At 42.1% G+C, this 138,367-nt stretch overlaps 4 protein-coding genes across 15 annotated transcripts in view; 1 reads left to right on the forward strand and 3 right to left on the reverse strand.

The window, feature by feature from the left end:
- Positions 1-3,943: 3,943 nt before the first annotated feature.
- On the reverse strand, positions 3,944-34,391 carry LOC128688662 (tRNA N(3)-methylcytidine methyltransferase METTL6). 3 transcript variants are annotated; one of them, XM_070084494.1, is made up of 16 exons: positions 34,242-34,391; positions 25,875-26,076; positions 25,662-25,743; positions 24,353-24,514; positions 24,020-24,252; positions 21,001-21,164; positions 20,575-20,607; positions 19,438-19,537; positions 19,045-19,112; positions 18,197-18,324; positions 17,065-17,167; positions 16,715-16,793; positions 16,220-16,353; positions 11,366-11,405; positions 4,201-4,238; positions 3,944-4,023 (listed from the first exon to the last, which is right to left on the reverse strand). In XM_070084494.1, exons 2-6 carry the CDS (start codon positions 26,069-26,071, stop codon positions 21,002-21,004), a joined length of 837 nt encoding a protein of 278 aa, XP_069940595.1. In that variant the 5' UTR covers positions 26,072-26,076; positions 34,242-34,391; the 3' UTR covers positions 3,944-4,023; positions 4,201-4,238; positions 11,366-11,405; positions 16,220-16,353; positions 16,715-16,793; positions 17,065-17,167; positions 18,197-18,324; positions 19,045-19,112; positions 19,438-19,537; positions 20,575-20,607; position 21,001. The 3 variants fall into 3 exon arrangements, with proteins under 3 accessions (XP_069940595.1, XP_069940594.1, XP_069940596.1); XM_070084493.1 differs by having other exon boundaries at positions 3,944-4,238; XM_070084495.1 differs by lacking the exon at positions 17,065-17,167 and having other exon boundaries at positions 3,944-4,238.
- Positions 34,392-34,648: 257 nt separating this feature from the next.
- Hsc70-3 (heat shock protein 70 cognate 3) lies at positions 34,649-39,191 on the forward strand. The gene is made up of 3 exons (XM_070084492.1): positions 34,649-34,807; positions 35,736-35,852; positions 37,140-39,191. Exons 2-3 carry the CDS (start codon positions 35,740-35,742, stop codon positions 38,980-38,982), a joined length of 1,956 nt encoding a protein of 651 aa, XP_069940593.1. The 5' UTR covers positions 34,649-34,807; positions 35,736-35,739; the 3' UTR covers positions 38,983-39,191.
- A 2,366-nt stretch (positions 39,192-41,557) lies between these two features.
- Positions 41,558-93,523, reverse strand: Atg7 (Autophagy-related 7). 9 transcript variants are annotated; one of them, XM_070084491.1, is made up of 17 exons: positions 92,439-92,722; positions 88,701-88,803; positions 84,498-84,549; positions 84,015-84,127; positions 83,006-83,201; positions 82,626-82,742; positions 77,150-77,287; positions 73,797-73,897; positions 71,652-71,873; positions 69,399-69,543; positions 63,313-63,471; positions 59,272-59,460; positions 58,337-58,531; positions 54,217-54,332; positions 52,824-52,977; positions 49,335-49,454; positions 41,558-41,790 (listed from the first exon to the last, which is right to left on the reverse strand). In XM_070084491.1, the coding sequence occupies exons 3-17, from the start codon at positions 84,498-84,500 to the stop codon at positions 41,752-41,754; spliced, it is 2,007 nt and encodes a 668-aa protein (XP_069940592.1). In that variant the 5' UTR covers positions 84,501-84,549; positions 88,701-88,803; positions 92,439-92,722; the 3' UTR covers positions 41,558-41,751. The 9 variants fall into 9 exon arrangements, with proteins under 9 accessions (XP_069940592.1, XP_069940589.1, XP_069940590.1 ...); XM_070084488.1 differs by lacking the exon at positions 84,498-84,549 and adding an exon at positions 92,124-92,211; XM_070084489.1 differs by lacking the exons at positions 84,498-84,549; positions 92,439-92,722 and adding an exon at positions 93,504-93,523.
- Positions 93,524-106,985: 13,462 nt separating this feature from the next.
- Positions 106,986-138,367, reverse strand: part of LOC138852634 (mucin-22-like) — a 141,265-nt gene continuing 109,883 nt past the window's right edge. Inside the window, exons 2-4 of one of the 2 annotated variants that reach the window (XM_070084499.1) lie at positions 122,487-126,349; positions 109,510-109,526; positions 109,238-109,375 (exon numbers count right to left, since the gene is read on the reverse strand). In XM_070084499.1, coding sequence (XP_069940600.1) covers positions 109,510-109,526; positions 122,487-126,349 — 3,880 coding nt within the window. In that variant the 3' untranslated portion in view covers positions 109,238-109,375. Of the gene's footprint in view, positions 109,376-109,509; positions 109,527-122,486; positions 126,350-138,367 lie in introns of both variants that reach the window. The other variant, XM_070084498.1, reaches the window with a different exon arrangement.

Below are 138,367 nucleotides of genomic sequence, written 5' to 3' on the forward strand. Positions count from 1 at the left end.
TCGAACTTGTAACCGATGTCCTGCTATATAAACGGAGGATGGGAGTTCTCGGCTGTCAAAAGTTAAACGAGCCACATTGCTAGGGTATCGTCTCCGCCCACGGGCAGGAAGAACGTAAGTGTCTACCTTGAGGATTGGGAGATCTTGGAGTTCCAGCTGTTCTAGAATGTCGGTGCCACATGTCTGGAAATTTTGTTGAACTATGGTATGGGGCAGAATAACGGTACCACTACAAGAATTGAGGGAATGATGTTTTTCAAGGGTGACAGGAACAGTATCTATATGGGTAAGACGAGAGAGCTCACGAGCCTGGGTAGCATTCTGTACGGTAATGATGCGCGTACCGCTCTTAAGAGCATGAAAAGAAATATCTTTACCAACATGGCGTAGGAGTGCCTTGCCAATACTATGGTCAGAAAGATAGGCAGTAGAGGAAGTTGGTCGTAAAGTGAAGAATTTAGTCCACTGTTCAGTCTGAAACTGAGCGTGGAAAGGTAGTGAAGGACGTGTCGATCGTTTCTGAGAAGAACGAGAAGGTGAAGGTGGAGAAGTATCATCAGCAGGTAATTGTCGTTGACGTTTAGGCGTGGGACCAGAGTTGGTCCGACGTGGAACGGGTCGGCGATTTGAAAATTGCCGCACCGTAGAGGGAGAGGCCGGAAGCATAGTCAGAGGAGAGCGAAGGTCTGATAAATCGAAGGAGTCAGTCGAGGCCTCAGTACCTGAAGCGGGTGAGGAAACAGCACCGGCAATAGGTACAGAGGCATGAGGAATGTCTGAAGAGTGGTCCAAAGACGAGGCGGGGTCAGAACGGGGTGCGGTATCAAGAAGGGGCCCGGGGGTACCAGGTTCATGGACTAGGGCTGCCATGGTTAGGTTACTTCTTTCTTTTTGTTTTTAAGAAAAAAAAAGAAAGAAGAAAAGAAAATAAAAATAAAAAAAGAAAAAAAAAGGGGGGACCGGGGAGGGATAGTTCCTAGGAGGGATGAAAGGGCCAGAAATCTCCCTCCGCGCCCAAGAGGACTCGACACCGCTAGTAGCGCAGATGCAGCATGGAACCCGTGCCATACCCTACCCTTCATGCCAGTAAACCAGCAATCTGGGATAGCAACCTCACATCTGCCGAGCTACCTCGGTGGACAAAAGAGAGGGCGGCCGGATATCCGCCACAAAGCATACCTCCTTCAGCCACCACCCCCGGAATCCGAAAGGTGGCTTCCAGAGCTACACCCGTCGCCCAAAAGACACCCAAAGCTACTCCGGGATACCGGAGAGGGATCGGGACATCCCTAGGCAATCCAGATTCCACGGCAAACTACGCCACCGCCAAGAAACCTCAACGGAATGGGATGGACCCCGGTGTCCTTTCTCCTACCTAGGAACTAGCGCGCCTGTGGGAGAAATCCCAAAGGACAAAAAGAGGAAGGGCAAAAGGGAGGAGTGGGGAGGAGGAGGAGGAAAGGAAAAAGGGGAGGATGGGGAGGATGGGATAGGGGAGGGGAGATTGGGGGGTAATTAGGTTCGGTCTGAGGAAGAAGACCGATAGGTCTAATTCCTCAGACCAAGAGCCTCTTCACCACGCCAAGGAGCCCCCCTTGAAGAGGCTAAACCCGTAGGATTACACAGCGCCTGTGGCGAGAGGGGGATGGAAGGTATTTAGGCTTAATTCGGGGAACTGGAGCACATTCAATTCCCTAGATCAAGAGCCTCTTACCAACGTCAACGAACCTATGAGGGGTCCTGTTCAGAAGTAGTGTTTATATATGTAGAATGTATGTACTCTTAGGTGTATAACATAATCCAACTTTTCCGTTTTTTCTTACATGTAATTTTTGTAGCCCTGCTGTGTGATGATGAGGATATCTTTGAAAGATTCAGTTCTGCTGAAAAAAAATAATGAAGTTAACTGTGGCAGATAAATGCAATTACCACAGGTGAGGCTATCAATTTTACCTGTTCCTCATGCAAGATCTGTCGGGGGAGGAAGACTCACTCGACCTTTATCGTAACATCGTAGTGTGTTCAGGTGTCCGTGACTTCATGCTTGGGATAAATGGGGAAACTTCGAACTGTGTAAATACTATATCTACTCCAGCTTAAAATTTGTCAGCGTTGGTTTAGCCCAGCGGCACTCAAGCTATATGTAAATGTATAATGTACAAATTATACGTAAATATTTAGGATCACATCAAGCGCTAAACCCATAAGGGTCATGCAGCTCTGTGGGAAGGGATGTGTGAAAGTAGAAATGTGCAAAAGTTTAGTGAGCAAGAGGTAGGGGGTGTATGGTTACCGGTTAGTTGGTGGGGGGGGGGGAGGAGGATTAAAATAAAAGTGAAGGCAAAGTTGGTGTAATAGGTTAGTCAACTAGGTCAATAAGAGTGTATTAGGGTAGTTCAGACGTGGGTAGTAGATCCTGCGTGCACTCACAGGAACATTCAGTATTATCACGGGGAGCACTAAACCCGTAGGATTATACAGCATGTGGGGGGATGGAAGGTATTCAGGCTCAATCCAGGAATTATTATTATGATCAAAAAGAAGCGCTAAGCCACAAGTCAATCCAGGAAACCAGAGCACAGATCCAACTCCCTAGATCAAGAGCCCCTCACCAGCATTAAGTAAACTTCCTTGAAGGTGCCATAGGCAAGACAGTATTAAGGTATGTCGTACAATGAGACTTCACGATGGTGCTGGTCGTTTCTAGTGTGGTATCCGAGATTGAGTCACACACATGTCCAATACGGGAGCGAGTAATCTCCCAAACAATTTGCTGTCGTCCAATGAAGACCAACGTTGTTGCCAGCGGTTGTGGTGATGGTGAGAGACCACTGATATACTGAAAAATAGCTAGAGTAAGGAATACACTTAAGGGAAATCTGGAGGTCTTGAATAGCTGACACCCTCAGAAACCAAAAACAGAACATATGAAGATAATGAAAAATTACACCAAATTAATGGGAGAGCACTAACCCATGGGGGTCATAGTCCCTCAGGGAATGGAAGGCATTTGATTCAAGGAATTGGAGCATTGGTCCAATATCATAGATCAAGAGACCCTAGCCAATTAATTCAAGGAACCTTTGAGGGGGGGAGGGATACATTATAATAAAAAAAGAACCGCTAAGCCACGAGGGCTATACAGCGCTGCAGGGTAGGAAGCGAGGCAGGTGGCAGAAGGGAGATGGAAGAGTAATAGGTTACGGAGAACAGCGGGGCAGTGGATGGTGAAAGGGTAGAGGACAGCAAGAGATTGATTCAGAGTTTGTGGAGTAAATTGTCAAGAAGTCAATGAGTCAGGATTAAAGGAGGGTCCATCAGCAAGAAGGGAAGGTAAAGAGAGTATTAGAGCGGAGACGACGTTGGTTGGAGGTCAATTCTGTGTGCTCGTTGATAGAGGGCAGTCTAACAGAATGTGGCTAATCGATACTGGAACTTAGACACTGCTCAGAGGAACAGGGTGCTTCTCCATGAGATACCCATGAGTAAGAAGAGTGTGGCCAATGCGAAGCCTGGAGAGAGTAGTCTCATAAGGGACCCAACAAAAAACCATACATGTATCTTTATGCTTGGTAGAGATATGGCGTAGCCAAAGTTGGATACAGAGAACTAGGGGGTGACCTACCTTCGCACTTCTGAGAAGGAATTCACAATGGGTATAATTTTATTGCAGCGCTGTATGGCCCTGGTGGCTTAGTGTAGTTTGCTTAAAATGAAGTGCTAAATAGGCTGAGAAAGCCAAGGGAGCAAATGGATTTGTCAATTTAAAATTCTGGCATGAAAGTGCGCTTTAAAATGTCAAAAAATTAACCTGTATGCTACTACTATTGATAATAAGGCCTTGGCCATTCAACACAAACATAAGGGGGCAAAATGCAATATGTATTTTGCACTTTCATTAGGTCATGTACATACAGGATAAAGGATTCAAGAAAATACATAATCTAATACTTATGTTTATTCACAAAAATTCCAAACAGCATACAAAAGCACAGGCTCAGCAGTGGTAGCAGATTCACACACCTATTTTCAAAAGCAAGATTAATACAAATACTAGCAAAACACTTTCTTTTCTTTTTATTATCAATCAGTTTAACCAATTCATCAAAAATTCAGGAGAACGAAAGTATTCACTATCATCACTTAACAACACAATATTTACACATTACTTAACATGCTTTTAGGACAACAGAGGCTTACCCTATTGTGAATCTTCTCTTGCCACAAAGCAGCACTGCCTATTAGAGCGTGGGGAAAATTTGTAAATTAATGTTTCCAATAGAACAAATTTCCTATCAGTCCACATGACTACTAACAAATTACAATATATGCATCCAATGACTCACGAAATCGTAATGACAAGATTGCAAACAAACCATACCACGGGCGGGATTTGAACACACTGTCAGAGTCTCAAAACTCCAGACCGCCAAGTTAGCTACTGGTCCAGTGGCTAATGGGACGGTCTGGAGTTTTGAGACTCTCTGACCGCGGGTTCAAGTCCCACCCGTGGTATGGTTCATATGCATGCAATGACCACTTGTAGGTATACCCTTCTAGTACTGGGTAGCCCCCCCCCTTGCCCTCCAGAACCTGAATTCTGCATGGCATGGATTTAATCCAAGGTGTTGGTCCGTGTTGATATGATAGCACCATGCAGTTGTTTCAGATTTGTTGGCTGTGCAAGGATTATTATTATAATCAAAAAGAACCACTAAGCCACAAGGGCTATACAGCCCTGCAGGGCAGGAAGGAAGCGAGGGCATCAGGTGGCAAAAGGGAGGTGGATGAGTAATAGGTTACGGATAACAGCGGAGCAGTGGATGGTGAAAGGGTAAAGGGCAGCAAGAGACTGAGCTAGAAAGGGCTGAGGGGAGTGCATAAGCTATCATCAAAGTTTGTGGAGTAAATCAGTCGTTGTCAAGAAGTCAATGAGAGAGTCAGGGTTAAAGGAGGGTCCATCAGCAAGAAGGGAAGGTAAAGAGAGAGTAGTAGAACAAAGACAGCGTTGGAGGTAAATTCTGCGTGCTCGTTGATAGAAAGGGCAGTAACAGAATGTGGCTAATTGATACAGGAACTTGACACTGCTCACAGAGAGGTACAGGGTGCCTCTCCATGAGATACCCGTGAGTAAGACGAGTGTGGTCAATGCGAAGACGGGAGAGAGTGGTCTCCCAACCACGGCACTGATGACAAGAAGACAGCCAGTAACCTATGCTCGGTTTAATAGAATGAAGTTTGTTACCAAGCAGAGTTGACCAACGTTGGTGCCAAGGGGCGTGAAGGTGGGTAGTTATTGCAGCAAAATAGTCCAGAAATGGAACACCTCGATAGAAAATTGGTAGGTCATGTACTGCTGACCGCACAGTATCTGCCTGTTCATTGCCCTGTACACCGACATGACCAGGGACCCAACAAAAAATAATATCTTTATGCTTAGTAGAGATACGGCGCAGCCAAAGTTGGATACGGAGAACTAGGGGGAGAGATGTATCAAATTTTCGTATAGCCTGTAGAGCACTAAGGGAGTCTGAGACTCCCACAAATGATGACACAGGCATAGATGCGATACGAAAAAGTGCTGCAAGAATGGCATACAATTCAGTAGTAAAAATGCTAGCCGAAGATAGTAAATGCCCCCGCGCGACGCTGTCCGGAAACACTGCTGCGAATCCGACGCCGTCTGAAGACTTAGAGCCATCTGTGTACACAGCGATGGCATGAGAATGGGAGTGGAAGTGATCAAGAAAAAGAGCAGGAAGCCACCATAGGCAGTTGAGCTTTCGAGCACGGGAGTGAGAAAGAACAGACCCGAACAGCTGGAACTTCCCAGGGGGGTAGGGAAAAAGTGAGATGCTACATGAACATATAAAGATGGTAACTGAAGGGAAGACAAGAGTGAATGTGGGCGAAGAGAAAAGGGACGGAGCAAACAGGGGCGGCGGACGAATAAAAAATGTCTACTAATATTGGTGACCATTCTGTAAATGGAAGGATTGTGGAGATTGTGAGAGCGTACATAGTAGCAAAGGCAATGGGCATCACGGCGATCAGACAAGGATGGAACATTCGCTTCTGTATAGACTCTAGAGGCTCTCAACAGGGGAAGTGCGAAAAGCACCAAGGCACAAATGTAATCCTTGGTGATGGATAGGGTTAAGGCTAGAGAGAGTAGCAGGAGAGGCTGCTGAATAAATCTGGTCACCATAATCGAGTTTTGATAAAACGAGGGCTGAATGTAGGCGAAGCAGAGTTCGACGATCAGCCCCCCAGGAAAGATGAGCAAGGGTTTTAAGAAGGTTTAGCCGGCTGTGACAAGTTGCCTTCAGAGAGGTAATGCGAGGTTTCCAGGATAACCTACAGTCAAAGAGAAGGCCTAGAAACCTGACTATCACGTTCGGGGATACGGGAGCCATAGAGATACAAAGGATGATCGGAGATGACAGAGCGTCTAGTGAAAGTAATTTGGCGAGTTTTGGTACTTGAAAATTTAAACCCATGCGTGGTGGCCCAAGTGGAAACACGGTCGACCGCATGCTGGAGAGAAACTGCAATGAGATGACAGTCAGCGCCTGCACAAGCAATAGCGAAGTCATCAACATAAGAGTGATGACCAAATATTGGGTGGAAGAACAGAGGCCAAATCATTTATAGCAAGGAGAAAAAGTGTTGTGCTCAGAACACATCCCTGAGGGACACCTTCAGCTTGGACGAAGTCCGGGGAAAGAACATTATTGACTCGAACACGGAAATGCCTGTCAGTTAAAAAGTTCTTAAGGAAGGATGGTAGATTGCCTCGGAGGCCTAAGGAGTGGGCCTGGGCCAAAATATTATACCTCCAAGTTGTGTCATATGCCTTCTCAAGGTCAAAAAATATGGCAATAACCGAGTGATTATTCGCAAAGGCATTACGAACATACGTATCCAAGCGTAGTAAGGGGTCTATGGTAGAACAGCCCTTATGAAAGCCATATTGACTAGCGGAGAGACTGTTGGAGAGACTGTTGCGTGTCTCTAAATACCACATTAAACGTCGATTTACGAGACATTCCATCACTTTGCAAATTGCACTAGTAAGAGCGATGGGGCGATAGTGGGAGGCATCATGTCCTGTAGTACCCGGTTTGCGGAAAGGGTGAACAATGGCAGATTTCCACAGCTGGGGAAGAACTCCTTGTGCCCAAATAAGATTGAAGAGGTGTAAGAGGACTACAAGGGCTGACCGATGTAAATGTTGTAACATACGAATATGAATGTCGTCAGGCCCAGCTGCCGATGATCAGCAAGCTGAGAGCGTTGCCTCCAGTTCTTGAAGTGTAAAAGGCACATTATACTGTTCTTCTCTGAGAGAAGAAAAGTCCAAGGGTACTAACTCTCTGGCAGACTTTGAGGAAAGAAATGAGGGGCATAGATGGAGCCCTCGGGAAATACGGACCAGATGTGTGCCAAGTTCAATGGCAACGTCAAGAGGGTTTGCTACATCAACACCAGCGACCCGTAGAACAGGAGCCGGGTCAGGAGAGTATTTACCACTCAATTTCCTCACTTTTTTCCAGACTGCACTTATAGAAGAAGCAGAGGTGATGGTGGAAACAGTCTCGCCAACAAGTGCGTTTAGCTTCACGGATGACACGGCGAGCGATCGCACGCTTCTGTTTAAAATCAAGAAGTCTCTCAGCGGTTCTATTGTACCGGTACCTGCCCCATGCAGCGCGTTTCAAACGTACTGCACGAGCACAAGCAGGAGACCACCAAGGCACGCACTTCTGAGAATGCCTGCCTGAGGTTTGGGGTATAGAATGAGAAGCTGCGGTAGAAGTTGACAGTACGGAATATCATTGCGTAGAAGAAGGGCACTTTCATTAAAGGTCCCATCTAAGAAAGGATCCGAGGAATACAATAAATTATAGCCCGAGATAGGTTGGAAAACAGCCTAGTGTAATTTTGGTTCTTGTAAGCAAGCACCAACAGGGGAAAACCTGGAAAGCAACATCTGAAGCTCACCCCGATCACCCCTGAGGCCGCGGATATTCCACTGTAAATAGGCCATGACTGGCGATGAAGAAAATACCAGGAATCCATAGGGAAAGGCACCTACGGACTAGAGGGGTTAGAAAAGTCAACGTGTGGTGGCATTGGAAGACGTTCAAGCAGCGAAGGAACGGAGCGTTGCGAAGATGGAGGAGAGGGAAGAGAAGGAACAGGAAGTGAATCAGTGTCCATTGAAGGTTTAGTCTCTGCAATATATTCTGAAATGGCTTCAAGTGTTTCTGAATTCAAAGATGTATGGGAGACCATATTGGAGATAGAAGTGGGAGGGTGAGTAAAGATTGGGACAGTAATAGACTGTACCAAAGTAGAGGGGGAGGAAAGAGTGTAAGGGACTGGAGATGAAAGTGTGTGTGGGGGGGGGGGGGGCAGAAGAGGCAGAAACCTGGGAGGGAACGGGGGTGGAAGGCATAGTACGAGGAGGAGGAGGGTGAATCTCCACACTTGTAATAGAGCCAGAGAGAGGGGAAGAACTAGGCACTGAGACTGGAAAGGTAAAGTGTGGAGGTGGAAGAAGGGAAGGAAGGGGCAAAGAAGATTTGAGCAATGTGGATTTTTTGGACTTCTGAGAAGTAGAGGGGCGATTGGTATTAGGTGTCGTACGAGGTCTTGTCGATACTGGGGCTTGTGAGGAAGGACGCGAAGATGTGAGAACAGACTTGAGTTGTAGTCGGGACGTCAGAGCCAAGGACAGCAAAAGGATTAGATGCCGGAGTGGCTATGGGAGGGGTAACAACAGAGGAGGCTGCAGAAGATGGGACCCCAGAAGCGGGGGGGGGGGGGGGGGGATGTTTTGAAACACGAGAATAAGAAACACAGGGTAGTCTCCCTTGGAGGCGGAGATAGAGTAACTGCCATAGCATAAGGGAGACCTTCTGCCTCTTGGAGGCAACGGATTTCATGTTCATTTAAGTAGACCTGGCAACGGCGGGAGTACGAAGGGTGAGCTTCATTACAATTAAGGCAAGATGGAGGTTGACTGCAAGATGTATACCCCTCAAGGAAGGTTCCTTGAGGTGAGGGGCTCTTGATTTAGGGAATTGGATCTGTGCTCCAGTTCCCTGAATTAAGCCTGAATGCCTTCCACACCCCCCCCAGGCGCTGTATAATCCTCTGGGTTTAGCGCTTCCCCTTGATTATAATAATAATAATAATGCAAGATGTATTAGAATGGTCGTCGGCACCACAGACTGGGCATTCGGCCATAGCTCTGCAATATTTCGCTGGGTGACCAAAAGGCTAGCAATTTCTACACTGTTGCGGTGTAGGTATCACCTTTCGAACTTGTAACCGATGTCCCGCGACATATAGAGGACGGGAGTTCTTGGCTGTCAAAGTTAAACGAGCTACATTGCAAGGGTAACGTCTCCGCCCACGGGCAGGAAGGACATAAGTGTCTACTTTGAGGATTGGGAGATACTGGAGTTCCAGCTGTTCAAGAATGTCATTGCCATATGACTGGAAATTCTGTTGGACTATGGTATGGGGCAGAATGACAGTACCACTACAAGAATTGAGAGAAAGATGTTTTTCAATAGTGATAGTAGTATCTATATGCGAAAGGAGAGAAAGATCATGAGCTTGGGTAGCATTCTGGACAGTGACGATGCACGTATCGCTCTTGAGAGCATGAAATGAAATATCTCTACCAACATGACGCAGGAACGCTTTGCCAATACTATGGTCAGAAAGGTAGGCAAAAGAAGAAGTCTGTCTTAAAGTAAAGAATTTAGTCCATTGTGTGGTCCGAAACTGAGCGTGGAGAGGGAGTGCACGACGTGTCGGTCTTTTCCGAGTAGAATGGGAAGGTAACGAAGGAGCATCATCAGGAGGACGTTGGCGTTTAGGAGTAGGACCGGAGCTGGTCCGGCGTGAAATGGGTGGGCGATTCAAAAATTGCCGTACCCGAGAGGGAGAAGCCGGAAGCATAGGCAAAGGAGAGCGGAGTTCAGACAAATCGAGTCAGTCGAAGCCCCGGTACCTGAAGCGGGTGAGGAAACAGCACCAGCAAGAGGTACAGGGGCATCAGAAGTGTCCAAAAACAAGGCAGGGTCAGAATGGGGTGTGGTATCAAGAAGGGGCCCAGGGGTAGTGGGTTCATGGATTGGGTTCTCCATGGTTAGGTTACTCCTTTGCTTTTTGTTTTTAAGAAAAAAAAATAAAAAAATAAAAAAAGGGGGGAGCGGGGAGGAATAGTTCCCAGGAGGAATGAAAGGGCCGGAAATCTCCCTCCACGCCCAAGAGGACCACAGCACCGCTAGTAGCGCAGATGCAGCATGGAACCCGTGCTATACCCTACCCTTCATGCCAGTAAACCAGCAATCCGGGATAGCAACCTCACATCTGCCGAGCTACCTCGGTGGACAAAAGAGAGGGTGGCCGGATATCCGCCACAAAGCATACCTCCTTCAGCCACCACCCCCGGAATCCGAAAGGTGGCCTCCAGAGATACACCCGTCGCCCGAAAGACACCCAAAGCTACTCCGGGGTACCGGAGAGGGATCGGGACATCCCCAGGTGATCTAGATTCCACGGCAAACTACGCCACCGCCAAGAACCTCAACGGAATGGGATGGACCCCGGTATCCTTTCCCCTACCTAGGAACTAGCGCGCCTGTGGGAGAAATCCCAAAGGCCAAAAAGAGGAAGGGCAAAAGGGAGAGGTGGGGAGGAGGAGGAGGAAAGGAAAAAGGGGAGGGGAGATTGGGGGATAATTAGGTTCGGTCTGAGAAAGAAGACCGACAGGTCTAATTCCTCAGACCAAGAGCCTCTTCACCATGCCAAGGAGCCCCCCTTGAAGAGGGGCTGTGCAAGGAGAGGTCCATGTTTACAGTAAATTGTAACCCTATCATGCATCACAGATCCTCAGCAAGAGGCAGGTCAGTCTCACTGCTTCCTCTATTTACTAAACGGAGGAACCCTACTAGCAAGAAACACTGACCTGTCTTCATATGCCTGGACCTTTCAACAAAGCATAAGACTGATCAAAATGGTGGCTTCAATGAAACTCCAGAAATTACAAGATTATGAAGATACCAGATATCAATTATAGGCTGAGGACAGACTGCAAACCTCACTTAAGACTCAAACAACCTTTGCAGTCAACTGCACATAACTGCTACTTATCAGCAGCAGTGGTATGAACCAGATTGCTACAAAGGAGGGAAAGGCAAGGTTGACTAGGATGGCTGAAATTTCCCTTAGTGTTGCCAGTTACTATTAGGCTATTTTAAAAATGTGAAAAATGCAAATGTCAAAATGAAGTGAACAGTTTAGTTTTAATAAACCTTTTATGTACACCTTACTAATAACTTACCATTCAAACTTCGGAAACCATACCAGAAATAGACCGAGACCTGAAATAAAAATTCTATTATTAATAATGTCAAATGAATCTTACTTAAAAAAGGTACAACTAAAAAATATCAGAAGTAGCTAGTAGAGATCAAATATCTATCACAAACAAGTATATCATCATATCCAATAACAATGAAGCATAAATCTAAGTATGTATTATATGTGTTAACTTTATACCAACCTTCACTTCTAGTATAAAGCACCTATTTTATCACTGAAATAGTCAAATACCAGAATTAAACAAGAACTTGATATATAGCATGCATCCTAAGAAGTCTCGACTAGAAACCATTCCAGATATAATGGAGTACAGTGGGGCCCTGCTTTACGGCGTTTCGCCTTACGGTGTTCCATTAATATGGCAATTTCAAATTATGACCAAAATTTGCTATACGGCAAGCAGTCTTTCAAATACGGCACGCCCCACCCAGTTTGTTTACATTCTCCATGAGCACATCTATTATGTATGGAATTTTCCAAAATTTCAAGTTATTCTGCATTTTATTTTTTTTTTTTCAACAAGTCGGCTGTCTCCCACTGAGGCAGGGTGACCCAAAAAAAAAGAAAGAAAATCCCCAAAAAGAAAATACTTTCATCATCATTCAACACTTTCACCACACTCGCACATTATCACTGTTTTTGCAGAGGTGCTCAGAATACAACAGTTTAGAAGCACACACAAAGATACACAACATATCCCTCCAAACTGCAAATATCCCAAACCCCTCCTTTAAAGTGCAGGCATTGTACTTCCCATTTCCAGGACTCAAGTCCGACTATATGAAAATAACCGGTTTCCCTGAATCCCTTCACTAAATATTACCCTGCTCACACTCCAACAGATCGTCAGGTCCCAATTACCATTCGTCTCCATTCACTCCTATCTAACACGCTCATGCACGCTTGCTGGAAGTCCAAGCCCCTTGCCCACAAAACCTCCTTTACCCCCTCTCCAACCCCTTTTGAGGATGACCCCTACCCCTCCTTCCTTACCCTATAGATTTATATGCTTTCCATGTCATTCTACTTTGATCCATTCTCTCTGATAATTATGCTTATGTATACCTGTACCTAAATATACTTACACAATGTGCTGGCATGCAGGTACACATTAAAATCACTCTACTCACGACACCAAAGAAATACACAAATAACCCGCACATAAAAGAGAAGCTTACGACGACGTTTCGGTCCGACTTGGACCATTGACGAAGTCACACTGACTTTGTCAATGGTCCAAGTCGGACCGAAACGTCGCCGTAGGCTTCTCTCTTATGTGCGGGTTATTTGTGTATCGTTCCAGTCACGGTATTGTGCCTTTTTTGTTACCAAAGAAATACTACGTAATAATAATCTCTCTTGGGCACATTAAATGTCTTATTTTACGTTAATGTAAACAATTTTCATTAATCCATTTATGATGTTTTCTTCAAAATTATACAAGAAACACATTACATATCATATAAAGATTATGCATACACCCAGAATAAAAATTTGACGAACACGAGATTTGTTTACGGAAGAATTACATTTTCTCTAGTCAAACACTGAGGGATAACTGTAGATAATATTCCTTTCTTATGCCTTCACTCTATATAGCAATTCATGACCCTTGTGGGTTTAGAGTTTCTTTTTTATTATGATAATAATAATTTGTAATAATTTGTCAGCATCATTCCTTCTAAAAATTACATGAGAATGGAAGTGTTGGTCTTTATTTATTCTACTGTACCACTGTGGAGACAACTTGTACACAAAGTAAGATCTTTGTATGAATGTTTATGAACCATAACCATATGCATCGTCTGTTTGTTTACATAGTGGGTGGGGTGGCCAGGCTGGCTTCCCTATAGTACACTACCTACCACACCACTATCTACAAATAAATACTTTTCACCCTACATTAAGACTACAAATATTTTAAGTTAAGTAATATGTGTACTGTATATGCATGTTATCACTGGAGCTTTAAGCATCATCGTAGTATATGTGTGGGTGGGGGTGGCCAGGAGGGCTACCACACCTAACTACTTACAGTAAATACTACTCACCTTTTGCCCTACATTAAGACTGAATATTTTGGGGTAAATAATGAGTGTACTGTGTGTGTATTTTACTTTTTAATGCCTAGTTCTATTGCTTACTTAATACAGTAGGGCCCCACTTATACGGCGGGTTAGGTTCCAGGCTACCGCCGTAAAGCGGAAATCGCCGTAAAGTGGAACACCCTTTTTTTCCACTTATAAATGCATACAAACACTAGATAACAAGTTTACACTAACATATATTAAGTTAGCAATAGAACCAGGCATCAAAAAACAATAAAAAGGTACAATACACACATAGTGCACTCATTACTTACCTTAAAATATTTATAGTCTTAATCTAGGGTGAGACAAGTAGTATTTATTGTAAGAAATCAAGTGTGGTATGTATTGTAATAGCCTCACCAGGCCACCCCACCCACACATACTATTCTATGATATTTAAGCATCCCAGAGCGATAAAATGTATATACAGTTCACTCATTACTTACCTTAAAATATTTGTAGTCTTAATGTAGGGTCAGGAGTAAGTAAATGAGATAAAACGAATAAATGAGAGAGAGAAAGAATGAATACATGAGAGGGGGCAGGCGCAGTTATGTAAACAAACCAGGGGAAGGTAAGTTTTGTAAACAAACGAAATGTACACGTCTGGTTTGTGTACAAGTTACATTGTGTACAGGTTGTCTCTACATTGATACGGTAGAATTAATAAAGAAGAACACTCCCATTCTCATGTAACATCATTTTGAGAAGAAATGAAGCTCTGAGTGAAGGCAATGGAAATAAGTCACACTGACTTTTTTGGGTTATCCTAGGTTCTCTACACGTATGTTGTTATGTATGATAATCTATGTAACTGTATTTGTGTATACCTGAATAAACTTACTTACATACATACGAAAGGAATAATTTTCTACAGTTACCCCCAGTAACACATTTACTCTTATGTTAGATTAGAGAAAATGTTATTCTTGGCGTCACTTGTACAAGTTATGTGGCTCCCACATCTTATATTTATGTTTATTTATTCTATTGTGGGGTGTATTTATCATCTTTTTATGTTATGTATCGTGTTTATTATATAATTTTGAAAAAAATATCATGGATGGATTAATGAAAATGTGTATATTACCGTAATATACGACATTTAATGAGACTCGGTATTGTTATTATCACCACTTGTGCAAGTCGTCTGCTACGACATCTCACATTTGTTTATTTATTCTACTGTGGGGTGTATTTATCTTATTTATATGTTATGCATCGTGTTTATTATATGATTTTGAAAAAAATATCATGGATGGATTAATGAAAATGTGTATATTACCGTAATATACGACATTTAATGAGACTCAGTATTGTTATTATCACCACTTGTGCAAGTCGTCTGCTACGACATCTCACATTTGTTTATTTATTCTACTGTGGGGTGTATTTATCTTATTTATATGTTATGCATCGTGTTTATTATATAATTTTGAAAAAAAATATCATGGATGGATTAATGAAAATGTGTATATTACCGTAATATACGACATTTAATGAGACTCAGTATTGTTATTATCACCACTTGTGCAAGTCGTCTGCTCACATCTCACATTTGTTTATTTATTCTACTGTGGGGTGTATTTATCTTATTTATATGTTATGCATCGTGTTTATTATATAATTTTGAAAAAAATATCATGGATGGATTAATGAAAATGTGTATATTACCGTAATATACGACATTTAATGAGACTCAGTATTGTTATTATCACCACTTGTGCAAGTCGTCTGCTCACATCTCACATTTGTTTATTTATTCTACTGTGGGGTGTATTTATCTTATTTATATGTTATGCATCGTGTTTATTATATAATTTTGAAAAAAATATCATGGATGGATTAATGAAAATGTGTATATTAACGTAATATACGACATTTAAATGACTCGATGTATGTAAGTTTATTTAGGTACAGGTATACATAAGTATAATTATCAGAGTATATATAAAATATGAAATAACTTTTAAAAACATTTGAAATTTTGGAGTTTCCAGACAAAATGGAGAGACTTAGTGCTTACTGAGCTCATGGAGAATGTAAACAAACAGGGTGGGGCACGGTGACCGTATTAGAAAGTCAGGTGGGGGGAGCCGTATAGTGAGTTTTGGTCATAATTTGAAATGTCCGTATTAGCGGAACGCCGTAAAGCGGAACGCCGTAAAGCGGGGCCCTCCTGTATATGTTAGTGTAAACTTGTTATTTGGCATTTACATGCATTTATAAGGGAAAAAAATAGTTTTCTGCTTTCCGGCAGTAGCCTGGAACCTAACCTACTGTACAAGTGGGGCCCCTACTGTATTATTTAACAACCGAGAAGATAATCAGAGACTCCATTCAAAGCTCAAACCAGAGCGGACTGGCATATCACACTGAAATTTGATATGGCAACTGAATCTAATGCAAAAACAAATTAACTAAAAAAATCAGTAGTAGCTGGTTAAGATCAAATATGTATCAAACTATTTTGTCATTTTTTATTTATTTTTTTTTTATTATCACACTGGCCGATTCCCACCAAGGCAGGGTGGCCCGAAAAAGAAAAACTTTCACCATCATACACTCCATCACTGTCTTGCCAGAAGGGTGCTTTACACTACAGTTTTTAAACTGCAAAATTAACACCCCTCCTTCAGAGTGCCATATAAAAATGAAACATGGCAATGAAATTATTAATTAAAATCAATGCATATCCTAAAGGAAATATTATTAACACAAACCTTTGCTTCAACGAGATTAGATTCAGAGGCATGTTGCAAGTCATAGCATCCGGCAAATTGGATGCTGAAGAAAATGCAGCACCATTTCTATGGTCAAATCTTCTCTTCAAAGGACATCGATGGAACAGGTGAACCTGGAAAGTATTTTTTTTTATTAGAGAGAGAATGAAGAGTAACAAATATAGGAACCAAAACAATATCAGAGATCTTGGTGTAACTGTAATCATTCCAGTCATTAGTAGCAAATAATCATCATATAAATGAGCAAGAAAACTACTTGCTTCCACTCACTCCTAGTGTGCACACACACCATCCCACTGAATGTCCATGTCACTAACAATCAAAACTTCTCTTAACCATTACCCTTCCTTCCCTCTACTTCAACCTCCTAGTCAGACATACCTACTCATTCAGTCTGTGGAAGAGTAGGAGGCAGAATTAAAGTTACAAAGATGTAAGAGTACCACTGAGCAAACATTAAGGAGCATATCTTACCGATTCCTGGCGTGGATATGGAACAGGCAGGCAGTCAGCCCAGTGTGTAAACATCCATCAGTCCATAATGCCTCACTTTCTGAAAGAGTATGGCATAACCTTAATAACATTCAGCACTTTCCTCAATTACTCAAACAAAAGATGGAGAGATTTCAGAATATTGGGACATATCAGCAAAAATACTTCAGGCGAAAGATGGAATAAATCATCATTTATCAATCAAATGCTGACTATAACCAGCAATTTTTGTTATCCTAACTAAAGCAACAACTTATGAAAATCGCACAATCCAAACTATGGAGCATACAATTGATCACATTTAGAAAAATGTAGCCAGCACAAAGTCTAACCTTGGTTCCCAGACACCCAATTTAACTTTTTTTTTAATTTAGTGATGAGGTCCTCATCCATCGAAGATATTCCTTACAATTATTGCCAGTGTACAACTTTATCCTGAAATAAAAGTAATTAAAAAAAAAAACTTTTAAACATTATCCATTTCTTTCAGTACTGTTTATATTAACTACCACTTGAAGGCATACAATTTCCACCTCCCTTCTGACAGTCACATTACAACAGCTAACCCAAAGCAAAGCCCTCTTCATTAATTTAAACCTGCTAAATGTCCAACCCAATACTACTTGCTCAAGTTTAACTCAAATTTTACACCACATGTAGAGCTGACTGTACAAAGGCACGGAATTAGTAAAGGCAGTTTAAAAAAAACATTCTAAAGATTTATCATAACCAAGATGGTTATCACAAGTTGCAATTGACCAAATTCTCAACTATTTCACTAGTATGCTCTCCATTCTACAGAGTGAGCACAAGAAACCACCCATTCAACTATCCAATACAGTGCACAGAAGTTGTTACTTTTGCCAATTTTACACAATTCCAAAAAGTGTATAATAAACAATGTAGACATTTAAACATTTCCTCTTTTCATTAGTCATCCCCAGGCCTCTCCTATATTACACTTGTCTATCATTTTAATTCTTAATCATACAACAAAATATAAACAGGAAAGACTGGTCATGGTTTACAGTATCCCAATCACTAATAATTGAATCAGACCTTTTAAAAACCCACAAAGCAAACCAGGTTGCAAGGAAGATCATCCATCTTCTGGAACATTTGCAAAAATTTTATATTTCTGTTACTTTGAGCTAAATTTGAAGCTACTTATTCCTTAAACCAGTCAGTATCATATCTATTACAGTAATGTTTCTCATTCTATCAAATACTATCAAGAACAGCCAACATAACCATAAATCCACCTAAGAAAACACCATAAAGTTGCTACTTAAAACCACATGTTCGGTTTTGTTTTCCCATCATTCACTACGTGGGGCAGGATTTTCTTTATACTGTGCACTCACTACACACCCATTTTCTCAAAATTTATGACTCCCAGCTTTGCCTGTGGAATCGTTCAAAATTAAAATCAATGCATATCCTAAAGAAAATATCAACACAAACCTTAGCTTCATTGTAGATCATATTCAGGGGCAAGTCATAATGTTTGGAGAACTGGAGGCTGAAGAGAAGGTAGAAGCATTTCTAGGATCATCTTTTCCCTTTAAGATGTCAGAGGAAAGCAGTAGAGCCTGAAATATTTTTTTATATAGAGGTACCAAAAAAGGACTATATAAACTTAGAAGTTAAAATAAAAAAATCAGAGATCTTGGTGTAACTGTAATCATTAAAATCATAAGTAGCTGGTAATCATGTTAAAGAGTATTAAGACACTACAGTGATAAGTTTATAATGAAAAATTCAGCGTGAAGAAAAAATTAATATCACTTGAGCAGTTTCAGAATTATACTAGTAATGTTCATGCAACACGAACTGTAATGAATTTGAAAGTGTGAAGGCATACTTCAATTACCAGTTTTATTTTTTTTAAAGATTCATAACTCCCACCAGGGCTGGGACAAAATACAAGAACTTTCACCATCATTCATTCAGTCTTGCAAGAGTATCTAACATAACAGTTATGATAACCTTCAGAACTGAAATGCCTCCACTCCCCCTTCAGCATGCTGGTCCTGTACTAACAAGCTTCACTAAATCCCTTGGATATTACCTTGATGACATACCTCCAACCACTAACATGCACAAGCCCTTTTGGATGCCCAAGTCACCAGCACTCAAACCCACTTTATCCCTACCCCTTCTTCCCATTACTCCAGATTTAAATGACCTATTCAAACTTTTACGTACTCAAATTCTGTCAGTGTGTGGAAGAATAGGAGAGAATGATATTTACAAAGGTGTAAGAGTACCACTGAGCAAATATTAAGTAGCATATCTTATCAATTCCTGACCTGGGTGTGAAACAGGCAGGCAGCCAGCCCAGTGTGTAAACATCCATCAGTCCATAGTGCATCACTTTCTGAAAGAGTATGGCATAACCTTAAACGTTCAGCAGTTTCCTCAACAAAGCAAAGAAAAAAATGAGATTTCAGAATGTTGGGATGTGTCAGCAAAAATATTTCTGGCGAAAGATGGAATAAATCATCATTTATCAATCAAATGTCAGACTATGACAAGTAATTTTTATTATACTAAAACAACAACTCTTGTCACATTTAGGAAACTGACTGACATGAAGCATAATTAAAATTTAACTTTCAGAAGCCAAGAGAAATTAATTGGCAAGTCTAGCATTATACTAAATATTCTATGAAAATTAAAACACAATGCAATGACAAACTAACCTTAGTTACCAGACACCCAACTGAGTCTTAATTTAGTGTTACATGGTCCTCATCTATTGAAGATTATTCCTTACAATTAGTGCCATTGTACAACTGAATCCTGAAATAAAAGTAAAGTAACCATTTTAAATACCCATTTCTAATGTGTAACCCCTTCTATATAAAACACTGAATTTAAAGGGAAAACTTTGTTTTGCTCGTTAGGTCCTCCTGATTTTTGTGGGATATGACCAGTTCATTGAAAAAAAAATTATCTTATGTACTGTACATATTCATTACCACCAACCCTTTCTAGAACAGTACAGTGGAACCTGGGTACCCAAACTTAATTCTCTGATCCGTTCAAGTATAGAACAAATTCTTCCCAACCAGTTTTCTTTTTGGTTGGCTGTTATCACTAATCTTTGTTGGTCCCATGGCGACTTCAAGGACCAAAATTAATATTACTGTCCTCGTATAAAAAACGTCCAATAGAAAACCTGCAATGAGTCTCTAGCCAATGCCATTGCTCCATTCACCAAATTATTAGCCACTTACTCTATCAACTGAGCACAACTGCCTACACAACTATCATATCCCCAGATCATCTAAAATACACTTTCCTTCCATTTTAGTTAATCACAAAAAAAATGAAAGATTTACTTCACTTCTCAGATAATAAAATTAACCAGGAATAATCAGTCATGATTTACAGCATCCCAATTGAATCAGATTTATTAAATAATTAAAAAGCCATAAAAAAGAGCAGGGGACCCTGGCATCAATAACTACTCAAAGGACTGTTACACTACATAGATGCACAGGGGACTACAAAAGCAGGTTAAAAAATACTTTATAGGCTTAATATACTCAAAATGGTTATTACAAATACATGGAAACAAACACATATGCAGTTTAATGTGAACCTTTATTGACAATGTTTTGCCCACACAGTGGGCTTTTTCAAGTCATAAACAGATCTGTTTGTGACTTGAAAAAGCCCACTGTGTGGGCAAAACGTTGTCAATAAAGGATCACATTAAACTGCATGTGTGTTTATGTTTCCATTGTGTCGGTATTTTATACCATTTATTTTCATTACAAATACATGTTTTTTTCTGCCTGCCAAAGTCAGCATATAAAAGAGCAGCAACATACCAGTGATCTGGTAGCCCATGACGACGAGTCTATCTGCAAGACAAAATTACAACTTAAGTTCCTAAACTTACTTTAAAATAAAAGCTTTCAAAAAATATACAAAAATCAGAAAAAAATTAGAGATTTAAGATAATCACATAGAATCATATTCAGTTTCACATCACATTAAATCCTGAATCAGAGGAACAATTTGCTTGAAAAACAAATATCAGAGTGCAAAAGTAGTAGCATACCATTTTTAACCAATAATTTGTGGTCTTGCTCCATGTCCATATCACCAGCACATTTTAATTTGCAATATCACAAAGTGATGTCTATAGTCTTGGCACAAAAAGCACTTAGCAGCACTATCTACCAATCTTACAATTTTGTTTCAAATATATAAAGCATGATTTTGAATGCAATATCTACAATAAAAATACTTACTTCACTTGAGTGGTTTTATCAACTTTGCCTGAACAAAAATTCTCTGCACATTTATTCCTTCTTTTTTATTGATAGTTTGGCGAGATACATAACCAATGCTGGACACTGCAAAACCAGCTTCTTCAAATAGAACACGCATCTCTTTTTCCATAAAATAGTAGGCCCTGAAATACAAAACCTTTTTAATAAACATTACATGGAAAAAATAAGCAAAAAATATTACCAATGATTCATTTACATTGCAATGGTTCTCCAATTAATATCCTGGATGCAAAACAGTGAGGCATAGGCTGTACTCTTGCCAAAATATGTAATGGTTATTATCAAAGAAAAAGCCTAGTTGTGAAAACAAAATTAATTAAAATTAATGTCAGAAAATCTATTTATGACTTGTTCAGGAATAACACAAATATACCATACACTTGGACTTATTTTGTTCGTGGTCACAGAAAGAAGGAACACTGCAACAGGCCTACTGGCACATGCGAGGGAGGTCCAAGTCTCCTACCAGCTTAAGCCAATGCCCCAACCTAGTTGGGTCAGGTCACATTCACTTAAGGAACATGGCAACTGACCTAATAGCACAAGCTAATCATTTGTAACTCTCACCCACTCATGTATTTATCTAACCTAATTTTGAAACTACACAACATTTTAGCCTCTACAACTGTACTCGGGAGTTTGTTCCACTCATCCACAACTATTTACCAAACCAGTGCTTTCCTATATCCAGCCTGAATCTGAATTTTTCCAATTTAAAACCATTGCTGCAAGTCCTGTCAAGGCTAGATATTTTCAGCACACTATTTACATCCTCTTTATTCCTGTCTTCCATTTATACACCTCAATCATATCCTCCCTAATTCTATGCCTTTCTAGAGAGTACAGATTCAGGGCCCTTAGTCTATCCTCATAGGGAAGGTTTCTGATACATGGGATCAACTTTGTCATCCTCCTTTGTACTTTTTACAGAGCATTTATATCCATCATGTAATACAGTGACCAAAACTGTGCAGCATAATCTAAATGAGACCTAACCAAGGATATATAGAGTTGAAGAACAACCCGAGGACTCCTATTATTTATGCTTCTTGATATGAAGCCAAGGATTCTATTAGCTTCATTGCGAACACTTATGCACTGTTGTCTTGGTTTCAGATTACTGCTAATCAGAACTCCCAAATCCTTTTTGCAATCAGTAATATTAAGATCTACATTATTTACTTCTATGTGGCATTGTTATTTTCCTGTCCAACATTTAGAACTTTGCATTTGTCTATATTAAACTGCATCTGCCACTTCTCCGACCACTACATCAGTCTATTCAAATCTTCCTGGAGTGCTCCAATTTCCTCGTCAGAATGAATTCGATAGCCTATTTTGGTAACATCGGCAAACTTGCTTATGTCACTCTTTATGCCTTCATCAATGTCGTTTATGTAGATTGTGAACAGGGGGCCCAACACTGACCCCTTTGTCAACCATGCCTCCACCCAGGAAAAAATTTCTCCTCCTATTCTATGTACTTTAATTTTCCTCAAGTCTCTGATGAGGGGACCCTGTCAAAATCCTTATTGAAGTACATACACCTGGACTGAGTTCCGGGGGTCAACGCCTCCGCGGCCCATTCTGTGACCAGGCCTCCTGGTGGATCAGAGCCTGATCAACCAGGCTGTTACTGCTGGCTGCACGCAATCCAACGTACGAGCCACAGCCCGGCTGATCAGGTACCGACTTCAGGTGCTTGTCCAGTGCCTGCTTGAAGACAGCCAAGGGTCTATTGGTAATCCCCCTTATGTATGCTGGGAGGCAGTTGAACAGTCTCGGGCCCCTGACACTTATTGTATTGTCTCTTAATGTGCTAGTGACACCCCTGCTTTTCATTGGGGGGATGTTGCATCATCTGCCCAGTCTTCTGCTTTAGTTGCGAGTGATTTTCCAGGTGTATTTAATCATGCATCTCTCCCGCCATGGAGTACAGGTTCAGGAACTTCAAGCGTTCCCAGTAATTGAGATGTTTTATCTCCGTTATGCGTGCCGTGAAGGTTCTCTGTACATTTTCTAGGTCAGCAATTTCACCTGCCTTGAAAGGGGCTGTTAGTGTGCAGCACCTTTCAAGGCAGGTGAAATTGCTGACCTAGAGAATGTACAGAGAAACTTCACAGCGTGTGTAACGGAGATAAAACACCTCAATTACCGGGAGCACTTGAAGTTCCTGAACCTGTACTCCCTGGAACGCAGGCAGGAGAGATACACAATTATACACACCTAGAAAATCCTAGAGGGACTAGTACTGAACTTGCACACGAAAATCATTCGCAACGAAAGCAAAAGACTCGGCAGACGATGCAACATCCCCCCAATGAAAAGCAGGGGTGTCACTAGCACGTTAAGAGACAATACAGTAAGCGTCAGGGGCCTGAGACTATCCAACTGCCTCCACATAATATCATATTCATTACCATGATCTACCTCCTCAAATACCTTAGTGAAAAAAAGTTAATAAATTCGTAAGGCAGGAACTCCCCTTTTTAAAACTATGCTGAGATTTGTTGACCTAATCTATGTAACAATAACTATAGACATAATACAACTAAATATTTAAAGACCAGTAATGTGCAGTTGGTGAAAAGCTCAGAAGGGGTGGTTACAACCCATTGCATTTTAACAGGGCCAAGAAAAAATTGCGAGCAATATAAATTCGGGCAACCTTCTGATGAAACCCCCTTTAGGGATGCCTATTTTGAACATACCAGAAGTTAAGGCCAAAACAACTCACTACATGAAGAATAAATGTTAGGCAAGGGGTCAAGTTTTACTAAAGATAAAAAAAAAAAAAAAGAGCAATCCTTTCAGTACAAAATGTTTTGATATTGAAACTTCTACCTACAAAAATTTCAGAGCATTTACATAATTATCTGGAAATAAATAGAATAAGGGTTGCAGCATAGTACACTTATGCAGGAATTCTCCTGCGACATCACTTTCCACACACCCCTTTACCCTCAAAAGAACTTACCTTGTGCCATCCTGACGAACATAAAAACGTTCGCCTAATTTACTTCCAGGGCCAAACCTAAACATGGCCATATCGTATAATCCATAATCCCGAACCAACACCATTCCTCCTGGTCGCAAGCAATGATACAAATTGCACACAACATCCTTCAACTTTTCTGGATGTATTGCAGAAAGAACAAATATTGCACTTATTATGTCCACTTCACTGCTTAATTTACTGCTCAAGTCTTCCTGCAAAGAAAGGCTTTTCACATATCATACAAGATAGATTATATATATATAAAAATCATAGATCAAAAAATTTACAAGTTATGCAAGGGGTAAAAATTACCTTTGTTATATCACACTGAAAGACTTCAATCTTTGACTTGTCATAGTGACGGTGACTTTTGACGAACTGAACAGCACGGGGTGAAAAGTCACAAGCATAGATGAAGAGGTTCAAGCCTTCTTCTAGTAGTGGATACAAGAAATTTCCTACACCACAGCCAACCTGAGAAAAGCAAGACTTCATAATACAGCATGTTGGAAACATTGTCCTCATTATCTATTTCCACAGGAATTTGTAAATAGATAGTGCACTTGCCAAGCTACTTTCTAGAAGCCTTTGTGCCAATATCTTCGGATGAAAAAATATATATCCAGGCAGGTGTTTCAGGGTCTATCTAAAAGCTTGGGTATGAAGTTGCCATGGTCACAGACTGGGCCACAGGGGCACTGATCCCCAGAATGCCCTCCAGGTAGACCCAATGTGACTTGTTCAAGTTAGTCACAATATACCTAAAAATAGTGGTAGAATCTATGAGGACTTGTGGAAACTAGCTAGCCCGACTTTCAGAGATGTAAATTAGAAGGTAAATTGATTAACACAGCATAATCTGGACACGAGAAAAATACTTAGAATGCCACTATTGAGGCAAAGAAAATCCCCCCACCCACCTACTCTAACCACAAGTAATAACTACACCCATTAAAAAGAGACATGTCAGGTCATTCTGAGGTTTATTTTTTCCTTCAAAATATTAAGATAAAGAACTATAACAAAGCACACAAGGAAAGTAAAGGTGTGTGCATACTGAAGGAAAGTACACCTAACATTCGACTTACGACCGTGTTTTTTATGCAAAATTTCTGGGAAATAAACAACTGTTGTACACAGTGTTTATCCTAAACCTTACGGTATAAAATACAGTACTAACAGCATAAAAAGTAAAGTAAAAAAGGAAATGTCAAAATAAAACAATAAAATAAAATCATTACAAAAGTGTAACGTTGATATTCAGTAGTAAGGTTCGACTTACGTCCATTTCGACTCATGACCGGATGGTCGGAACTAAACTTGGTTGTAAGTCGGATGGTACCTGTACTGCAATAGTGTGCCAGATTTACCCAACATTTTAAGCAATCCTGTCAGTGCAAAAACAATTAAGGGTTGCTTGTCCAAGACAGGACAGCAATACCAAAGTTAATATTTACCTACCTACTACCTGTACTCCAAATAGGTTTGAAAAAAGGAAGGGATGGCTAGCTCCAAGTCTTTGCATCACGAGATCATCAGTATCAAAGCATCCACTCTACAAATGGGCATCTTTACAGACAACAATCATACAAGATGAATTTACTCTTTCAATGATACTTACTTCTAATAAGGTTCTTGTGGTTTCCCCATCCCCAATTAGTTCTTTAAACTCTTTAGTGGTCCAATGACGATCCTTGAAGAACCTATAAAATTAATGCCGGTTATGGCACAGTTCAAAAGCAAATATAAAAAATTACATATTTTAATTATCTAATATCTTTCAGCTAGGGAAAACCCTTAAATCAAAGGGAATGGAAAACAAAATAGAACACACCTAGTTTCATTGCGTTTGTAAAATTTATCCCAATTCTTAGCAGCCTCTTTCTCTAGTTTTTCACGTTGAAATTCTCCAATTAGGCCACGTGAATCTTGGCGAAGCAAACACTCAACCTCGGAATCATCCAAGGTACGCAAATAATGGCCAACTGCACAACTTTTCTGATCTTTTGAATTTCTGCCAAGCTCAGACATTTCACCTGTATTATATATGAAAGAATTAAGACAAATCAAAAGATAAAAATGAAATAAATTTAAACAGGGTGTATATATACAGTTGATAATGATGTTTATTTCTAGAATGTATGGTTTACAGGTCTTTCAGAAAAGCTAAGTATGTAGACATGCTTTACTGAAAGCCCCTGGATGTGCAGAACATTTTCAGGCAACCTTAAAATAATCTTATAACCACTACTGTACTTTCTGCAAGCAATTTGATACAAGTTTTAGTAAAAAATTTGCTGTTGGCTAAATGTAACTACTCAACTAAAATTTCAAGACATATAATAAACACATAATTGCAATCTTTAGGCAGGGCAAGTGATACTAGTTACTTGAATTAATACAAAATTGTATATGAATATCAAGTAGTGTATGGAAATTTATGGATAGCTGAAACATGGAAAAGAGACAGAATTAAGTGAAGTGGCAGATGCAGTTTAATTTAATAGACAAATGCAGTTCTAAACATTGGACAAGAAAATAACCATGCCACATATAAACTAAATGTAGATCTTAATATTACTGATTGCGAAAAGGATTTGGGAGTTCTGGTTAGCAGTAATCTAAAACCCAGACAACTATCCATAAGTGTTCACACAATAAAGCTAACAGAATCGTTGGCTTCATATCAAGAAGCATATCCTTGGTAGGGCCTCATCTAGATTGTGCTGCACAGTTTTGGTCACCATATTACAGAATGGATATAAATGCTCTGGAAAACGACGTACAAAGGAGGATGACAAAGTTGATCCCGTGTATCAGAAATCTTCCCTATGAGGGTAGACTGAGGGCCCTAACTCTGCACTCTCTAGAAAGGCGTAGAATTAGGGAGGATATGATTGAGGTGTATAAATGGAAGACAAAAATAAATTGGATGTAAATAGCTTGCTAAAAATATCTAGCCTGGACAGGACTTCAAGCAACGGCTTTAAGCTGGAAAAATTCAGATTCAGGAAGGTTATAGGAATGCACTGGTTTGGTAACAGTTGTGGATGAGTGAAACAAACTTCCCTGTACAATTATAAAGGTTAAAACATTGTGTAGTTTTAAAAAACATGCTAGATAAATGGTATAAACCTTGGTGGAATGATGTAAAGAGAGTAGAAGGGAGAAAAGGTTAGCATATGAGAAATTTTTACAAAGTAGAAGTGATGCAAGGAGGAAAGAGTATATGGAGAAAAAGAGAGGTTAAGAGAGTGGTGAAGCAATGTAAAAAGAGAGCAAATGAGAGAGTGGGTGAGATGTTATCAACAAATTTTGTTGAAAATAAGAAAGATTTGGAGTGAGATTAACAAGTTAAGGAAGCCTAGAGAACAAATGGATTTGTCAGTTAAAAATAGGAGAGGAGAGTTATTAAATGGAGAGTTAGAAGTATTGGGAAGATGGAGGGAATATTGAGGAATTGTTGAATGATGAAGAAAGGGAAGCTGTGATTTCGTGTATAGGGCACGGAGGAATAACATCTTGTAGGAGTGAGGAAGAGCCAGTTGAGAGTAGGGGGGGGAGTTCGTGAGGCAGTAGGTAAAATGTAAAGGGGTAAGGCAGCCGGGATTGATGGGATAAAGATAGAAACGTTAAAAGCAGGTGGGGATATAGTTTTGGAGTGGTTGGTGCTATTATTTAATAAATGTATGGAAGAGGGTAAGGTACCTAGGGATTGGCAGAGAGCATGCACAGTTCCTTTGTATAAAGGCAAAGGGGACAAAAGAGAGTGCAAAAATTATAGGGGGATAAGTCTGTTGAGTATACCTGGTAAAGTGTATGGTAGAGTTATTATTAAAAGAATTAAGAGTAAGACGGAGAATAGGATAGCAGATGAACAAGGAGGCTTTAGGAAAGGTAGGGGGTGTGTGGACCAGGTGTTTACAGTGAAACATATAAGTGGACAGTATTTAGATAAGGCTAAAGAGGTTTTTGTGGCATTTATGGATTTGAAAAAGGCTTATGACAAGGTGGATAGGGGGCAATGTGGCAGATGTATGGTGTAGGAGGTAGGTTACTGAAAGCAGTGAAGAGTTTTTACAAGGATAGTGAGGCTCAAGTTAGAGTATGTAGGAAAGAGGGAGATTATTTCCCAGTAAAAGTAGGCCTTAGACAAGGATGTGTGATGTAACCGTGGTTGTTTAATATATTTATAGATGGGGTTGTAAGAGAAGCAAATGCGAGGGTCTTGGCAAGAGGTGTGGAGTGAAAAGATAAAGAATCACACAAAGTGGGAGTTGTCACAGTTGCTCTTTGCTGATGACAATGCTCTTGGGTGATTCTGAAGAGAAGTTGTAGAGGTTGGTGGATGAATTTGGTAGGGTATGTAAAAGAAGAAAATTGAAAGTGAATACAGGAAAGAGTAAGGCTATGAGGATAACAAAAAAATTAGGTGATGAAAGATTGGATATCAGATTGGAGAGATAGTATGGAGGAGGTGAATGTATTCAGATATTTGAGAGTGGACGTGTCAGCGGATGGGTCCATGAAAGATGAGGTGAATCACAGAATTGATAAGGGGAAAAGGGTGAGCGGTGCACTTAGGAGTCTGTGGAGACAAAACTTTGTCCTTGGAAGCAAAGAGGGGATTGTATGAGAGTATAGTTTTACCAACGCTCCTGTATGGGTGTGAAGCATGGGCGTTGAATGTTGCAGCGAGAAGGCTGGAGGCAGTGGAGGTGTCATGTCTCAGGGCAATGTGTGGTGTGAATATAATGCAGAGAATGCGTAGTCTGGAAGTTAGGAGGAGGTGCGGGATTGCCAAAATTGTTGTCCAGAGGGCTGAGGAAGGGTTGTTGAGGTGGTTCGGACATGTAGAGAGAATGGGGCGAAACAGAATGACTTCAAGAGTGTATCGGTCTGTAGTGGAAGGAAGGCGGGATAGGGGTCAGCCTAGGAAAGGTTAGAGGGAGGGGGTAAAGGTGGTTTTGTGTGCGAGGGGCTTGGATTTCCAGCGGGCATGCGTGAGCATGTTTGATAGCAGTGAATGGAGACGAATGGTTTTTTAATACTTGACGTGCTGTTGGAGTGTGAGCAAAGTAACATTTATGAAGGGATTCAGGGAAACCGGCAGGCCAGACTTGAGTCCTGGAGATAGGAAGTACAGTGCCTGCACTCTGAAGGAGAGGTGTTAATGTTGCAGTTTAAAAACTGTAGTGTAAAGCACCCTTCTGGCAAGACAGTGATGGAGTTAATGATGGCAAAAGTTTTTTTTTTTTGTGCCACCCTGCCTTGGTATGAATCGGCCAGTGTTAATAAAAAAAAAAAACCTTGGTAATTAACCCTTTGAGGGGTTTCGTCGTACTAGTACGTCTTACGCGTAGGGGTTTTTGACGTACTAGTACTCATAAATTCTAGCGACCTCAAATCTAGTGGAAGAAAGCTGGTAGGCCTTCATATGAAAGAATGGGTCTATGTGGTCAGTGTGCACAGTCTAAAAAAAATCCTGCAGCACACGGTGCATAATGAGAAAAAAAAAACTTTTTCCATTTTTTTTTAATAAATCAGCGACTTTGCAGTGTATTTTCGTATAGTATTTATTGTTGTATTCTAGTTTCCTTGGTCTCATTTTATAGAATGGAAGACATATTACTGAAATTGAGATGATTTTGACTGGTTTTACAATGAAAGGTGCCTTGAAATTGAGCTCAAAGTAGCAGAAATGTTCGATTTTTACCAAACTTCAAAAGTAAACAAATCGTGCCAAGCGTGCAATACACGTCAACTGGTGAGTCTAATATTCTTTCACAAGTGCACCAATAATATTTATACCATTTTTTACACTAATGCAGTAGTCTGCATAACAGTAAATCTTATATTTTTTGTGAGAATAAAAATTCAAAGTGGAAAGCAAAAGAATATAAGAGGGGCCTTGAGACGTGACTAATGACTAGAGGAAATGTCAATTTTAGTGCCAGGAATGTCTTTCTTGTTTATTCTGGACCCTATTCCGAAATTGGCATCTTTTGAAATTTGTGTGAAATTGGCAAAATTGCTAAATTCTGACCACTGTACTGGATAGTTGAATTTATAAATGGGTGGTTTCTTGCACCCATTCGATAGAAAAAATGGAGTTCTAGCGAAATATTCATGTTTTTTGTCGACTAGTACAGTGAAATTGGCCGAAAATGGGGCTCAAAGTGGGCAAAATCGCCGATCCGTAAACATCGCCGAGACCGCTAACTTTGCGAGAGCATAATTCCGTAAGTTTTCTATCAAATTTCAAACTTTTGGTGTCATTATGATCGGGAAAAGATTCTCTATCTTTTCATAAGAGAAAATAATTTTTTTTTTTTTTAAAATTTGGCCGACCCTGAGAACGAGTTTCGGAGAGGGCCTGTCGACCCTCAAAGGGTTAATACCGACAAGTTGGTTTAGAAAGACACGTAAGCAAACTCTTGACATATTTATTAGAAAAAGTTTCGGTCCTGGGACCTTGATCACTTCTAACATAGAGGTTGAAAGACATTATATATTAGGGTCACAAGTGACATGGTCCTTAGGCAAATAGATAAATTAAAACCTAACAAATCCCCAGGCCCTGATGAACTGTATGCAAGGGTTCTAAAGGAATGTAAAGAGGAGCTTAGCAAACCTTTGGCTAATCTTTTCAACATATCACTACAAACTGGCATGGTGCCAGATAAGTGGAAAATGGCAAATGTGATACCTATTTTCAGAGCAGGTGACAGGTCCTTAGCTTCAAACTATAGACCAATAAGCCTAACCTCCACATTGGGAAAATTTATGGAATCAATTGCCGAGGCAGTTCGTAGCCACCTTGAAAAGCATAAATTAATCAACGAATCTCAGCATGGTTTTACAAAGGGGTGTTCCTGCCTTACAAATTTATTAACTTTTTTCACTAAGGTATTTGAGGAGGTAGATCAATTCAATTCAAATTTATTCTCTATAAGGATTACAATGCTGAGTTTACAGAATTTGGTTATTGTGTGGTTTACATGTAGTTATATAATGATTACAGAGTGTACCACTAGAACACCAGCATGGCTAGGCATTTCGGGCAGACTTAGTTTAATTCTTAATTTTAATTATTATTATTATAATCAAAAAGAAGCGCTAAGCCACAAGGACTATACAGTCTTAATTTTAAAATATTACAAATTATGAGGCAAGTTGGTATTATGGCTAAGTGACTAAATACTAGTTTGTGAGTTTAGCAATGTGAATGCTTTTGTTTTGGCACAGTACATAGTTTCAGTATTGGAGCATCACAGGATTCATTATTTATTACCATTATCATGGTAATGAATATGATATTGTGTATATGGACTTCAGTAAGGCTCTTGACAGGGTCCCACATCAGAGACTATTGAGGAAAATTAAGGCACATGGAATAGGAGAAATTTTTTCCTGGATAGAGGCATGGTTGACAAATAGGCAGCAGAGAGTTTGCATAAATGGGGAGAAATCAGAGTGGGGAAGCGTCATGAGCGGTGTTCCACAGGGGTCAGTGTTGGCCCCCCCTGCTGTTCACAACCTACATAAACGACACAGATGAGGGCATAACGAGTGACATAAGCAAGTTTGCCGATGACACCAAAATAGGCCGTCGAATTCATTCTGACAAGAACATTAGAGCACTCCAGGAAGATTTGAATAGACTGATGTAGTGGTCGGAGAAGTGGCAGATGCAGTTTAATATAGACAAATGCAAAGTTCTAAATGTTGGACAGGAAAATAACCATGCCACATATAAACTAAATAATGTAGATCTTAATATTACGGATTGCGAAAAAGATTTAAGAGTTCTGGTTAGCAGTAATCTGAAACCAAGACAACAGTGCATAAGTGTTCGCAATAAAGCTAACAGAATCCTTGGCTTCATATCAAGAAGCATAAATAATAGGAGTCCTCAGGTTGTTCTTCAACTCTATACATCCTTGGTTAGGCCTAATCTAGATTATTCTGCACAGTTTTGGTCACCGTATTACAGAATGGATCTAAATGCTCTGGAAAATGTACAAAGGAGGATGACAAAGTTGATCCCATGTATCAGAAACCTTCCCTATGGGGATAGACTAAAGGCCCTGAATCTGCACTCTCTAGAAAGACGTAGAATTAGGGGGGATATGATTGAGGTGTATAAATGGAAGACAGGAATAAATAAAGGGGATGTAAATAGTGTGCTGAAAATATCTAGCCTAGACAGGACTTGCAGCAATGGTTTTAAGTTGGAAAAATTCAGATTCAGGAAGGATACAGGAAAGTACTGGTTTGGTAATAGAGTTGTGGATGAGTGGAACAAACTCCCAAGTACAGTTATAGAGGCCAGAAAGTTGTGTAGCTTTAAAAATAGGTTGGATAAATACACGAGTGGATGTGGGTGGGTGCGAGTTAGACCTGATAGCTTGTGCTACCAGGTCGGTTGCCGTGTTCCTCCCTTAAGTCAAGGTGACCTGACCTGACTAAGTTGGGTGCATTGGCTTAAGCCGGTAGGAGACTTGGACCTGCCTCTCATGGGCCAGTAGGCCTGCTGCAGTGTTCCTTCGTTCTTATGTTCTAATGAATTTGACCTGACCTGAATAGGTTGGGGCATGGACTTGGACTTGCCTCGCATGGGCCAGTAGGCTTGCTGCAGTGTTCCTTCTTTATGTTCTTAAGTTAAAACAGCTAAGTAACAACTGTGTCAAAATCAGTTACAATAAAAGGAGATACAATAAGAATAAAGTAAATTTAGTTATTTACATGTTAATTAATCGCATTATTTGCACGTGTCCTTTCACACTGTCGTGATTTTACCGTTCATATCAGAGGCAGTGAGCCTGTAGGAGGCATGTCTGGTGTTGAGAGGCAGTCAGGTTCAATCCAAGGGAAAGTAGCCTTAATTCCTTGAATTAAGAGCCCAGCATGAAGGAAACTGCCTTTAGGGTGAATCAAGGAAGGTTCCTTGACCTTGAATCAAGAGCCCAGGATGAAGGAAACTGCCTTTAGGGTGAATCAAGGAAGGTTCCTTGACCTTGAATCAAGAGCCAAGCATGAAGGAAACTACCTTTAGGGTGAATCAAGGAAGGTTCCTTGACATTGAATCAAGAGCCCAGGATGAAGGAAACTGCCTTTAGGGTGAATCAAGGAAGGTTCCTTGACCTTGAATCAAGAGCCCAACATGAAGCAAACTGCCTTTAGGGTGAATCAAGGAAGGTTCCTTGACCTTGAATCAAGAGCCCAGGATGAAGGAAACTGCCTTTAGGGTGAATCAAGGAAGGTTCCTTGACCTTGAATCAAGAGCCCAACATGAAGCAAACTACCTTTAGGGTGAATCAAGGAAGGTTCCTTGACCTTGAATCAAGAGCCAAGCATGAAGGAAACTACCTTTAGGGTGAATCAAGGAAGGTTCCTTGACCTTGAATCAAGAGCCCAGGATGAAGGAAACTGCCTTTAGGATGAATCAAGGAAGGTTCCTTGACCTTGAATCAAGAGCCCAGGATGAAGGAAACTGCCTTTAGGGTGAATCAAGGAAGGTTCCTTGACCTTGAATCAAGAGCCCAGGATGAAGGAAACTGCCTTTAGGGTGAATCAAGGAAGGTTCCTTGACCTTGAATCAAGAGCCCAGCATGAAGCAAACTGCCTTTAGGGTGAATCAAGGAAGGTTCCTTGACCTTGAATCAAGAGCCCAGCATGAAGGAAACTGCCTTAGGGTGAATCAAGGAAGGTTCATTGACCTTGAGTCAAGAGCCCAGCGTCAAGGAATATTCCTTGAGGGTGAATAGCTCTTAAATGCCTTGAATCAAGAGACAGCATCAAGAAACCTGTCCTATTTTAATTAAAATTCACGAATCGAGAAAATGTTAAAATATAATACCTTTACACAGACCACGTGGAAACTTGTATTTAAAAAAAAAAAGTGAAAGGTGCAACGTATAAGCAGTAATTTTTCAATTTAATAAAATAAATACTCGGGATTTTATTTTATTTTTTAATTTAAGGAGACTGGGAGAAAATTGTAGTAGGCCGCGTGGTCACCAGGTGGCCGCCCGCGTGTGTAACACTGACTCCTACCCAACACATCGCTTGGGAAATTATCATCGCGATTTATCAGAGTCCATCGACCTCTGAATAGAGTTCAATGGTACTCAGTATGTGCCACGTACTACTGATAATTAGTATCGAGTGAAACAATCAACAATGATGCTGTACTTACAACGATGTTGCTAAGTGTAGAGGAGATGTAGAAGTGAACGTCCGATGGTTTGATCTGGTGGCTTCTCGAGGGTGGTAGTGACGTCACTACCTCCCTACATCATAGTACTTCCAGAAAAACTTTAAACTTATTTATAACATAATATTTTGCTGTAATTCCTTACTCTAATAACCCGTGTTTACAACTACTTTATTGAGAATTTCATTATAATACAGTTGTGATTTTTTTTGGTAAATAACAGTGATGTATAATCCTTAATAAAAAGACAAAAATATACTCTATGGTTAAAATTGGCTTTCTCCCAGATAGAGGACGTGTACCAATAGGAATCGAGCTAGTATGATGACGCTGACTAATCAGAGAGCGAGAAGTTGTACCACGTGGTTTAAGCTGACCAATGAGAGAGGTCCACGAGACTTAGCAGACGATATTTCTACTGCCTCTCCGGCAGGTTGAGGCAGAACACCAAAGTGTCACTCACCCACAGTTACACTACGGTTCTCACTGTGAATATTACTTTAGTGTCATAATTCTACGTTATATACAGTGTTGTGGTGTTATACAAAGTAAGTTGCAGCTTGTGGCTTTTCTTAATATATTAGTTACATGTCTAGTTTGTGTCGTTTCGATTTAATTTGCTGTTTCTGAGAGGTGGGTGGGGGCGGCGGCGACATTCCATAATCTTCCATATTTAAATAGTGTTATTTCATCTAGCGGGGTATCCTATTTCTTGCGTTTCTCAGGACAATGAAGTTTGTGTATATACTTTCGCTTTATTATAAAATTGGGTCTTTCTAAGACCTTCCCACCCCTCGAGGAAGGTTCCTTGATGCTAGTGAAGGGCTCTTGATCCAGAGAATTAAACCTGACTCTTCCATTCCCTCCCCCCATACAGGCACTATAATCCTACGAGTTTAGCTCTTCCTCATGATTATATGACCCTCCCTCTCCCTATGCTAGGTACTTCCTATTTTTAGACCTTTCTTTCCCTAATGTTATAAATGGTTTAAATGACTGGTAACCTAACCATTTACCCACAATGGCTTATTAAAACATCTTCTTGGAGATCAAGAAGAGGGAGTTGCCTTGTTTCCGGTAAATCTTACCCCAAAGCTGGAATTTAGAATCCTTTTCCTTGAATCAAACCTAAATCCTGTTCCCATGGTGCTGTATGCACTCTCCCATGATTTAAGGTTTTAACCCCATAAGCTTTTATAATTAAATAAAAATCCTCAATAGCAGTTAAAATCCTTACCTAAATCTAGAATACTTCCTAGATTGTTCTAGAGGAGGTGTACTTGTTTTACTTTAGGTAGTAATGGAAAGCTAGGAATTAGATCTTTCATGTCCTGCTTAATTACTTTAGCTCCTGTATGCCCCAAATAGAAATGTCGCTGTAAAGATTTTAAGTCGTGGGTTTTTGTAATTGTACCTCCAGTAACTTTTTCGTTATTAAACCTAATAAGTTTTACTAACTACTATTTTTATTTCCAGAACAATGAAGTGTTGGACGCTTCTAGTCCTCTTAGCTGCTCTTGCTACAGCGAAGGAGAGCAAGAAGGAAGATGTAGGGACCGTCATTGGCATAGATCTAGGAACAACCTATTCTTGGTAAGTTCTTAATTCCAATTTCTAAAGACTTTGACTCTTCTAAAGCCAAAAAAGTTTCCTTGCACATCAACTTTTAACCTGATGTAGGTACTGATCCTGCAGTGGGTTGCATCCTGGGGAATTAAGATTAAATGGTATAATTTTTTTTTTATATGAAAGTACTGGAATAAATCTAACTCTCGTCCCTACCTAGGGTATAATTTTTTCCCTAGAATCCATTCTAGCTGTTCCCTTACAGCTCTCAAAGGTGCCTTAATGATAGTGAGAGGGAAATAGAGGGAAGGGGTGTTTTTTGATGCCGAAACTTCCATCTGTTCTCCTTTGGAACTCTTTGAAAGTTTCTATAAGCTTGACTAACTGAAGTTGTTGAAAGTAATTTATGGTAATTTTATTTGTTCGTGTACCTAAATCAACAAAGGTTGATTAAGTATAGAATTGCTGTTGTATTTGCCTAGCATGGGCCCATAGGCCTTCTAAAATACTTATTCATTGGTCCCTGGGTTTAACCTGTACCCATGATCACTGCAGTTATGTAAACAAAAGTCATTGTACTTCAAAAAGGCTCTCCAAATTTAACTAATTTGCTAGTATATACTAATTAACTGCAAGGAACTTATCAGGACTACCCTATGAAGTGCCCACAAATCCATAATTTCATTAGTCACTTGTCAATAAAATAACATTGAAAGGGCAACTTTAGTAGTCCAGCTACTAAAGCAAAATTCTTGGTTCATTAATCGCCTACATAATATGCACTCCAATTTTAATCCATATTTTGCACAAAGGTTCCTTAGTTCTGTTAATTGCAAGAAATGATTGCCTAAGTATATACTTAATCTAGTATAAACCGTACCCTTTATTGGGGGGGGGGGTTAGTTCTGTCGGGTCATTCAGGCTATTTCTATTCTAAATTAAGTTCCTATTATACATTGTAAGACTTATATACTACACCCACTGCAAACCCTTTTGTGTCTAGCCCAAAATTTGCTTTAAGCATATTTAACCGTTAAACTGTCCAAACGTAGAGCTGTTTTTTTTTTTTTTAACATTTGAAAGTATGTATAAAAAAAAAAAAAAAAAAAAAAATGGAGCATTATGCATGTGAACATCGATCTGTTTGGACAGTTTCAGGGGTAAGGGTACCACTGACACCACTGACACCAGTCACATCTGATGGTGGGAAGGTTAGAAATGTTGCTTATGCATTGTAAATCATGGGTTCTGAATCCATGCTTCCTTTAATCACTGAAGTCTTTGATTGCCATGTATTTTTTTTTTTTATTGCAGTGTTGGTGTCTTCAAGAATGGCAGAGTAGAAATAATTGCAAATGACCAGGGCAACAGAATCACACCCTCTTATGTTGCTTTCACTGCTGATGGTGAAAGGCTTATAGGAGACTCTGCCAAGAATCAGCTTACTACAAATCCTGAAAATACTATATTTGATGCAAAGCGTCTAATTGGCCGTGAATGGTCAGATAAATCTGTTCAACATGATATCCAGTTCTTCCCTTTCAAGGTGATAAAGAAAAATGACAAACCACACATTCAGGTATCTACATCACAAGGTGATAAAATATTTGCAGCTGAAGAGATTTCTGCCATGGTGCTGGGTAAGATGAAAGAAGTTGCAGAGGCTTACCTTGGTAAAACTGTAACTCATGCTGTAGTTACAGTACCTGCTTATTTCAATGATGCTCAGCGCCAAGCTACTAAGGATGCAGGTATCATAGCTGGTATGACAGTTATGAGAATAATTAATGAACCTACTGCAGCTGCCATTGCCTATGGTATTGACAAAAAGGATGGAGAGAAGAACATTCTGGTATTTGACCTTGGTGGTGGTACTTTTGATGTATCACTTCTCACTATTGATTCTGGTGTGTTTGAGGTAGTAGCTACAAATGGAGACACTCATCTTGGTGGAGAAGACTTTGATCAGCGTGTCATGGAGCACTTCATAAAGCTTTACAAGAAAAAGAAGGGCAAAGATATCAGGAAAGACAATCGTGCTGTCCAAAAGCTGCGTCGTGAAGTTGAGAAAGCAAAGAGGTCTCTATCTGCTAGTCACCAAGTTAGAATTGAGATTGAATCCTTCTTTGAAGGAGAAGACTTTTCAGAAACACTCACTCGTGCTAAGTTTGAGGAACTTAACATGGATCTCTTCAGATCAACAATGAAACCAGTTCAAAAGGTGTTGGAAGATTCTGACCTTCAGAAGAAAGAAATTGATGAAATAGTATTGGTTGGTGGCTCTACCCGTATCCCAAAGATTCAACAGTTGGTGAAAGAATTCTTCAATGGCAAAGAGCCATCCCGAGGCATAAACCCTGATGAGGCTGTAGCTTATGGTGCAGCTGTACAAGCTGGCGTGTTGTCAGGTGAAGATGATACTAATGACCTGGTATTGTTGGATGTCAATCCACTGACATTGGGTATTGAAACCGTAGGTGGTGTAATGACAAAGTTGATTTCTCGCAACACTGTGATTCCCACAAAGAAGTCTCAGATTTTCTCTACAGCCTCAGATAACCAGCACACTGTCACCATTCAGGTCTTCGAAGGTGAGCGACCTATGACTAAAGACAACCACATACTTGGAAAGTTTGATCTGACTGGTATTCCCCCTGCTCCTCGTGGTGTACCCCAAATTGAAGTAACCTTCGAAATTGATGCTAATGGTATTCTTCAGGTGTCTGCTGAAGACAAAGGTACAGGTAACAAAGAAAAGATTGTAATTACTAATGACCAGAATCGCCTTACTCCAGAAGACATTGAAAGAATGATAAAGGATGCAGAGGTCTTTGCTGATGAAGACAAAAAGCTGAAAGAAAAGGTAGAATCGAGGAATGAACTAGAATCTTACGCTTACAGTCTGAAGAACCAAGTAAATGACAAAGAAAAACTTGGTGCAAAGTTGTCTGATGAAGATAAGGAAAAGATTGAAGAAGTTATTGATGAAAAAATAAAATGGCTGGAAGATAATCCCGATGCAGATGCTGAAGAATATAAAGCTCAGAAAAAGGAGCTGGAAGATGTTGTTCAACCAATTGTTGCCAAACTGTACCAAGGTACTGGTGGAACACCACCTACAGACAGTGATGACGATTTTGACAAAGATGAATTGTAAATAGCTTTAAGGAATTATAGTAACTTATTTGTCATTTTGTTCATTGAAAATATTCAGTACATAATTCATCTTCATTTATCACAGGTATTGGGTTAGATATTCATCATCATGTTTGAGTGGGGGTACCACAATACCAGGGACAAAGAGTCCATTCCAGTATGTGTGAGATTGTAAAAGGAAGAATGGTTTATAATAAACAATAAAATTGCTTTTTTTTTTTTTTCTTCAGTCCACTGTTAGTAGCTAAAGGGTTGTTGGATGCAATTCTACATGCATGGATTTTGTACTATTCTGCATACTAGCTTAATGATTTGCAGGATTAGGTGGAAGAATGGGAAGGGTACTTGCTTTCTATAGGTACTTCACCCCTCAAACTTTTAATTCCAGGTGAGGTTACTTTGTTAATATCAAACTTTAGGACCTAGGGGGACATTACATCTAAGAAATTCTTAATGATTTAACACTTCAAATGGCAGTGCCTTTATAATGAAGTGATAGTGATGGGAAGAAATGATTCTGCTTAAACTTGAATCTGCCTCATTCCACAGGTGCTGTATTACCCATGTGGGTTCTTCAAAATAAGTAAATTTATGGATTAGAAGGAAATGTAGGATGATTTGATGGAGGGAGAATACTAGATAGTGGCACCTTTATCAGGGCCTGTTTGCCCTGTTGGATGGCAATGAAAGTTGCTTATAAAATTTTAATTTACTAAACTTTTTAGTTGCCTAGGGAGGTGCTTTTGTTGATAGGACAGAAGCTGTATAATCCTAAGGTTAGTGGCTTCCACCTTGATTTCATTGAAAAAGGTGCATTTTAATGTTCTGGGTAATTACCAATTTTGGGCAATTATACCAAGTAATTACAGAATGAAATGCAAAGAGCATATTACACTATGCAAATTGGAAGTGAGGTTGAGCTTGTGAAACAAGAATAGCACTGCAAAAGCTTGTCTTCATTGTAACTAGAATAAAAGGAATACTGTTTAATGTGCTAAACCTGTAGGGAGTTACTCCCTGGATTAAGTGACTCGGTGTTCAGGAACCACCAGCTGATGGAAGATGCAGGATGTAGTAACAATCTATGGTTTACTAAGCTATTACTTAGTTGAACTGCACTAACCCTTTACCTTTATGCTTGCAGTACCTAGATTATCAAAACTTAAGTGCTAAACCCACAAGGGCTTTAAGTTGGAGTACCTGGAGACCTATGACTAGCTTTATCCTGATAGTACCCATGGGTATCTTGTGGAATAAATGTCCTATTTCTGAGGTTTTCTGTCCCCATTTTGGTTCTTCACCTGTAGATTGTCCGGTTTACCAGCAAGCTTGCAGGATTTACCTCCAACACTGCTGCCCTACCACTCTTGCCTTGTCTTTACTTAGACTGCCCTGCCTTTTGACTTATCACTTGACTGTCAGCAACTGCTTTACTACAAACTTTGATGTATAGCCCCTACTGTCCCTTCCAACCCCTTTCCCTAATCTGATCACCTCTCCACCTAGTTTATAGCCCAGGCAGTATTTTCTGCCCCACAGTGCTGTATGACCCTTGTTGGTTTAGCACTTTGATTATCATTTATCCTGATAGTCTTCCTATAGCTGTAGCCCTTTCATAACTTAGTAAACATGGTAAGAAGTTTGTCCTGGATAACGGCTAAACCTTTCTGCTGGCCATTCTGTATTGCCCATGCAGATTTAGTGCTAGTTTAATCTTCAGGGTCAGGCAGTTTTTCATAAATTTAAATTTCTGTGCTTTAGTAATGTCTTAAAAGAAAAAACATTAAAGTTAATAACTGGCTTCCAATTTGCAAGCTGAATTTACCTCTAACAGGAACAGAAGGCATGGAAGCTATTGTAAAGCAGCTAAACTAAATGCTTATTGTACTGTGTACAACTGCTCTTAAGTCAAAGGTTTTTCTTTACCTTTTATATATAATTGACAATCCTTGACCATCTTCTAAAGAAAACATCCCCTGGAGAGGGGCTCTTGATCTAGGGAATTGGATCTGTTTTCCAGTTCCCTGAATTGAACTTGAATACCTTCCACATCAGATGCTGTATAATCCTACAGGTTTGGTGCTTTCCCATTGATTATAATATATAATCTTGATCTAAGGAACTGGAACTGTGCTCCCCTTCCTTTGAATCGGAATACTTCCCATTCCCCAAAGCACTGTACGAGCCTTATGGCTTTAGTTCTCCCCCACGAATAAAAGTATATAATAAATAAAACTTGACAATTTCCTTCAACCTGGTACATGAACACCAATAAACTCATTCATCAACCAGTAGACTTGTTCCAAGATCAGGTCACTGAGGTAATGTTCTCAGGTAATCATCACCCACTTGAAACTCAATCTGTGAGAACCTGATGTATCAACCTGTAACATGCCTTTCTTATAGGGTCTTAGATTTTTTTCTTTTTCAACCTTTTTTTTAATTTTCTATTACTAAATCCTTAGTAATGTACTACATATACAGCTTATTGTACCCAGGTTCTCTCATTTCTGAATTCATTCTGGTTACATCAGCCATTTCTCACCAAGGTAGGATGATTCAAAGAAACACATTCAGCAAATCTGTCTGTTGTTCATGGAAGTATAGTAACAATGATAATTTTTGAGTTTATTATAAAATACATAAATAATGTTTAACATAACCTTTTTCACTTCAACTGGCTAAATATTTGGATAACTGAACATGTGTTCAACTTTCCCTCTACAGAAATAACCTAGAGAGGATAAAAATGTCTTTGGTGGTTCATTTCTCACTCCATCTCCTCTTCACTGTCACTCAGTTCCCAGATCTGAAATGGAGGAATATAATGTTAGTGTGAATGATAAATACTTACCATTTTTACATACTACTACACAAAGTTGTTCTACAAATTTGTTTCAATGACCACAAAAACCTCGAGTATAATTATGGCAGATTCTAAAATAAAAGTGCACATTATTATTATTATAATCAAAAAGAAGCGCTAAGCCACAAGGGCTATACAGCGCTGCAGGGTAGGGAAGGAAGCAAGGGAATTGGATGGCAGAAGGGAGGGGGGATGATCAGCAGGTTACAGAAAACAGCGGGGCAGGGGATAGTACGGGGGTAGAGGGTAGCAAGAGATACAAGTAGAAAGGGCTGAAAGTATCAGAATTTGTGAAGTAAGTCAGTCGTTGTCAAAAAGTCAATGAGAGAGTCCGGATGAAAGGTGGGTCCATCAGCGAGAAGGGAAGGTAAAGAGAGAGCAGCGGGTCGAAGACGACGACAGAGGTAAATTCTGCGTGCTCGTTGATAAAGTGGGCAGTCCAACAGAATGTGGCTGACTGATAATGGAGCTTGGCAATTCTCACAGAGAGGAGCAAGACGCCTCTCCATGAGATATCCATGAGTAAGACGAGTATGGCCAATGCGAAGACGGGAGAGAGTAGTCTCCCAACCTCGACACTGGTGATAAGAAGACGGCCAGTAACCTATACTCGGTTTAATGGACTGAAGTTTGTTGCCGAGCATAGTAGACCAACGTTGTTGCCAACGGGTGTGAAGGTGGGAAGATATTACAGCAAAATAGTCCGTACATGGAATACCTCTATAAGAAACTGGTAGGTCATGTACTGCTGACCGCGCAGCAGTGTCTGCCTGTTCATTGCCCTGTACGTCAACATGACCAGGGACCCAACAAAAAACAATATCTTTATGCTTAGTAAAGATGCGGCGTAGCCAAAGTTGGATACGGAGGACTAAGGGGTGAGGTGTATCAAATTTTTGTATAGCCTGTAAAGCACTAAGGGAGTCTGAGACAACCACAAATGATGACACAGGCATAGATGCAATACGGATAAGTGCTGTAAGGATGGCATATAATTCAGCAGTAAAAATACTAGCTGAAGATAGTAAATGCCCTTGTACGACGCTGTCCGGAAACACTGCTGCGAATCCTACGCCGTCAGAAGACTTAGAGCCATCTGTGTACACAGCAATGGCATGAGAATGAGAGTGAAAGTGGTCAAGAAAAAGAGAGCGGGAAGCGACCGTAGACAGTTGGGCTTTCGAGCAAGGGAGGGAGAAAGAACAGACTCGAACAGCTGGAACTTCCCAGGGGGGTAGGGAAAAGTGAGATGCTACATGTACATAGAAAGGTGGTAGTTGAAGAGAAGACAAGAGCGAATGAAGGCGAAGAGAGAAGGGACGGAGTAAGCAGGGGCGGCGAACAAATAAAGAATGTCTACTAATATCAGTGACCATTCTATAAATGGAAGGATTGCGGAGATCATGAGAGCGTACATAGTATCGCAGGCAATGGGCATCACGGCGATCGGATAAGGATGGAACGTTCGCTTCTGCATAGAGGCTTTCGACAGGGGAAGAGCGAAAAGCACCAAGGCATAAACGTAATCCTTGGTGATGAATGGGGTTAAGGCTAGAGAGAGTAGCAGGAGATGCCGCTGAATAGATCTGGTCACCATAATCAAGTTTCGATAAAATAAGGGTGGAATGTAGGTGAAGGAGGGTTCGACGATCAGCTCCCCACGAAAGATGAGCAAGGGTTTTAAGAAGGTTCAGCCGGCTGTGACAAGTTGCCTTCAGAGAGGTAATGTGAGGTTTCCAGGATAACCTACGATCAAAGAGGAGGCCCAGAAACTTGACTGTATCACGTTCAGGGATACGTGAGCCATAGAGGTACAAAGGATGATCAGAGATGACAGAGCGTCTAGTGAAAGTGATTTGGTGGGTTTTAGTGCTGGAAAATTTAAACCCACGTGTGGTGGCCCAATTGGAAACACGGTCGACTGCATGCTGGAGAGAAACTGTAAGGAGGTGACAGTCAGCGCCTGCACAGGCAATAGCGAAGTCATCAACATAGAGTGATGACCAAATATTTGATGGAAGACTAGAGGCCAAATCATTAATAGCAAGGAGAAAAAGTGTTGTGCTCAGAACACATCCCTGGGGGACACCTTCAGCTTGGACAAAGTCCGGGGAGAGCACATTATTAACCCGAACACGGAAATGCCTGTCAGTTAAAAAGTTCTTAAGGAAGGATGGTAGATTGCCTCGAAGGCCTAAGGAGTGGGCTTGGGCTAAAATATTATACCTCCAAGTTGTGTCATATGCCTTCTCAAGGTCAAAAAATATGGCAATAACTGAGTGGTTATTCGCAAAGGCATTACGAACATACGTATCCAAGCGCAGTAAGGGGTCTATGGTAGAACGTCCCTTACGAAAGCCATATTGACGAGTGGAGAGACTGTTGTGTGTCTCTAAATACCACACTAAACGTCTATTTACTAGACGTTCCATTACTTTGCAAACTGCACTGGTAAGAGCAATGGGACGATAGTGGGAGGTTTCATGTCCCGTAGTGCCTGGTTTGCGGAAAGGGAGAACAATGGCGGATTTCCACAGCTGTGGAAGAACTCCTTGTGACCAAATAAGATTGTAAAGGCGTAATAGGACTGCAAGGGCTGACTGATGTAAATGTTGTAGCATACGAATATGAATGTCGTCGGGCCCAGCTGCCGATGATCGACAAGCTGAGAGTGTTGCCTCCAGTTCTTGAAGTGTAAAAGGCACATTATACTGTTCTTCTCTGAGAGAAGAAAAGTCCAAGGGTGCTAACTCTCTGGCAGACTTTGAGGAAAGAAATGAGGGGCATAGATGGAGTCCCTGAGAAATACGGACCAGATGATTGCCAATTTCATTGGCAACATCTAGTGGGTTTGCTATATCAACACCGGCAACCCGCAGAACAGGAGCCGGGTCAGGAGAATATTTACCACTCAGTTTTCGTACTTTTTTCCAGACTGCACTCATAGAGGAAGCAGAGGTGATGGTGGAGACATAATCTCGCCAGCAAGTGCGTTTAGCGTCACGGATGACACGGCGAGCGATCGCACGCTTCTGTTTAAAATCAAGGAGTCGCTCTGTGGTTCTATTGTACCGGTACCTGCCCCATGCAGCGCGTTTCAAACGTACTGCACGAGCACAAGCAGGAGACCACCAAGGCACGCATTTCTGAGAATGCCTGCCCGAAGTTTGGGGTATAGAATGAGAAGCTGCGGTGAAAACGGAGGACGAGAAGAGGTGTAAAAGCTCATCGATGGAGGACGAAGAAGGAACCTCTTTAAAAACAGTCAGGTGTGAGTAAAGGTTCCAATTTGCCCGATTAAATTGCCAGCGTGGGGTGCGAAGAGGTGGCGAATATGAAGGGGAAGTAAGAATGATTGGGAAATGATCACTGTCATGCAAGTCCGGGAGAACAGACCAAGTAAAGTCTAATGCGGCGGAGGAAGAGCAAACTGAGAGATCGATGCAAGAGAGAGTATGAGTCCGAGGATCAAAATGGGTGTGAGTACCTGTATTTAAAACATGGAGGGGGTGGGTGGCAAGAAAAGCCTCTAACTGAATTCCACGGGAATCACAGTGAGACCCTCCCCAGAGGAAATGGTGGGCATTAAAATCACCAAGTAACAGAATCGGTGGCGGTAATGACGAAACAAGGAAGGCAAAATCCGGAATAGATAATGCCCGAGAAGGAGAGAGATATAAAGAACAGAGCGTATACCACCTATGTAAGTGGATACGGGCTGCTGTGTAATGCAGCGAAGTATGAATAAATAGCTGATGGTACGGAATATCAGTGCGGAGAAGAAGGGCACTTTCATTAAAAGTCCCATCAGGAAAAGGATCTGAAGAATACAATAAATTATAGCCTGAGATGTGAGAAATAACAGCAGAGTGTAATTTTGGTTCCTGTAAGCAAACACCAACAGGGGCAAACTGGGAGAGTAACATCTGAAGCTCACCCCGATTACCCCTGAGGCCGCGTATATTCCACTGTAAAAAGGCCATGATTGGCAATGATAAAGATACTTGAAATCCGCAGGTAAGGGTTCCTACGGACTAGAAGGGTTAGAAAAGTCCACATGCGGAGGCAGTGGAAAATGTTCAAGCAGCGAAGGAACGGTGCGCTGTGAAGAAAGGAGTTGCGCAGATGGAGCAGAGGAGAGAGAAAGAGCGGAAGGTGGATCAGTGTCCATTGATGGTTTGGTCTCTGCAATATATTCAGAGATTGCTTCAAGTGTTTCGGAATTCAGAGATGTCGTATGGGAGACAATATTGGGAATGGTAGGGGGAGGATGAGTAAAGATTGGAACTGTATTGGACTGTACCAAGGTAGGGGGGGGCGAAAGGGTGGAGGGAACTGGAGAAGCGTGGCAGGGGACAGAAGAGACAGGAACCTGGGAGGTGGCAGAAGAGGAAGAAACTTGGGAGGGAACAGGGGAGGAAGGTACATTACGAGGAGGAGGGTGAACCTCTGCACTTGTAACTGAGCCAGTGAGAGGGGAAGAACTAGGGACAGAGACAGGGAGGGTAAAATGAGGAGGTGGAAGATGGGTAGGAGGTGTTACCGGACCTTTTTTTGACTTTTGAGAAGTAGAGGGACGATTGGGAAGAGGTGTCGTACGAGGTCTCGTCGATACTGAGGCTTGTAAGAGAGAACTCGAAGAAGCGAGATTAGACTGAGGCGTTGAAGTAGGGACGTCTGAGCCGAGGACAGCAAAAGGATTAGATACAGGAGTGAGTATGGGAGAGGTAACCACAGAGGTGGGTGTAGAAGATGGGATACCAGAAGTGGGGGGACGTTTTGAAACACGGGAATAAGAAACACGTGGGAGTCTCCCTTGGAGGCGGAGATGAGAAACTGCCATGGCATAAGGGAGACCTTCTGTCTCTTTGAGGTAACGGATTTCCCGCTCGTTTAAATAGACCTGACAACGGCGAGAGTACGAAGGGTGAGCCTCATGACAGTTAAGGCAAGAGGGAGATCGATTGCAAGACGTATTAGAATGGTCATCGGCACCACAGACTGGGCATTCGGCGATAGATCTGCAATATTTCGCTGGATGGCCAAAACGCCAGCAATTTCTACACTGTTGTGGTGTAGGGATCACCTTTCGAACTTGTAACCGATGTCCTGCTATATAAACGGAGGATGGGAGTTCTCGGCTGTCAAAAGTTAAACGAGCCACATTGCTAGGGTATCGTCTCCGCCCACGGGCAGGAAGAACGTAAGTGTCTACCTTGAGGATTGGGAGATCTTGGAGTTCCAGCTGTTCTAGAATGTCGGTGCCACATGTCTGGAAATTTTGTTGAACTATGGTATGGGGCAGAATAACGGTACCACTACAAGAATTGAGGGAATGATGTTTTTCAAGGGTGACAGGAACAGTATCTATATGGGAAAGACGAGAGAGCTCACGAGCCTGGGTAGCATTCTGTACGGTAATGATGCGCGTACCGCTCTTAAGAGCATGAAAAGAAATATCTTTACCAACATGGCGTAGGAGTGCCTTGCCAATACTATGGTCAGAAAGATAGGCAGTAGAGGAAGTTGGTCGTAAAGTGAAGAATTTAGTCCACTGTTCAGTCTGAAACTGAGCGTGGAAAGGTAGTGAAGGACGTGTCGATCGTTTCTGAGAAGAACGAGAAGGTGAAGGTGGAGAAGTATCATCAGCAGGTAATTGTCGTTGACGTTTAGGCGTGGGACCAGAGTTGGTCCGACGTGGAACGGGTCGGCGATTTGAAAATTGCCGCACCGTAGAGGGAGAGGCCGGAAGCATAGTCAGAGGAGAGCGAAGGTCTGATAAATCGAAGGAGTCAGTCGAGGCCTCAGTACCTGAAGCGGGTGAGGAAACAGCACCGGCAATAGGTACAGAGGCATGAGGAATGTCTGAAGAGTGGTCCAAAGACGAGGCGGGGTCAGAACGGGGTGCGGTATCAAGAAGGGGCCCGGGGGTACTAGGTTCATGGACTAGGGCTGCCATGGTTAGGTTACTTCTTTCTTTTTGTTTTTAAGAAAAAAAAAGAAAGAAGAAAAGAAAATAAAAATAAAAAAAAGAAAAAAAAAGGGGAGACCGGGGAGGGATAGTTCCTAGGAGGAATGAAAGGGCCAGAAATCTCCCTCCGCGCCCAAGAGGACTCGACACCGCTAGTAGCGCAGATGCAGCATGGAACCCGTGCCATACCCTACCCTTCATGCCAGTAAACCAGCAATCTGGGATAGCAACCTCACATCTGCCGAGCTACCTCGGTGGACAAAAGAGAGGGCGGCCGGATATCCGCCACAAAGCATACCTCCTTCAGCCACCACCCCCGGAATCCGAAAGGTGGCTTCCAGAGATACACCCGTCGCCCAAAAGACACCCAAAGCTACTCCGGGATACCGGAGAGGGATCGGGACATCCCTAGGCAATCCAGATTCCACGGCAAACTACGCCACCGCCAAGAAACCTCAACGGAATGGGATGGACCCCGGTGTCCTTTCCCCTACCTAGGAACTAGCGCGCCTGTGGGAGAAATCACGAAGGCTAAAAAGAGGAAGGGCAAAAGGGAGGGGTGAGGAGGAGGAGGAGGAATGGAAAAAGGGGAGGATGGGGAGGATGGGATAGGGGAGGGGAGAATGGGGGGTAATTAGGTTCGGTCTGAGGAAGAAGACCGACAGGGCATAAAAGTGCACAGTTTTGAACAGACTGTCATTAACATGCTTTGATTACCAAGTTGACCTAATTTTTGCTTTCCAGGAGTTTACATATTCTAATACAAAAGTAAAAATAGTCATTCCTGCCTTATTATCAGGCACTTCATAACTCTTACAAGTTTAGTGCTTCTCCAAGAATATACAGTACTATTATTATTCCTACCTTGAATGTTTTATTTCCCAATTTCCTTTGGGAGACATTTATAATCAGATGATTGGGAGCTGACATGTCAGCACAACACCAAACTCAATTTTTAGTTATGGCAAACTGCTACAGATTTATCATTTCTTAAATCACTTTTAAGTATGTTGATAGTATCAAATCTCTCACTGATGTTTAAATATTTACATATTTTACACATATCAAATGTGTATGATATTAAACATAGGCAAACATATAATGACTACAGTACTGTGGTCTTTAGTACTGTACACCCCGTACTACCTAAACATCATAATTTCCCATTACAACTTTTTCTAGATGTTTAATGGCTGCTTTTATCTTCTTCAATTTTCCTTTTAATTAGATTACAAAAATTTAAACAAAAAGATTAATCCTTCCTGTTACTTGGTTCATTTTCATGTACACTGATTACCTGAAGCTTTGACTGAAAAGCTAAATGCATGTTGAACATTACACAGTATAACATATTCAAAGCAATGTTATTTATAAAATAGAATTAGCATTTATGTTTAACATATAAAAAAAAATACCTGAACTCAATCCTAATATTTTTGTTACAGTTCTTGTCTATCAGAGCATAATAAACCTATATCCATGATACTTTGGCTACTGCTATTTAGAGACTAATTACCTGAGAATCATCAACACAATGGTGCAGTTCACTGAGACCTGACACTTCTTCTAGATATATTGAAGAGTTGAAAACCTTTAGTAGAAATTCAAAACCTTTTTCCCTGTATGCTGATATTACCTGAGGAAAGGATGAAGAAATATTAATTTAATCCTTCAAATATGTAACAAAAATAATAAAAGAGAAGATACTCATACAAGAAAGAGATCTGACAATGTGGCATGGCAGAAATTTTAACAGAGAATGTTGTGCTAGAATTACAGGAATTACAAAATAATTACTTCCGCTTTAGCTGCTACCATAACCTTAAAGATCAAGATTCATTTAATTTGTTTTCTTGGCCCACAATTTAACAGCTCTGTGGTGAAGTAATGAGAATAATCTCCATACCTGTACAAATTTAGCTCAACTTCTTTGTGTATTCTCTTAAGGGAATTTAAAAGGTAGTGTATGTAACAGTGTACATGCCTAGATACCCTTTGCCAAATATCAGTTGTCAGAGGTAATGAGAGTAACGTGTATGGGTCATGGTGTGCTGTCCCAAAAGCAGTGGCTGCTCAGTTAACAGTCATGGATGGTGCAGCATGTGTTTGGATTATTAATGATGTGGTTAAGTGTATCCTTATTTTATTTTTTAGATACAGCACTTCAACATAGCACATCATTATGAGTACTGTAATTTTATGTTATACCCTAAAAATTATAAAAAAAACTACAGTATATGAAAAGATTAAGACACTTATGCAATACATGTATATGGAAATCTTTATTGAGGAAACGTTTCGCCACACAGTGGCTTCATCAGTCCAGTACAAATCAGAAGGGTGTAAGGAGAGGAGGAGTTTGAGGTAATCAGTCCCTCAGCCTGGAGTCGATGTGTTCAGTCCATCAATCTTTTAGAAAGTGCAGCATAGGTCCGTAGACGTGGCTTATATACTGTGGTCAGGTGAGGCGAAGCAGGAGGAGGTGGGGCCATAGTGGTACCATCCACTAGTTGAAGTAGGTCTTCGTCCAAAGGTTGGACAAGGTTGAAGAATTCTTTGTATCAAGATCCCAAGATGTTGCCGACCTACTTCGACTAGTAGATGGTACCACTATGACCCCACCTCCTCCTGCTTCGCCTCACCTGACTACAGTATATAAGCCATGTCTACAGCCCTATGCTGCACTTTCAACAAAATTGATGGACTGAACACATCGACTCCAGGCTGAGGGACTGATTACCTCAAACTCCTCCTCTCCTTACACCCTTCTGATTTGAACTGGACTGATGAAGCCACTGTGTGGCGAAATGTTTCCTCAATAAAGATTCCCATATGTTGCATGAGTGTCTCAATCTTCAATCACATCTGTCAGACACTACAACATCATGGGATCTTGATACAAAGAATTCTTCAACCTTGTCCAACCTTTGGACGAAGACCTACTTCGAATAGTGGATGGTACCACTATGACCCCACCTCCTCCTGCTTTGCCTCACCTGACTACAGTATATAAGCCACGTCTACAGCCCAATGCTGCACTTTCTACAAGATTGATGGACTGAACACATCGACTCCAGGCTGAGGGACTGATTACCTCAAACTCCTCTCCTTACACCCTTCTGATTTGTATTTAACTGATGAAGCCACTGTGTGGCGAAACGTTTCCTCAATAAAGATTCCCATATGTTGCATAAGTGCCTCAATCTTCAACTTATCATTTTTTTAAACCAATTATCACACAGTATATGAAAAGCCTTTAATACCAATTCCAAAAGCTTTCTACATTTTTTGACCGACTTGCACTAAAAAAAATGAACCAATCACATGCACCAAATAACTGCATAAAAAAATTAATGCACTTGATCAACAGACCAAAATCACATTAATAACAACACATGTAAAGATAACAGGCATCTTAATTTACTTCTCATGAATATTAATGAACATGAATAAAGAGATCCACTTCGAGGACAGCACGAAACAAGCTTTTATGCCACAAGACGGGCAGAAAGCAGCAACTTCACTCTGGCTGTACCCTTCTCCAGAACATCACTCCATCTGAGATCCTATATACCCAGCATGACTCGAGTATGGAACACATTCGTACAGCATAATGATGTCAACGAGATAAAGTCAATTGATCAAATGAAAATGCTGGCCCACAGATGGCTCCAACTTCATCCTGTTCCCTACTTGTATGTCTCATCATAATAAAAATGCTTTCAAATGAGCTGATGTAGGTAACAGCTCTTAGCTTGCCAATAAAGTTAGGAATCCTTAACCTGTAAATAGCTTGTCAATAAAGCTAGGGATCCTTAACCTAACCTTGTCAAACCCTGTGTAAAAAAAGAAAAATGCAGGAATTCTCCTCTTATGGACTGGGTTCACAATGTTTCAATAATTACAGTAATTTCCTGTAGAATGAACAGGATGCATTCTCTTAGAAATTAGTCTTTAAATTTTTTTTATATTAGCCGAACTCCATTTTCGATTAACATTTATGTTATAATAGGTGAAGCATTACTAGACAATAATATTTTGAATACCTTACTCACACTCCAACAAAACTTGATGTGCTGTTGGAATGTGAGCAAGGTAACATTTATGAAGGGATTCAGGGAAACTGGCAAGCCGGACTTGAGTCCTGGAGATGGGAAGTGCAGTGCCTGTACTCTGAAGGAGGGGTGTTAATGTTGCAGTTTTATAACTATAGTGTAAACATGCCTCTGGCAAGACAGTGATGGAGTGAATGACGATGGGAGTTTTTCTTTTTCGGGCCACCCTGCCTTGGTAGGAAACAGCCAATGTGTTAATAAAATAAATAAATTAATAATAATATTTAAATTTCTTTTCTTTTAACAATGAAATTAAAAACAATGTACCCACATGAGATAAGCCCTTTCTTAAAAAAGAAAAAAAAAAAAGACTGGTAAAACCTACAGAGGGCAGTGTATGTTTTATCCTTCGACATGAATTACAAGTGCCTAAAGTCCACAGAAGAGTAAGGACTGCAGTGCAGCACCTGAGATGCTGATTTCTCTTAGCTGAGTGCACAGAGCTTAAAGAAAATGGTGGACTAGTCTAAAATTTTCAAATTCACATGTGGGAGAAATGAAATTTGCAAGGTTGCAAATGGTTACTGAGTGATGGTGATCCTTCTACAAGCCCTGTATATTGTCTAGAATATTTTGGGATCTAACTCTGTGTTAACTGTTCAATTGCATACAGGAGGGCCCCATTAATACTCTTGATACTTGGATGCTCAAGACCCTAGAACTCAAAACCTCTTTTACCTTCCTCTTTTCAACCCCTTCCTTGGATGATTCCTACTTTCCCTCCCTTCTTTCTTTCCATCTTATAAGCTAATACTCATGAAAACACTTTTGGATTTTAATTTAATGATCTATTATCTATTATGTGTGAATGATCGTGAAAGTGTTTCTTTCTTTTTTGGGACACCCTGCCTCGGTGGGAGATGGGCGATGTGTTAAAAAAAATCTATTACCTTATCACAGCAACCAGAACACTGCTGAAATGCTGTGGAAGCAGGAGTTAAAAGCTGATGTCGTCCAAGAAATCCTCGTATGGAGTGAGGAACTGGACCTAATACCCCTTCTTTTACATCAGCCTTATCATTCAAACGTGCTTCAGCAAGTCCTCTGAAAATAATATAGTATACTGTATGACATTCTTGCTACATTTGCTGGAAGCAATCATTTTTTATAACAGGTGATTATTGTATCAGTTTAATTGTTAATTATTTCTGCCCTCATGAAAAACTGGAGGGATGAAGTGGATGTATTTAGGTACAGTATTTGGAAGTGATTAAGTCTTTAGATTTATATATAAGGAAAAAAGGTACATTAGATGGAATTTTTTTTTTTATGTTAATGCCCAGGGTTTATTACCTGGACCTCAGCAATGAGAGTTGCTACTCTCACCGCTGGGCAACGGCGACCAGTACACTGGTCGCCATTGCCCAGCGGTGAGAGTTGCTACTCTCACTGCTGAGGTCCAGGTAATAAACCTTGGAGATTAACATAAATAAATTTCCTAGGTAGTAGGTTGGTAGACAGCAACTGCCCAGGGAGGTACTACCGTCCTGCCAAGTGAGTGTAAAACGAAAGCCTGTAATTGTTTTACATGATGGTAGGATTGCTGGTGTCTTTTGTCTGTCTCATAAACATGCAAGATTTCAGGTATGTCTTGCTACTTCTACTTACACTTAGGTCACACTGTACATACATGTACAAGCATATATATACACACACCCCTCTGGGTTTTCTTCTATTTTCTTTCTAGTTCTTCTTCTTGTTTATTTCCTCTTATCTCCATGGGGAAGTGGAACAGAATTCTTCCTCCGTAAGCCATGCGTGTTGTAAGAGGCAACTAAAATGCCGGGAGCAAGGGGCTAGTAACCCCTTCTCCTGTATACATTACTAAATGTAAAAGGAGAAACTTTCGTTTTTCCTTTTGGGCCACCCTGCCTCGGTGGGATACGGCCGATGTGTTTGAAAGAAAGATGGAATGTTGAAGTATATGTGAAAAGAAGTCTATAATTGAATGTATAAATGGGAATGCATCAAAGCATAGCAGTGCCAACCTTTGTGTATGGATGTGAGGCATGGTCTTGGAATGCTGCAACAAAGAGAAGACTGAATCTACAGTATGTACTTGATTTAATTCACCGAACATTTATAATTTCATGCTTAAAAGGGTTCAACCAAACTTTTATAAATTCTCAATCAAGGCAGCCAACTCTCATGAGCCAAAGTCTCTTGGAATGCTGCCAGCATATCTTACAGTGGTATTACTTAGGGAAGTATATTGAGGACTTATAAAACAATGGATAGAGAATTAACATCTTAAAATGAAAGCGTATAAGTGTTTAGACACACCTGTCTGGATGCTGGAGAATTGAAACCATCAATTCTGTAACATGAGCAGCTGCCAAGTAGGAGATGCCTGGACGAGTAACTGTACACTGCTGGTCTAGTGTACGATCACGGGTGGACTAGAAAAAATCGTAAATTAATGCTATTCTTGCCAAGCTTAAAGAATCCTTCAAACATTGACAGTAATTTTCGTCTGGCGATCTATATTTCTAATTAAAAAATAATTGGAAAATAATTGCTACTACTGTTTAATACTGTATTTATTATTATTATTATTATTATTATTATTATTATAATCCTGAAGGGAGTGCTAAATCCATAGGGGTCATACAGGGTAAATGGAAAGCATTCAGGCTCGATTCAAAGAACTGGAGCACAGGCTCTATTCCTTATATAAAGAGCCCCTCACCAGGCTAATACTGAATTAAAGTACTGTACTGTTATCAAAAAGTATTAGAGAAGCAAATTTTATCCACATATTTTTGTCTTGCTATGTTACATGAAAGCAAACAATATTCATGAATAGTAATTTAACTTCACTGCCATAATTCTTTACAGGTAGTCTCCATTAGGGGATGACTGTAAACAACAAAATGTACTGTATCTCAGAAAGAAGAGAGAAACATCTATGATTTATAATGATAATTGGATAATATGCATACCTAATGTGGAGAAAAATATAATAAAAGCAAAGTGGTGTCATCAAGCTTTCAAGAAACAATACAAATAATATAGTAGAGTATTAACAAACAATACTAAACTCATGGAAAATATTCATCACTACAAAGCAGAGGAAAATGCACATTAGAAGACAAGAGTGGCATGTATAAGACTCAAAGAGCAATCAGTGGTCAGGGAAGGATGAGAGTAGGATGAAGAAATTTAACATAATGTAACACAGCTGTCCATGACAAGTTGAAGACCACATTCACATTACTCCTTCAGTAAGGGCCAATAGTGAGCATAGAAAGGCACAAAATGAAGCTGGAAATAAAGCCAATATTCTTTAAGAAGTGAATGTTTTCAGATACTTGGGAGTTGACGTGTCGGCGGATGGATTTATGAAGGATGAGGTTAATCATAGAATTGATGAGGGAAAAAAGGTGAGTGGTGCGTTGAGGTATATGTGGAGTCAAAAAACGTTATCTATGGAGGCAAAGAAGGGAATGTATGAAAGTATAGTAGTACCAACACTCTTATATGGATGTGAAGCTTGGGTGGTAAATGCAGCAGCGAGGAGACGGTTGGAGGCAGTGGAGATGTCCTGTCTAAGGGCAATGTGTGGTGTAAATATTATGCAGAAAATTCGGAGTGTGGAAATTAGGAGAAGGTGTGGAGTTAATAAAAGCATTAGTCAGAGGGCAGAAGAGGGGTTGTTGAGGTGGTTTGGTCATTTAGAGAGAATGGATCAAAGTAGAATGACATGGAAAGCATATAAATCTATAGGGGAAGGAAAGAGGGGTAGGGGTCGTCCTCGAAAGGGTTGGAAAGAGGGGGTAAAGGAGTTTTGTGGGTTAGGGGCTTGGACTTCCAGCAAGCATGCATGAGCGTGTTAGATAGGAGTGAATGGAGACGAATGATACTTGGGACCTGACGATCTGTTGGAGTGTGAGCAGGGTAATATTTAGTGAAGGGATTCAGGGAAACCGGTTATTTTCATATAGTCGGACTTGAGTCCTGGAAATGGGAAGTACAATGCCTGCACTTTAAAGGAGGGGTTTGGGATATTGGCAGTTTGGAGGGATATGTTGTGTATCTCTATACGTATATGCTTCTAAACTGTTGTATTCTGAGCACCTCTGCAAAAGCAGTGATAATGTGTGAGTGTGGTGAAAGTGTTGAATGATGATGAAAGTATTTTCTTTTTGGGGATTTTCTTTCTTTTTTTTTGGGTCACCCTGCCTCGGTGGGAGACGGCCGACTTGTTAAAAAAAAAAAAAAAAAAAAATTCTTTAAGATACATAAGACATCTAACAAGAAGTGCTGGATGGTTATTCCTGTATGATCTGTCAAGCCTCACATAGCAGAAGTTGATACTGTTCCATGAGATGACCACTGGTGTGTTTATGTCCAATACGTAATCATGAGCGATGTTTTAATTTCAGGCAAAAGTCACTGAGTAGCTTTATAGAAAACAGCTTGCTGCTTGTTAATGTGGAGCAACAGTGAGAGATGAGTGAATACTGAGTAAAAGTTTGACAATGAGGAGGATAGCAATGAACTCCAGGAGGATTTGGACAAATTAATGTCTTGGTCTGAAAAATGGCAGATGAAGTTCAATGTGGATAAGTGTAAGGTACTAGTTCTTGGTAATGAAAATAACCCTTGAAGCTATAAACTAGGTGAAGTAGAGTTTGATTATACAGAATGTGAAAAAGATTTGGGAGTCATGGTAAGCAGAAATCTAAAGCCAAGACAGCAGTGCCTAAGTGTGTGCAACAGGGCTAACAGAATACTTGGATTTATCTCAAGAAGTATTAGTAACAGAAGTCCAAAAGTTATTTTACAGCTCTATACATCACTAGTGAGGCCTCATTTAGATTATGCTGCTCAGTTTTGGTTTCCTTACTACAGGATGGATATAGACTCATTGGAGAATATACAAAGAAGAATGACTAAAATGATTTACTGTGTAAGGAATCTCCCACATGAAGATAGACTTGAAACCTTAAATCTCCACTCCCTGGAGAGACATAGAATGAGGGGAGATATCAATGAAGTGTATAAGTGGATGATGGGCAGAAGCAAAGGAGATATTAATAAAGTACTGAGGGTGTCGAACCAGGTAAGAACCAGAAATAATGGACTTAAGTTGGTGGGAGACAGCCAACTTGTTGAAAAAAAAAAAATAAGTAAGTACTGCTTTTCTAACAGAGTTGTGGATGCGTGGAACAATTTTCCCAGTAGGGTGATTGAGGCTAGGACTTTGGGCAGCTTTAAGAAGAGATTGGACAAATATGAGTGGGAGGGGCTGGGTTTGATTTGTCATTGGTGTGGGAGTAAATTCTTGGGTAGCTTTGGGTAGAGGTTATTTTGATAAGGACCTGCTTTGTATGGGCCAGTAGGCCTTCTGCAGTATTCCTCCATTCTTATGTTAATGGCAACTGCCTGTGAAGCATATGAAGTCTTATTGTGGCTAGCTGGTCTAGTGGCTAACGCGACGGGCTGGAGTTTTGAGACTCTCTGACCGCGGGTTCAATCCCAGCTGGGGTATGGTTTGTAAGCATATGAAGATTTCACATGCAGAAGTCTGCAAGTTCAAGAACAACAGAGACAGTTCAAAATACCTTGCATTCATAGTTGCCTCATCAATACAGTTGCCCCAACACTGATGGCTAGTTGTCCTAAACACTTGTGATGTAACTCGCCATATTATATAAAAGAGAATACATTCACCTGAAATAACAAGGATAGCTGATTCAAGGACAAGCTATGCATATAAATGCATACAATCAGTCCCAACACCATAGATATTAAGCAACCCACATCTGTAGAAGCAAGGTATCCTTCAGACCTTAACACTATCCAACACCACAAAAGGAAAAGAGAAGTGCCACAGGGGCAAACAAGATGTTGACATACCAAAGTTGCCAATCAATCTGATGGCATCCAACATCTATTGTAGCAAACTTGATGGCAACCAATATCTGCCAAAACCAGGCAAGCCTATGGTAACTAATTTTTACTAAAGTTGGCCCTATAGCTAGTTTGCTTTTGGGCAAACAGCATTTGTCAAGCCCGCTTTACGGTAACTAAAACTCATTAATGCCTTATAAAAAAGATATGGGAAAGAGGGGCAGAGACATACATACTAACATGCTCCTACTCTTTTAAACCACAGACTAAGATACACTCATTATAAACTCCAAATCCAAAGTGAAATGACCCTCTATATTTTACAATTTATACCCAAGAGCACCTGCTAACATTGCTTACTGAGCTACAGAAGTAGAAATAGGCCTCCTATCATTACAAGATTACCATCTCAAGAGCAAATAATATTAAAAGCAGATCTACAATAGTTTTTGTAAAAGCTGCTTTTGCATAATTAAAATTTAGTACAAAGTAACAATTATATAATAGAGCTGAGAACATGAAGATACAATATACTTCAGACATTTACATCTCCTGGAGCAACAACATCATTGCAGAAGTAACAGCCAAGAAGGTTGCCAGGAATAGATCCACGAAGAGCACTGGAATTGCTCACTGAAGGTTTACTGCTAGCGGTGCCTTCCTCAAGCTCTGTTTCCTTGCATCGGTACCCATGGCGTATCACTAAATACGAGTCAAAACCTAAGGCTGCTGTAAGCACTATCTGTTGAAAATCACCAAAAACAATAAACAAAATTTAAACCACTGTGTGGTAAGTTTACTTTCTTTTAACTGTACAGATCTTTCTCACTACAAGAGATAGATGCATTTCTGGCCTATGTTGCATAAAGTGAATTCATATTAAGCAGACTCACTGTAACATGTAAAGCATAAGGATTTGTTGCGAGACTTTGCAAATTTCACATTACTTGACTAATGCTTACTAAAAACTTATCTTACCACATGTATCAATGGCATTACCATAAATCAGCTGAGGAAAATAAATATATATATCAATATACCTAGGCTAAAATTTATGGCTCGCAGCACATTCGAGGGCATTGTGCTCAAAACATAGTTCTAGGTAAGCAATACTGGCATCAGTGATGGGAGACAGTGTACAACTGTGTCAAACTTTTAACTAAAATTTTAGAACTTCTCAATCACTGTAACTTCCACGTATGCTTCTTAGAAATAAAAAGTTATATTTATATATTTTATTATAAATTTGATATTTACAGAGATATAGTCTCTAAACACAAAATGAACTCAAGTTTTAAAAAAACATTTATGAAGGTTTAATTCTGGTTTCTAGTTTTACAGGACCTCTAGGAATGTAACCCCTCAAAAATTTATAGGGATGACTGTACTGTATATAAAAATGTCATGGCTCAAGACAATACATACAAATTTTGATTTAAAAGTTATTAAGATGATGCACTAATACAAAGAAAAATGTGTTACTTTATGCTTGGCAGCTCCCAGTACTGTAGGCAGCCATCTACTCTCACGGGAATCCATTAAGAGAAAGACAACGTCATGGTCATCCACAAGTTGCTCAAGAACTGACACATCACTTCTCACTTGTTGCTCAAGGCTCTCACTGACAGTGTGTCCTGGCATTGGAATATTTAGTATTACACCTTTACAATTCTGAAAGGAAAAAATATTATGTAATGAGAAGAAATGTTTTTTAAAGCCCTGGACAATAAAATGAGCCTTTCTTTTCAGAGAATGAGCAGATCAATGGTTAAGACAAAAAAAGATGATCACGAGACATGGATATTCATGCCTGTAGGATATATGTGCCTACAATATGTGACTTGATAATGGTCTACAATTGACTGTAATACTGTCAAAAGTTTCATCTCTTGGGTTAATTTTGAATCTGTATACAAATTAGATTGCTGTTACCTGCCTGGATGAGTCTAGGGAAAAAAGTAACACAAATATAACAATCTTATTTACATTTCTCGACTCATCACAGAGTCCAGCAAGAGAAGGCACTAAGTATACATACTTACTGGTCCCATGGGTACAAGTAACAATCAGAAATCCTGGTAGTAACCACAGGTGCAAAGAGTGTGCACTCAGTGATATCTGCTTGATTCTACCTAAATACATGGCATCACCTGCATTCTGCCAGCACACTAAGCACCAAGCCTTGCTCATGCTACCCAAACTCCCAATTCGAGGGACTTAGCAGAACACTTCGTGGATTACAAACCAGAAACACCTGAATTGCAAGTTTAGGCATCAAAAATAAGAGTGAACCTGTGCTTAACCCACCAGTATACTGTGAAGGAGAGGTATATTACCAGCAGACTGTACCCAACCTGGTATAGGAAGCCCCAGCCAGTGTGGCTTAAAGCATCAATGAACACCATAATTCCCACTGCCATTAAAAACAAAAAGTGTGTACCATCAGAGGGAAGTAGTACAAGAGAAGAGATAATAGTATGTTAGTATGTAGTAATAAGGGTTAAAAAGATACATAGTGAAAGGAGATCTTTACTAAAATGGTGTTTTACCTACATGAGCTTCTTGTACGATAAATGTTGTATAAATAAAGATTTCCTTTTGCTATATCTTTTTACACCACTTGTGGGCTATGCCATACTTTAACTACATGCAATAATAATAGTATAACAGTACAGTTAATTAAATTAGGAGAAATTAGGAGAAGGTGTGGAGTTAATAAAAGTATTAGTCAGAAGGCTGAAGAGGGGTTGTTGAGGTGGTTTGGTCATTTAGAGAGAATGGATCAAAGTAGAATTACATGGAGAGCGTATAAATCTGTAGGGGAAGGAAGGCGGGGTAGGGGTCATCCTCGAAAAGGCTGGAGGGAGGGGGTAAAGGAGGTTTTGTGGGCGAGGGGCTTGGACTTCCAGAAAGCGTGCGTGAGCGTGTTAGACAGAATGGAGACGAATGGTATTTGGGGCCTGACGAGCTGTTGGAGTGTGAACAGGGTAATATTTATTGAAGGGATTCAGGGAGACTGGTATTTTTATATAGCAGAACTTGAGCCCTGGAAATGGGAAGTACAATGCCTGCACTTTAAAGGAGGGGTTTGGGATATTGGCAGTTTAGAGAGATATGTTGTGTATCTTTATATGTATATGCTTCTAAACTGGAATAAATGGTATAAAATACCGACACAATGGAAATATAAACACATATGCAATTTAATGTGATCCTTTATTGACAACGTTTCGCCCACACAGTGGGCTTTTTCAAGTCACAAACAGATCTACCTGGGATGGAAGGTACGTGAGTATTTATAGTCAGGTTCAGAATGTTGAGGTCAGGTGGAGAATGCTGCATCTGATGATCTACCAAGTGGGGTTATAGACCATAACCCCATTTGGTAGATCTACCGATTGGGGTTATAGACTATAACCCCATTCGGTAGATCATCAGATGCAGCATTCTCCACCTGACCTCAACATTCTGAACCTGACTATAAATACTCACGTACCTTCCACCCCAGGTAGATCTGTTTGTGACTTGAAAAAGCCCACTGTGTGGGCGAAACATTGTCAATAAAGGATCACATTAAACTGCATATGTGTTTATATTTCCATGCTTCTAAACTGTTGTATTCTGAGCACCTCTGTAAAAACAGTGATTATGTATGAGCGAGGTGAAAGTGCTGAATGATGATGAAAGTATTTTCTTTTTGAGGATTTTCTTTTTGGGTCACCCTGCCTCAGTGGACTTGTTAAAAAACAGTATAGTTCACTTGTAATACTATATAAATACAGCAGTAGTACAGTAAAACCCCTAATTAATGGGCCCCCTGTTCAATGATTTTCAGAAATTACAGACAAAAAAAATTGGTCACAAAAATGTTGATTTTTTTTTTTTTTTTTTTTTTCAACAAGTCGGCCGTTTCCCACCGAGGCAGGGTGACCCAAAAAAAAAAAAGAAAGAAAATCCCCAAAAAGAAAATACTTTCATCATAATTCAACACTTTCACCACACTCGCACATTATCACTGTTTTTGCAGAGGTGCTCAGAATACAACAGTCCAGAAGCATACACATATAAAGACACACAACATATCCCTCCAAACTGCCAAACTGTTGAAATCATTGGACTAAATGGAAAAAAGTCCATAATTCCAAATTCTGTCTGTACTGATAGTGTCCAGTTGTCTTCTGAATCACTGGATCAATTCCAAAGATTCCAGTGTTGTCCAATATGGGTTAGAGCATCCACATCCATGAACTGTGTGTTTTCAATGTTCCTCAAACCATAGGCACACCTCCACTACCAGTTTGTTGTCTGTGCTCACTCACACATGAGCTCGTCATTCATTCTCCAATTTTCCCCTAGATTTACAGTGTTATGCATGACTTTATTAACAGAATAAGTAAAGTGCAATTAACAGTGGCTTCTAAAGCAAGTGGTGGTGCCAAGAGGAAATATGTGGTTCTCTTTGTTAAGCAGAAACTTGAACTAATAAAGAAAGTTGAACCTGGCATCTTAGTGGCACAGTATGTGAAGAATATGATGTTAAAAACAAAGTGTCTGATAACTGTGGAAGCAAGAACAAACAGAGAATCTGATAATTGTAGAAGCAAGGACAAACAGAATATCTGATAACTTTAGAAGCAAGGACAAAGTGTCTGATAACTGAAGAAGCAAGGACAAACAAAGTATCTGATAACTGCAGAAGCAAGAACAAAGTGTCTGATAACTGTAAAAGCAAAGATAAACAAAGTGTCTGATAATTGTCGAAGCAAGGACAACCTTCCAGACTATGCTCTTAAGTTTAATGTAGATGCTAGCCATTTACTTCTTTTAAGCCATCGACAATTTGCCTACTGGAGCTTTACAGTTCCTCTGCCTCAAAATAAAAGTCATTCTGAGTCAACATTACCAATCACAGTAGTTTACACCTCATCTCTCAACCATGAAGAAATAAGCAATATTACTGTAAATTCTGTACCATAAAATTACTAAACAGCACTGTACTACAGTTTACAGTACCAGTATTCATAGTGTCCAGTGGTCTTCTGAAACAGAAGACAATCGACAATAACACACCCCATCCCCTCTAGTAGCCTGTTAATTAGAGGGTTCACTGTACAGCAATAGTAATAGCATATACTGCCTCCACATTTGTGGTAACAGTAGTAGTTACACAAATGTCGTGCCATATTATTAGTGCAGTAGTAAACAGTGTGCTGTAGTAATGTAAGAAGCTGTAGTAACAATATAATAGTGTGGTATTAGTAGTATTATAATAGTAGTTTAGAAAAATGCAGGTAAAGTAAAAATAGAAGTAGCAGAAGAAGTAGTGTAGTAGTGGGGTAAGTACAGTTCATTTGTAGTTTTGCAGTACAATAGTAGTAAAAAATAGTAGTAGTGTAGTAGTACAAAGCAGGAGTGTATAACAGCATAACAATGGTAGTACAACACATTATTTTATCTGTTAACTATTGGTGTTAAGACAAACTTAGGTATTTGACCTCAGTCAGGACTAGAAAGATGACTAACCACTTTGGGGTAGATTTCAACAAGAGCATCAGCAGCAGCTACAGCTTTGTAGGTTCCACCATTAAGGCAGTCCTTAAACTTGAAGAGATTCTGTCGCACAGGGTTGCTATAAGACACCTTTCCGCTGTCCAAGAGTGTGAGGTGCTCAACACCCCAACCCTGAAAAACAAGAAATTAAGAACAGAGGGAAGTAAACTGTGAAATTATAATTATTTTTGTTTCATTATTTTTGTTATGTATTATTATTATTTTTATTATGGGTCACACTATCTCAGTGGGTAGTGGCAGGCACAATGGACATGACTTGGTAGGCCTGATATGACTTGGCACAGTCTGACATGACCTAGCTCCACCTGATGTGACCTGACTCCACCTGATGCACCTTGATGCCACTCGATGCAACTTGGCGACACCTGAAGCAACTTGGCGACACCTGAAGCAACTTGGCGACACCTTATGTGACTTGACACCACCTTCCTAGCTGTGTTTTTTTGAAGTACACAAACATCAAGATACAATTACCCATCGACAACAACCTCCCCAGTGAACTTTCAAAGTGGAACTTCCCACCTCCAGAGTTCATGTCCAGCAAATTGGTTATGATGAATCCTTTCACAGTTATTACTGTACCATGCTCGTACTTCAACAGAACATCAAATTCAACAACCACAGCAGCCAGTCATTCAGTAAATAAATCCCCAAAATTACATTTAAATATGAAAATAAGTGAAACTAGATAGAGTGGGGAATCATGTAACAAATCTAATTGGTTCTAGAACCTCATTTGTTATAGCCTTTGTTTGTTATAGGGGTAAGCCATTCCAGGCTTGCAAATAAAACCACTTAACAACGAAAAATTCTAGGTAGTAGGTTGGTAGACAGCAACCGCCCAGGGAGGTACTACCGTCCTGCCAAGTGAGTGTAAAACGAAAGCCTGTAATTGTTTTACATGATGGTAGGATTGCTGGTGTCTTTTGTCTGTCTCATGAACATGCAAGATTTCAGGTACGTCTTGCTACTTCTACTTACACTTAGGTCACACTACACATACATGTACAAGCATATATATACACACACCCCTCTGGGTTTTCTGCTATTTTCTTTCTAGTTCTTTTTTTTTTTTTTTTTTTTCAACAAGTCGGCCGTCTCCCACCGAGGCAGGGTGACCCAAAAAAGAAAGAAAATCCCCAAAAAGAAAATACTTTCATCATCATTCAACACTTTCACCACACTCGCACATTATCACTGTTTTTGCAGAGGTGCTCAGAATACAACAGTCTAGAAGCATACACATATAAAGATACACAACATATCCCTCCAAACTGCCAATATCCCAAACCCCTCCTTTAAAGTGCAGGCATTGTACTTCCCATTTCCAGGACTCAAGTCCAACTATATGAAAATAACCGGTTTCCCTGAATCCCTTCACTAAATATTACCCTACTCACACTCCAACAGATCGTCAGGTCCCAAGTACCATTCGTCTCCATTCACTCCTATCTAACACGCTCACGCACGCTTGCTGGAAGTCCAAGCCCCTTACCCACAAAACCTCCTTTACCCCCTCTCTCCAACCCTTTCGAGGACGACCCCTACCCCGCCTTCCTTCCCCTATAGATTTATATGCTTTCCATGTCATTCTACTTTGATCCATTCTCTCTAAATGACCAAACCACCTCAACAACCCCTCCTCTGCCCTCTGACTAATACTTTTATTAACTCCACACCTTCTCCTAATTTCCACACTCCGAATTTTCTGCATAATATTTACACCACACATTGCCCTTAAACAGGACATCTCCACTGCCTCCAACCGTCTCCTCGCTGCTGCATTTACCACCCAAGCTTCACACCCATATAAGAGTGTTGGTACTACTATACTTTCATACATACCCTTCTTTGCCTCCATAGATAACGTTTTTTGACTCCACATATACCTCAACGCACCACTCACCTTTTTTCCCTCATCAATTCTATGATTAACCTCATCCTTCATAAATCCATCTGCCGACACGTCAACTCCCAAGTATCTGAAAACATTCACTTCTTCCATACTCCTCCTCCCCAATTTGATATCCAATTTTTCTTTATCCAAATCATTTGACACCCTCATCACCTTACTCTTTTCTATGTTCACTTTCAACTTTCTACCTTTACACACATTCCCAAACTCATCCACTAACCTTTGCAATTTTTCTTTAGAATCTCCCATAAGCACAGTATCATCAGGAAAAAGTAACTGTGTCAATTCCCATTTTGAATTTGATTCCCCATAATTTAATCCCACCCCTCTCCCAAACACCCTAGCATTTACTTCCTTTACAACCCCATCTATAAATATATTAAACAACCATTGTTTATTTCCTCTTATCTCCATGAGGAAGTGGAACAGAATTCTTCCTCTGTAAGCCATGCGTGTTGTAAGAGGCGACTAAAATGCCGGGAGCAAGGGGCTAGTAACCTCTTCTCCTGTATATATTACTAAATGTAAAAGGAGAAACTTTCGTTTTAACTTTTGGGCCACCCCCGCCTCGGTGGGATACGGCCGGTGTGGTGAAAGAAGAAGAACAATGATAAATATAATATAAAATTGTAAAAAAGTGCATAAATGTGCATTTACACTCCTGACATAAAGAATATCATTAATACATGAAATAAAAATAATTTGTACAAGACATAAAAAATATTGTACGTTATCCTACCATAGTGTTATTCAGCATGCAGGACAGGAGGCAGAGGAGAAGAGAATTACCATTTATGTAAATATTTGTTATATAAACTGTTTGTTATAGCATGCCCTACTATATAATGAAAAGTAATAGCAGGTTTGGGATATTGGTAGTTTGGAGGGATATGTTGTGTACAGTATCTTTATACGTATATGCTTCTAAACTGTTGTATTCTGAGCACCTCTGCAAAAACAGTGATTATATGTGAGTGAGGTGAAAATGTTGAATGATGCTGAAAGTATTTTCTTTTTTGGTCACCCTGCCTTGGTGGGAGACGGCCAGCTTAAAAAAAAAAAAAAAAAACATACATGTGTTATATCACCATGGTTGTTCAATATATTTATAGATGGGGTTGTAAGAGAAGTGAATCCTCAGATGTTGGCAAGAGCTGTGGGGGCTGAAAGATAAAGAATCTAACATAAAGTGGGAGTTGTCACAGTTGCTCTTTGTGGATGACACTGTGCTTTTGGGAGATTCTGAAGAGAAGTTGCAGAGGTTGGTGGATGAGTTTGGTAGGGTATGTAAAGGAAGAAAATTAAAAAAGAATATAGGAAAGAGTAAAGTGATTTATTTATTTATTTATTTATTAATTTGAACATGATACAGAGAAGTACAAAGGAATACAGTAATTAAGTATAACATGCCAAAGCCCCTTGTATGCAGAGCATTATGGGCAGGCTTAAAGTTAACTTAAGATTAACTAAGCAATGATATATTCAGTGGTAAAACATTATTCCTAGGTAGTGGGTTGGTAGACAGCAACCGCCCAGGGAGGTACTACCGTCCTGCCAAGTGAGTGTAAAACGGAAGCCTGTAATTGTTTTACATGATGGTAGGATTGCTGGTGTCTTTTTTTCTGTCTCATAAACATGCAAGATTTCAGGTACGTCTTGATACTTCTACTGACACTTAGGTCACACTACATATACATGTACAAACATATATGTACACACCCATCTGGGTTTTCTTCTATTTTCTTTCTAGTTCTTGTTTATTTCCTCTTATCTCCATGGGGAAGTGGAACAGAATTCTTCCTCCGTAAGCTATGCGTGTTGTAAGAGGCGACTAAAATGCCGGGAGCAAGGGGCTAGTAACCCCTTCTCCTGTATATATTACTAAATGTAAAAGGAGAAACTTTCATTTTTCCTTTTGAGCCACCCTGCCTCGGTGGGATACGGCCGGTTTGTTGAAAGAAGAAGAAAGAAAACATTATTGTAAACAGATTACAATTATGCACAAATGAGCATTACAAAGACAGGTCATATGGTCATTTACTGTGTTGCTGTGCATTCAGTAGAATGGAGTATTCAGTTAGGTAATGTAATGAAAAATAACAAAGTTTGATTGGGTCATAGGTTAAACATTTATGAGATACAATTATGATAAACATTTGTGAGATACAATTTATGAGATACAATTATTCAGTATTTATTTAGTTGTGGGTGAGTAAGTGATTTTTGAGAAGAGACTTGAATTTATAAACAGACTGTGTTTCTTTTATAATCACAGGTAATGAATTCCAGATTTTAGGGCCTTTTATGTGCATTGAGTTTTTGCATAGTTTGAGATGGACACGAGGAACATCAAAGAGTGATCTGTGCCTTGTTTTATGGTCATGTGTTCTGTTGAGGTTGGTAAGGAGATGTTTGAGGGGAGGGTTTATATCTGAGTTAAGCGTTCTATGTATGTAGTAGGTGCAGTAATAAGTATGGATGTTTTGTATGGTGAGTAGGTTTAGAGTTTTGAATATTGGTGAAGTGTGCTGCCTGTAGTGGGAATTTGTTATCATTCTGACTGCAGCCTTTTGTTGGGTAATTAGTGGTCTGAGATGGTTTATTGTTGTTGAGCCCCATGCACAAATTCCATAGGTGAGATAGGGGTAAATAAGTGAGTGATATAGGGCCAAGAGGGCTGACTGTGGAACATAGTATCGTATCTTCGATAGTATGCCTACGGTCTTGGAAATTTGTTGTATATTCGTTTGAAATTTGAGGATGACAAAAAATTAGGTAACAAAAGACTGGATATCTGATTTGATGGAGAGAGTATGGAGGAGGTGAATATATTCAGATATTTAGGAGTGGATGTGTCAGCAGATGGGTCTATGAAAGATGAGGTGAATCACAGAATTGATATGAGGAAAAAGGTGACTGGTGCACTTAGGAGTCTGTGAAGACAAAGAACTTTGTCCATGGAAGCAAAGAGGGGAATGTATGAGAATATAGTTAAACGAATGCTCTTATATGGGTGTGAAACATGGGTGGTGAATTTTGAAACAAGAAGGCTGGAGGCAGTGGAGATGTTGTGTCTGAGGGCAATGTGTGTTGTGAATATAATGCAGAGAATTCGTAGTTTGGAAATTAGGAGGAGGTGCGGGATTACCAAAACTATTATCCAGAGGGTTGAGGAGAGGTTGTTGAGGTGGTTCAGACATATAGAGAGGAAGGAACAAAATAGAATGACTTTGGGAGTGTATAAATCTATAGTGGAGGGAGGGCGAGGTAGGGGTTGACCTAGTAGAGGTTGGAGGGAGGGGGTAAAGGAAGTTTTGCGTGTGAGGGGCTTGGTACCTTCCAGCAAGCATGCGTGAGCATGTTAGATAGGAGCGAATGGAGACAAATGGTTATTAGGACTTGACGTGCTGTTGGAGTGTGAGCAAGGTAACATTTATGAAGGGATTCAGGGAACCTGGCAGGCTAGACTTGAGTCCTGGAGATGGGAAGTACAGTGCCTGTATTCTGAAGGACGGGTGTTAATGTTGCAGTTTTATAACTGTAGTGTAAGCGTACCTCTGGCAAAACAGTGATGGAGCAAATGATGATGAAAGTTTATCTTTTTTGGACCAAACTACCTTGGTGGGAGATGGCCGATATGTTAATAAAATAAATAAATTACACATATTTACAGGCAGCTTAAAACATTGCAAGACATGGCAATTTGCTCACTTACCAAACACAGTGCAACATTTTATTTCCACATTATTATGGAAACAATATTAATACTTAATTCAATCTTGTAGAGAGATGACTTACTGGGCAAAAAGTGGTTAACAGAGGTTAAACTGGTTAACAGGGGTTAAACTGGTTAACAGAGGTTAAACTGGTTAACAGAGGTTAAGCTGGTTAACAGAGGTTAAACTGGTTAACAGAGGTTAAGCTGGTTAACAGAGGTTAAACTGGTTAACAGAGGTTAAACTGGTTAACAGAGGTTAAACTGAAAAGTCACAATTACTACATGTGACTCATGGAACCTGGATACAGAAATAAGAACCTTACATATCATATAACAGAGGCTACAGAGATGTGACTAAGTATAACACATTTTAATAAGAGTTCTACTAAATATATACAGACTCACCAAAAGGCATCTTGCCACAGAACAACCAAGAGTCCCTGAGCCTAAGAGGAGGCATCGAGTATTTTGGATGATGGGCAGATCAAGCAGTGGAGCCACCCTCCACCTCATTAACTTAAGGTTCAGATCTACAGCAGACTCGGCTAGTCTACAAATGTGAGAGATCATGACAATAAATATATATTAAAGATCTTAAACAGTGTAACTGTTATACTGAAGAGTAACACAGTTTTATTTCTAAAATATTACAACAGCAGCTATAAGTATAGTTCTGTATATAAACTAGTAAAGTGTGTATTTTCCTATTTCTACTTAATAGAACAGGAATATGTTAATAGTGTCTCAGCTTTAGTATTTAATTTATCATATAATTTAAATAAATATCCAATGACTGTAGCATTTACTATCTTATCTTGTAACTCATTCCTCTGTTCTGGCACTATGTGAAAAAACTCAAGTACCACTGTGACAGTTTTTTGCTGACCTTGTTGATGATGTCAAGAAATCTTCTTTATCTATTCTTTAGTATTCATTTATGACAAAGAACACTATGTAGACACTATGTCTCCTCTCTCCCTTCTAATTAGAAAATGAAGATATTTTTATAGCTTTCAGCTTTCTTTGTAACTCATTTTTTGTAGCTTGATTTAAGACATTTTTTTTACCATAAATTTCTATAACATACAAATGTACTGAGAAACATCACAGCAATTTTTTCCTCTCCATTTTAAAGCACAAAAACAAAATCAAAAGTCAAAAAAGAAATACACGATTACCATGTATGGATAAGTCATTTTCTAAATGTTTGTAAACCGCTCAGTAAATTATATAAACTGATGGACTGTGAAATAAAACCATGACAGATGGCCATTTCTGAATCACAGAATGGGTGTGGCTCAAAACCATGGCAAGTGAATCCTAACACTTACAGGCAGAAGAGAATAAGTGCCAAATTCATAATGGAGAAAAATGCAGGCATGGGGTAGACTGGAGCTGTGAAGCTCAAGTTACCATAATTGTTATGGGGCTCTGGGTTTAATTTATAGATGAAAAAAAATATTTACACATTCCAACAAACAGACAAAAACCCTATCGGTGTAGGTCCCATTGTACTGTGGCTTTGAAACCAGGGTCAATCCTGTAGTATGTACTATGCCATGAGCTCAGCTCACTCAAATAAGCTGTGAGTGGTAAATTTGGGCCTAAATATTAGAGAATGGGTCTATGCAGTAAGTGGGCACCATGTAAAAAATCCTACAACATGCAGTGCATGAGAAAAAGAAACTGTGACCGTGTTTTTGGTTGAAAACAGTGACTTTGCAGTGTATTTTGGTATGGATTTTATGGTTGTATTCTCAGTTTCTTGGTCTCATTTGATAGAATGGAAGACATCTTACAGAACAGAGATGATTTGGATTGGTTTCAGGACTAAACGTAGCTTGAAACTGAGCTCTAAGTAGCGGAAATTTTCAATTTTTTTGCTGATATTCCAGAATACACACAAATGACATAAACTTGTCCAATATTTATCCAACTGGCCAGTCTAATGCACTGATATTAATTATACAATTTTTACAATAATGCAGGAGTCTGCATAACAGTAAAACTTCAATTTTTTTGTGTGAATAAAAATTCAAAATGGAAAGCAAGCATAATATAAAAGGGGCCTAGAGACATGACTAAGGAATAGTGGAAATGTATTTTCAGTGCCAGGAATGTCTATATTGTTTATTCTAGACCCTATTTTAAACTGGCAAATTTTGAATTTTCTGTGAAATTGGCCAAATTATCAATTTCTGATCAATTTATTGAGCAGTTGAAATAGGTAAATGGGCATTTTCTTGTACTCTATCAATAGAATAGAAGGAATACCAGTGAAAAAGCTCTGAGTTTGGTCAACTGGAACAATGGAACTGGCCAAAAATTGGGCGAAATCAATGATGCCTAACTATTGCAGTGACTGCTAACTTTGCAAGAGCGTAATTCTGTAAGTTTTCCATCAAATTTCATACTTTTGGTTTCATTACCTTTAGAAAAAGATTTTCTATCATTTCATACGATAAAATAATTTTTTTTTTTTTAAATTTGTCAAACCTGAGAGCAAGTTTGAGATCAGAGATCTTGACCCTAAAAGGGTTAAGGAATCATTTCATTCAATAACCCACATTTTGGCCATGGTGGCGCTTATTTTTTCTGCCATGCAATGCCTCATATATGTCAATACGTTTATAACTAAAAGTTTGCTTCAGTGCTTACCTTATTGGATCCATGTTAGCAGACAGGTTCACCATACGTGGTCCCATTTTACCCCTTTCATTCTTCTCCCAGCCAAGGAATGGTGGCAAATCAGGAGGGTTGTCTGTATCTATTACCCCTTTTAAGTCTACATCAACTACAAGGCTATGAGTTGCATCTTTCGTGCCACTTCTTGTTCGTATTCGCAGACACAAAATCTTGTAAACAGACCACAGGTGTGACCTGGTTAAAGAACAATGTTTCACTAGATATATATAATACAATTTTAAACAAACTAATGTGCATTTTCTTATCACACCAGGCATCTCCCACCATGGATGGATGATCCCTCTTCTCTCCCTCCATATATGTCTTACCAGACATATATGGACATAACAGACAAAAAGACCTTGTGAACTGTAACATTCTCCCCCCTTCTTGAAAATGCAGAAATTACACCTCTCACCTACAGGATAACACCTGGGTGAGCACAAATAGGAAATATGTCTGCCTCGTGCTCAGCAGACAGAAGATTTAGCCTCTACCACATCTTGCGCTGAATAACTCACATGGATGTAGCTCTTAACATTAATAATAATAATAATAATAATAATAATAATAATAATAATAATAATAAAAATAATAATAATAATCCACAAATAAACCGCTTATGGCAATGTTTCGGACTAACCTAGACCATTTACAAGTCCCACTAACACATAACGGCGAGGGAGCCACTATATATACAAGAAGGGGACAGGGACAAGACAGAGAGAGGAAGAAAGAAGTGGGGAAGTAGTGGTTGAGGTAATGCTGATAGTGGAAGTAGTAGTAGTAGTAGAGGTAGTAAGTCTGGGGAGTAGTGGCAGACAGAAAGGATCGTGAATGAGATGGTGGTGGGAGTAGCAGCAGTAGTAGTGACCTATCCTGATCTTTTCTTCTCTCCCTACCTCTTCTCCTTTCCTATTTTTCCTTGTCTTCCTTTCTTCTGCCTAGGTGTGTTCTGTCCTTCAGTTGGCCCCACTCTTGTGGTCAATTAGCTTTCCTGCAGCGCTCCTTTTCTTGTCCTTAGACTTGCTCCACTTCTACTTCTACCACTTTTATTACTTCATTACTGCTACTACTACCACCACTATTACTTCCACTATCAGCATTACCTCTACCACTACTTCTCCACTTACTTCTTTCTTCCTCTCACTGTAATGTCCCTGTCCCAAAACGTCGTCATAAGGTTCTCTCTCCTATGTGAGGGTTATTTATGCATTGTTCCAGTCAGGGTATTGTGCCTTTCCATTCTTTAATAATAATAATAATAATAATAATAATAATAATAATAATAATAATAATAATAATAATCACCTACAGGATACAGGTATGGCTATAAATGTTACCTTGATCACACTGAAACAATATGTCAAGTCTAAAAACTACCTTGTCTCCATATACTCCAATCTTACACACACACACAAACTTGCTAGATGTACATTCCCTTTCCACCTAATCTCTCCTCCACCTTTCTCCTATCCTTCCTAGGAAGACCCCTTACCCCACCTTCCTTCCTTTTACCACAAATTTATACACCTTAGTCATAATATTCTGATCTGTCCTTTCTAAATGACTAAGGCATGGTGGGAAGTGACTATTCTTCAGCCATTTCCCACCAAGACAAGGTGACCAAAGAAAGAAGATTCAACATCACTCATTCCCTAGCTGCCTTTCCTGAAGAGCACAGAACTAGAAAGGAAGAGGTCATGTAAGAAGGGAAAATAAATGGGATTAAAGTAACTGCTTAGTGGAACAAAAAAGTAATGAAGCCAAAGAAGGATAATGAATAATATGGCAAGGTACAATGCATAAGTATAGGATAAAAAGTGCTAGTAACTGGGAAGGCAACAAACATCCTGGGAAGGGTAAGTGAAAGGGAATGAAGCAGACTACATAAACTTACTAAATGGACTTTCACATCAAAGTTATACTCTACAAGGCAGCTCTGATACAAGATTTGTCATCACAGACATGGGCTGATAGTTGCTTTCACTAATTCACTGAGTATTTTTCTCCTAAGACTTTTTTCTAGGTTTAATTGACCATTTAATAAGACATGTGCTTGAAGTTTCAGTGTAATGTTTGTTAACTATTGTGTATAAGACTGTTATTAAATATTACCATTTTAAGGTTACCAAAGTGAGCAGGTTGCGAAGAGGCCATCCAGGGTTCTGCGGCAGGGTGCAGGGGTCAGAGAAGGCCAGGTATACTTCTCTGTCTGTCTATCATAAAAACACATAATGTAAAAATCCTGAGCAAAAAGTTTTATGTAAACCACACAATTTTAAACACACAGTATACACTAAATTGATATTTTTGGTTCCTCACTAAACAGTAAAAGCCCAATAAAAGGGACCCCCCAGTTAAAATGGACAAAAAAATCTGGCTACACAAAGGCTCAACATGTATGTTTAATAGGGTGTCTGATTAAAATAACGATGAAGTGTACCAAATCCACTATATTAAATGGCCATCCAGTCCGGTCATGAATTCAATAAAACGGACCGATTCTGCTTAATCACAAGTTTATAAGGTCCAAGGTTCTTCCTGGGAGTGTCCACTTTCATTGTTCCTAGACAGCTGGCCAATGACTGCCCGCATAAGTGTCATTGTCTGCATGCACGTTCACACCTTCATCTCCAATTTTCCCCTGGATTTACTATGTTTTTAATAATTTTATTGATATACTGTGTACAGTGTTATTAACAATAACTTTTAAAGCAAGAAGAAGCATGTAACCCTAATGGTTAAGCAGAAACTGGAATACACAAATAATCCACACTTATGTGACTGAAAATTACGACAATGTTTTGGTCTGATTTTGACCCTTAATTAGTGTGACTAATTAATGGCCTCCCAAGTGTGGGTTATTTGTGTATCGTTACAGTTATGGTATTGTGACTTTCTACTCTTCAGAAACTTGAATTAATAAGGAAGCTGGAGGATGGCATTTCAGTGGAGGGTGTGCGAGGAGTATGGCATAGCAAAACAGTGTTTGACATTCGTAGAAGCAAGGATAAGCTTACACAATATGCTATGAGGCACTGTGTAGATGCCAGACTATGGTGCTCATCACCTGCTCCTAAACTGAGGGACTGATTATCTTGTCTTCCACTGTTTTCCATATATATTTCTAGTTTTCACATTATGTCCATGTATTGTACTGATAAACCCACTGCATGGTGAAATGATTATAGAGTAAAGATACCCAGATGTTTCACATGTGTCTCGGTCATTGGCCTGAAAGGTTTTTCAGTTACTTCTAGAAACCATATGAAAATGACCCAAGATATAAGGGCTGAAGCACTACCTCACCACTCTTTTTCTCTTCATATACTCTGCCTTCCATATATCATTTCTAGATTGTAGAAACCTCTTGGATGCAAACATTTCTGTTATACCACCCTCTTCATCTTACCATTCTGCCACTCATTCTTCTTCCCACTTGCACCCACCCTCTGTACCTACAAACTTCTGATGATCACTCTAGCACTGCATTCTTAAATCTACCCCATACCTTTTTGACCTCGTCCTCATTACCTGTGCTCACTTTAGCCCACCTTTCTCCAAATAGTTGCCAATATCTTTCACTACTTCCTTTTTTTAGGTTATTCCCTTTCACATCTATCTTTTCCATTGATGCTATTTTTTTTGCATTCTATGCACCTCTTACTCTCACTATAGGTTTTTTTTTTTTCAACAAGTCGGCCGTCTCCCACCGAGGCAGGGTACCACTAAATAATGATTTGGCATATCTGTTGCCCTTTTAAAAACATGCATACTGATAAGTCTTTCCATTAACCATTTATTTACTAATTTATAGTCTAGGAAGCTGATTTCCTATCTTATATACTAACTTAACTTTTTCTTCTTGAAATAAGTATTACCTATTACCACATAATTCAATTAAACACCCCATTATAATTTAAGAACATAAGGGGCATGAGATTATAACATTCATCAAGTGCACTGGAGGAGAAGAAGAGATAGGAAGATGGCAAATTTTCAGAGGATCAGGAGACCCTTCTGTGGCAAACAATGCCCAATTATACTAACCTTCTGGTCCCATATAGTGCAAGATAAGATCCTACAACAGAAAGTGCTCCTGATAACTACACAATGCTACAATCATGTGCATAGCTGTATTGGGTCAGGACAATGACAGAGGGAATAGCTGAAGTATGTGAAAACCCATCAAGCTTAGAGATGGGTAACAGATGAGAGGGCCAGGCAGAAACACCCAAACTCAAAGAACTGCTTCAGACACAACCCCAATTCCTTTTCCAGCTGGCCCAACTCTGAACCAGCCCTTGCTTTCACAGCACCAACATTGACACCAACCCCACATCCCTTCCCCTTTTTCCTACATCCTTCACCTTCCTCTTTGCCGCCTACAACTTTATCCCAGATTATTCCCATGGTTGTGATGTGCATGCCACCCCTAGCCCTACCTTCCCCATTCCTGTCAGATTAGTAACATCCTTGTCTAAGGCCTACTTTTACTGGGAAAAAATTTCCCTCTTTCCTACATACTCTAACTTGAGCATCACTATCCTCATATATATATATATATATATATATATATATATATATATATATATATATATATATATATATATATATATATATATATATATATATATATATATATATATATATATACACACACACACACACACACACACACACACACACACACACACACACACACACACACACACACACACACACACACACACACACACACACACACACACACACACACACACACACACACACACACACTCACACACACACACACACACACACACACACACACACACACACACACACACACACACACACACACACACACACACACACACACACACACACACACACACACACACACACACACACACACACACACACACACACACACACACACACACAGGACACTCAATACTAAAATGTTTCATGGAAAGTTGGGAAAATTAAAAATATATTTAGATTAAACACCAAAGATGGGACACCAGCAACACAATTCTGGTCCCATGGATACAAATGTGTAACCATGAAGGCTTGTACTGTATAGACTCCACACTCATTATGTGAGTGTTCAAAGCATTCAGTCTATATTCTCATGCCACATCACCTCTGATCTGATCTACTGTCACTTTTTCTCTTTATAAAATCTCCTTTTAACTTGTCTTACTGACAAGTGAATAAATCAAGTGATCTTGAATCATCGTCATTAAAAGTTAACACTCAGGCTAGCATAGATTCAACACTCATTTTACAACTATGGATTTTTAAAGACTTCCATCTACATTGTAACAGCTCGAGCTAACCAGATAATGGTATTTTCTCAAGCCTCATCATAGATTCTCATGTCACTACATTTTTCATACTTCCCATACTGTAATGGATAATAATACAACAGTAATGAGGACCATTAATATATGTCAGTCTTGATATGTTTTACCAAACCTTACCCCAGAGGCAGCAGTCCTTATTTGTGGGTAGTCCTTGAGTAGATGGATGCCAAATTCATTGCCAGACTGAGTGAGTGTGAAGAAGCCACGATCCACATCAGTTCCAAGACCTTCACATGCCAACACAAGTGAAGCAATCTGAAATTTCACATGAAACATGTTCAAATCTAACTTTCTTTATTTTTGGTAATCAGAACTTTCAACATCCAGTATGTCTTTTAAAAATCATGGTAGTAGGTTGGTAGACAGCAACCACCCAGGGAGGTACTACCGTCCTGCCAAGTGAGTGTAAAACGAAAGCCTGTAATTGTTTTACATGATGGTAGGATTGCTGATGTCTTTTGTCTGTCTCATAAATATGCAAGATTACAGGTATGTCTTGCTACTTCTACTTACACTTAGGTCACACTACACATACATGTACACATTTATTTATACACACTCATCTGAGTTTTCTTTGATTTTATCTTAATAGTTCTTGGTCTTATTACTTTTCCTTTTATATCCATAGGGAAGTGGAATAAGAATCTCTCCTCCGTAAGCCATGCGTGTTGTAAAAGTCAACTAAAATGCCGGGAACAATGGGCTTGTAACCCCTTTTCCTGTGAAGATTACTAAAAAGAATAAGAAGAAAATTGTCAAAGTGGGAAGTCTGAATGTGCGTGGATGTTGTGCAAATGATAAGAAAGAGATGATTGTGGATGTTATGAATGAGAAGAAGCTGGATGTCCTGGCTTTAAGTGAAACAAAGCTGAAGGGGGTGGGAGAGTTTCAATGGAGAGGAATAAATGGGATTAGGTCAGGGGTTTCAAACAGTTAGAGCTAAAGAAGGAGTAGCAATAATGTTGAAGGATAAGCTATGGCAGGAAAAGAGGGACTATAAATGTATTAATTCAAGGATTATGTGGAGTAAAATAAAGATTGGATGTGAAAAGTGGGTTATAATAAGCGTGTATGCACCTGGAGAAGAGAGAAGTGTAGAGGAGAGAGAGAGATTTTGGGAAATGTTGAGTGAATGCGTGGGGAGTTTTAAATCAAATGTGAGAGTAATGGTGGTTGGGGATTTCAATGCTAAAGTGGGTAAAAATGTTATGGAGGGAGTAGTAGGTAAATTTGGGGTGCCAGGGGTAAATATAAATGAGGAGCCTTTAATTGAGCTATGTGTAGAAAGAGATTTGGTAATAAGTAATACATATTTTATGAAAAAGAGGATAAATAAATATACACGGTATGATGTAGCACGTAATGAAAGTAGTTTATTAGATTATGTATTCGTGGATAAAAGGTTGATGGGTAGGCTCCAGGATGTACATGTTTATAGAGGGGCAACTGATATATTGGATCATTATTTAGTTGTAGCTACAGTTAGAGTAAGAGGTAGATGGGAAAAGACGAAGGTGGCAACAACAAGTAAGAGGGAGGTGAAAGTGTATAAACTAAGGGAGGAGGAAGTTCGGGTGAGATATAAGCGACTATTGGCAGAAAGGTGGGCTAGTGCAAAGATGAGTAGTGGGGGGGTTGAAGAGAGTTGGAATAGTTTTAAAAATGCAGTATTAGAATGAGGGGCAGAAGTTTGTGGTTATAGGAGGGTGGGGGCAGGAGGAAAGAGGAGTGATTAGTGGAATGATGAAGTAAAGGGTGTGATAAAGGAGAAAAAGGTAGCTTATGAGAGGTTTTTACAAAGCAGAAGTGTTATAAGAAGAGCAGAGTATATGGAGAGTAAAAGAAATGTAAAGAGAGTGGTGAGAGAGTGCAAAAGGAGAGCAGATGATAGAGTGGGAGAGGCACTGTCAAGAAATTTTAATGAAAATAAGAAAAAACTTTGGAGTGAGTTAAACAAGTTAAGAAAGCCTAGGGAAAGTATGGATTTGTCAGTTAAAAACAGAGTAGGGGAGTTAGTAGATGGGGAGATGGAGGTATTAGGTAGATGGCGAGAATATTTTGAGGAACTTTTAAATGTTAAGGAAGAAAGAGAGGCAGTAATTTCATGCACTGGTCAGGGAGGTATACCATCTTTTAGGAGTGAAGAAGAGCAGAATGGAAGTGTGGGGGAGGTACGTGAGGCATTACGTAGAATGAAAAGGGGTAAAGCAGCTGGAACTGATGGGATCATGACAGAAATGTTAAAAGCAGGGGGGGATATAGTGTTGGAGTGGTTGGTACTTTTGTTTAATAAATGTATGAAAGAGGGGAAGGCACCTAGGGATTGGTGGAGAGCATGTATAGTCACTTTATATAAAGGGAAAGGGGACAAAAGAGACTGTAAAAATTATAGAGGAAGAAGTTTACTGAGTATACCAGGAAAAGTGTACGGTAGGGTTATAATTGAAAGAATTAGAGGTAAGACAGAATGTAGGATTGCGGATGAGCAAGGAGGTTTCAGAGTGGGTAGGGGATGTGTAGATCAAGTGTTTACATTGAAGCATATATGTGAACAGTATTTAGATAAAGGTAGAGAAGTTTTTATTGCATTCATGGATTTAGAAAAGGCATATGATAGAGTGGATAGAGGAGCAATGTGGCAGATGTTGCAAGTATATGGAATAGGTGGTAAGTTATTAAATGCTGTAAAGAGTTTTTATGAGAATAGTGAGGCTCAGGTTAGGGTGTGTAGAAGAGAGGGAGACTACTTCCCGGTAAAAGTAGGTTGTAGACAGGGATGTGTAATGTCACCATGGTTGTTTAATATATTTATAGATGGGGTTGTAAAGCAAGTAAATGCTAGGGTGTTCGGGAGAGGGGTGGGATTAAATTTTGGGGAATCAAATTCAAAATGGGAATTGACACAGTTACTTTTTGCTGATGATACTGTGCTTATGGGAGATTCTAAAGAAAAATTGCAAAGGTTAGTGGATGAGTTTGGGAATGTGTGTAAAGGTAGAAAGTTGAAAGTGAACATAGAAAAGAGTAAGGTGATGAGAGTATCAAATGATTTAGATAAAGAAAAATTGGATATCAAATTGGGGAGGAGGAGTATGGAAGAAGTGAATGTTTTCAGATACTTGGGAGGTGACGTGTCGGCGGATGGATTTATGAAGGATGAGGTTAATCATAGAATTGATGAGGAAAAAAAGGTGAGTGGTGCGTTGAGGTATATGTGGAGTCAAAAAACGTTATCTATGCAGGCAAAGAAGGGAATGTATGAAAGTATAGTAGTACCAACACTCTTATATGGGTGTGAAGCTTGGGTGGTAAATGCAGCAGCGAGGAGACAGTTGGAGGCAGTGGAGATGTCCTGTTTAAGGGCAATGTGTGGTGTAAATATTATGCAGAAAATTCGGAGTGTGGAAATTAGTTAAAGGTGTGGAGTTAATAAAAGTATTAGTCAGAGGGCAGAAGTGGGGTTGTTGAGATGGTTTGGTCATTTAGAGAGAATGGATCAAAGTAGAATGACATGAAAAGCATATAAATCTATAGGGGAAGGAAGGCGGGGTAGGGGTCGTCCTCGAAAGGGTTGGAGAGAGAGGGTAAAGGAGGTTTTGTGGGCAAGGGGCTTGGACTTCCAGCAAGCGTGCGTGAGCGTGTTAGATAGGAGTGAATGGAGATGAATGGTACTTGGGACCTGACGATCTGTTAGTGTGTGAGCAGGGTAATATTTAGTGAAGGGATTCAGGGAAACCGGTTATTTCCATATAGTCGGACTTGAGTCCTGGAAATGGGAAGTACAATGCTTGCACTTTAAAGGAGGGGTTTGGGATATTGGCAGTTTGGAGGGATATGTTGTGTATCTTTATATGTGTATGCTTCTAGACTGTTGTATTCTGAGCACCTCTGCAAAAACAGTGATAATGTGTGAGTGTGGTGAAAGTGTTGAATGAGGATGAAAGTATTTTCTTTTTGGGGATTTTCTTTCTTTTTTGGGTCACCCTGCCTCGGTGGGAGACAGCCGACTTGTTGAAAAAAAAAATATATATATATATGTAATCAGAGCCTTAGTCTATTCAGAAGTCTGAATTTATTGCAAAGTTAGAATCAGTCAGAAAATGACTTAATGTAAAAAAAAAAAAAAAAATTAAATTTTTTTCATCTACTTCATAGCCTTCCCTGAGACAGTAAGTGCACACACTTTATATAAGCCATTATACCATGCATAACTGATGCACAAAATACAATACTGCATTATTTCATGAAACTGTTATGACTTTTCCTGTATTAATATTATAATCATAAAAGTGCTACATACTTGGGACAAATTAACAAAGCATAACATTTTCTTCATTAACCCTTAAATTGTCCAAACATAGATCTACGTTCACATGCGTAGTGCTCCAAAAGTAGATCTACGTTTTTTTACATTTTTCAAATATAACAAAAAAAAATGTAGATCAAAGTTTTTTTTACATACTTTCAAATGTTGAAAAAACATAGATCTAGGTTTGGACAGTTTAAGGATTAAAGTGGCCATGTTGCTAAATAAGTTGACCCAAAAGAGGAAACACAGCATCACTCATTCCTTAGCTGTCTGCCCAGAAATCATAACATGTGCCTGCAAATTATGGCTTTTCAGGCTTTTCAAGCATCTTTCAATAATATCTATGTCCAATATTTGTGCTTGCAATATCAACCTCTGGTGACATAAACCAGGTTTATCGCTCATACACAAGATTAAGGCAAACTGGAATGATCTGAGTAATCCATCCAATATCCAAAATTAGGGATGGGATAATATTGAAATTTTTGCTGATACCAGTACTGATACACAGCTTTAGGCCACTACCAATACTCAATTTTAGGCATATAACAATACCATCATAATTAGCCAATACCCAACGATACCAATAACGATATATTGATACACAATTTTGGGACTCATCACAATCTAATAGTATCTTCTACATGTTTCATACATGTATCAAAAATCGTTACTGTTAGATAATAAGTTACCTACAGGCAACATTATTTGTTTTTACTCATGTTCACTGTGTAACCACTGAAGTTATTAGAGATGCTGTTTTGCCAAAATTATGTTTTCTTCCCTAACTATAATTGTATATGGCTAATACCATTGTCCCAATAAATGCTCTAAATCTCTACAGAACTATATTGAAAAGTTCAATGTAGGTAGCTATATAATAAATGGTAAAATAAAGCCATTCTGCTTTTTACTTTGCCACTCGTAACGGTATCAATTTTCTCATCTACATCTACCTAGCCAGGGGTGGTGTTAGAACTGCTATACAGTGAGGGCTTTGGGGTGCCTATCTAGTTGGAAGGAAGGCTAGGAGACTTTTTGAAGAATTATTATTATTTTTACTACTTTTATTTGGGGACATTGGGGGTCTAGGAAAATTTTGAGAGATGAACCCCCCTCCCAAGGATATCCCCCCTGGTGCCACCACTATATCTACCTCATATTTAAAGAAAACAATTTGCATAAGGCTAATTATATTTCACTAATAATGGCACAGACTAGATTATTTATCTGTTAGTGTAACAGGAAAACAATGGTTACTTAATAATTAGGATACAGACTAACCTGTTCATCTGTTAGTATAAGAGAAACACACTGTGGTTGCTTCACCAAAGGAATAGTTTTTGGTAACGTAAAGGCAGGAAAGGCAAACCAGTAGTAGTAGTGGTATTTCTTTAGGTCCTGTAAAGGATAATGTAATCAATAAACTACACTAAAAAAATCTTTTTCCTTTAGTAGTTAATTTTGCAAGATGTCAGATATAATATTTAAGTGAGGATTAAATTTTCTTCATTGCTTCAAAGTAATTATGTATAACATAATTTTGTTTTTCATCAATGACATTGTCTTTAAGTGCTATTTTCCTTACTACAACAAATGATTGGTAAAAGCTTAATGAATAATATGCTTATATACAATATATTAAAGCTCTGAAATTTACTTACTGCAAAAGTAAACATTAAAAAAGATGCTAAAACTGAAGGTTTTTCCAAGGCACTACCAGAAATGATTGCATCCCACAGAACAGAAGCCGAGGACTTCAATAATTCTTGTTTGCTTCGATTACGGAACTCCTCTACTGTATTGGTGTTAATAAGAGTTCCCACTGCAGAACATGCCCACTTAGATGGTACTCTGTTTCTGAAATAAAAGAGAAATACAGCCTCTCCTCACTTAGCGACGTACTCGTTTACCGACGACTCGGACTTACGATGGCCTCTCTGACCAGTATGCATACCTAAAAAATGCATATTAGAGCTGATTTCCTCTATTCTGTTTATTACAATATACAGTACACTACTGTACAAACATTTAAAAACATACTAAAAATGTTATAAAAGGTGAAAGGTGACATTAAAACAATATCAAAGATGGCTGACACTAACCCACTACCATTATTATAGTATGCTCCTTGTTTAGCGATGAATTCATTTACCGACGCGGTCTTAGGAACAGAACTCCATTGTTAAGTGAGAAGAGGCTGTATTAACTAAAAAACTGTAAAGGCACAGCCATTAGGGAAACACTGGTAAAATGATACATAATAACTGGCAAAAAATTATGAAGTTGGAACATTTCTCTAAGTTACGGGCCACTCAAAATCAACTACTGAACTGCTTTTGCTGTAATTTATTGATCATCAAAAAGCTGCTTATTTCCTATATGATGTTAGCATCTAAGTGTACAGCATTGTGACTTTATAATCCTCATTCATCTGACAGACCTGTCACCTAACAACTAACCTTTTTGTTAGTGAGCTAGCAGATTTCTGAACCAGAATTGGGGGAATTAATTGCTGGACATTTTTAAATACAATTAAAACATTTACACTGAACAGTACATAAAATTTCTCTTATACTTGTGATTTAAATTAAAAACAAATCATAAGACAAATGAGACAAGGCCATTATACCATCTAATTTCAATTATGATTAAACAAAAATTTCTACAAACCTGTCAAGTGCATCATATTCCACACTAAGACGTGATGGCAAACCAGGAGCATCACTGTTTACGTAACTCCCTGTAATAGGTACAGCATCTTCACTCAGATGAAAAACATCCAGCTGTAACAGAGAAGGCAGACTAAACTAAAATAGGACAAAATCAAATAAAATCAGAATGATGAATATGGTAGTAATATATCAACTAACTACATTGTGCTAGAAATACAGCACTAATAAAAGTATACAGAAAAAGAAAAAATCATATGACATTTCTTCTTGCAAAATTACATACAAAACCTTATTAGCATTAAAAAGTCTACATTTTTGAACCTTATATTTTAAAATCCACTGAATCCAAGTAAACATTTACAGTATATGTAAATTACTGCATTTCCTGTTTTTATTTACTAACTACATTTGTTCTTATACATTATGAAATAAACTTTCCTACTGTTTCTCTTCAGTCACTCAGTCATGTCAGGTTAATCACCATTGAGTCTGGCCAGTAACTGGACAGGTGGTCTTACAGAGAGAGTCTGGCCCTGAAAAATTTCAATAAACACTGAACTTTCTATCTTCAACAGGATATTCCATACAATATATTTACTACTATTTATATCTGACTTAGTACTACAGTATTATTAACTCATAACACTCAAAAACTATCACTTTCAAAATTAATGCAAAGCCCATAATTTTTCATTGTACAGCCTCTCCTCACTGAACGGTGTACTCGTTTACTGACGACTCGGACTTATGACGAGCTCTCTGACAGGTATGCATACCTAAGTAATGTATATTAGAGCTGATTTCCTCTATTCTGTTTATTAGAATACACAGTACACTCCTATATAAACATTTAAAAATATATCAGAGATGTTATACATGGTGCAAAGGTGACATTAAAACAATATCCTCTCCAAGACACGATACTACGTGCCGCAAAATGCCCTTCTCACACTATACCATTCACTCATATATCCATACCTCACCTATGCTATTTGTGCTTGGGGATCAACGGCAGCAACACACCTAAAGCCAATAATAACTCAACAAAAAGCCGCAGTAAGAATAATCACTAAATCCCATCCCTGGCAACCCCCCCCCCACTCTTCATAGATCTAAACTTACTCCCTGTTCAGAACATCCATACTTACTACTGTGCAATCTACATATACAGGACCTTAAATTCCAATATTAACCTTGACCTCAAATGCTTTTTTGATAGTTGTGACAGGACCCACAGGCATAACACCAGACACAAACATCTCTACGACATTCCTATTGTCCGACTAAACCTTTACAAAAATTCAATGTATGTCAAAGGCCCTAAAATCTGGAACACCCTACCTGAAAACTCTAGAACTGCAGACACATTCATCACCTTCAAAACTACCGTTAGAAAACATCTTATCTCCCTGATACACCCCGTCAACTAACTACATGTAAACCAGCTGGTGGTTCACACTTACACTCACTCACTCACCCATTTGACTATAAGCACAGAAATACATATCTTAATCTTAAAATAATGATTCCTAACTAGTCATAAGTTTGCCTGTGATACTCCAATATAGAAACTCTGTATTGTGCCAAAACAAAAGCACTCACATTGCTAAACTCACAAACCAGTATTTAGTCACTTAGTATTTAGTTAACTTACTCCACAATTTGTAATAATTTAGGGTTAAGAATTAATCTAAGTTTGCCCGAAATGCCTAGCCATGTTAGGTGTTCTAGTGGCCCCCTCAATGACGAATTCCTTTAGCGACGTGGTCTTAGGAACAGAACTCCATCGTTAAGTGAGGAAATGCTGTATATGTATGTATGTATGTATGTATGTATGTATGTATGTATGTATGTATGTATGTATGTATGTGTATATATATATATATATATATATATATATACAGTGGACCCCCGGTTAACGAACTTTTTTCATTCCAGTAGTATGTTCAGGTGCCAGTACTGACCGAATTTTTTCCCATAAGGAATATTGTGAAGTAGATTAGTCCATTTCAGACCCCGAAACATACACGTACAAACGCACTTACATAAATACACTTACATAATTGGTTGCATTTGGAGGTGATCGTTAAGCGGGGGTCCACTGTATATATATATATATATATATATATATACAGTGGACCCCCGCATAACGATTACCTCCGAATGCGACCAATTATGTAAGTGTATTTATGTAAGTGCGTTTGTACGTGTATGTTTGGGGGTCTGAAATGGACTAATCTAGTTCACAATATTTCTTATGGGAACAAATTCGGTCAGTACTGGCACCTGAACATACTTCTGGAGTGAAAAAATATCGTTAACCGGGGGTCCACTGTATATCTATATATATATATTTTTTTTTAACAAGTCGGCCGTCTCCCAGCGAGGCAGGGTGACCCAAAAAAGAAAGAAAATCCCCAAAAAGAAAATACTTTCATCATCATTCAACACTTTCACCTCACTCACACATAATCACTGTTTTTGCAGAGGTGCTCAGAACACAACAGGTTAGAAGCATACACCTATAAAGATACACAACATATCCCTCCAAACTGCTAATATTCCAAACCCCTCCTTTAGAGTGCAGGCATTGTACTTCCCATTTCCAGGACTCAAGTCTGGCTATATAAAAATAACCAGTTTCCCTGAATCCCTTCACTAAATATTACCCTGCTCACACTCCAACAGATCGTCAGGTCCCAAATACCATTCGTCTCCATTCACTCCTATCTAACAAGCTCACGCACGCTTGCCAGAAGTCCAAGCCCCTAGCCCACAACACCTCCTTTACCCACTCCCTCTAACCTTTTCGAGGACGACCCCTACCCCGCCTTCCTTCCCCTACAGATTTATACGCTCTCCATGTCATTCTACTTTGATCCATTCTCTCTAAATAACCAAACCACCTCAACAAACCCTCTTCAGCCCTCTGACTAATACTTTTATTAACTCCACACCTTCTCCTAATTTCCACACTCCGAATTTTCTGCATAATATTTACACCACACATTGCCCTTAGACATGACATCTCCACTGCCTCCAACCGCCTCCTCGTTACAGCATTTACAACCCATGCTTCACACCCATATAAGAGTGTTGGTACTACTATACTTTCATACATTCCCTTCTTTGCCTCCACATATACCTCAATGCACCACTCACCTTTTTTCCTTCATCAATTCTATGATTAACCTCATCCTTCATAAATCCATCCACTGACACGTCAACTCCCAAGTATCTGAAAACATTCACTTCTTCCATACTCCTCCTCCCCAATTTGATATCCATTTTTCTTTATCTAAATCATTTGATACCCTCATCACCTTACTCTTTTCTATGCTCACTTTCAACTTTCTACCTTTACCTTTATTGGAGGCTAATATAAATCCTTGCAGCACTTTAACTGTGACATCTCCTACAAGGACACTGTTCCTCTTATAACTATTCACATTTTCCTCTCAAACAGAACATCTCTCATGCATTTTAACAGTGAGGGTAAGATTAATTTTCCCTTTGAGATAAACCTGTAAAAAAGAAACTAGAGAGGGCCAAGGAGCTAGATCTCATAAAGTCTCTAGCTATCGAGAGTAATTTTGTCTGGATGTTTAGTTTTTTGATTATGCCTGCCCAAAACACACTTTGGTCTAACACTTGTGAAGACCACAATACTACTCAGTGTGGTACTAACCCGATACACATTGCTTACATCCATGGGGGTGTACATTAAATGCAACTTGTGAGCTTATGGAAATATAAACACATATGCAGTATAATGCGATCCTTTATTGACAACGTTTTGCCCACACAGTGGGCTTTTTCAAGTCACAAGCAGATCTACCTGGGGTGGAGGTATGTGAGTATTTATAGTCAGGTTCAGAATGCTGAGGTCAGGTGGAGAATGCTGCATCTGAAGATGTACCGAGTGGGGTTATAGAGTCTAAAATCTTGGGTAGCTTGGAAGGGAGATTGGATAAGTTTGTGAGCAGACCTTCTGCAGTGTTCTTCAATTCCTATGCTCTTATGTGGGATAGCGATGAAGAAGTTTCTTGGCAATTGGTTCAGCTACGTTATATGTTGTCAATAAAGGATCACATTATACTGCATATGTGTTTATATTTCCATTCTCGGTATTTTATACAATTTATTTCCATTGTGAGCTTATACAATATTTCTATCAATTATCAATTTATTATCATGGTATGGTCTCAGAGGATCATAATTCTTGTAATAAGCAAGATGCTTATGTAAAAGCTTCACACCAAGGATTCAGTCCAAGGATTTTTCTCTTTTTTTTTTGTGCTATACTGTATACAGAACTGAAGGCATCGTGCACGTGAGAGAGTGCATGCGTGTGAGTGCGAGTCCATGCGTGTGTTTATTAATAAATCTAGAGAATCTAGAAAGCTTTGGTTCTCAATGTGTCCTGAGTAGCAGTGCAATTAATGTTCAGTAATTAAAGCTGTAGTACAGGAATACACTGTATATGTTAAGCCAAATTATACAATACTGTTTAAGCTGTGAAGCTGAATACAAGTAAGAGAACAAATTAAAATATGTAGTTGTTATGTAGTCATTTAAAATAACACTGGAGTTAATTATCAAAATGCTCCAATAATGAAATAACACTAATAATATTCACAACAGCTATTTAAGTTATAAAGCAAATATAATGAATATCACATACCTTGAGTTGAGTAAACTTATGCCAGAAACCAGCATCAACGGCTGAGCTAAAGGGGGCAAATTGTAGGATTGTTGTTTCTCCCATTTTCTGGTAATTACAAGTGCTGGAATAAATCATATGGTTTTCATGTTAGGAAGTTTTTAGACTATGCAAATTCTTTTTATTAGTCGATCATGCTCTCTATTTGCTAACTCACTCATTTTGTCTGTTCAAAATAGCTACAATTATAAGTGTGGAATGAGTTAAAAATGTTGATTTAATTAACTATTTTATACTATAGTCTATAAAACCCTATTCATTATAGTCATACCCTGCCCTACATCATTAATTGGTTGCAAGAGATGTAACTAACCCGGTTTTTTATGTAAACTGATTGTAATGCCTTTAAAATGCCTCAAAATGACGACAAACACCGTAAAACTAGCATAAATAACTTTCAAAATAATATACCTACTGCTAAACCTTAAAGAACACTTAAAACACATTTTAGTCATATTTTTTAAAAATTAATGAACACAATTAAAAAAATTATGACATAGGTGATGTTGCTGAGTGACATAAAACTGGACATACGTAATAACGTTTGCTGAACTGAAATTTACTCAAGAAAAGTGGTGTAAAGGTGAAGTTGACATAGGCCAAAATGACACATAGTGGGGTATGACTGTATTTAACCTTTCATCTATATATATGTGTGTAAAATATTGCATAACTAATTGATTTTGGTAGGTATAAGTTCAGTACGTGTATATTATTACAGCGTTATAATTACATTTGTAGAAAAGAACTAAGTATGTTAGTTCATACAGCACCTGGTGAATGAGGTACAGCAATCATGTTTGATCCATGGCAAGAGTAGCTCCAATTCCTTATATCAAACACCATTCATTATCAAGGTATCATATTCCCCATGTCACTATTATATTTGCAGATACAGTAGTGACAAAAATTACATTCTTATTGTGGGTTTCTGGATTAAATCACCAATTACAGTATAACCAAATTGTTGTAAAAGTTGAACCCCCAAATTAATGAGGGTTAGGTTCCTAGTAATCTTCACAAATTCAAAATTCACAAAAGTAACTACATACACTGTAATTTTATGGCTTGACGTGTTGCCAGACTGTGAGCAAAGTAACATATATGAAGGACTGCACAGTTTTACTGAGGAGGCATTCTTGCCTTGTGAATTTGCTAACTTTTTTCACTAAGATATTCAAAGCAGTAGACCATGATAAGGAATATGGTAATGTGTATATGAACTTTGGTAAGGTCTTTCATAGAGTTCCACATAGCACATGGTATAGGAGGATAAATTATCTACTGGGCTGAGGAACAACCGACCGACAGGCAACAGTGAGTTAGCATAAATGTGAAGAAATAGAATAGGGATTCATTACAGGTGGTCAGTACTGTGCCCCTTCTGTGTTCTACATACAAGACAGATGAGGGAAAGTACAGCAACATAAGCAAGTTTGCCAATGATACTGAAATAGGCTTTTGTAATTTCTGATGGAGACACTAGGTTGATGCAGTGGTCTGAGAAGTGGCAAATGACATTAAGCTAACTGAAGAAAAAGATTTAAAAGTTCTGGTTAGCAGAAGTTTAAAAACAAAACAATAGTACATAGGGCTCTGGTGGCTGGCTAACGCTTTCGCTTCACACGGCGAGGGCCTGGGTTCGATTCCCAGCCAGAGTAGAAACATTGGGCGTGTTTCTTTCCACCTGTTGTCTATGTTCCCCATCAGTAAAATGGGTACCTGGGTGTTAATTGACTGGTGTGGGTCGCATCCTGGGACACTGACCTAATTTGCCCGACATGCGAAGCATAACAAGGGGCTTTCTATATAGCAGTATGTCATTGTTGTCAGCTAGGCCTGTATACCTTGTACATGTACTTGTAGTAAATAAAGATATTATTATTATATTATTATTATTAAGTGTTTGCAAAGAAGCTAATAGGGTTCTTAGCTTCACATCAAGTATAAATAAAAAGCTCTAAGGCTATATTTCAACTTAACGTATCTTTGGTAAGGCCTCCTTCAGATTATATCGCACAATTCTGCTCTCCATATTACAGGACGGACACAAATGCACTGGAAAATATACTGAGAAGTATGGTGAAGTTGATCCTAAGTATCAGTAACCTTTCCTACACTGACAAGCTGAAGGCATTGAATCTGCACTTTCTAGAAGAATGTAGAATTAGTTGGGACATAAGTGAAGTGCACAAACGAAAAACAGGAATAAATAATGGGAATAAAATACAGTAGTGTTTAAAATATCTAACCTAAGACAGGATTCTGCAGCATTGGACTTAAGTTGGATAAATTTAAGTTTAGAAAGGATATAGGGATGTTCTGGTTTGGTAACAGAGTTGTGGATAAGAGGAGCAGAATCCCAGGTAGCATCACCGGTGGCCCGGTGGCTAAAGCTCCCGCTTCACACACGGAGGGCCTGGGTTCGATTCCCAGCGGGTGGATACATTTCGACACGTTTCCTTACACCTGTTGTCCTGTTCACCTAGCAGCAAAGAGGTACCTGGGTGTTAGTCGACTGGTGTGGGTCGCATCCTGGGGGACAAGATTAAGGACCCCAATGGAAATAAGTTAGACAGTCCTCGATGACGCACTGACTTTCTTGGGTTATCCTGGGTGGCTAACCCTCCGGGGTTAAAAATCCGAACGAAATCTTATTTTATCTTAAGAACTTGGGGCAGCTTTAAACACAAATTGGAAGGGTACATACTGAATGTCTGTGGTTCAGTCTCCAGCACAGATGGAAATGCTGGGCACATTTCTTTAAATAGGTAAATTTATTTAGGTACAGGTACACATAAGTACAATTATAACACATAGTGTAAATTACCTAGGATAACCCAGAAGATAGAGTGACTTATTTCCTGCTGTCCCTGTTCACCTAGCAGTAGTAGTTTTTATTTTACCTGGAGGACAAGATTAAAAGACCACACTGGAAATAAGAGAGTTCTCGATGGTGCACTGACTTTATTGGCTTATCCTGTGTGGCTAATACTCCAGGTTTAAAGAACTGGAGTAAGATTATTTCGGTACAGGTACGCATAAGTACAATTATCATAGTGTAAATTACCCAAGATAACCCAAAAAAAAACTGGTCCCGATTCCGTAGATATAGAGCCCCTCGTCAGGATCAAATAACCTCCCTTGAGATTTTCTTGTAATATGTAATAAGATTCAGTTCTTAAAGAATGACATACATATAATAAAACTTGTCTGTGGTTTACCTAAACCAATTAAACTCCAATGGAAATTCAAGGACCCCAATGGAAATAAGTCACTGACTTTTTTTTTTTTTGGGTTATCCTAGGTAATCTACACACATGCTGCTATGTATGATAATTTATGTAACTGTATTTATATGTACCTGTACCTGAATAAACTTACATACTGCAGAACACTCAGGTGTCCCGTTGCTCGATCACTAGTGCACTCAGCTCACACACTAAGGTCCGTGGTTCGATCCCCGGTACGGCTGGAAAAACACCAGGACGTATTTCCATAAAACACCTGCTGTCCATGTTCACCCATCAGTAAAATATGTACCTGGGTGTTAGTAAACTGGTGTGGGTCGCATCCTGGGGACAAAACTGACATAATTTGCAGGAAATAGCATAACAAGGGACTTTCTATATAATATTATATCATTGCTGTCAGCTATGGTATGTATACCTTGTAGAAATAATTATTATTATTACTTACAAGTCTTCCAAGAAGCTTAGGAATATTGTTGTTGAGGTTAAGGACCACAATTCCCAGCAGTTGTGTGCCACTCCTCCCAGTGCCACATAACACACATTACTCTCACTAAATTAAACTCAAATTTTTCTTTCTTGCAGTACACATATAATGTACTTTACATGTAATATTGTTAGGCACGAAAACCACTACATTTCAATGCATTAATGCTTAGGCATAAGAATTAACAACTGGGCGTCTACACTGCAAACTGAATTGTTTGCAATCCTAAACCCCTCAAGGAAGGTTCCTTGATGTTGGTGAGGGGCTCTTGATTTAGGGAATTGGATCTGTGCTCCAGTTCCCCGAATTAAGCCTGAATGCCTTCCACATCCCCCCCCAGGCGCTGTATAATCCTCCGGGTTTAGCGCTTCCCCTTGATTATAATAATAATAATGCAATCCTAATGGCGCTAAAACTAACTTATGACACTGAGCTTGACTCTATCATCATTACTGATTCTATGTCATCATTGAAGGCTCTTGGCTCATATAATGACTCCAACAACATGCTCATTGGGGAAGCCAGGTATAGATACTCAAAAATTAGGGACAAAGGAATTAATGTACAATTGCTATGGATCCCATCACACATTGGATTACTCCTTCATGATAAAGTTGATATGTTAGCCAAGAAGAGTATCCAGAAGGAGAACGTAGAATATAACTTTGGTATAACTGTGTCTAGCATTAGGAATAATATTAGGAGAGAAGTAAATAATGAAAATGATTGTTATAGGAATGCAGTTAGAAGCCTGAGTAGATCTATAACCCACTATGATAACATGAACGTAGATAAGTATGTTTATGGAGCAACTTGCAATGTGAACAGACTGACTGATGTTGTAGTGGCCAGGCTTAGGCTTGGTTACAAGTACTTCTGGCAGTTTGGGAGACACACAGATGATGATCAAACTAAATGTAAATTATGTGGTCAGGCATATGGTCACTCTCTTGAACACTATGTGCTTAATTGTCCACTTATTGATAAGTGAACTATAGATATAAATCCATATGTATTCCTGTTAACCCTTTGGGGCCTAGTTCCTAGGCCTTTTGTGTATCCATATGCTCTCGCGCTACCGTCCACAGGATGGATATGGGGTGCACAATAAACTAGCCACTTCGGTGGCAAAATCTAATCTAATGCTTAAAGAGTTCTTATGAATTAGACATTATTATTTAGCAGGATTTTTTTGAATGTATAAGAGAGGCAGCTAAATGGACACAAGTCCAATTTTAAAGTTCTCCATTAATACTCCCCTCAAGGAAGGTTCCTTGATGTTGGTGAGGGGCTCTTGATTTAGGGAATTGGATCTGTGCTCCAGTTCCCCGAATTAAGCCTGAATGCCTTCCACATCCCCCCCCCCAGGTGCTGTATAATCCTCCGGGTTTAGCGCTTCCCCCTTGATTATAATAATAATCCATTAATACTTCAAACTGATTGAATGATCTTTACTTAAGTTGGATTCTTAATCAGTTAACTATTATTATATGGACTATAAGAATGGTAGCACAGTAAATTTATTCAGGTATACACAAATACAGTTACATAGATTATTATACATAGTAGCATATATGTGGAGAATCTAGGATAACCTATTAAAGTTAGTGACTTATTTTATCCCCAGGATGCGACTCACACCAGTCTACTAACATCCAGGTACCTGTTATACTGATGGGTGAACACGGACAACAGGTATCTTATGGAAACACGTTTTCCAGCCGTACCGGGGATCGAGCCCCGGACGTCAGTGTGTGAATTGGGTGCGCTGGCACTCAAACAACGGGACACCTACACATGCATGTTAACCGTACAAGAAATTCCTCTTCTCCTATGGAAAATTTTGTAGGGTGTTACCTGTATGTACCTCAACATTACATGCAGACAACATTACATTACATGGGAGACAACAACCATATTGTTTACCGTAGTCACCCCGTGTAGACATGTGAGAAAACTTAACCACTCCTGGTCACGGCAGGTGGGCCTTCGCCCTCACAATCTTATCCATATCTATCCGAGACCAGTATAAATTGGATAGCACCCACAAGTACGGCGCTACTAATTAATTGTGGACTGTATAGATTATATTAGTTTAACTGAATGAGGGGGGGGTAGGTTGCACTTGGATATATCCATCAAGGAAAAACACTTGTACATAATCCCACCACTTACCAGATATTCTCTGGTGGTCACTTGATGTAGCTGGATCACCTATAACCTATCCAATTACAACATACCTAACTGGCCAGTATCAGTCTGTTATAACTAGAAGGGTTACTTAACTGTGGGCGATTGATACTCCTATTTCCTCCATTCATCATCTCATTTCGATGTCCTGCTACACTGACACAGTTCTTATTCCAACAGGACGAGGTATTCGTTGGTTTATCCCGGTTTAGAAGTCGTAACTCCATAAAACCTTCACTATCCTCGAGACAAGGAATACGAGATAAACCGATGCTCACTCTGAGAACGGCGACTCATTTCACTTCACATATTCTCTTAACTTAGTGTTATTATCACTGATTACATTACAATCCACAAGACGGTTTAATGTCTCATAATTATTATACGCATTAGAGGTCACTCCATTAAGATTGAGACCGATGAGTGAGGATTAACTCACGGGTATTTCCCCTGGACACACCATGGCCGCGCACCAGTCACCCCCGGTCGAACCATTATTCACTAATTTTACCATCTTTTTACGGTGGTCCCATAAATCACGTTCCCTCACTCTTCACCAGGAACAGTTACGACACTTCCTATTATGAAGTGAGGCCTATATTAATCCTTAGGCCGCCGCGAACGCCAATTTCCTGGTCCCATGTTTTCACAGCCTCCTCACTACATTCAAAACACTCCCGCCTACCCATGCCCTGTGTCGACCTGTCCCCCCCCCCCCCCCGCACATCCACGCAGGCGCAGGGCGAACCCGGTTGGTTCTATTCAAAATACAAATACATTTTGACCCAAATCAACACATTAAACACTTATTAGGCACTATAGCTTCGGAAATTAAATAATTTCCACATCTCCATTTCTGTAGCTTCATTCATTAGGTACCTTTGTAGCTCTCTTCCTGAAGTGGCTTATGTTATGATAGGCTTTGACATGTGCAGGCAGTCCGTTCCACTCCTTTATTAATATACAATAAAAGGTGTTTGAAGCCTGACCACTGACTAGGTAATTATAAGTTGTGTTCCCTTCCCCGAGCATCATACTTGGTTTAGTTCCCAGCCTTGACAAACTTGGCATCAAGATATTCTGGACTCTGCTTGTGAGCAATTTTATAAACATTGTTTTACTCTGTCTTCAACATTCAGTATATCCAGTTGTTGTAATTCATCCCGGCCTACATGCTCTCTTGGACGAGAATGAACCTCACTATTTTTGTAGTCTATCTTTCATTTTTTTTTTAAGGCAGAGTACCATGAAGAGCATTGAATCATCTACCTTCCCAACAATCCTCAAAATAGCGAGGGTCACTCCGATCCATAAAGGAGGTGACCAAGCTGACTTGAATAACTATAGACCAATATCTAATTTGCCACTGCTCTCTAAAATCTTTGGAAAATTAATTCAAAGACGGATCTATTCCTACCTTGTCTCACAAACATATTAAACCCTTGTCAGTTTGGATTCAGGAATAATAAAAGCACAAGTGATGCTATCATACACATGCTAGAACTAATATATACCGCACTTGAAAAGAAAGAAGTCCCGCTGGGCATTTTCATTGATTTACGTAAAGCTTTTGATACAGTCGACCATAAACTGCTGTACTTTAAATTAAAGCACTATGGTATCAGAGGCCACTCCCTCAACTACCAAAAGTCATACCTTAGTAACAATATGTGTATGCAAATGATGCAAACTTCCACCCAACCAATCACAGTAGGAGTCCCACAAGGAAGCGTCCTTGGACCACTCCTCTTTCTCATCTACATCAATGATCTACCGAATGCATCACAGCTACTCAAACCCATATTATTTGCAAATGACACTACATATGTCTTCTCCCACCCAAACAGTCATACTCGCCAACACTGTCAATGCCGAACTGCAGAAAATATCTGCCTGGATGATGACTAATAAACTTACCCTGAATACTGATAAAACTTATTTCATTCAGTTTGGAAACAAAGCTGCAAATGTTCCACTTAACGCTAAATGTATCATCAGTCACAAGACTCACAGAGGGAAAATTCCTAGGTATCCACCCTGACAGTAGCCTTAAGTTCCAGACACATATACAACAAATCACCAAGAAAATCTCTAAGACTGTAGGTATACTATCAAAGATACGGTACTACGTTCCACAATCAGCTCTCCTGGCACTGTACCATTCACTCATATACCTTTATCTCACATATGGAATTTGTGCATGGGATCAACAACATTAAATCACCTAAGACTTCTAATAACCCAGTAAAAGGCAGCAGTATGTATTCCTGGAGAGACCTGGAGAGAGTTCCGGGGGTCAACGCCCCCGCGGCCCGGTCTGAGACCAGGCCTCCTGGTGGATCAGAGCCTGATCAACCAGGCTGTTGCTGCTGGCTGCACGCAAACCAACATACGAGCCACAGCCCGGCTGATCCGGAACTGACTTTAGGTGCTTGTCCAGTGCCAGCTTGAAGACTGCCAGGGGTCTGTTGGTAATCCCCCTTATGTGTGCTGGGAGGCAGTTGAACAGTCTCGGGCCCCTGACACTTATTGTATGGTCTCTTAACGTGCTAGTGACACCCCTGCTTTTCATTGGGGGGATGGTGCATCGTCTGCCAAGTCTTTTGCTTTCGTAGTGGGTGATTTTCGTGTGCAAGTTCGGTACTAGTCCCTCTAGGATTTTCCAGGTGTATATAATCATGTATCTCTCCCTCCTGCGTTCCAGGGAATACAGGTTTAGGAACCTCAAGCGCTCCCAATAATTGAGGTGTTTTATCTCCGTTATGCGCGCCGTGAAAGTTCTCTGTACATTTTCTAGGTCGGCAATTTCACCTGCCTTGAAAGGTGCTGTTAGTGTGCAGCAATATTCCAGCCTAGATAGAACAAGTGACCTGAAGAGTGTCATCATGGGCTTGGCCTCCCTAGTTTTGAAGGTTCTCATTATCCATCCTGTCATTTTTCTAGCAGATGCGATTGATACAGTGTTATGGTCCTTGAAGGTGAGATCCTCCGACATGATCACTCCCAGGTCTTTGACGTTGGTGTTTCGCTCTATTTTGTGGCCAGAATTTGTTTTGTACTCTGATGAAGATTTAATTTCCTCATGTTTACCATATCTGAGTAATTGAAATTTCTCATCGTTGAACTTCATATTGTTTTCTGCAGCCCACTGAAAGATTTGGTTGATGTCTGCCTGGAGCTTTGCAGTGTCTGCAATGGAAGACACTGTCATGCAGATTCGGGTGTCATCTGCAAAGGAAGACACGGTGCTGTGGCTGACATCCTTGTCTATGTAGGATATAAGGATGAGGAACAAGATGGGAGCGAGTACTGTGCCTTGTGGAACAGAGCTTTTCACCGTAGCTGCCTCGGACTTTACTCTGTTGACGACTACTCTCTGTGTTCTGTTAGTGAGGAAATTATAGATCCATAGACCGACTTTTCCTGTTATTCCTTTAGCACGCATTTTGTGCGCTATTACGCCATGGTCACACTTGTCGAAGGCTTTTGCAAAGTCTGTATATATTACATCTGCATTCTTTTTGTCTTCTAGTGCATTTAGGACCTTGTCGTAGTGGTCCAATAGTTGAGACAGACAGGAGCGACCTGTTCTAAACCCATGTTGCCCTGGGTTGTGTAACTGATGGGTTTCTAGATGCGTGGTGATCTTGCTTCTTAGGACCCTTTCAAAGATTTTTATGATATGGGATGTTAGTGCTATTGGTCTGTAGTTCTTTGCTGTTGCTTTACTGCCCCCTTTGTGGAGTGGGGCTATGTCTGTTGTTTTTAGTAACTGTGGGACGACCCCCGTGTCCATGCTCCCTCTCCATAGGATGGAAAAGGCTCGTGATAGGGGCTTCTTGCAGTTCTTGATGAACACAGAGTTCCATGAGTCTGGCCCTGGGGCAGAGTGCATGGGCATGTCATTTATCGCCTGTTCGAAGTCATTTGGCGTCAGGATAACATCGGATAGGCTTGTGTTAATCAAATTTTGTGGCTCTCTCATAAAAAATTCATTTTGATCTTCGACTCTCAGTCTGGTTAGCGGCTTGCTAAAAACTGAGTCATATTGGGACTTGAGTAGCTCACTCATTTCCTTGTTGTCATCTGTGTAGGACCCATCTTGTTTAAGTAGGGGCCCAATACTGGACGTTGTTCTCGATTTTGATTTGGCATAGGAGAAGAAATACTTTGGGTTTCTTTCGATTTCATTTATGGCTTTTAGTTCTTCCCGCGATTCCTGACTCCTAAAGGATTCTTTTAGCTTAAGTTCGATGCTTGCTATTTCTCTGACCAGTGTCTCCCTACGCATTTCAGATATATTGACCTCTTTTAGCCGCTCTGTTATTCTTTTCCGTCGCCTGTAAAGGGAGCGCCTGTCTCTTTCTGTTTTACATCTACTCCTCCTTTTTCTTAGAGGAATAAGCCTTGTGCATACATCGAGTGCTACCGAGTTAATCTGTTCTAGGCATAAGTTGGGGTCTGTGTTGCTTAGTATATCTTCCCAGCTTATAGGGAATCAGTATGTCACCATTAAAGACACAGCCTCATCAATACGGCCACTTGATACTGAAGTTCCGCAGGGAAGTGTCCTTGGATTCCTGCTCTTCCTCATTTACATCAATAATCTTCCAAACATATCCCAACACCTGAAACCCATTTTCTTTGCTGACGACACGACTTATGTCATCTCCCACCCTAATCTTGCCACCCTCAACACCATTGTTAACGAGGAGCTGCTCAAAATATCGACTTGGATGACAGCCAATAAACTTACACTTAACACTGGCAAAATATTATGTTTGGTAGCAGAGCAGGTGTTGCACAACTTAACATTAAGATCGACAACACTCTAATTGCCAGACATAATGAGGGCAAATTCCTTGGCCTATACCTCGACAACAACCTAAATTTCAGCACCCATATCCAACACATAACAAAATAAGTATCCAAAACGGTGGGCATCCTCTCCAAGATACGATACTACGTGCCACAAACTGCCCTTCTCACACTATACCATTCACTTATATATCCATACCTCACCTATGCTATCTGTGCTTGGGGTTCAACTGCAGCAACACACCTAAAGCCAATAATAACCCAACAAAAAGCCGCAGTAAGATAAGATAAGATAAGATTTCGTTCGGATTTTTAACCCCGGAGGGTTAGCCACCCAGGATAACCCAAGAAAGTCAGTGCGTCATCGAGGACTGTCTAACTTATTTCCATTGGGGTCCTTAATCTTGTCCCCCAGGATGCGACCCACACCAGTCGACTAACACCCAGGTACCTATTTGCTGCTAGGTGAACAGGACAACAGGTGTAAGGAAACGTGTCGAAATGTTTCCACCCGCCGGGAATCGAACCCGGGCCCTCCGTGTGTGAAGCGGGAGCTTTAGCCACCAGGCCACCGGGCCACACCCTGGCAACACCTGGCAACACCCCTTCCCCCACTCTTCATAGATCTAAACTTACTCCCTGTTCAGAACATCCACACTTACTAATGTGCAATCTATATCTACAGGACCTTAAATTCCAATATTAACCTTGACCTAAACGCTTTCTTGATAGTTGTGACAGGATCCACAGGCATAACACCAGACACAAACATCTCTATGACATTCCCTGTGTTCGACTAAACCTTTACAAAAATTCAATGTATTTCAAAGGACCTAAAATCTGGAACACCCTACCTGAAAACTCTAGAACTGCAGACACATTCATCACTTTCAAAACTACAGTTAGAAAACATCTTGTCTCCCTGATCCACCCCGACAACTAACTACATGATAACCACCTGGTGGTTCACAATTACACTCACTCACCCACTGACTATAAACCCAGAAATAATAATCTTAATCTTAAAAAAATAAATCCTAACTAGTCATAAGTTTGCCTATGATACTCCAATATAGACACCTTGAATTGTGCCAAAACAAAAGCATTCACATTGCTAAACTCACAAATTATGATGTAGTCACTTAGCCTTAATACCATAATCTGTAAGGATTTAATGTTAAGAATTAATCTAAGTCTGCTCGAAATGCCTAGCCATGCTAGGTGTCCTAGTGGACCCCTCTGTAATTAGTATTTTATAACATGTAAACCACACAATACCCAAAACCTGTAAACCCCACATTGTAACCCTTATAGAGAGTAAACTTGAATTGAATTGAATTGAATTGTCGACAGGAATATAATTGAATCATTGTTTTCACAAAAAGCATCTTTGAATATATGAATATATCTTTTGTCTTAAACAAATTAGATTCACTTATAATTAATAATCTAGTGTACAACTATGATATAATTAATATTCTACTGTACAACAATGATATAATCCTTAGTGTTAAGCAGTCAGTAAGCCAATAATGTTAAGTTGGCCCATAATGCCTAGGCATAATAGAGGCTGTCTTTGCATTGCAACCCATTATTGTAAATACATAATCTCAATGTACTGTTTACAAAGACATAAATAAAATCTATATGACATTGTAGAAGAAGTAGACATGGGGTCCTGCGAGCCTCAGTAGGTAGACACTGTGTTTGTCTGTAGAGGAACTTTAACCTGGCAGTTACTTTCTAACCAAAGAACAGAGGGAAAAATTAATATGAAGGACCTGGGAGTGATGATGTCAGAGGATCCCACCTTCAAGGATTACAACAGTGTCATAACACATCTGTGAAGAAAATGATAGGATGGATAATGAGAACTTTCAAAACAGGGGATGTCAACCCAATGATCATCCTCTTGAAGTCATTTGTTCTCTCTAGGCTGGGATACTACAGTACACTATCAGCCTCATTCAAGGCAGGTGAAATTGCAGATCTAGAGAATGTACAGAGAACCTTCACTGCACATATTTGTTCAGTCAAGAACCTTAATTACTGGGAACGCTTGAAGTACCTCGACCTGTACTTCTTGGAATGCAGGCGGGAAAGATACATCATAATCTACATCTGGAAAATCCTAGAACTGGTACCAACTCTGCACACAGAAATTACTCCATATGAAAGCAAAAGACTAGCCAGACAGTGCAATATATTCCATTGAAAAGCTGGGGGTGCCATGGGTATAATAAGAGTAAACAATACGTGTCCGGGGCCCAAGACTGTTCAACAGCCTCCCATCATACATAAGGGGAATTACTAAGATCCCTGGCTGTCTTCAAAAGGGAACTTGACAGATACTTAAAGTCAGTGCCCAGTCAGCCGGGCTGTAGTCTGTACATTGGATTGCATGCCACCAGCAGTAATAGTGTGGCTGATCAAACCTTTTAATTGATAGGTCTGGTTGAAGACCTGGTTGCGGGGGGCGTTGGCCCCCGAAACAACCTCCAGGTATGCTCTAGGTAGGTAATTTATCCTAAACATGTAACTTAACATAATTCTACCTTACTCCGCCAGCGGTAGATATGGGACCAGTGTACCCTCGTTTGCATTCGATTCATTTTTGTTTACGTTCACTGTGATTAGCCAGGAGCATCAGTATTAACTTTTGATTAGCACTGATGTGCTACACTTCCTAAAATGAATGTAATATTTTTGCTAATAGTATCTTCCAAAATAACAATTTATGCAATAAATAATTCGTGCTGGAGCACGGACAGCATGTATATAAGAGAAAATAATGCGTGATTCATCACAAGGTCACGATCTCCACAATAGCCTATATTCCTACACAGCGATATTTACATCAAGTTAAGCTTCTAAATGGTTTCTTTCCTGAAGATTTAGAGACGAAAGCAGCAAAGGTAGCCTGTCCGGGGGCAGTGTGACCCCCTTCCAGGTCACAATCTTCCCTGTCAGAGTCGACAGACACACTGTCGTACACTGAACATTATATTTTATTTTCCAAACATCCAACCATAGTTTTTGCAGTTTACTGCACACCTAGAAGCGACCGGTGAGGAGGCGGGGCCAGGACCTATCAATCGACCCCTGCAACCACAAATAGGTGAGTTCCTCTTGCTCATCCTCTGAGCGGTACGGAAACCAAAACAAAAATTACAGAAGCCTAGTCTCAAATCTGCATGCCACCATAACAAGATGCTGGAGTGAGAGATATAAGAGAAAATGAGGCGCGCTATGGGCACGGTAAGAGAATGTACGTAGTATCAACATCCGTTCTCCCAGGATATTTAGCGTCTTACCAGAAGATATCAGAAACACTGCCGGTGCAAGTGTGAGAAAGTCTTCAAGAAAGTGCCAAAGCAACCAGGCTGGATGGATATGATGGAGCAGGTAAACTCCAGGCTAACCAGGCCAGCACCAGAAAAACTCAAAACCCATCAGATGGTTGACTAAGGTACATAACTTACAAGTATCACAGTCGTTGTCTATATTAGTCACTACCAAGCAAGCATTGTACAAAAAAAGGAAAATCATTTCATTGTTAATAATGAGAGTGAAGCCTAACAATGAGGCCATTGATTTTACTAATGATTATAAGAGAACTGAATTTTTTTGAGGATGGTTGAATCTGTATTTTGTACTGAGAAGACAAGGAACATAAAGACTGTAATATGTGAAATGGCTGTAATATCTTTAAAAATGTTATGTTCAGAAGGCGGCTGATGAAGACCCACTGTAACCTCTGTAATCTTGATGAGATTAACTGTAACCTTTGTAATCTTAATGAGACTAACTGTAACCTCTGTAAACTTGTTGAAAATCCACTGTAACCTCTGTAATCTTGACGAAGACTCGCTGTAACCTCTGTAATTTTCTTGAAGACCCATTACAACCTTTGTAATCTTAATAAGACCCTCTGTATTGTATGATGGTATATGAGTGTTGGTGATTGTATTGTATGATGGTGTATGAGAATGTTGGTGAGTGTATTGTATGATGGCATAGGGTTGGTTAGTGTATTGTATGATAATGTATGAATGTTGGTGGGTGTATTGTATGAGAGTGTTGGTGGGTGTATTTTCCTCGGTTGGAAAATTTTTCTCCACCTGGGAGCGATGACACCTCTCTAAAGTTCCCACACTGTAGCATGAGAGGGTCATGACCTATTCTTTCTTGCACTAGCAGAGATGAAGTCAGGTCATGTGTCTTGCCTATACACCTTAATTAAAACATTCCAGAAACAACCATTAATTTTAACACGTGTTTCTTACTAAGTAGTATATAGGCTGCAATGGTCACAAGACCTCTTACTTCTTGCAGGAGAATCTGCAACACGTTACACCCACGTGTGTGTGTTTGGGGATGTTGCTATATCCCAAGACTGGGAAAATTGAGAATATGTGCTTCGAATCTGATGATATAACTAATGGCATTATTCTTCTAAACCTGCACCTCAGACTCAAGGAATCCATTCTTTTTGATTCAGTTGAGTTGCCAGAGCCAGCAACAGATACTGGCCCATAAATAGAGGGCAAGAGGCTGCAACAGAGGATTACAGTTTGAATCGGGCCATTGAAGATGTGAAGTGGCCGGGGTATCCTCAGCCGGGCCACACAGCACTGAAACGCCAAAAATATGTGGCTGTATTCACGTGCATACTGAATCCCAAGTCGTGCACTGACAATCTCAAGGAAGGACTGTGGAAAAGATAAGAAATACATAACTCTCCAATTCCTCACGAGCGCCAGACACTCTTCTTGCCGTGAATAAATACGGACATATTAGCGAATAAATAAAGACTGTGGCAGAACTATTTCCCATGTTGCTCATTCATCAACTAACGACGTAGAGAGACCTCCTTACTGTGGATATTATCCACAGACATAGTTCACAAGAAGAACTTGTGGACAAGTGATAGTCCTCAGAGCGACGATCAGATGTCATCTCTTCAATCAAGTCAACGGTAATTTATGGGTACGCTACATACACCCATGTTGGGTGTAAGTCTTCATATAACCCTTCAGCTGCAGCAGAAGGGTTGATTAGACTAGCCATTGAACAGGTAAGGATCGCCCACGATTTCCAGGTTACCTGCCTGGCATATTTGAATAATATATGTCAGCAGGGCGTGTATTAACTCTCGTTATAATGATTCTTTTCCAGCCCTGGTATGAAATTTAGAGGCAGACAGTCGGAGATCCCAGACCTGCAGTTGCTGGGGTTCTGAGCACTAATGAAGATGAGTACCCAGACCAAGAGTGGTCTTTATTTTATCTTTAATTAATGTACTCACCTCCCAAAATCCCACAAATGTATTGTATGATGGTGTATGAATGCATTGTATGAGAGTGTTGTTGGGTATATTGTATGAGAGTACTAGTGGATGTATTTTATGAGAGTGCTAGTGGGTGTATTATATGTAGTAAGTTGATTAGAGCCTCAGCTATGACTAGGGAGGAATGTTTACAATTAAATAAATTCTTCTATACCAGGAAGGGAATTCTTATGAAAAAGTCGCCTTCGATTGCTGTACGTGCAGAAGAAGGTCAAGGGTTTTGTCACCAGACTGTTGTGCTTGAGGCTTATAAAAGCCATGTTCTCAGCTTAGCGCATGACACACCCCTAGGTGGCCACTTAGGTATTGCTAAAAGAATATCCAGGATTTCCAGGCATTTCTTCTGGCCTGGGTTCTGGGAGACTGTCCGAGAGTATATAAGGACCTGTCATGTCTGCCAGATTATAGGGAAACCTATAATCTGGCAGCATCAGGTGAACCCTTCAGAAAGCTGGTAATGGATGTAGTTGGCCCGCTCCCAAGGACCAGAATGGGAAATAATTAATAACTCACAATTATTTGCTCCACTACCAGGTACCTGGCAGCAGTCCCTCAATGTAAGATAACGACTAGTGTTAAGAGCTCTGATGAATTTTTTTCCCCATGGTGGCTTTCCACATGAGGTGCAGACAGATCAAGGATCTAACTTTACCTAGAAATTATTTAGAAATGTTTTAAGAGGTTTAGATGTAGAGCCTAAATTTTCAAATACCTATCATCCCCAATTTCGGGGGGAGGGGGGTAGTAGAAAGATTCCTTCAAACCCTTATCCCTCATCCCAGTCGCTAACGACTGCAATGAGGGATACCTTTCTTTTGTTTGTCGTGTGGGAAAGCACTTAAGAATCCTTCAGTTTCAGCCCTTTCAAACTCATCTATGGTCAATGGGTGAGGGGACCATTGACTGTTCTCAGGGAGCATTCATTGGCTGGGTGGTGAAAGTAAGGCTTCCCAGCCGGAGGATGTCCTTTTTAGGATTATTATTATTATTATTATAATCAAGGGGGAAGCGATAAACCCGGAGGATTATACAGCGCCTGGGGATGGGGGGGGGATGTGGAAGGCATTCAGGCTTAATTCGGGGAACTGGAGCACAGATCCAATTCCCTAAATCAAGAGCCCCTCACCAACATCAAGGAACCTTCCTTGAGGGGTCCTTTTTAGGAAACGGCTGGATCAGGCTAGAAGGATGGCAGGAGACAACCTCCAGGCCAGCCAGAGTGCCATGAAGCAGCGGTACGATCGAAGGGTTGCTCCTCGTTCCTTCAGTGTTGAGAGAGAGAGAGAGAGAGAGAGAGAGAGAGAGAGAGAGAGAGAGAGAGAGAGAGAGAGAGAGAGAGAGAGAGAGAGAGAGAGAGAGAGAGAGAGAGAGAGAGAGAGAGAGAGAGAGAGAGAGAGAGAGAGAGAGAGAGAGAGAGACAGAGAGACAGAGAGAGCATGATACCAAAAGGTGGCTCAAATGGTAGCATATTCAGGGCTCATCTGATGGACCTGGGTTCGATTCCCGGCACAAGTGGCAACGCTAGGCATATTTTCTCACACTTGCTGACCTAGCAGCAGTTAGTAGGTACCTGGTGCTAGCACACTGTTGTGGGTGGCATCCTGGGGAAGAGGATCACAGGACCCAGGTGAAAATAAGCCAGAGTGGCTTTCTTGTATTATCCTGGATTATTGACCCCGGGTTAATGTGAATAAAAACAAGGAAACACATTCACCCTCATTCACTCAATAGCTGCCTTGTCTTGTTCAAATGACCCTCGATACTGTAGCATCCTGACTCCTCTGAAGGAACCCGGTTAAGCCGGACTATTTTCATAAATGTTACCTTGCTTACACTCCAACAACACTTCAAGGCATGAAAAGCACTTGTCTCCACTAACTCCGATGTATGACACACAAGCCTACTGGATGCTCTAGCACTCTGAACCTCCTCTACCCCCTCCCTCCACCCCAGCCTAGGGCGGCCCCAACCCCTCCTTCCTTTCTTGCCATGTTTAGTACACATTCTTAGTCATCCTATTCAGCTCTATGGTCTCTACATACTCAAACACCTAAACTACTAATGTTATATTAGTATTATTTATTTGTGTTGATATATAAAGACACAATGTGAAATAATAAGGATATATTTATATAAATAAAAACACAATATTAAGCAATAGAGTAACCATAATTTTATTTACAAAGAGTATACACAGACTTGAATTATTGGCACAGCCCAGATGATTGGTCGAGGCAGGAGTGACGTCAAAACTAAGCCCCGCCCACTAGCAGGACAAAGCGCCCAGATAATTGGTAGTAACAAGAGTGACGTCAGAGCTAAGCCCTGCCCACTAGTAAGACAGTGCCCAATTGATTGGTCAGGGCTGTAGTGACGTCAGAGATAATCCCCGCCCACTAATAAGAGAGAGCGAGAGGTCAATCTGACGGCCCCAGCATCACTGGTATATTTTATATGATTAACATGGGTTATATGGCGTAGTATAAAACTGTACACAGGTTTATGACCAGTGATGTGGGACTGACAGCTGTGTCCTGCTAGTGACCATCCTCCTCACGCCTAACAAAAGAGAAAAAAACAAAAACAAAAGAATATCTTTTCTACGTCTTCCACTATCATAAAAAAAGTCTACTGATACTTTTATTTCTCTAAAAGTTCTTATATACTACACACTTCTTGATATTCCTAAGGAATTACACATTCTCAATTAAGATTAATGGTTCTTTACACATCACTAAGCTTCAGGTATATCATATTTCATGTTCTGTCTTGAATATCACAGAACTAACGACAGTTTTGTGAGGACATTGTTCAGTAGAAGAGCAGTCTGTGTACTGCTTTATATTGCTATACTGTGTACAAGTGCCAAGGTTGTCACTGTCCTCTTGAATGGCACTCTCAGAGGTCACTAAGACCACCTCATCCCGTCCTCACATAATATGTGACCTTACATGCATCTGTGTGACGTCACATGCGCCTGTGTGACCTCACATGCATCTGTGTGACCTCACATGCAGATGTGTGACCTCACACGCATCTGTGTGACCTCACATGCACTTGTGTGACCTCATATGTACCTGTGTGACCTCACATGCACCTGTGTGACATCACAGGCACCTGTGTGACCTCACAGGCAAATGTGTGACCTCACATGCACCTGTGTGACTTCACATGCACATGTGTGACCTCACATGCGCCTGTGGGACCTCACATACACCTGTGTGAACTCACATGCATCTATGTGACCTCATAGAACAACTAATGCAACAGAACGGGCCTCTGGGAAGTCACATTACTTAAAAGTACAGACATTCACACAGTTTTGTATAGAATATGAAGCCGGAATATATATATATATATATATATATATATATATATATATATATATATATATATATATATATATATATATATATATATATATATATTATTATTATGCCTGCTTCATTGAGTGTATATAGGATAACTGCTAAAATAATTCACACATTATATAAACATCAAATGTTAACTTTAAATTTAAACATCTGGAATAATTCCACAAAGAGAGAGTGGAGTACCTTCTTTATATTCTATGATGGTAATAAGAATGAAACATTTACCACAATGTAGAAAATAACTTATATCAGTTTTGAACCTTTTTATTATTAAGAAAATAGACTATTGCCTGATTGTGTTGCATCTGATGATGCTACAGCTTTTATACAAGCCGGATGGGCTATATTCACATAACTAGATTTAAAAAAAAAACGAATACAAAATATTTACAATCTAGGATTCATTAAATAAGGTCAAATGTAATCACTATCTACAAGAACAAGTTATCACAAAGTCATGGGTGGCTTGTAGGCAGCCCGGGCGTGGGCCACAGAGCTTCACTTGTGGAACTCCAGGACGGTTTTACAACAACAGGAGTTTAAGTCCGGGTTGTTTATGTCACATTAGCGGCACACTGGGGAGAGGGCGAGAGAGATACGGAAAGAGGAATTAAAACGTGGTATCTTGACCAATGTGGAGGGGTATGGGGGTGGGTTTGTGGCTTGATTACAAGACCATAATGTGTCAGGCCTATTGTATATAGGGGTGGGTGGAGGGTTGAGTACTGGACGAGGAGTAGCGAGGTACAGAGACACACAAGTGTCTCTCTCCTTGCCACGTACACTCTTGCACTTCCTCACTGTGCTTCAAGAACAAGTTCATTGTCTGGGAGCGCTCGTAGTTACAAGATGTCAGACGTGGTTACTAGCGCCACGCAGCTTGCCTCAGGGGAGACCCCTGGTGGTGAGCATCACTGTGGGTGACGCTGATGACGATGACGCAGGGAAGAGGGCAGCAGGTGGGCAGGACGAGCACGTCCAAGGAGTGACTACTAGGTAGGAGTCCGTCTAACTGCGGTTGCGTCGCCTGTTGATTAAGGAGAACCTGTTGCGTGGTCTTTGACGGGGGCCGTCCTCTGGGGGAGCTGATGTAGCGTCCTCCTGCTGGGGGTCTCCCTCCTGGGGCGCCTCCTGCGCCGCTTGATCCACCTCTCCTTCAACCACTTCTGTAGATGAAGACTTGTGTTAGCAAGCTCCTGACCTCAATAATGACGTGATAGATTCCTAGTATATTGAAAAATCAACAACATTTTGCATCATTTATAAACGTGTACCAAACATTTGCACAGCGGACACTAACCTAAGACACTTCCATCGCTGGTGACAAAGAAATATATTAGAAAATCATACCTAATACACGGGACACATTATTCAGTTGTATTTAAATGGAAAACAATATTTTGTTGGTGATTCAACACCTTCCTGAGTTAACATAACAATTAATAGTGATAAAAGTGGGAATTAAAAAAAAATATTACGAACGTTAGGCAGCTATAGATAAATTCACGGAGCTTATACTCTTGAAGGAAGGTATGTTGGTGCTACTGAGGGACTCTTGATCCATGGCATTGAAGCTACCCTCCCGTTCCATGGGTTAAACATGATTGTCTCCCATGTCCAAGGTGCTGCATGATCCCCCCCTTCAATTCCTTGGATCAAGAGCCTTTTACCGGCATCGACCTAACTTCTCTAAAGAGTAAAAATTGCATAAATCTAAGTTTCCCTCATAATTATTAAAATTTTTAGTTACTACTTCACCTGCAACACTAATGTTAACTTAGGAAGATATTAACATATTATTTTTTAATATAATAATAATAATAATAATAATAATAATAATAATAATAATAATAATAATAATAATAATAATAATAACAATAATAATAATAATAATAATAATAATAATAATAATAATAATAATAATAATAATAATAATCAGAATATTTTAAGCAAAATCTAAATTAAGAAGTAGGAAAATATAAATAATAACTACAAAGACTTGTGTACAGATCAGGATATTTATGAAGGTCGACGTATGTCCCCGTGTGTCTTCATCAGCCCTGCTGAAGGACTGGTGGAGCCACCCCGTGTGTCTTCATCAGCCCTGCTGAAGGACTGGTGGAGCCACCCCGTGTGTCTTCATCAGCCCTGCTGAAGGACTGGTGGAGCCACCCCGTGTGTCTTCATCAGCCCTGCTGAAGGACTGGTGGAGCCACCCCGTGTGTCTTCATCAGCCCTGCTGAAGGACTGGTGGAGCCACCCCGTGTGTCTTCATCAGCCCTGCTGAAGGACTGGTGGAGCCACCCCGTGTGTCTTCATCAGCCCTGCTGAAGGACTGGTGGAGCCACCCCGTGTGTCTTCATCAGCCCTGCTGAAGGACTGGTGGAGCCACCCCGTGTGTCTTCATCAGCCCTGCTGAAGGGCTGGTGGAGCCACCCCGTGTGTCTTCATCAGCCCTGCTGAAGGACTGGTGGAGCCACCCCGTGTGTCTTCATCAGCCCTGCTGAAGGACTGGTGGAGCCACCCCGTGTGTCTTCATCAGCCCTGCTGAAGGACTGGTGGAGCCACCCCGTGTGTCTTCATCAGCCCTGCTGAAGGACTGGTGGAGCCACCCCGTGTGTCTTCATCAGCCCTGCTGAAGGACTGGTGGAGCTACCCCGTGTGTCTTCATCAGCCCTGCTGAAGGACTGGTGGAGCCACCCCGTGTGTCTTCATCAGCCCTGCTGAAGGACTGGTGGAGCCACCCCGTGTGTCTTCATCAGCCCTGCTGAAGGACTGGTGGAGCCACCCCGTGTGTCTTCATCAGCCCTGCTGAAGGACTGGTGGAGCCACCCCGTGTGTCTTCATCAGCCCTGCTGAAGGACTGGTGGAGCCACCCCGTGTGTCTTCATCAGCCCTGCTGAAGGACTGGTGGAGCCACCCTGTGTGTCTTCATCAGCCCTGCTGAAGGGCTGGTGGAGCCACCCCGTGTGTCTTCATCAGCCCTGCTGAAGGACTGGTGGAGCCACCCTGTGTGTCTTCATCAGCCCTGCTGAAGGACTGGTGGAGCCACCCCGTGTGTCTTCATCAGCCCTGCTGAAGGACTGGTGGAGCCACCCTGTGTGTCTTCATCAGCCCTGCTGAAGGACTGGTGGAGCCACCCCGTGTGTCTTCATCAGCCCTGCTGAAGGACTGGTGGAGCCACCCTGTGTGTCTTCATCAGCCCTGCTGAAGGGCTGGTGGAGCCACCCCGTGTGTCTTCATCAGCCCTGCTGAAGGACTGGTGGAGCCACCCTGTGTGTCTTCATCAGCCCTGCTGAAGGACTGGTGGAGCCACCCCGTGTGTCTTCATCAGCCCTGCTGAAGGACTGGTGGAGCCACCCCGTGTGTCTTCATCAGCCCTGCTGAAGGACTGGTGGAGCTACCCCGTGTGTCTTCATCAGCCCTGCTGAAGGACTGGTGGAGCTACCCCGTGTGTCTTCATCAGCCCTGCTGAAGGACTGGTGGAGCCACCCTGTGTGTCTTCATCAGCCCTGCTGAAGGACTGGTGGAGCCACCCTGTGTGTCTTCATCAGCCCTGCTGAAGGACTGGTGGAGCCACCCTGTGTGTCTTCATCAGCCCTGCTGAAGGACTGGTGGAGCCACCCTGTGTGTCTTCATCAGCCCTGCTGAAGGACTGGTGGAGCCACCCCGTGTGTCTTCATCAGCCCTGCTGAAGGACTGGTGGAGCCACCCCGTGTGTCTTCATCAGCCCTGCTGAAGGACTGGTGGAGCCACCCCGTGTGTCTTCATCAGCCCTGCTGAAGGACTGGTGGAGCCACCCTGTGTGTCTTCATCAGCCCTGCTGAAGGACTGGTGGAGCCACCCTGTGTGTCTTCATCAGCCCTGCTGAAGGACTGGTGGAGCCACCCCGTGTGTCTTCATCAGCCCTGCTGAAGGACTGGTGGAGCCACCCTGTGTGTCTTCATCAGCCCTGCTGAAGGACTGGTGGAGCCACCCCGTGTGTCTTCATCAGCCCTGCTGAAGGACTGGTGGAACCACCCTGTGTGTCTTCATCAGCCCTGCTGAAGGACTGGTGGAGCCACCCCGTGTGTCTTCATCAGCCCTGCTGAAGGACTGGTGGAGCCACCCCGTGTGTCTTCATCAGCCCTGCTGAAGGACTGGTGGAGCCACCCTGTGTGTCTTCATCAGCCCTGCTGAAGGACTGGTGGAGCTACCCCGTGTGTCTTCATCAGCCCTGCTGAAGGACTGGTGGAGCCACCCCGTGTGTCTTCATCAGCCCTGCTGAAGGACTGGTGGAGCCACCCCGTGTGTCTTCATCAGCCCTGCTGAAGGACTGGTGGAGCTACCCCGTGTGTCTTCATCAGCCCTGCTGAAGGACTGGTGGAGCCACCCCGTGTGTCTTCATCAGCCCTTCTGAAGGACTGGTGGAGCCACCCCGTGTGTCTTCATCAGCCCTGCTGAAGGACTGGTGGAGCCACCCCGTGTGTCTTCATCAGCCCTGCTGAAGGACTGGTGGAGCCACCCCGTGTGTCTTCATCAGCCCTGCTGAAGGACTGGTGGAGCCACCCCGTGTGTCTTCATCAGCCCTGCTGAAGGACTGGTGGAGCCACCCCGTGTGTCTTCATCAGCCCTGCTGAAGGACTGGTGGAGCCACCCCGTGTGTCTTCATCAGCCCTGCTGAAGGACTGGTGGAGCCACCCCGTGTGTCTTCATCAGCCCTGCTGAAGGACTGGTGGAGCCACCCCGTGTGTCTTCATCAGCCCTGCTGAAGGACTGGTGGAGCCACCCCGTGTGTCTTCATCAGCCCTGCTGAAGGACTGGTGGAGCCACCCCGTGTGTCTTCATCAGCCCTGCTGAAGGACTGGTGGAGCCACCCTGTGTGTCTTCATCAGCCCTGCTGAAGGACTGGTGGAGCCACCCTGTGTGTCTTCATCAGCCCTGCTGAAGGACTGGTGGAGCCACCCTGTGTGTCTTCATCAGCCCTGCTGAAGGACTGGTGGAGCCACCCCGTGTGTCTTCATCAGCCCTGCTGAAGGACTGGTGGAGCCACCCTGTGTGTCTTCATCAGCCCTGCTGAAGGACTGGTGGAGCCACCCTGTGTGTCTTCATCAGCCCTGCTGAAGGACTGGTGGAGCCACCCCGTGTGTCTTCATCAGCCCTGCTGAAGGACTGGTGGAGCCACCCTGTGTGTCTTCATCAGCCCTGCTGAAGGACTGGTGGAGCCACCCTGTGTGTCTTCATCAGCCCTGCTGAAGGACTGGTGGAGCCACCCCGTGTGTCTTCATCAGCCCTGCTGAAGGACTGGTGGAGCCACCCTGTGTGTCTTCATCAGCCCTGCTGAAGGACTGGTGGAGCCACCCCGTGTGTCTTCATCAGCCCTGCTGAAGGACTGGTGGAGCCACCCCGTGTGTCTTCATCAGCCCTGCTGAAGGACTGGTGGAGCCACCCCGTGTGTCTTCATCAGCCCTTCTGAAGGACTGGTGGAGCCACCCCGTGTGTCTTCATCAGCCCTGCTGAAGGACTGGTGGAGCCACCTCGTGTGTCTTCATCAGCCCTGCTGAAGGACTGGTGGAGCCACCCCGTGTGTCTTCATCAGCCCTGCTGAAGGACTGGTGGAGCCACCCTGTGTGTCTTCATCAGCCCTGCTGAAGGACTGGTGGAGCCACCCTGTGTGTCTTCATCAGCCCTGCTGAAGGACTGGTGGAGCCACCCTGTGTGTCTTCATCAGCCCTGCTGAAGGACTGGTGGAGCCACCCCGTGTGTCTTCATCAGCCCTGCTGAAGGACTGGTGGAGCCACCCTGTGTGTCTTCATCAGCCCTGCTGAAGGACTGGTGGAGCCACCCTGTGTGTCTTCATCAGCCCTGCTGAAGGACTGGTGGAGCCACCCCGTGTGTCTTCATCAGCCCTGCTGAAGGACTGGTGGAGCCACCCTGTGTGTCTTCATCAGCCCTGCTGAAGGACTGGTGGAGCCACCCCGTGTGTCTTCATCAGCCCTGCTGAAGGACTGGTGGAGCCACCCCGTGTGTCTTCATCAGCCCTGCTGAAGGACTGGTGGAGCCACCCTGTGTGTCTTCATCAGCCCTGCTGAAGGACTGGTGGAGCCACCCCGTGTGTCTTCATCAGCCCTGCTGAAGGACTGGTGGAGCCACCCCGTGTGTCTTCATCAGCCCTGCTGAAGGACTGGTGGAGCCACCCCGTGTGTCTTCATCAGCCCTGCTGAAGGACTGGTGGAGCCACCCCGTGTGTCTTCATCAGCCCTGCTGAAGGACTGGTGGAGCCACCCCGTGTGTCTTCATCAGCCCTGCTGAAGGACTGGTGGAGCCACCCCGTGTGTCTTCATCAGCCCTGCTGAAGGACTGGTGGAGCCACCCCGTGTGTCTTCATCAGCCCTGCTGAAGGACTGGTGGAGCCACCCCGTGTGTCTTCATCAGCCCTGCTGAAGGACTGGTGGAGCCACCCCGTGTGTCTTCATCAGCCCTGCTGAAGGACTGGTGGAGCCACCCCGTGTGTCTTCATCAGCCCTGCTGAAGGACTGGTGGAGCCACCCCGTGTCTTCATCAGCCCTGCTGAAGGACTGGTGGAGCCACCCCGTGTGTCTTCATCAGCCCTGCTGAAGGACTGGTGGAGCCACCCCGTGTGTCTTCATCAGCCCTGCTGAAGGACTGGTGGAGCCACCCCGTGTGTCTTCATATGCCCTGCTGAAGGACTGGTGGAGCCACCCCGTGTGTCTTCATCAGCCCTGCTGAAGGACTGATGGAGCCACCCCGTGTGTCTTCATCAGCCCTGCTGAAGGACTGGTGGAGCCACCCCGTGTGTCTTCATCAGCCGTGCTGAAGGACTGGTGGAGCCACCCCGTGTGTCTTCATCAGCCCTGCTGAAGGACTGGTGGAGCCACCCCGTGTGTCTTCATCAGCCGTGCTGAAGGACTGGTGGAGCCACCCCGTGTGTCTTCATCAGCCGTGCTGAAGGACTGGTGGAGCCACCCCGTGTGTCTTCATCAGCCGTGCTGAAGGACTGGTGGAGCCACCCCGTGTGTCTTCATCAGCCGTGCTGAAGGGCTGGTGGAGCCACCCCGTGTGTCTTCATCAGCCGTGCTGAAGGACTGGTGGAGCCACCCCGTGTGTCTTCATCAGCCGTGCTGAAGGGCTGGTGGAGCCACCCCGTGTGTCTTCATCAGCCCTGCTGAAGGACTGGTGGAGCTACCCCGTGTGTCTTCATCAGCCCTGCTGAAGGACTGGTGGAACCATCCTGTGTCTTCATCAGCCCTGCTGAAGGGCTGGTGAAGCCATCCCGTGTCTTCATCAGCCCTGCTGAAGGGCTGGTGAAGCCATCCCGTGTCTTCATCAGCCCTGCTGAAGGGCTGGTGAAGCCATCCCGTGTCTTCATCAGCCCTGCTGAAGGGCTGGTGAAGCCATCCCGTGTCTTCATCAGCCCTGCTGAAGGACTGGTGAAGCCACCCCGTGTGGGAAACATGCTCATTAATTATCAAGAAGTGCAGGCAACTTCTTTTTTTCTTCACTTTTATAAGTAAAGTGAGTGTGATGGGAAGTGTTATGTTAGGGAGTTAATGTATACAACATTGTGTATGTATACAACGCTGTGTATGGTTTAGAAAGACACGTAAACAAACACTATGACATATTTATTAGAAAACCTTTCGGTCCTGGGACCTTGATCACTTCTAACATACAGAGGTAGAAAGACATTATATATAGGCGGAGAGTGAGGTGTGAGTGACGCATTGTGACCTGAAGAATGTCATGTTGGGATGAGGACGGGTAGACGATGAGATCATGTGACTTCTGTGTTGTTGGGTTGATGCTGCTTAGCCTGCTTAAGTATCATGTATGCTAACTTTTTGAAATTTTGTGGTTTCCAGTGTTACGTTCTATTGTGTCGGTGATGGCGATTAGCGAGGCTTCCAGGCACCGTCGGCGTCTGAGGTCTGGTTCGGAAGCCTCACTAATCGCCGTCACCGACACAATATAACGTAACACTGGAAAGCACAAATTTTCTAAAATATTAGCATACATGATACTTAAGCAGGCTAAGCAGCACCAACCCAACAACACAGGAGTCACATGATCTCATCGTCTACCACGTCCTCATCCCAACATGACATTCTTCAGGTCACCATGAGTTACTCACACGTCACACTCCGCCTATATATAATGTCTTTCTACCTCTGTATGTTAGAAGTGATCAAGGTCCCAGGACCGAAACGTTTTCTAATAAATATGTCATAGTGTTTGCTTACGTGTCTTTCTAAACCAACTTGTCGGTATTTATTACCAAGGTTTATACCGACGTTGTGTATGTATACAACGCTGTGAATGTAAACAACGTTGTGTATGTAAACAACGTTGTCTATATATACAGTGTTTGCATACATACAATGTTACGTGACTTGATGTGAAGCATACAGAGAGAGAGAGAGAGAGAGAGAGAGAGAGAGAGAGAGAGAGAGAGAGAGAGAGAGAGAGAGAGAGAGAAACACAGTCTTGTCTGGGATGTTCAACAGCTTAATTAAATCTAAAATAGAATATGGATGAGGTTGGTTGAGGTCATGCTGGAGTAGTGGCGACAGTGAGAGAGAGGTCGTCCTCGAGTCCCCTAGGTCGTGCCTCTCTTTCCCCTCTCTGTCGTCGTAGAAGTCGTCGTTGTCGTCTCGTGATTGGTTGGTTGGTGATGACGTCATGTATTGCGGTTGCCAGCTCATCAGTAAAGTCAAAGTCGTTCACTCTCTCTCGTCCAGTGTGGGATAAAGGTCGTCATCAATAAACTTTATATATTACAAGGTTTAAAACACCACAATTTGCAAGAAAACATTAACACACACACACCCACACACACACAGGAGGGTCAGGGGACACATGAAAACGACATACAAAATACTGCGTGGAATAGATAAGGTGGACAGAGACAGGTTGTTCCAGAGATGGGACACAGAAACAAGGGGGTCACAATTGGAAGCTGAAGACTCGGACGAGTCACAGGGATGTTAGGAAGTATTTCTTCAGTCATAGAGTTGTCAGGCAGTGGAATAGTCTAGCAAGTGATGTAGTGGAGGCAGGAACCATACATAGTTTTAAGACGAGGTATGACAAATCTCAGGAAGCAGAGAGAGAGAGAAAGAGAGAGAGGACCTAGTAGCGATCAGTGAAGAGGTGGGGCCAGGAGCTGAGTCTCGACCCCTGCAACCACAATTAGGTGAGAACACAAGCACACACACACACACACACACACACACACACACACACACACACACAAGTGCTAGAAGATAGAAAAGCTACAGAAAAAGGACAGCTGAAGACATGAGTCAGAAATGAATCAGTATCTGTGTTAGGACAGGCTGAACAACACCTCCACACTGACACACTACTGAAGCTAAAGATGAACTAAAACTCTGCTACAACGTGACATCAGAAGGAAGACCATGGTATAAAACCAGGTGAGAAGACCGAGGGAGGGAGTCTGAGAGCTCTAGAAAAATTACATAGAAGTCTGCGAGAAAGTTACCACTTGAGGTAAGAGGCACTTAAATTCCCCCGTCTACTAATAACATGTTAACTTTTACAAGGTAGATTATAATCTACCTTGTCCATAATTACTATTGCATTTGTTTTGTCTGTTGCTTAAGGTGAAGTCCAAGATCTTTCCTTTATTTATGGTATAACTTAACAAATCTTTGAGGACAGTTGTGTTGCAGAGGTCTGAGCTTTGCTCAGACTTCTGTAGCACAGTTGTTTGCAACACAATTTCAAGCCCAGTGACTTACGCACTGGAAGGAGTTTTAAGACTCACTCGCCGTGGGTTCTAACCCCCACCTGCGGCATCGTTGGTCTGCAGTTAGGTTATTACGATTTCGCGAGTCATGTGTGAAAGACAGCCAGGTGGTCCTGGGGTTGAGAAGTGGCCTCACGAGGAGAGGTTAGAGATAGCTGATGACCTTAGAAGGACCAGGGGAGATACGATAAAAATAAATGTACAAAATCCTCGGTTGACTTGATAAAACCGACAAAAAAAAAAAACATTGTTGGAACGGCAGAGATCTGGAAGAAATGTTAGAAAGTATTTCTTAAGCAACAGGGAGGTCAAGAAGTGAATCTTACTTAGATGTAAATGGTGGAATCAAGCCTCATGCTAATGAAGGTAAGCGCATTCTTGTGGTTGGTGACTCTCAGGTAAGATATGTTGATCGTGCTTTTTGTAATAGGAATAAGAAGATGAGAGATAGAGTGTGCTTCCCTGGAGCTGGTGTTGGGGACATTGTCAACAGACTGGATAATATCATGTCAGGTAATGGGAACAAGCCCATTATCTGTCTCAGTGCTGGTGGAAATGATATTGGGAAGGGTAGGAGAGAAGAGCTGCTAGATAAGTACAGGTCAGCTATAGATTTCATTAAGTCTAAGGGAGGGATCCCAATCATATGTAGCATCTTGCCTAGAAGGGGAGTAGGAAATGAATGGTTGTCTAGGGCAATTGGTGTAAATTGCTGGCTAGACAGATACTGCAAGGAACTTGCAATCCCATTCATTGACAACTGGAACAACTTTTATGGCAAACATGATATGTATGCAAGGGATGGGGTTCATCTCTCTGGGGCAGGGGTGGTAGCACTTGCAGACTCGATTGAGAAGGCCATTGGTGAAATGCCTATGATTTTAAACTGATGGAAGATAGAGGTATGGGTGTGTGTGGGAAACAAGCAGGTTGCAACACTAGGGTTGGAAACAGTAAATGTATAAAAGGCATTCAGCATGAAGTTATAAATAAAGACAATAGAACAGGTCAGCAAACAAAGGGGGACAGCAGAGGGCAGCAAGGGACTAGCTCCCTTAAGGTTTACTATACTAATAGCAGGAGTGTTAGAAATAAGATAGATGAGCTAAGATTAATTGCAAGTGCAGGAAACATAGACATTATTGCTATAACAGAGACCTGGCTCAATCTGAAAGATAGAGAGATGCCCTCTGAATGTCACATACAAGGCTATAAATTATTCCACACTGACAGGGTCAACAGGAAAGGTGGTGGAGTAGCGATGTATGTCAGAGACAATTTAAATTGTTGTGTTAGACAAGATATTAAATTAGAAGCGTCAGCCACTGAATCTGTTTGGTTACAGCTTCTCGAGGGCCGAGAAAAACTAATTTTGGGTGTGATTTACAGGGCCCCAAATCTTGATAGGGAGTGCAGTAAACTTCTATGGGACGAAATTCGTAAGGCATCTACATACGAAAATGTTGTGCTAATGGGAGATTTCAACTATAGACAGATTGACTGGAGCAATTTGACAGGAAATTTAGAGTCGGGTGACTTTCTTGATACGATCCAGGATTGTTTTTTAAAACAGTTTGTGACAGAGCCAACTAGGGGAAATAACCTCCTTGACTTGGTTCTTGCCAGTAGGGAAACACTAATTAATAATCTTGAGGTTAATGATGAGCTTGGGGAGAGTGATCACAAATCACTCAGTTTTAACATATCATGGAATTCCCCTAATAATGGCAATCAAGTCTCCGTCCCTGACTTTCGCTTGGCTGATTTCATAGGACTGAAAAATTACTTAGGTGGGCTGAACTGGAATGACCTGACTAGGGGTCAGGTAGGTGGTGATGGTTGCCGATATGATGCTTTCCAGGGCATAGTTCTAGCTGCTCAGTCAAATTATGTTCCAAATAGGGAAATCAGATCAAACAAAAATGATCCTAAATGGATGAACAATAGATTAAAATATCTGATTGGTCAAAAGAGAGGCATATATAGGCAAATCAAAAGAGGAGAGGGGCAATTAAGAAATCGATATATTCAGTTAAAGAGAGAAATAAAAAAGGGAATTAGAAAAGCAAATAGAGATTATGAGGTTAAAGTTGCAAGAGAATCGAAGACTAACCCAAAAGGATTCTTTCAGGTATACAGAAGTAAGATCAGGGACAAGATAGGCCCACTCAAAAGTTCCTCGGGTCAGCTCACTGACAGTGATAAGGAAATGTGTAGAATTTTTAACACATACTTCCTCTCAGTTTTTACACAGGAGGATACCAGCGATATTCCAGTAATGATAAATTATGTAGAACAGGACGATAATAAACTGTGCACTATTAGGGTCACAAGTGACATGGTCCTTAGGCAAATAGATAAATTAAAACCTAACAAATCCCCAGGCCCTGATGAACTGTATGCAAGGGTTCTAAAGGAATGTAAAGAGGAGCTTAGCACACCTTTGGCTAATCTTTTCAACATATCACTACAAACTGGCATGGTGCCAGATAAGTGGAAAATGGCAAATGTGATACCTATTTTCAAAACAGGTGACAGGTCCTTAGCTTCGAACTATAGACCAATAAGCCTAACCTCCATAGTGGGAAAATTTATGGAATCAATAATTGCCGAGGCAGTTCGTAGCCACCTTGAAAAGCATAAATTAATCAACGAATCTCAGCATGGTTTTACAAAGGGGCGTTCCTGCCTTACGAATTTATTAACTTTTTTCACTAAGGTATTTGAGGAGGTAGATCATGGTAATGAATATGATATTGTGTATATGGACTTCAGTAAGGCTTTTGACAGGGTCCCACATCAGAGACTATTGAGGAAAATTAAAGCACATGGAATAGGAGGAGAAATTTTTTCCTGGATAGAGGCATGGTTGACAAATAGGCAGCAGAGAGTTTGCATAAATGGGGAGAAATCAGAGTGGGGAAGCGTCACGAGCGGTGTTCCACAGGGGTCAGTGTTGGGCCCCCTGCTGTTCACAATCTACATAAACGACATAGATGAGGGCATAAAGAGCGACATCGGCAAGTTTGCCGATGACACCAAAATAGGCCGTCGAATTCATTCTGACGAGGACATTCGAGCACTCCAGGAAGATTTGAATAGACTGATGCAGTGGTCGGAGAAGTGGCAGATGCAGTTTAATATAGACAAATGCAAAGTTCTAAATGTTGGACAGGACAATAACCATGCCACATATAAACTAAATAATGTAGATCTTAATATTACGGATTGCGAAAAAGATTTAGGAGTTCTGGTTAGCAGTAATCTGAAACCAAGACAACAGTGCATAAGTGTTCGCAATAAAGCTAATAGAATCCTTGGCTTCATATCAAGAAGCATAAATAATAGGAGTCCTCAGGTTGTTCTTCAACTCTATACATCCTTGGTTAGGCCTCATTTAGATTATGCTGCACAGTTTTGGTCACCGTATTACAGAATGGATATAAATTCTCTGGAAAATGTACAAAGGAGGATGACAAAGATGATCCCATGTATCAGAAACCTTCCCTATGAGGATAGACTAAGGGCCCTGAAACTGCACTCTCTAGAAAGACGTAGAATTAGGGGGGATATGATTGAGGTTTATAAGTGGAAGACAGGAATAAATAAAGGGGATGTAAATAGTGTGCTGAAAATATCTAGCCTAGACAGGACTCGCAGCAATGGTTTTAAGTTGGAAAAATTCAGATTCAGGAGGGATATAGGAAAGTACTGGTTTGGTAATAGAGTTGTGGATGAGTGGAACAAACTCCCAAGTACAGTTATAGAGGCCAGAACGTTGTGTAGCTTTAAAAATAGGTTGGATAAATACATGAGTAGATGTGGGTGGGTGTGAGTTGGACCTGATAGCTTGTGCTAACAGGTCGGTTGCCGTGTTCCTCCCTTAAGTCAATGTGACCTGACCTGACTAGGTTGGGTGCATTGGCTTAAGCCGGTAGGGACTTGGACCTGCCTCGCATGGGCCAGTAGGCCTTCTGCAGTGTTCCTTCGTTCTTATGTTCTTATGTTCTTATATTAAGGAGATACAAGAAGACCCATATGGCGAGGAAGAGCCAGGGCTCGACCCCGGCAACGACAAGTAGGTGAGTAAATACACTCACACGTACCCATCAAACAATGCCCGCAAGCTCAGGTGCTAAAATATTATTTTATTTAATAGGTTTTAAGCTGAATAATGAGAGATGCTGAGCAAAGTAAAGTACAAGCTGCTGGCGTCTGGGAGGGTAAATAAAGCTTCGTTCTTCGTTCTTGTGTCTCTATATCCTTTTATATCCTCTCTTTCTGTAAATAAGTCATTTATTCCCTCTTTGCTTTGTCTATCTTCCCCCCTCCTGTCTCTCTCTCTCTCTCCTCTCTCTCTCTCTCTCTCTCTCTCTCTCTCTCTCTCTCTCTCTCTCTCTCTCTCTCTCTCTCTCTCTCTCTCTCTCTCTCTCTCTCTCTCTCTCTCTCTCTTTCTCTCTTTCTCTCTTTCTCTCATTCCAATATAGAAACAGTGTTCAGTAATTTACCTGCTGGCTGGGCTTCGGCGTCGACAGGCGCACCCTGAGCTGCGGCATCAACCTCCTCTTGTACTGCTTCTTCCTTGCCCTTTGCCTTCGGGCGGTTTCTTCTTCGGTTGAGCAAGCCGATGCCGCCTGACTTCCTGGGTGCAGGGGAAGGCGTGGTGGTCTTTGGCTTCTTATCCTGCTGGGGAGCTGAGCTTGCACGGTTTCGGAATCGATTCAGGAAACCTCCACGTTTGTCAGCGCCACGGCGGGGAGGCGTCGCTTCACCCTGGGTCTCATTTTGTGGTTCTTCAGCAGCAGCACCACCAGCATCACCGGCTTCAGTATCGGTTACTTCTCCTCCTTCTGTTGCCGACTGCTCCTCTGCTATGTGGTCTTCACCGGTTTCTTGTGCTGGAGTTCCTTCAGCAGTAGCCTCGGGGTTCTCCACTGGGGCTTCATTCTTATCACCTCCACGAAGTCTTGGATTGGGGCGGTTTTTGAAGCGGAGGTTCAAAGGGGAAGTGGTGCGCGACCGGTTGATGGGAGATGGACGTTTCCGATTTGCAGATTCAGCAGGTGCAGCCTCTTTAGGAGTTTCCTTCGGAGTTTTTTCCTCATTGGACGGGCGTGAGGGAAGTCTTGGTCCTCCAAAGCGATGTCTACTTAATGGCGGTCTTCTGCCGCGGGTCTCCTTAGGAGCATCAGTAGAGGGTGTCACAGTCTCGTCGGCGCTCGCTTTTCCTTCCCCGGCCTGAACTTCCTCCACATTGCCTTCTTCTACTTGAGACTCAATGGGTGCATCCTCAACTGAAGGCTCTGTGCTGGCTTCCACTGCTGATGGTACATTTACACGTCCTCTAACCCTGTTTCGTAAGCCACCTCTTGAGCCTAAGCTTGGCTTGGTTCGTGTGGTTGTTGCCTTTGGTGGGGGAGCCTCAGTTGTTTCTGTGTCATCCTTGCCTGGTCGAGGCCTGAAGGAGCTGATGCGAGGTTTACTGAATCTGGATCTGAAACCACCATTGGGTCTGGGAGTAGGTTTGTCTGAGTCTGTTGACTCCAGTTCAGCAGTCTTCTCGATAGCCACTTCGGTCTCTGGGGTAGTTTCTTGCTGACTTTTGTTACGGTTGCCGCCAAAACGAGGCCTGTTACCGAAGCGAGTCCCTGGCCTGGAGGTGACTGTTTGTGTGGTGGTGGTCTCTTGAGAACTTTCAGTAGAAGGTGAAGTTCTTTGTCTTCCGGGAGTATGACGCCCACCAAAACGGCTGGATCCTTGAGCTCTAAACCTAAATCGTTCCTGACCTTTGCTTTCTTCAGTGGTGGTGGTGGGAACAGGTGTGGTGGTTGTAGTAGTTGTTGTAGTTGTCGTAGTTGTGGTTGTTGTAGGTATCTCTGTGACTGGTTCTGGTTCGGGTTCTGCTTGGGGCTGTTCGAGTTCAGTTACACTTTCTGGTAGGTAGGGGCTCTGTGTAGTCTCACCATAGTCACTGTAGAGGTCCTGGTACTCAAGGGGAATTTCTGTTTCGTAGTCATACACATCAGGAATATATGTGGTTGTCTCACCCGGTTCTTGAGCATCAGCGGCGCGGGACAGTGCATAGAGGTTGACGATAGAGAGAGAGGATGGTGACATAGTGGTGGTGTACGGCACTTCAGTAGTTATTTCCTCAAAATCGACTTCAGGGGCTATCTCTGAGCCCAGCAGCCGACCACCTCTAGAAGACTGGCGTCCACGGGTGTCATGGGAGCCGGTCACATCTGGAATGAGGGGAACTCCGTGCTGTTCGTCGATTCCCACATGGGAGGATTCCTCAAAGAGTGGCTCATGGAAATCAGAGGGTGTTGTGGTGCGAGGTGGGAAGCGAGTGTGTGAGGGAAGCTTGTCTTCCTCCACTGTCACGCCATGCACTGCATTATCGATAGTGTTGGCATTCTCTCGGCCGCGGAAGCTTCCCCTTCCGCGGGAGGAGGATCGACTTGGCTCAAATGTCCTCCCACGTGCCGAATTCCTAGCTGTCTCCTCGATTACGTTTTCTTCCTGAGGTTCATCCACAGTGTGGTGGCCGCGGATCCTACTGCTGATTGAGGACCTGTTGATGTCCCGCCTACTGCTGCTATCCTCATCTGTTCTGCTGCCTCCGCGGGTTCTGCTGTTGATTGATAATCTGCTGCTGTCCCTCCTGCTGCTATCCTGTGAGCTGCTACTCTCAGTCCCACGTGTCCGGCTACCTCCCTGGATCCTGCCAAAGCCATTTACAGGTGCATCAGTGGTGGTAGGAGCAGGTGTTGTGGTGGTAGTGGTGGTCGATGTGGTGGTGGTGGTGGTGGTGCTTGGGGGAATAGTGGTATCAAATTCCTCAGTTAATGGTGCAAAAGATGAGGACTCTACATCGACGGCAGTAGTCTCCTCATCATACACGGGATACTCATCGTCGTAGTAGTATATATATTCATACTCATACAATTGGCCATTGACTTCCTTGATCTCAATTTTGCTTCTTGTTTTTTGTTCGGTCTCAGAGGGTAGGAGAAGTTTTTCTTGGTTGTTGGAACCCTTCCCAAAGTCGAGCTCGCTCTCGTCGAAGTACTTTCCAAAGAGGTCATTGACAGGTGGACTTCCCTTGCCTTTTTCGTCTGCGCTGCTCTGAATATTGGATTCATGAGATCTGGCTTCCTTTACAGGGACTTTCGCTACATCTGGCATATCAGTGGCATATTCGGAAATTTCCGTGATAGGTTCTTCGTATGCAACTTCAGGTTCAGGTTCGGGTTCAGGTTCTGGCTCTGCAGTAGGTTCAGGTTCTGTTACAGGCTCTTCCTCTAGGGCAAAGTCACCTTTACTGGCATGAAGTGATTTGGGGAGTGACTCAGGCTCGTGTAGAGGATCAACATCAGCCAACTGTCCACTATCGTGACGGGATTCAGTCTCTAAGGTTTCGTTCTCTAATCCCAAGTGGCTCTGCTCGACCTCACTGTGGTGTTCAACATGCATGGTCTCCCCCTCGACCTCTTGAGTGGGCAGACTGGTCACCACAGAGATGATGGTCTCTACTTCTGGCTCTTGTGCCGTCACCTTCTTCGTGGTAGCAGGTGTCATAGCTTCAGACTCTTCTAACGCCAGGTCAGTCTCACTCACAGCCTCATAGTCGAGGTCAGTCGATTCTGTGGCTGGTGCCTCCTCTACGATTGGTAAGATTTCGTCGGGAGTAATTAGGATGGCATCGATCCCGGACTCCAGTCCGTGTTGATCACCAATAGCTGGTGCATCTTCGTGGAAGGTGTCATGAAATGCTTCAGAGTCTACTGCAGCAAGTTCTTTTGGCGTTTTATCAGCACTCACCACCACGATTTTACCATCTTTGGCTGTGATGACAGAGTCTTGTGGCTCAACATGAGCCTGGAATGCCACAAACTCCTGCCCTGGGATAGGTTTGGTAAGAATTTCTGGCTCTGGTTTGGTAGCTGGGACTTCTGCAGCGTCATTTTCCGTAACAAAGGCAACATACTCTTGGCCTGGTAAAGGCTCGCTGATGATTAATGTCTCCTTCACCTCAGCGGGTTCTTTTACGTCCTCGATGACCTCAGGCTTCACCTCCTCTTTTTCCTCCTGTTGTTGATCGATTTTACTCTTGAGAGAGAGTGAGCCTGGGCGCAAGCCGAACCTTAGATTCGGCTTTCGAGGAGGCACTCGGAGTTTTGATCCACCAGCTTGGTCTTGCGCCTCGGAAGTCGGGGCCTCTGTGGCGACTTCTATGGCAGCCTCAGTGGAGGAAGCTCTCCTGTTGAGGAGATTAGGCCGGTTGCGGTTGCCGAAGAGAAGGCGGCGGCGGTCCTGTTGGGGGAAGGCTCCGCATGCGGCCACTGCCACCAACAAAAGCACGCTCCATCTGCGGAATGGAACATTATTAAAAGTGATGTAAATAGCTTGTACTTGTGGTGCTGGGAATACTGTGGCTATGATAAGAACTGTTACTGCTACCTATATATTACTATATGTGTGTATGTATATGTGGTGTGTGCATGTGATATGTGTGTGTGTGTGTGTGTGTGTGTGTGTGTGTGTGTGTGTGTGTGTGCAACATAATTAGTAATTTAACATCTCAGAGGGTAATATAGCAACAGTAATAACACGCACAGCGACATCTGCAACGTACACTCAGATGTGTAAACACCTGAGTGTACGTGGCACTGTAAACAATGCACACAAAACATTGTAAATCTATCAACAACTGGCGCACTTTACGTGCATTGTCAGCCTGACCACCGCTCGTGCTTGCAGCGGCAGTGCGCGCGTCAGTGTTGCTGCAGCCTGCCAGGTGCCTGCAGCTGTCCGTGATTGCGCTGCAGGCCGCGCGCTGTGGCGCGCGCAGCCTGCGCTGCGCTGCAGTGCTGTGCGCTGCATGCCTGCGCGCTGTCGCGTTGCCGCGCCACAGTAGCGCCTGTCTTGCGCGCGCAGTGCTGCTGCAGGCGCTGTGCGCCCGCTGCTGGTGCCGCCGCAGCGGCTGTGCAGCGCTGTTGCCGCTGCAGCCGCGGTTGCCGCGCAGCGCGCCGTCGTGTGCGCAGCTTGCCTGCCGCAGCTGCTAGTGCTGCTGCGCTGCTGACCGCCGCGCCTGCGTGCCGCTGCAGCTGCGTGCCGCGCAGCCTGCGGTGCTGGCGCCGCCATGCCGCCGCAGCCGTCTGCGCTGCAGCACAGTGCTTGCAGCTGTCAGTTGGCGCTGCAGTGCCGCTGCAGCGAGGCCGCGCTGCTGGGCCGCTGCAGCTGCGGGCTGCAGCTGCTAGTGTTGCTGTTGCTGCAGCTGCTAGTGTTGCTGCTGCTGCAACATCATACGCAACACAATCTTCAACATTGCAACATCAACATCATGAACCTGAGAACACCGCTTATTTGGCACTCGTAAATTATAATAAACCTGATAAGTTGAACAATGCAAAAATATTCGAAAAAAAAACTTAATACAAAAATATTTTATGACCTAAACCAGTTTATTCTGTTTTATCGTAAATTTTAATCCAGCACAAATTCACAAGTTCCTAAATAATGAGCAAAAATATATAATAAAAATATAAACGCATAAAAGGTGAAAAATATATAGAGAAGGAAGTAGAATGGAATTTTAAAGACATTAAAATAGTTTAAGATTGTTCGAAATATCTGGTCGTCGAATTAGCACCGATATTCCATATTTTCCCTTTGTTTTATGAAGGTACGCCCAGTAGAAGAGAACATTGGCTTTTTCTAAGTTTGGGAAAAATATGTGGTAAAGATCTGCAGCGTTGTTGTTGCACAAGGTTATATTTTTATGGGGTCTGGTAAGGCCAAGTCAGCGCCACTTAACGTGATCGAACGAAACCGTTCGTCGCCTGGGGGAAAATTTGGAGGGAACAAGTTTAATACTGTGACCCACCATTGTGACCCACCACTGTGACCCACCATTGTGACCCACCATTGTGATCCACCATTGTGACCCACCATTGTGATCCACCATTGTGATCCACCATTGTGACCCACCATTGTGACCCACCATTGTGATCCACCATTGTGACCCACCATTGTGACCCACCACTGTGATCCACCATTGTGACCCACCATTGTGATCCACCATTGTGATCCACCATTGTGATCCACCATTGTGATCCACCATTGTGACCCACCACTGTGACCCACCATTGTGATCCACCATTGTGATCCACCATTGTGACCCACCATTGTGACCCACCATTGTGACCCACCACTGTGATCCACCATTGTGATCCACCATTGTGACCCACCATTGTGATTCACCATTGTGACCAACCATTGTGACCCACCATTGTGATCCACCATTGTGACCAACCATTGTGACCCACCATTGTGATCCACCATTGATCCACCATCGTGATCCACCATTGTGACCCACCACTGTGACCCACCATTGTGACCCACCATTGTGACCCACCACTGTGACCCACTACTGTGACCCACCACTGTGACCCACCATTGTGATCCACCATTGTGACCCACCATTGTGACCCACCACTGTGACCCACCATTGTGACCCACCATTCTGACCCACCATTGTGACCCACCACTGTGACCCACCATTGTGACCAACCATTGTGACCCACTATTGTGACCCACCACTGTGATCCACCACTGTGACCCACCACTGTGACCCACCACTGTGATCCACCATTGTGACCCACCACTGTGACCCACCACTGACCCACCACTGTGACCCACCATTGTGATCCACCACTGTGACCTACCATTGTGACCCACCACTGTGACCCACCACTGTGACCCACCATTGTGATCCACCATTGTGACCCACCACTGTGACTCACCACTGTGACCCACCATTGTGACCCACCACTGTGACCCATCTTTGTGACCCACCATTGTGACCCACCACTGTGACCCACCACTGTGACCCACCTTTGTGACCCACCATTGTGACCCGCCACTGTGACCCACCACTGTGACCCACCATTGTGATCCACCACTGTGACCTACCATTGTGACCCACCACTGTGACCCACCACTGTGACCCACCATTGTGATCCACCATTGTGACCCACCACTGTGACTCACTGTGATCCATCACTGTGCCCCACCATTGTGACCCGCCACTGTGACGCACCACTGTGACCCACCACTGTGACCCACCACTGTGACCCACCATTGTGACCCGCCACTGTGACCCGCCACTGTGACCCACCACTGTGACCCACCACTGTGACCCACCTTTGTGACCCACCATTGTGACCCGCCACTGTGACCCACCACTGTGACCCACCATTGTGACCACTATTGTAACCCAACATTGTGACCCACCATGATCCACCTCTGAGACTCACCACTGTGACCCCACCATTGTGACCTATCTGAGAGCCACCACTGTGACCCACCACTGTGACCCACCTTTGTGACCCACCACTGCCCACCTCTGTGACCCACCACAGATTCACTACTGCCCACCAATTAAACCCACCACTGAGACCCAACATTGTCCACCTCTGTGACCCACCACTGCCCACCACTGAGACTCACCACTGCCCACCACTGAGACTCACCACTGCCCACCTCTGTGACCCACCACTGAGACCCAACACTCCCACCACTGAGACCCAACACTGCCCACCTCTGTGACCAACCACTGTGACCCAGCACTGCCCACCCACCATAGTCCTGCCTCCTCCAGGAGACAGGACAAGTGCCTCCTGACACGGGTCTTGGCCATATACATGACCTGTATTACTAGCACCTGCTGTAGACCTAACTAAAAAACAGACTGTCAAACCTGCGTCACTATGTGCTGGAATGCGCTCAAAAAATACCTAATTCCGAGCCAAATCTCACAAATGTTCAAGAAATGCCAGAGTGTTTTAAACACAGATAAATATTAGCAATAACTTGGGGAAAAATACCTAACTTATAACCATTATTATATATATATATATATATATATATATATATATATATATATATATATATATATATATATATATATATATATATATATATATATATAACTAAGTTCAACCATAACTTGGTAAATATTAGGTACTGTAAATAACTCAGTACCCTAATAATAATAATAGTTTAATAATAATAATAATAATAATAATAATAATAATAATAATAATAATAATAATATCTTTGTTTCTACATGTACAAGGTATACAGACCACAGTTGACATCAATAACATACTACTATACGGAAACCCCCTTGTTATGCTAAGCAATTCGGGCAAATTAGGTCAGTTTTGTCCCAGGATGCGACCCACACCAGTCCACTAACATCCAGGTACCTGATTTACTGCTAGGTGAAGAGCGACAGCAGGTGTCTTATGTAAGTAACGTCTTATAGCTGCTAGATCATAAACTTGTTAACAGTGAATTAACACTATAACCTGCTCAACCACCATAACACTGATGACCAGTCACTGTACCCATCATGTGCCTCTCTTATGTTTTCAATAACACCCACAGGATGGGTATGGGGTGACTACCGTCCACAGGATGGGTATGGGGTGACCACCGTCCACAGGATGGGTATGGGGTGACTACCGTCCACAGGATGGGTATGGGGTGACTACCGTCCACAGAATGGGTATGGGGTGACTACCGTCCACAGGATGGGTATGGGGTGACTACCGTCCACAGGATGGGTATGGGGTGACTACTGTCCACAGGATGGGTATGGGGTGACTACCGTCCACAGGATGGGTATGGGGTGACTACCGTCCACAGGATGGGTATGGGGTGACTACCGTCCACAGCAGGGGTATGGGGTGACTACCGTCCACAGGATGGGTATGGGGTGACTAGCGTCCACAGGATGGGTATGGGGTGACTACCGTCCACAGGATGGGTATGGGGTGACTACCGTCCACAGGATGGGTATGGGGTGACTACCGTCCACAGGATGGGTATGGGGTGACTACCGTCCACAGGATGGGTATGGGGTGACTACCGTCCACAGGATGGGTATGGGGTGACTACCGTCCACAGGATGGGTATGGGGTGACTACCGTCCACAGGATGGGTATGGGGTGACTACCGTCCACAGGATGGGTATGGGGTGACTACCGTCCACAGGATGGGTATGGGGTGACTACCGTCCACAGGATGGGTATGGGGTGACTACCGTCCACAGGATGGGTATGGGGTGACTACCGTCCACAGGATGGGTATGGGGTGACTACCGTCCACAGGATGGGTATGGGGTGACTACCGTCCACAGGATGGGTATGGGGTGACTACCGTCCACAGGATGGGTATGGGGTGACTACCGTCCACAGGATGGGTATGGGGTGACTACCGTCCACAGGATGGGTATGGGGTGACTACCGTCCACAGGATGGGTATGGGGTGACTACCGTCCACAGGATGGGTATGGGGTGACTACCGTCCACAGGATGGGTATGGGGTGACTACCGTCCACAGGATGGGTATGGGGTGACTACCGTCCACAGGATGGGTATGGGGTGACTACCGTCCACAGGATGGGTATGGGGTGACTACCGTCCACAGGATGGGTATGGGGTGACTACCGTCCACAGGATGGGTATGGGGTGACTACCGTCCACAGGATGGGTATGGGGTGACTACCGTCCACAGGATGGGTATGGGGTGACTACCGTCCACAGGATGGGTATGGGGTGGCTACCGATCACAGGATGGGTATGGGGTGACTACCGTCCACAGGATGGGTATGGGGTGACTACCGTCCACAGGATGGGTATGGGGTGACTACCGTCCACAGGATGGGTATGGGGTGACTACCGTCCACAGGATGGGTATGGGGTGACTACCGTCCACAGGATGGGTATGGGGTGACTACCGTCCACAGGATGGGTATGGGGTGACTACCGTCCACAGGATGGGTATGGGGTGACTACCGTCCACAGGATGGGTATGGGGTGACTACCGTCCACAGGATGGGTATGGGGTGACTACCGTCCACAGGATGGGTATGGGGTGACTACCGTCCACAGGATGGGTATGGGGTGACTACCGTCCACAGGATGGGTATGGGGTGACTACCGTCCACAGGATGGGTATGGGGTGACTACCGTCCACAGGATGGGTATGGGGTGACTACCGTCCACAGGATGGGTATGGGGTGACTACCGTCCACAGGATGGGTATGGGGTGACTACCGTCCACAGGATGGGTATGGGGTGACTACCGTCCACAGGATGGGTATGGGGTGACTACCGTCCACAGGATGGGTATGGGGTGACTACCGTCCACAGGATGGGTATGGGGTGACTACCGTCCACAGGATGGGTATGGGGTGACTACCGTCCACAGGATGGGTATGGGGTGACTACCGTCCACAGGATGGGTATGGGGTGACTACCGTCCACAGGATGGGTATGGGGTGACTACCGTCCACAGGATGGGTATGGGGTGACTACCGTCCACAGGATGGGTATGGGGTGACTACCGTCCACAGGATGGGTATGGGGTGACTACCGTCCACAGGATGGGTATGGGGTGACTACCGTCCACAGGATGGGTATGGGGTGACTACCGTCCACAGGATGGGTATGGGGTGACTACCGTCCACAGGATGGGTATGGGGTGACTACCGTCCACAGGATGGGTATGGGGTGACTACCGTCCACAGGATGGGTATGGGGTGACTACCGTCCACAGGATGGGTATGGGGTGACTACCGTCCACAGGATGGGTATGGGGTGACTACCGTCCACAGGATGGGTATGGGGTGACTACCGTCAACAGGATGGGTATGGGGTGACTACCGTCCACAGGATGGGTATGGGGTGACTACCGTCAACAGGATGGGTATGGGGTGACTACCGTCCACAGGATGGGTATGGGGTGACTACCGTCCACAGGATGGGTATGGGGTGACTACCGTCCACAGGATGGGTATGGGGTGACTACCGTCCACAGGATGGGTATGGGGTGACTACCGTCCACAGGATGGGTATGGGGTGACTACCGTCCACAGGATGGGTATGGGGTGACTACCGTCCACAGGATGGGTATGGGGTGACTACCGTCCACAGGATGGGTATGGGGTGACCACCGTCCACAGGATGGGTATGGGGTGACTACCGTCCACAGGATGGGTATGGGGTGACTACCGTCCACAGGATGGGTATGGGGTGACTACCGTCCACAGGATGGGTATGGGGTGACTACCGTCCACAGGATGGGTATGGGGTGACTACCGTCCACAGGATGGGTATGGGGTGACTACCGTCCACAGGATGGGTATGGGGTGACTACCGTCCACAGGATGGGTATGGGGTGACTACCGTCCACAGGATGGGTATGGGGTGACTACCGTCCACAGGATGGGTATGGGGTGACTACCGTCCACAGGATGGGTATGGGGTGACTACCGTCCACAGGATGGGTATGGGGTGACTACCGTCCACAGGATGGGTATGGGGTGACTACCGTCCACAGGATGGGTATGGGGTGACTACCGTCCACAGGATGGGTATGGGGTGACTACCGTCCACAGGATGGGTATGGGGTGACTACCGTCCACAGGATGGGTATGGGGTGACTACCGTCCACAGGATGGGTATGGGGTGACTACCGTCCACAGGATGGGTATTGGGTGACTACCGTCCACAGGATGGGTATGGGGTGACTACCGTCCACAGGATGGGTATGGGGTGACTACCGTCCACAGGATGGGTATGGGGTGACTACCGTCCACAGGATGGGTATGGGGTGACTACCGTCCACAGGATGGGTATGGGGTGACTACCGTCCACAGGATGGGTATGGGGTGACTACCGTCCACAGGATGGGTATGGGGTGACTACCGTCCACAGGATGGGTATGGGGTGACTACCGTCCACAGGATGGGTATGGGGTGACTACCGTCCACAGGATGGGTATGGGGTGACTACCGTCCACAGGATGGGTATGGGGTGACTACCGTCCACAGGATGGGTATGGGGTGACTACCGTCCACAGGATGGGTATGGGGTGACTACCGTCCACAGGATGGGTATGGGGTGACCACCGTCCACAGGATGGGTATGGGGTGACTACCGTCCACAGGATGGGTATGGGGTGACTACCGTCCACAGGATGGGTATGGGGTGACTACCGTCCACAGGATGGGTATGGGGTGACCACCGTCCACAGGATGGGTATGGGGTAACCACCTTCCACAGGATGAGAACGAAGCACTTAACAAATCTACTCCCACAACACAGAGTGCTGCAGGCTTGATACTCCGTCCGCCAGTCTTCCTCCATAACCAGCCGCAGAAAATCTTAACAGACTTAAAACAGAAAAGACTCTAAAACGTCGTTTTAATAGTCAGGTTCAAATAAGGTTTAAAATATACGACGCTGAACTTACAAACCTCAAATAAATTAAAGTTCCACGGACTTTCTCTAATCTAAGAGTATATACTACTGAGAGATGTATATATGTTGCATGTGAGAGGTATATATGTTGCATGTGAGAGGTATATATGTTGCAGGAGAGATGTATATATGTTGCAGGAGAGAGGTATATATGTTGCAGGAGAGAGGTATATATGTTGCAGGAGAGAGGTATATATGTTGCAGGAGAGAGGTATATATGTTGCAGGAGAGAGGTATATATGTTGCAGGAGAGAGGTATATATGTTGCAGGAGAGAGGTATATATGTTGCAGGAGAGAGGTATATATGTTGCAGGAGAGAGGTATATATGTTGCAGGAGAGAGGTATATATGTTGCATGTGAGAGGTATATATGTTGCATGTGAGAGGTATATATGTTGCAGGAGAGAGGTATATATGTTGCAGGAGAGAGGTATATATGTTGCATGTGAGAGTATATAGCATGTGAGAGGTATATATGTTGCAGGAGAGATGTATATATGTTGCAGGAGAGAGGTATATATGTTGCAGGAGAGAGGTATATATGTTGCAGGAGAGAGGTATATATGTTGCAGGAGAGAGGTATATATGTTGCATGTGAGAGGTATATATGTTGCAGGAGAGAGGTATATATGTTGCAGGAGAGAGGTATATATGTTGCAGGAGAGAGGTATATATGTTGCATGTGAGAGGTATATATGTTGCATGTGAGAGGTATATATGTTGCAGGAGAGAGGTATATATGTTGCATGTGAGAGGTATATATGTTGCATGTGAGAGGTATATATGTTGCAGGAGAGAGGTATATATGTTGCATGTGAGAGGTATATATGTTGCAGGAGAGAGGTATATATGTTGCATGTGAGAGGTATATATGTTGCAGGAGAGAGGTATATATGTTGCAGGAGAGAGGTATATATGTTGCAGGAGTGAGAGGTGTATAGATGTATATATGTTGCATGTGAGAGGTATATATGTTTCATGTGAGAGGTATATATGTTGCATGTGAGAGGTATATATGTTGCATGGAGAGAGGTATATATGTTGCAGGAGAGAGGTATATATGTTATATGTATATATGTTGCAGGAGAGAGGTATATATGTTGCATGTGAGAGGTATATATGTTGCAGGAGAGAGGTATATATGTTGCAGGAGAGAGGTATATATGTTGCATGTGAGAGGTATATATGTTGCATGTGAGAGGTATATATGTTGCATGTGAGAGGTATATACGTTGCATGTGAGAGGTATATATGTTGCATGTGAGAGGTATATATGTTGCATGTGAGAGGTATATATGTTGCATGTGAGAGGTATATATGTTGCATGTGAGAGGTATATATGTTGCATGTGAGAGGTATATATGTTGCATGTGAGAGGTATATATGTTGCATGTGAGAGGTATATATGTTGCATGTGAGAGATATATATGTTGCATGTGAGAGGTATATATGTTGCATGTGAGAGGTATATATGTTGCATGTGAGAGGTATATATGTTGCATGTGAGAGGTATATATATTGCATGTGAGAGGTATATATGTTGCATGTGAGAGGTATATATGTTGCATGTGAGAGGTATATATATTGCAGATTGATCATGTGTGCGCGCGTCCTTTCACTTTGCGTCTAGCAAGTGCGTTCTTGTACCACCAGGTGAGAGCGTGCCAAGTGACCCCCGAGGACACCAAGCGAGAGTGCCGGGTGACTCCCTGGGGGCACCAAGACATGCCAGGTGAACCTCGGAGACAAAAAGACAGTGCCAGGTTACCCCCCAGGGGCACCAAGACAGTGCCAGGTGATCCCAGGGGACACCAAGACAGTGCCAGTGGCCCCCGGGGACACCAAGACAGTGCCAGGTGACCCCCGAGGACACAAAGACAGTACCAGGTGATCCCAGGGGACACAAGACAGTGCCAGTGACCCCTGGTGACACCAAGACAGTGCCAGGTGACCCCAGGGGACACCAAGACAGTGCCAGGTGAGCCCTGGGGACACCAAGACAGCGCCAGGTGACCCCAGAGGACACCAAGACAGTGCCAGGTGACTCCAGGGGACACCAAGACAATGCCATTGACCCCCGAGGACACCAAGACAGTGCCAGGTGACCTCCGGAGACACTAAGACAGTGCCAGGTGAGCCCTGGGGACACCAAGACAGCGCCAGGTGACCCCAGAGGACACCAAGACAGTGCCAGGTGACTCCAGGAGACACCAAGACAATGCCATTGACCCCCGAGGACACCAAGACAGTGCCAGGTGACCCCCGGGGACACCAAGACAGTGCCAGGTGAGCCCTGGGGACACCAAGACAGCGCCAGGTGACCCCAGGGGACACTAAGACAGTGCCAGGTGACCCCAGAGGACACCAAGACAGTACAAGTGACCTCTGGGGACACCAAGACAGCACCAGTGACCCCCGGGGACACCAAGACAGTACCAGTGACCCCCGGGGGACACCAAGACAGCGTCAGGTGACCCCAGGGGACACCAAAACAGTGCCAGGTTACCCCAGGGGACACCAAGACAGTACCAGTGACCTCTGGGGACACCAAGACAGTACCAGTGACCCCCGGGGACACCAAGACAGCGCCAGGTGACCCCAGGGGATACCAAGACAGTGCCAGGTGACCCCAGAGAACACCAAGACAGTACCAGCGACCTCTGGGGACACCAAGACAGTACCAGTGACCCCCGGGGACACCAAGACAGTGCCAGGTGACCCCCGGGGACACCAAGACAGTGCCAGGTGACCCCAGAGAACACCAAGACAGTACCAGCGACCTCTGGGGACACCAAGACAGTACCAGTGACCCCCGGGGACACCAAGACAGTGCCAGGTGACCCCAGAGAACACCAAGACAGTACCAGCGACCTCTGGGGACACCAAGACAGTACCAGTGACCCCCGGGGACACCAAGACAGTGCCAGGTGACCCCAGAGAACACCAAGACAGTACCAGCGACCTCTGGGGACACCAAGACAGTACCAGTGACTCCCGGGGACACCAAGACAGTGCTAGGTGACCCCCGGGGACACCAAGACAGTGCCAGGTGACCCCAGAGAACACCAAGACAGTACCAGTGACCTCTGGGGACACCAAGACAGTACCAGTGACCCCCGAGGGACACCAAGACAGCGCCAGGTGACCCCCGGGGACACCAAGACAGTGCCAGGTGACTCCTGCCACCTCCCCTCCTCTCTCCCCCTCTCCCCAGAAGTTCGTTCAAACTGCGCAGTTGGTCCTTGAGGACAGGTGAGGCTGGCGCAGTTAGCGCTGCGCAAGAACGGTTACTTGATCAATACCAGCGCGGATCTGCCACTTTTTCTGTCTCTTTTTTTATTTATAATTCGTTCCGTCGCAGAATGCGTCGCATATGGTGTCGCAGAATGTGTAAAAGTGCCGCAGTGTGCGTCGAATTGTCGCAGAGAGCGTCAAAGTGTCGCAGAAAGCGTCGAAGTGTAGCAGAGTGCGTCGAAGTGTAGCAGAGAGCGTCGAAGTGTAGCAGAGAGCGTCGAAGTGTAGCAGAGTGCGTCGAAGTGTAGCAGAGTGCGTCGAAGTGTAGCAGAGAGCGTCGAAGTGTAGCAGAGAGCGTCGCAGTCAACTTGGATTCTGTTAAGGTTTTTTTTCTTGACAAAGGCAGCAAGACAATCCTCGAAATTTGGATAATTAGCATAAATTGTTGTAAATCCAGAGACTCTTAATGTGAAGTGTAAGATGTTCAGGTTATGCAAGTGAACACACACACACACACACACACACACACACACACACACACACACACACACATGCACCAACATGTTAAGGACACTACCAGAGTGAGAGGGGAGGATGAACCAGCAAGATTGGACCTTGTGTTCACCCTGGGCAGCTCAGACATTGAGGACATCAAGTATGAGAGTCCCCTGGGAGCTAGCGACCACGTGGTTCTGTGCTTTGAATACATAGTAGAGCTGCAAGTGGAGAGAATAACAGGAGTTGAATGGGAAAAGCCTGACTATAAAAGAGGGGACTACATAGGGTTGAAGAACTTCCTGCGGGAGGTCCAGTGGGA

Source organism: Cherax quadricarinatus, chromosome 13 (assembly GCF_038502225.1).
Source record: "Cherax quadricarinatus isolate ZL_2023a chromosome 13, ASM3850222v1, whole genome shotgun sequence".
In the NCBI taxonomy this organism is placed as follows: domain Eukaryota; kingdom Metazoa; phylum Arthropoda; class Malacostraca; order Decapoda; family Parastacidae; genus Cherax; species Cherax quadricarinatus.

Bases quoted from the DNA above. Each gene is read 5' to 3' on its own strand.
- Atg7 (XM_070084482.1), bottom strand. The intron at 84,128-88,700 runs GTATGTGATATT...TCTCTGTTACAG, and splicing joins ATAAGTTTACTCAACTCAAG to CTGGATGTTTTTCATCTGAG. The intron at 52,978-54,216 runs GTGTGTCTAAAC...TATTATTTTCAG, and splicing joins ATTCTCCAGCATCCAGACAG to AGGACTTGCTGAAGCACGTT.
- LOC128688662 (XM_070084495.1), bottom strand. From the start codon at position 26,071: ATGTCTGAGCTTGGCAGAAATTCAAAAGATCAGAAAAGTTGTGCAGTT. The intron at 24,253-24,352 runs GTAATTTTTACC...CTTTCTTTGCAG, and splicing joins TTCAGTGTGATATAACAAAG to GAAGACTTGAGCAGTAAATT. The intron at 21,165-24,019 runs GTAAGTTCTTTT...TTTGTATTTCAG, and splicing joins GTTCGTCAGGATGGCACAAG to GGCCTACTATTTTATGGAAA.
- Hsc70-3 (XM_070084492.1), top strand. From the start codon at position 35,740: ATGAAGTGTTGGACGCTTCTAGTCCTCTTAGCTGCTCTTGCTACAGCG. The intron at 35,853-37,139 runs GTAAGTTCTTAA...TTTTTATTGCAG, and splicing joins CTAGGAACAACCTATTCTTG to TGTTGGTGTCTTCAAGAATG.